The sequence below is a fragment of the Falco biarmicus genome, chromosome 7 (assembly GCF_023638135.1).
Source record: "Falco biarmicus isolate bFalBia1 chromosome 7, bFalBia1.pri, whole genome shotgun sequence".
NCBI classification, from domain to species: domain Eukaryota; kingdom Metazoa; phylum Chordata; class Aves; order Falconiformes; family Falconidae; genus Falco; species Falco biarmicus.
Window position 1 is genome coordinate 1,387,796 of NC_079294.1, and position 120,773 is coordinate 1,508,568.

The 120,773-nt window shown below is 44.7% G+C and overlaps 1 protein-coding gene across 1 annotated transcript; it reads left to right on the plus strand.

Moving 5' to 3' along the window:
* Positions 1-20,349: 20,349 nt before the first annotated feature.
* Positions 20,350-117,087, plus strand: LTK (leukocyte receptor tyrosine kinase). The gene is made up of 29 exons (XM_056346818.1): positions 20,350-20,439; positions 62,537-62,647; positions 66,808-66,963; positions 67,584-67,806; positions 74,755-74,894; positions 76,838-76,975; positions 77,894-78,046; positions 79,136-79,236; positions 81,068-81,234; positions 86,380-86,474; positions 91,439-91,540; positions 93,377-93,554; positions 94,073-94,223; positions 95,738-95,869; positions 96,416-96,572; positions 97,432-97,614; positions 98,158-98,256; positions 98,747-98,899; positions 99,673-99,783; positions 100,440-100,626; positions 101,494-101,584; positions 104,473-104,537; positions 107,016-107,145; positions 109,522-109,619; positions 112,123-112,215; positions 112,839-112,940; positions 114,304-114,438; positions 114,815-114,905; positions 115,650-117,087. Exons 1-29 carry the CDS (start codon positions 20,397-20,399, stop codon positions 116,424-116,426), a joined length of 4,362 nt encoding a protein of 1,453 aa, XP_056202793.1. The 5' UTR covers positions 20,350-20,396; the 3' UTR covers positions 116,427-117,087.
* The last annotated feature ends 3,686 nt before the right edge of the window (positions 117,088-120,773 follow it).

A 120,773-nucleotide genomic window follows, 5' to 3' on the forward strand; every position in this document is an offset into this window, starting at 1 on the left:
CGTACCGTCCCCAGCCTCTGCCATCTGGGGCCACGAGCACGGTGCCTGCTGCCATGCCAGCAGCGCATGGCACCGTGGCTGGGCTTGTCTCTCGGAGGTGGCTGCTGGCGCCTCGGCCTCCCTTCTGGGGCAGCTGGTTCTGGCTTGGCCTCCTGGCTGTGTGGCGCCGTGGCTCAGGCATGGTGGCTTCTGGGCGGGCTGCTGGGGTGCCCGAAACTCGGCTACACCTTCCTCAGCCCCTCAGGAACCCAACAAGCTTTGGCTTAGGGCACTGCAGCCTGCAGTGAATGTGACTGGTGATTTGCATGCTGCAGGCCTCTGGGCCCCTTCCCACAGGTTCAGGATCCTACTTTTTTCAAGGGTTTGTTTTCACATTTTTTTTTTTTTTTTTTTTTTTTTTTTTAACCCAGATGCCTGGAAGGTGTTCATTTGAGCCAGGACACACCACCTTCAGGGATTCTGCTTTAACTTCAGGGCCCAGGGTGCAAATTCCTGGGTACTGACTTCAAATGTGAGCTTTGATTTGAAACTAGGAAAGAAGGTAGGAAACTAGCTGAAGGATCAGTGACATTTCCCACATCCACAAAGTGATGCATTTTAAGCCCACAAAGATGGAAAACTATTTTGTATTTCTAATCTATTTTTCAGTGCCTGTTGATGCTGAAGTGGTCTGTTAAATCCTTCCTCATGTACACCGACCACAGTCTTCCTTTCCATGATCTGCCTTGGGACTGTTACAATAATCTCACTGGTAGCATTAGATGGTTGTTGCACTTGCTTGCCTTGTGTTTGCCACAATTCTTCATTGAAAGAAACGGTCCTAAACCTGACTCTGCGTGGGGGGGTTACCCCATGGGTCGTAGGAGAGGGCACAGGCTGCAGTGCCTGTGTGTGGCTCCATCAAGGCTGTCGGCATAGCTCTCTTTGGAAGCAGGCTTGTTTTCAGATCTGAGGCTGGAGAAAACAAACAAGTTTAGGCTCTCTAAACAGATCTCCCCTGTCCTTTCCATTGTGCTACTGTATTCTTTTATGTCTATTCTGAATCTGATTAAATGTGATAAATTTTTCCATGGGACTGAGGCACAAGCACACTTCTCTGTGCTCTGAACTTTCCAGAAGGGGAATCTGGAGGGGGAAAACGAGAATGTGTTAAGGGACCATTCCCAACACCATTGATCAGCTTTAACACCAACCCTTTCAGAGTGTCTTTGCCCTCCTCAAAAAGAAACCTCATTGTAAGTTTGGTGTGAAGAATTTAAAAGCGTTTTTTCTTTTTTAAATAGGCTATAAACTCATGCTGATTCCCTAGCGAAATTTCTTGATGGTATCTGCACTATCACACATTTTACTTTGTCTGTGGTCTAACAAAAACGTACAAGACTTTTTTTTTTTTTTATATCTGTGCACTTGAATGTTAACTACTTTTTAATTATGCTGATTAGTAACATATTGAATGATGAAAGTTTTCTATATCCTTTCTCAGGCCTGTTCCCTACTCCCCCATTTCTTTTGATTGCCTCTAGTTCATTTCCTCTTTTCATTAGGGTGATTTTATTTTTCAGCAAATATTTTATTCAAGAGAGAATATGGCTTAGGTTTCCATAAGTATCAGCTTAACTCACTAATTCTCTTTGGTCTATAAGGAAAGATTAAAAAACAAAGGTTAGACTAGTCATAAACATAAAAATACAAAATGAAGCCAGGTGGTCTGGGAGAAGAAAGAGGTGCTGCAGGTGATGGTATTGCCTCTCCCAGCTTTTGAGGTACTGGAGACCTGAGTTCAGATCCTTTATTTGCCTTGAAATTGCCTGTGACATGTCTCCCACAGGAGTGTTGTGACAACCAGTTTATATAATATTTGACTTCGTTTCTCTCGTTGTTTCTCTGATAATGTTATTGGAAGGACACAAGCTGTTGCCGCCTCCTTGCAGGTTCTGCGGCTGTTGCTGAGGATAACACGAAATCAAAGCAAACCACTTTTGGAGCTAGCTGTACAAGATGTTTTATTCTTCATGAAACAAAAAATGCTTAAGTTCAGTGCTACCCAGAAGCGTGTTTCCTTTTATGGGAAGCAAGGAGGAGTGAGCTATTCTTTTGAACAAAGTCAATTCACTATGATGCACCCTTAGAACCACCATCCTGTGTATGTCTATATTGCTGTACTCTGCTAACTTTTGGGACTCTGTTGGTGCTCTGGTTTTGACCTCCAGTGATGTCTGGGAAAGCTTGGTACTAAACTGGAACCTCAGAGCGCTGGAGTCCTTCCTTCTGGATGGCTAGCCGTAGGCACCAAACCCAGATACTTCGGCATGCTGGGAATATGCAGATAGGTGCATCTGAATGCTGTAGCAATGAAAAGCCCTGGTCTGCCAGAAGGTGCGTTTGTGGGCTTGGTACACCTGAGAATCCAGTTGCAAGTGAGACAAACTTCTTTCGCACATTGCTGTCTTGTTGTTCTAGTGGTACTGGAAACATGTCTGTCATAGGTGAATCTCTTAGCTGTAAAGGTGACTGGCCTGATCATAAAAGCAGGTTTCCCAGTGAGGTATCCACTCCTTCTTGATGCAGGTAAAATGGGAAGTATCACAAGTAGAACATTTTTTATACTGTTTTGGCATTTTTGCTTCTAAGTGCAAAAGCACGTAAAAATAAAATTAGCTTATTTGAAAAGATTAATGGAACTCATCAGAACTGCTACAAATGTTTTGTTTAGGATTTGGGTGAATAAATGGCTTAGGTACTTTCTACAGGCAGGCATTTCTTAAACAGTGAACCTAATGTTTTGGGGAAGTTACTGTGTTCCTCTTGTTCAACAATAAGAAATTAAGGGAAAGCTGGAGACAGCAGAGAGGTGAAAAAAACCCCAGTATTTTTTTTCTTCCTTGCTGGATAAGACTTAGATTCAGTTAGAGTAGAACCATCTGTCATATGCTAAACATTCAGAACATGTGGTTATAATTTTGAGTATTTAAGTGGAAAATGACCCAGAAATAAAGGACCAGATCACCTTTCTCATCTAAAACCAATGCTTATAAACTTTGCATTCTTAATTAAAAAAAAAAAACCTCAAATGCCAAAATATTTCCTATTAGAAAACTATGAAAGATTTAAAATCTGACTGAAGCTTTCCTGTCTTTCCTGTTATTGCTGCTTTTCCATGGGATCCATGGCAGTAATGGTGGGCTGGAACCTGATGCCCAAACCAAATTAGAGGTGGATTTGGGAGGTCTCTATTTCTATATTGTCTCTTCACTGTCCATTTGTCAACTGTCACTTGAGCTGAGAAAAGTTTCTTATGATCCCTAAGTGGTTTTGTGCCTGTCTGTATAAATGCACTTAAAGGATGTACCCACCTTATGCTTTCTAATAGTGCAAAGCTACCATGAAATGTGAAATTTAATAATTTGCAAAGAATATACTTATACTGCATTGTAGTTACATGTTCTATTCGGTGTACTCCTCCAAGAGAACTTCTTCCCTTCTGCCCCTACTGATGTGAAACAAAAGACCTTAAAGTCTCATTGTTTCCCTTCTCACCAAGACCACTCACAAGAGAAGAAAGAAGGCAGTTCTGATGCATCTTTGGTGGGATTTTTTTTTCAACTGTAGAAAAATTGCATCAGAAAGAAATCTGGCCTTAGGAAACCCAGGGGCATGAGGAGTAAAAGCTGCAATGTGAGTTTGATACAAACTTGCGCTATAACCTTGATTTGCCTTCTTTGATTTAGTTACAGACGGAGACATACACACAGCCACTACCATGAGCCTGAGCCTGAAGTGGGTATCAGGCATCCAAAATTCTGGAGCTTCATTCTAAGTGGTAAATGAGATTTGGGGCTGTTAGTGCACGAGCTGTTGCAAAAGATGTGAGACTGTAATGTGGGAAAAGAAAAGCCGACAGATGTAGAAGCTACAGAAGGAATTGGGAGGAAACATGGCCAGCTGCTGAAGCCAATGTTTTGGACGATGTAGTGATTAGGTTTATGGGAACAAAAACCATACACCAAGGTCAGTTTCAGAATAGAGGCCTTTGGTATGCATATACAGTAAGAGTAGTCTGTACAAAATGAGATGCAATCCATCATAAATGTGCATTTCAACACCTTGCTAAAGGAAATTGTTTGTCTGCAACAACAAGGAACCTTGGGTTTTGCATGCTCAGTCAGACAATTAACATCTTTAATTCTGTAAGTATTATCCACTGTAGTATCCTTGCATAGTAAATTTTAGTGGATTGCAGGAGTACCTATAGTCTTATGTAGTGAAGCATAAAGAATCTTCAGAGAAGCTGAAGGGAAGCTTCATTCTTGTTTCAGTTAGTCCTGGATTATGCAGCATCAGAAAAGTTCAGCAAAGTCATCTCATCTCAGCTAGCTGCTGTTGAAAGCAGCTTTGCTGCACCAGCTCCTTAGGAGTTTCTGCACTGTTTTCTGCACTGAGTCCATGTCCCCTCCCTTGTCTGTGTTACTTGACCACGCTGACACTGCTTTAGTACCTTCCTGCAGCTTTCTTCCGCAGAGCTGACAGGAGATGGTCTACAGTGGCTTATGTCCACAGCCAGCAGCTGATGCGATCCCTCAGACTGTTGTAGCTTCGCATGCTTTCACTTGCAGCTGGGCATACAGGAGATCATTGGGTATTGCTTGAGACGTGTGGATCTACATATTCAGGTGCCATGACCACAGAGGTCTTTTCTGTAGAAAATACTTTCCATTTTTCTGTCTATATTCCTAGTCTGCTGCTGTTCAATGTGGAGCAACGTCTTCTGGACAAACTGAAGTCTCAGGAGGGTTTGGCTTTTATAAATGGTTCCCTAGAGTAGTGCTGAATAATTGTTTTCTTAACTGGCCTGCAGTACGGTGTACTTAAGTATGTTCTAACTGTAGTACATACACTGTATCCAAACCACCATTTGCACATGACAAGGTCATCAAGAAAGTATAGGGTGTAAGTGCATGGCACTTGCGAGCAAAATGCTGAAGAAGATATAATCCCAAGCATCTAAGGAAAGACTTAATCTGGGATATTATACCATTGAAAGGAAATATCATTTAGGCAGATAAACAGAGTTTCTGAGGACATTTCCCAACGACTATTGCTTTTCCTAGTCTTTGAAGACTTAGAAGACAGCACTATATTTGCTTATTAATGCATGTTCTTCCCCACCTGATATACCTACACTAGACAGTTTTTTTGTGGTGTTTGCAGTTCCTCTGCATGAATGATGATCTGTTGCTTCCCGCTAATCAGATGGTCACCTTTAGCAAGTAGTATTATTGCATGTGTAAATTCAGGGGAACCAAGTTTGCAATGCAGACCCTTGTGTAATGTCTGTGGGTATACAGAAAGCTGGTTTTGTAAAACACAGAGTAGGAGCAGGCTTTGCTTTGTGAGAGAATTCAGAGGAAGTGGTGGTGTATGGTCTTGCATTCTTCTGGTCCTCAAAAGAGAACAAACAGTAACTCTGTTATAAAGTCAGGATTGTGCAAATCTGAAAAATAATTTTTACTGGCTATAGCTGGAATCTACGCCAGAGCATGTCTTGTGTGAGGCATCTTGCTCTCTGAGGAGACAGACCTGTTGAGTATTTGACTCTTGGCCAAATTATTTCTTGTTTTATATTCACAGCTTTGGAGAAAGACTGTGGCTGATTATTCCATGCAAAGCACAAACCAGCCTTAACACACATTTGCTACAACATATCCGAAAATGAATAGAGAATCATGAAAAAACAAGTTACAACAGAAGTTGGCCTTATGGCCAGCTACATTTTCTTTTTTTGGTCTTTTCCTGGCATGGTAGAGAATTCTGGAATTTATTTAGTGAGTTTGAGCATCTCATTTTGGTAAAATAAGCACATAAAATATAAACCTATGTTGTTGTGTTCACCAAGCATTTGAAATATACGAGTAATTACTGGTGTCTCTTGTATTTTGGGAGAGATGTCAACTTGTTGTAATGACTTACCATAAGAATATGTTACAATAATCTGTGCCAATAGCCAATTTTTCCATGTATTTTCAGGTTTCTCTGCTGGTTTAGGAGAGACACACAGATGATGTGTCTCTGAAAACTGGAGGCCTACAATGGAGGACAACAACAGTCAGTGGAGCTCACTGGAAGAATGCTGGCAATTAGCTTTTGACAAAATGGGAAGTTGCTGCAGCACAGAATTATCATAGAGAAGGTGGGTCCCTGAATGAACTGTGTGTGTAAACAATGACAGATACATCCACTGTCAGACATTTATATTGCATTCCAATCTTTACATTTATTTTCAAGAAAGCCTATCTTGTGTCATGCACACTTGAACTCAAGAATCGGGATCCACAGGGAATGTATGCTCACATAGAGCAGTTTCTCCCAATCAGAGTAACAAAGGGTCTTTAACACAGCATAAAGCTTTGGGAGAGCTTTGACAACACCAAAGTAAGGATTAGCTGAGAAAAGATTTAAGCTTTCAGTCTTAACCAGAGTACCTTGCTCTTTCTTGACAGCATGTTTAGCATAAGTCATGTGATTCAGCCTATAGTTTACTAGCTATGTACATAGAGACTGTCTGCTGCTATAATGTTGTTCCTCACCGAAGGGAAAATGAGTGTCCTCAGTCACCGTAAAACCAGCTATCATATGTCAGCCCGAAGCTCTGTGTTGTTCAGTTAGTGCCCATGGAACACTGACAGCTCTGTGCTAACCAGCCACCGGCCTGGTGCGCTCGGTGTAGTGGAGGCACACGTGACAAGCGGCACCACCTCTGAGCATCCACTGCTCCTGGCCTTCATTCACAGAGCCAGGGTTTCCCCCCTCCCTGACACAGCACAGCACTGCTCGGTGGCTGCCTTGCCACTTCTGCCTCTGTAAACCAAACCGTTCGAGCCTACCTGTGTACCGTGCAGAACACTGACAGACAGAACGGCGGCAGCTGTTACTGCTTTTGGCTGCCTGCCTTAGCTTGCATTTATCATGCTGCCCTGCATCATTTTATTCTGTAGAACGTTTCTTTAATCTGTTTCTCTATATGCACTTTCATGCTGGTATAGCACAGCGTTCAAAAATTGTCTCTGTGTCATTTTTTTTCTGCAGGTCTTAAGTCTTCACAATTTTAATCCAAAATATTCCATCTAGGTGGTTTTTTTTGAAGCCTAGTCAGAGTTGCAGGTGCCACCATATTGGTATGGGATCATCAAAGGCTTAGTGTAAATCATTATGATGTTTGTTGGTGCAACCATGTCAGTTAGTACCAGCTAAAAGGCATTAGATATGTTCTCTGAAATGCTTTTTCCAGAGTGGGCTTTACTTTGTGAAAAATAATGATCTGTGAAGAAGGAATGATGTCATGATGAAAATGCAGAACTCGGTCCCAAGCTGCCTTTAGCTAGAAATTAGGTGTCCTGCTAAACAAAGGCTGGTAAGAATCTTTTAGTGCCTAAATCCTTTTAGGCCAGTATGAGAACAGCAGGGGAGTTGCTTAAATTTCCTCCTATGGCAGGTGAGACTTGAGAAGATAAGTGGACTCATGCTTGCCAGGTGTTTTGAATCTCCCTCAGTGGAAAGCACCAAACCCAAGAAAGAAGGTTACTTTGTAATAATATAAGAATTTGTTTAAAATATTTCAGAAGAAAAAGGAAAGAATGTTAGAAAACATATCAGAGAGAACCAATGATAAAACCTTAAGAAAAGAACAAGGAGATAAAGCTACACAAAAAATGCCAAAATGCAAGAGATAGGAAAAAGGCTTGCTGTACAGCAGGCAACACAGCAGAAGCCTAGGGCTCCTCAACACTGTGGCAGAAAAGAAGAGGAAAAATTAGAGGGAGAGAAACTGCAAGTTAGAAGAAGCAAGGGAAGAGAACAGCAGACAAAAAAATATGTAGGGAAATTAACTGAGCAGGTTATCTATTATTTACAGTGCAAGCCAGCTTAGCATAATTTTTGGGAGGCTGGTTAAGAGGAATTCAGAGTGCAGAAAACCTAGGGATCGTGCATGTAGCCTGCAAGAAGGCCTTTGATTCAGTCCCTAATTCGAGGAGATAGAAAGCACTGAACGTGTATTGAGTTGCAAACAGAGTCACTGTTTTTACAGCTTTAACAATGGTCATGGGAAAGATGCATCTCACCATTCACCATCAGCCCAGTCACCTTTGTATCTGGCTGGGAGACAAGCTTATGTGTAGGTAGGCCTCCGCAGCACAACATTTTGTTGTTTGAGTCCCACCATTGTGCACTCTTGAAAATAAGTCAGTCCATGTAAGATATTATCAGCCACCTCTTCTACAGTTTTATGGTTTATTTTTTTATTCCTTTGACCTGTCAGGTCATGAGGTGAAGCTAAGTAGACACCCTCTTAATCGTAACAGTTCAAGAAGAAAGTCATAAGACATTGCTCTCTCTGGGCTATGAGCCTCTACCTCAAATAGAACAAAAGTACTCCAAGCATCAGTTCTTGGAATTAGAAGGAACATGGAAGGTAGTGCTGATTATCAAGGTGTCTTGGGACTTGCCCAGGGCCATGAGAAGTTGAGTTAGTTCTACAATCAAGACTCTTGTTACTTCAAAGGTACTTAATGTGGCAACATTTTCAATGCTAAAGATTGGCATGTTCCAAAGTCAAGGGAAAAGACTGGCAACCTATACTCAGTGACACCAGATCATAAGATTGTGATAGGAATTACATAATAAAATACAGTAAGAAGGGAAAAACAGTCAGGAGAGGCACTGTGAATAAAAATAAACAAGACACACCAGATGTTGCAGCAGCTACTTTCTGTGGGATTCCTTTTAATCATGATGTAGACCATTTCCAACTCATTTTATGCTGACCGGTTTGATAATTTCCATTAGGTCACAGACTTTCTGAGCTAATTAACTAAAAGCATGTTAAATGAAATAGGAAAGACTGGACAGATAAATCCTTAACAAACATCTCCCGCTTGGGATTGCATTATGTTTGGTTTTGTTGGTTTGTTGTTTTTTGTTTTTTTTTTTTCAAAAATAGTATCAGGATTGCTTCTTTCCTCTGCCCACTATAAAAGTACTTTACATTCCAGATAAGATCAGTTTTGCTTGTATTCATGGTATTTGGGTTAATCTTCCCAGTAATATTTTGAGGTTTAGTATTTCTATCAGTTAGAAATGGAAAGCCTTCTAATACTGCAAATGCATTTTATTCATTGTTGCTTACCTGCTCACACAGCCTAAATACTTAGCTGAGCCCAAGGAGGTCTCATGAAGCCAAGACCACAGGCAACAAGATCCGAGGCCATCTCTGCAAAAGATTAAGTCTCAATGTAGATGAGAGCATTTTCATGACCATACCAAGCTGTGAAGGTCACCAGAAACCTCTACAGCCCATCTAATGCCGCACATGGCTGTTGTGGTTAAAGCAGACAGTTTAGGAACCAAAAAGCAACTCTGTGCTACAAGAGGCGCACAAAAGAGTACGCTGATAAAAAAAACAGTTGTTTTCAAGGTGACACCATGCCAGAATCAAACATCAAGCTGCACTCATAGACTGCAAAATAGCCCTGTGTCTGTCACAGCACTTTCCAAACTAGCCAGCTACAACAAGGTCTTTTACCATCTCATACCATCGTACTCTTCATGCCAGTCCCTCTGCTGCCTTCTCGTAGTCTCCTCATCCAGGGTGTGCTCTCTCTCTGCTTCTTTTTCCTCCTCTCTTCGTTGGCTGCCCAACCTCTTAACAGAACCAGCCACAGCTGCACCTTGTCTACATCGGCCACTCTGCCGCCCCTGCAGCCAGCCGACAGCTGTATGTTATCAATGTTAATTAACCCAGCTTCAATCCTCTACATGTGTCCAGTCTTATTTTATGGAAATTCTGTAAGAGATGAGATGTATTCTCTATACTTGTGTCTGTATGCGTATACATACAAGGGAATGCAAACAGCTTAAAGGATTAGTATAGAAGATGGCTTTGAATTTACTTGAAGAGTGACTGAGATCTGTTGACATCTGATGTCTGCTCAGGGCAGGTAGATCCATGTTTTTCCATCCCTTATCCTGTCCCAGGAGATGAACAGGAGACATCATGTAGTGGCATGGTTGGGTAGGAGTTTATTCCCCACCCCTAAATGTGCATATTTCCCTGTATTTAATTTCAAGTTGCAGAGCTGTGCCTTGCATTTAGAATGGAAAATGTAAGCCATATCTATGACATTAAAAAATACGGTAACAGCCCAATGTTACAAAAGACTACAGATTTACAGAGCAGGCAGAGAGAGGGGCCAGCGGCTGAATGGACCTGAAGACTAACTCTGCCAGTCACTCTAACAGCATGCCTTATTATCACAAGAGTAAACAAGTTGTAAGATGCTAGTGTTATCTGAGCATGTCTAGCGGGGTAAATCCTTTCCCAGTCACAGCATCTGTAGAGAGCTGCTCTGTCCCAGACTTTAATCTTCTGTTTAAGGTACTTGTCTAACAATGCATTATGTCCAATATTTTCATGTGTCCTGATGAAGTTTGTTGATGATACCAAACTGAGTGGGGAAGTGGATATTTCAGAAGGGAGAGCCAGCCTGCAGGAAGACCTGGATAGGCTGGAAGAGTGGGCTAACAAGAACCTTATGAAATTCAACCAAGACAAATGTAAGGTCTTGCACCTGGGAAAACATAATTCAGGAGTGCAGGACAGGCAGGGATCTACCTGGCTGGGGAGAAGCTCCGTGGAAAGGGACCTAGGGGTCCTGGTGGACAGCAAGTTCAATAGGAGTAAACAGTGTGCTGCTGTGGAAAAGAAGTCAACAGGATGCTGGGTTGCATCAACAAGCGTGTCACCAGCAGGGATAAAGAAGTTATTATCCTACTCTACTCAGCGCTTGTCAGGCCACACTTGGAATGCTGTGTTCACTTGTGGTCCCTGCTATACAACAAACAACGTGGACAGGCTGGAGAGGGTCCAGAGAAGGGCCACAAAGATGATCAGCGAACTGGGAAGCCTGCTGTATGAGGGAAGCTGTGGGAACTGTGTTTGTTCAGCCTTGGGAAAAGAAGGCTTAGGGGAGACCTTGCCACCGTGTGCCGGTAACTTTGTAACCAAGGGCAGTTACAAAGAAGACTGAGACTCCCTTTTTACATGGTCACATGAGTCACATGGAAAAGATCAGGGGTAAGGAGTACGAGTTATTTCTGGGGAGATTCCCATGGACAGAAGAGGAAAATTTTTCATGACAACAAGCAGGTTCCTCAACATTGGACAGTTTTAAGATTCGGCTGGAGAGGCTGCTGGGCCATCTTGTCGAGACCATGCTTTTGTCAGGAAAGGTTGGTCCCTTCCAACCTGGTATTGTATGATTCTATGATCCACTTACCTGCTTAAGTAGTAACATACGGAATCAATTCAAGAACACCCAAAGCTGGAACAAGAGGTAAGATAAGCATGCTGGAATATTGGAAATATTCATAAAACCCCAATGAATATTAACATAGGAGGATGGTGGCACCACATAATCTGAAACTGTCAGATACATGTGAAATACTTAAACAGTAAGGTGGCTGGTTATATGTATGAATGAAATTTTGTGATCATGTCATAGAGAAAAAAGATATGATATGAATTCTCTTTGAACTCATTTAACCTGTCTAATCCACACCATCAGTCAACAGGGCCACTTGGCTAATGTTGCTAATGAAATGACAGTTTTGTTTACAGTCACTGTCTTTGTATTTAAATGGTTTTACAGCAGGAATTGACAGTTGCTTAAAAAAAAAAAAAGTAAGCACTAGCAGTTAGTATTCTTCAGTGGAAAAGTCTCTCCACTCTTATCTTCATTGTTCTTAAAGAATTTAAGGGTTTCAACTAAGCCATGTTCACCTCACATGAAGAGAATTCATCCTAATTGTGAGAAGTATTTCAGTATCTTTTAAATTGCAGGGTATAAAGGTTACCATCTTCAGGGACGTACCTCAAGGTCTTCGTGTACATAAGACTGACAGATTGAAATCTCCTCTGTCACTTTTTTTGTAAATGAGGAATATGACATAGTGTCTTAGCTTCAAGAAAAAATGATGGCTTACCTGTTGCTTGCTTTGCATGTATGTCCTAGACAGTAAGCTGAAAGTAATTATTCATTCTCATTTTCCATTAATTTGTAGATGGTGTTGGATGTTCCACAAATAGAATTAATACTTATCAGTATAAGCACCAATTCGTTGACAATATTAATATGATTCTATTTTACCATATTCTTTACATTTTCATATGTTCTTAATGCAGTTCTATTGCTGTCTTGAGAACACTCAAGGAGATAACAGACTATTCTATTTCAGCTATGTTCTGACAAAACAATTAGCATAAATATTGTGATACTGTCGTTTGAGAGATCAGAGTCTAAAGAGAAAAGTACTTATTTTATGCAATTTTTTTCATTGTTTAATTAACAACAGAAAGAGGAGTCAATCTACTGTCTCTAATATATGGAAGTTTTGATCTATTAGGTATATAATTTTTACTATTGACGAATCTCAGGGGAAAACACATATAATTTCCTGCTACTGTATGAATAATTATAGATGATTTTATGGTAAACTTCCTTTACTTTGAAGTAGCTACCAAAAAAACCATCAGGAAATCTGTGCTTTGCAGCTGTGCAGGAGTTACTGGCATGACCCACTTTGTATCCTGTCTTTCATCTGACAGCCCACAAGGAGCAGCTAAAAAGTTGTTTTCATGTGGACTATGGTAGGACTTATGATATTTGTTGCTGACTTAACGACTCCTTGAAAAATCATTTCATCACTCCTGTCAGAAAATGTCAAAACCTATCCTCTTTTTTTGCTCACTATAACTGAATGGTGCACTGAGACGCTGTCACAGTAAGCATAAGTTGGCTAAGATTGTAAATATAATACTTAGACTCAACCTTAAGTCACAGTTCTGTCTTATCTGTACTTCACATGTGTTGGGCCAAGAGACCCCACAAACTGTGCTGTTCACAGCTAGTGGTCATGCCATAGTAAATATGTACTAAGAAGGTGGGGTGTATAAGGTACTTTCAATAATCTATAGGTGTTCTAGAACTTTGACTGATACATTGCACTGAAGACTAACATCAACTATATGTAAAATTTGTAGAGAAAGTTAGGATCCTTTTTTTTAAAGACACAGCTGAAATATATACTATTTTTGTTTGGAAGGTGCCACTTGAGGTGGTTTAGAGAAATTATATAGCAGATGCCTGAAAACCAGTTGTTCCTACCAGGGAAGTCCATACTCGCAGCACATGCCAAAAATAACGTTTGAACAGGCAAAGTCTCAAAAGTAAGGATCACAGTCATGACTTCTACTTTACTTAGGTGTGCAATTCAGCCTCAGCATCAGAAAGGAACCACTTTTTGAGATTTCTGCTTCATCCTTCCTAAATGGCTAGAGTTCCTCAGGCTGAGCCCTATTGTAAAAATACTGAATGAGCACTCTACCAGTACCTAGGGTTGTTCCACAAAGGTTTGTTTACTTAATTTAACTTCTCTCTCATTTACACTATTTTTAAAATATGAGGTGAGTGAACAATTAGTGTAGAATTCTGCTTCTTCCTTTATCCTGCTTGTGAGACAGTGATGGAGATACTTGCAATGAAATTGCAGACTTATTTTAGTTACATAATAAGTACATTCCTCTGTAACAGGACTTTGAGGTGGAACTTTTTTTGAGATAGATCCTCCTGTCTGTTTTCATTACCATATGGTAAACATGAGAAGGGCTTTCACAGTGTAAGGTTATATTAGAATTTGAACTAGAAAAAGGCGGTTTTGAGACAGAGAAAACTCAGATGTAGACGATCAAATAGATAAAAATTAAAAGAATTCTAAACAAATTTCTTCTCATCCCCCCACAGCCTTGCAGTGCCTTTTCTTCAGGCTTTCTCTTAATCTGGCTTTTTTTAGTCACTTTCTGAATTACAATAAAGTCCTCAGAGTTCCCCCAGCTTCTTAGTACCTACCATTTTGCAGCCATCACTTCTGAGGCTTGCTTGCATACTTTTGTCAAACTGAGCTTCTTAAGGATCATCCAGTCTCTCCCTATATCAGAGGCTCCCAATCTGGGTGCCTGTTTCTTTCTTCCTGGCCTGGAATCTAGAAGGCTGCTCAGCTCCTCTGTGTGTGCATTTTGAATTTATTTCCCCCTTAAGACAGGGCACTAACAGATTGGGTTTGGTCCTGCAGGCTTGTCTAGGTGGCATAAATAAGCAATCAAAGTTTACTGATTTACAGTTGGAGTTACCTTGTGGACTGGATGTCCTCATATGCCAACTGGTAGCTGTGTGAGAGAGCACCCTGTGAAAAACAATGTAAATTTGAAAGAAAGAAGTGCGGCATCTAGGCACTGGATGAGAACTCTGCTTCCCTGTGCAGGGAAGAAGAAGGATGTTCAGCAACCAGAAGGCAGTTTATGTTGCATCATGACTACAGGTGAAGTTTGTATGGGTATAAGGACCTTTAATTTGTTTAACTCCAACTTGTTTAGAAGAGACTGTTGTATAAACAGCATATATTATAAGGTTATGTAACTCCTAAAAGACTGAAGTCTCTAAGAGAAGTTCAATATTTTGGACTTCTGTTTTGTTTTGTTAAATCACACTGAGCAATGAAGCTATTTAAAGCATCAGAGCGGTGGCACTATAATTTCCTGTTGCTTCCAAAGGAGCACTAAACGGCAGAAAGCTCTGTGTAGACACGGCAGGAGAGTTTCCCATCTTATAAAGCAATGCTTCCAAAATGTGCAGGAAAAATAAGCAGGGTGAAAGACAGTAATTAGTGGAACATAGAAATGTTTTCTGAAGTGGTATTACAGGAAGGACAAATAAGAAATCGAGCATAAATCAGGCCTGGTTTTGGCTGTTGGATCATTGAAAGGAACCAGTTTGTCAGCCTTAAGCAGGAGGGTCAGAAACAGCAGCTGGAAGCAAAGACTTAGCAGGATGGAAGCAGCAACGGAGCACCTGAATTAGATCACAGAGAAGGGAAAAAGAGGCAGGCAGTGAAAACACCAGGTGGAAGGGGTGTCCTGGTTTAGAAGGGTAAATACTGATTCTCATGCCACTCTCTCAGCCCCCTTACAGCTTGATGAAAAGCTGTTCAGTGGGCAGGCTGCGCTACCTCACTGCACTCGGGCTATCCCTCGTGCCTGGTTCCTGTACCGGGGACACTGGCCCTTACGGGAAACACCACGCGCCAGCTCATGGTGTTGCTGCAAGAGCAGATGGCCCAGCCACTGCTGTGGGTGATGGCTTGTGGTTTAAACCCAGGAGCTCAGCAAAAAACCGTGAGTTGTTCAGGTGGTCTGTGAGCTTAAGAGGGTGCTGTTGAAAGAAGAGGGCGTTTGCATCCACGGGGTTTTAGTAAATGGCAGCCATACATGTCAGATGGACTCATTAATTCTAATTGTACCCAGCAGACACTTCAGAAAGCGCAGTTGCCTGGGCCTGTTACACAGCAACTGACTCACAGGGTGGCCTTTTTCTTCATTACTTGTCTTGTGTGACACATTCCTGTGACTTGTGAACTGTCTTGGCTGCTGTTCTGCTCTTTTGCCTTCACAGTTATGAGCTTTCTCTCTTGGGCAAATGGCAGGAGCTCCAGGTACTCCAAGTAATTTTTTGATTTCTGTTTTTCCTCATCTGTCTCCTTAGATATCTACAAGTCTCCAAGGGCTCTTGACATCCATTTCCAGTAGAACAGACACTTTTGTTTTCAATTTTCCATTGAATGAAATGTCAGCACATGACAAGCGATGCTTTGCTGGTGCCATGCTCTGATTTAACAGTGCTGAATATGGCCTCTATCATTTTTCATTAGTACGTGCTTTATTGTTTTGACACTGCTTTCTACTGACCTGTTGGTACTGGAAATAACGGGAACTTGTGGTGACATGCCTCGAAAGTGCTTCACTGCAAACTGCTAAAACTCAAGTTCATTGAAGGTGTCCTGTTGTCAGACACTACTAACACAGGTACCCTGAAATGCAGCAAGGGTAGACTCCTCAGAAATACCTTCTTCTACGTGGGAATGACTTCGGTAGTCTGGGACAGAAATAAGTTGGTTTGCTCCCAGCCAGCAGTGACAAATCTGTGCTACTCTGCTCTGGGGCTTACTGTCCCGTTCCCCCCCCCCCCTGCCCCTTACACCATCTATGTCTTTACTCCTCCTTCTGGCCTATGCCACAAGCATAACAACAATTTCCCAAACCCGCTGCTTATCTGAGGCTGGTATGAAGTATCATTGGTCCTAATTTCAGATTTTAAATCCCTAAATGATTCTCTGTGTGTCCTTAACACCTCTCTGATGTCTGAGGATTTCATACACATTGAAACAGAGTCACATTTAACAACGAAATTTAACTCTTTATTACCTATTATAATTTTAAGGGGTAAAGCCACTCTATTAGCTTTTATGCACCATTTGGAGCAACTAGTATTATCTGGAGCACTGGCCACAACTACATTCTGTGAAAGTTTGCCCACAGCAATGTCTGCAGCCATCAAAGCTCATATTTTGTCTGAAACCAGACAGATACTTTTTTAAAGTGCTTGTGTGTATAACAGATATAAAATCTAGTTTTGGATATTTTTGCTTTGTAGTTCTTCTGTCAAGTACTCCAGAGACCACGTGTCTAACCATCACCAGGTCTTGATTAGTTTTTATGCAACATTGCAATCATGTATTTGAAACCAAAATACTTCTGTAGCCTTCTTGCTTGTGAGAAAGGTTAGGCTGAGAATTGCCACGTCCCTTAGGCTGTTAAAGAGTTTTATGATCAGTTTTTAGCTCACACAGTTCTTCCATGCATGAAGACGTGATGCTTTAATGGCTATGGAGTAAAGCCAAAGCTTCTTTCTTTATTTATGTACACTAACACCCAATTTCTTTTATGGATAAGTGACTGCTCTCCAAGTCTGACTAGAACTTTGAAAAAGTTATCAATATTCTCAGTACAAAAATACGAGGACATGCTTATGTTATGCTTAGACAGGATATCTCTGACTAGGCCATCTTTGGTGAATGTCTTCAGATTTCCAGATGTTTTTGTAGCAGTTAAAGCCTATGCCTGTCAGACGGCTTTGTAAAGCAGTGTTCAGGATGCTGAGGCAGGTTGATTGAGGGCACATTTCTTTACATACTTTGTGTTTCAAATGAGACTGTACTCCTTGGTCTTAGTGTTGCCAGTCTGCATCATCTTGCCACATTCACCTTGCTCTGCTGGATTTTATTTCCATCATAAGGAATTTTCATGGTATTTGTTTAACTTTTGCCTTACAGCCCATTTTCTGTGCAAGGTTTATGAAGTCTCTGACTGCATTTTTCTCATGTTTTTCTTAGATCAAAATGTCATGATACAGACTTTTGTGCTGTACATGCTAGCAGAACATGTTCTTTCTATGCAGTGCACAGCCCGAAAGGGAACAGCATCTCCCAAAGAAGGTGCTGAAGCTAGGTGAGCATGTGCTCTGTTTTGTGTGCCATGCAGAAATGCATTTGGTGTCAGTCATCACTCCAGTGCTTTTTCTTGTATATGGGGAATATTTTCCACTGTTTAAAATTGTTGTCTCCTGAGTGCACACAATAAGTGAAAACTTCATCTTTTTTTTTTCCTGGAAGTGACTAGACCCCCATTGCTGGAGTTCTGCTTGCTCTGGGGGTAAATGCTTCTACCCCTTTTCCCTTCAGTTCTGAGGAATTTTCTTGGTAGTGTGGTGGGAACTTGTCTTGCAACCCTGTTCTGAATGTTTTTGAGGTGTTACAGGGTTAGCAAAGTTCTGTGCTGCCCTCTATGTTGTGTTTGCAACAGTGGACAACAACGGATGTCCTCAGAATGTAGGAACAAGATAAGTATATCTACTTCCCTCTCCTGGGCTCCAGTAGGTTGTTCCGGAGTTGCTGGGCCAGAGGAAGTATAATTATTTAAGACCAGTGGTTTTTTTCAATTTTTTCAATTGCTGGTATCTGGATTCTGGCAGTGCTTTAGCTTGTGCATCAGTACCCAACTTAAAAGCATATAATTATCACAGTTGATTCCAGACTGACAGTTCAGTTCTCTGCTGATTCAGCATTGTCCATTGCTCCTAATTAACCATAGAATCATTTAGGTTGGAAAAGACCTTTAAGATTATCCAGTCCAACTGTTAACCCAGGACTGTCAAGTCTAAATTACTTCTATGGAGATTTCCTCTAAATTAGTGGTGTTGGTGTCATTCCCTTGTTGTTGTTGGGTTTTGGCTCTTGCTGTGAATGCTCTTGTACCACTTGCAAACTGTTGGTGAGTGGCATTTGCTTGTAGTTCACGCACCTATTGCCCAATGCTGGGCATTGGTCTGACTTCCATTGTTGTCACACTGTGTATCTTCTTGCGTTTCTCATCGTGAAACGTTTGGGTTTCCACATCCTGTCCCTCTGTCTTTAAAATTTTTGATTCCCTAAAATAACAGTCTTTTGTCTAGGTTGGGCGACTTCCTTTGCTTGACAGATACGGATTGCCTTGCTGAGGATTAGCTGTGGACCTTCCAATAGACCAAGGCTTACTTTTCTGAGCCAGAACTCAAACCCTCAAATCTGGCTAATGAGCCAGTTGGTCAGAGATTAGTCACCTTCTCTGCTTTTACTCTCTGCTTAAAAGCATCACATGCATCTATTTCATTTTTATAGAATACCTCACATTTCTGTAATGAGCCTCAGAACTCATCTGTCTTGGCCACACTAACTGGAAAACATGGAAAATATGAACTTCTTTAAAACTTAGTATTGTCAGAAACTGTTAATTCGTCTGTCTGCTGCTGCTACCAGTTCCTTGCAGATACAGACTTTTTACGTTGCTGTTCATAGGAGGGTTTAGGCAAATACAGAAATTCCTGAGGTGCCTCTACTTTTTTACCAATTGGACTAAAAAAATTACCTGCTTTGCAGTCCCAGAGCCTCAGCCAAGAAAGTTATTTATGAAGAGATGGAAAGCTGGCAGCCTTCTTATATTTTTTTTTTCTTGGGTAGGAACACTCACTATTCTTGGTCTATTACTTTGCTTGAGGGATGGTTTATATAAACTTAGCTGATAAGCAACCAACAACATCTGTCTTTCTTGCTACCATACTTTTGTAATTGATGTGGCCATAGAGGAAAGCCTCAAAAATGATGTTTTCTTCCAAATCATCCAGGTTATGCTTAGAAACATGCCTCTGTAAATCTGTTGAACGTAGCAATGTGCTGCTGAGCAATGAGCAGATTTGGAGTTAAATATATGGTTATGGTACAAAAGCAAATTCTACCCTTGAGCAGTGCACACTTTTCATAGACATCAGTGGAAGATTCACAGAAGGTTAAGTAAATTCACCAAAGTTTTAGTCTAATCTATGAACTACAATTGAATATACAATGCAGGCCTCTGCCTTGAAAGCGCCAGACCTAGCAGGGCTTTAATTCCTGGCAGCTCCAAATTTCTGCAGTGCCTACAACATGAGTGGTATTTTACTTAACACTCAGGTACTACCTGTTAAATTCACAGCAGTTTCCAAGCTGAATCATTGTAGCCCACAGCCACAATAGATTATGCTAATTTGGACTAAAGCACTCCTAATCCAGAGTAAGGGTATCCACCTGAAGAATGAATCAGAAAGGAGATATTTTGATTGTAGAAAGAACTGCTGTTTTAAACTAAACTCCTGCGACAGAAAAACCCACATGCAAACAAATTGAAGGCAGAGAGAACTAATGTAATTGAGATGGTGATGGACCAGAAGGACAAGGGGTTTCACAAGGCAAGTGGTTAAAGAGCAAACGCAGGAGCTTGCAGGCCGAGTACTCGTGCCGTACTGCGCCACAGTCCTGTCGCATGTCCCTGTCGTGTGTCCTGCCAGCTGAGGCTCTTGCTGGGGACTGGGGCTGTTGCAGAGCAGTCAAGGAGGGCAAGGCTGGTCGGGTCGCTGTGCTGTGCCAGCAGCTCTGCCCTCTCCGGCAGGGCAGGCAGCGGGTGCTCCCAGGCCAAGGGGATCTCCTCTGCCATCTTAAGTAGGAGCTGAGTTTGGTCCAGGCAGCGCGTGTGTGTCATTGAGGCAACTGCGAGGGAAGACTGAGAAGGGGGAACAACTCAGTAAGATGCTGATTTCAGCCTTTCCCGGTGAATACTAATGCCCCCAAAATTACGGATGGGTGCGTGCCTGTCTGAAGCAACCGCCGTATGCATTTGCTGATCGTGCAGGAGCGGTACGCAGGAAGGGGGGAGGAGGAGGAGGAGGAAGAGAGGGGAGGGGAGGGGAGGGTGGCTCTAGGACCCATGCGACCCCGCCCGAGCAGGAGGTGGGAATTGTGCTCGGAGCAGCAGGAGCTGAGCCCGGGCTCAGAGCTCCGCGGAGCCGCCGGCGGAGCGCACCCGCCCGGGGCCGCCCCGCCGCGCCATGGGCCGCCTGCCGCCGCTGCTGCTGCGGGTCACCGCGCTCGGTAAGTGGCTGGGCTGGCTTCCCCCGGTCCCGAGGGGCCAGCTGCCCGTGCCGGGGCTCGGCTCGCTTTCTCGTCCCTTCCCTTCAACCTTTAAAAGCAGGAAAGCGCCGTTTGGAAGCAGCGGGGGAAGGGGCGGAGAAAGTACTGGCGTGAACCTGTAAGGCGGGTGGCGTGTGGGATAAGTCTTGACGGTTGTGGATCCCGAATACATCTCGCTGGCCGAGGCGAGCAGCGGAGCCGGGGCTGCGGCTGGCGGCCGGCGCTGCCACCGTGCGGGGCTCCGCAGGGCAGGAGCGGCTGCGCCCCGGCCGCGCTGCGGGCTGCTGGGGGAGGCGCCGGAGGGCAGCGCCCCGGGGCCGGGAACCTGCTCTCGGGGAAGGGTATTCCGGGGAGGGTGCTTGTCTGAGTCTGAGGAGGGAGGTGAGGGAGACACATAAAGGGAGAAGGAGGTATCGGGACTATGAAAGGTGGAGTTGCAAGCTCCCACCTAGAGGGGGGTGCTCAGGGTGAGTTTTGAGAGGAATCTTTGTGCCGCGCTGTCACTGCCACTTTTGGTCCTGAAATGCAGCAAGAGGAAGGAAATAACAGTAGGAGAGGAGGGAAGCTGCAGGAATAGGAAAGAAATTGGGAAGCAGCAGCACGCACCCAAGCAGAGACAGGAGAAGAAAGTAGGAGTAGGACACGTTCACTGAGTAGGCACAATCACAAGCAAACTTGCTATGAAAAACCTGTATCGGACATGCTGAACTTCTCGGAGAGCTGCAGTTGCAATAGTACCCCCAGCTCAGAGACAGGGACGTCAGCTTGACCCTTCGACAAGGATCAGGAGATGCTTCTGTATTTCTCAGTGTAACAAACGGGATTACTTCCAGGCAGGGAAGGAGATAAGGTGGACGGGTTGTTGGGCGCTCCAGTTAGCGCTTGCTAGTGCAGTGAACATTCTCTGGCTGAATGCTGAGCCTTCGTTCACAAGAAGGCATGCTGGGACATCAGTTTTTAAGCAGGTTTCATCATTTAGTTTTGTTTATAATTGAATGCCAAGGCATAGTGCAGAGGTTTTGATCTCAGGCTTTTTCTGGTCAGGAAGAGATTGCTTTACTGCCAAAGGGTCCCAGGGCAAGTGCCCCTCATGCAAGCAGAACTGTGTCCCCACAGCCTCAGTTCTTATGGCATGTGGTCTCATCAAGAGCTGCTAAATATCATCCCAGTGTTTTTGGTGGGGTGACTCTCAACATGCAAGTAAGGTTAGTTTAAGGAACAATCCTTATACTTGCTGTATCTTCAGGTCTGTGATTTGAAGCATGACTGTATTAGGACAGAGATAAAAAAGGTGTGTTTCAGAGAAAGCAAGTAAAGAGCTAAATGAAAAAACTTGTACGTTTTACAATCTCTGTCCAACCTTCTGCCAAAAATAATCCAAATCACCCAGGGAGAGACTTGGATGCATGAGTATTTAACTGTGTAGCTGCTGTCAGAAGTCTTCACATGGGGGTTGCTTGTCTCACTGAGTTATTATGGTCAGCTTTCAGACTCTGCAGTCAATTATTTTAAAAACCACTCGTGTTTCCATTAAGAAAGTTTTCCTGGAGCATATTCTGAGTGGCTTCACATTTCCTTTTTGTATTTGGAAAGCCCAAAGTCTTGGTGATGAGGGAATTTACAGGTCCATTTTTCTGTCTTCTGTTTTACTATCTGGCATATGCCTTTCTAATGAGCTGTAGCCTAAAAGGGTAATTTCAGAGTTCCCATCCATTGAAAATTTTTGGCACGCCAAAACGGTGGAGGAGGTTGGAACTCCTTTTGGTGCAAAAATTAAGGCTCTATGAAAAAATTCAGAAAGTTGTAGAGAACAACAGCAGAAAAAAACCCCCACAAAACACCAACCTCAGAAAAAGAACCATAAACTCAACAGCAACAAACCCAGGGAAAGACTTAGTGCGCAAATGTATGTTGTTCACTGTCAAAGCAGCTTCACAGTCATCTGGAGGCTGAGGTTGCACACTAGCCTCAGGAGATGGCTAGGAAGAAGGTGAAAAAAGCCACCACGTGAATGTGTGGGACAATTTTCTTTTTATTTTAAGTATCAGTGTTGCTTTGAGTCTTCATATTGGATGATTTTCCTTTGATTACTTGAACTTGGTGGAGGGGTAGCTCAGTCCTATTCTCCTCTATGAAAAACTGGGTTGCGTTTGGCCACATGTCATGCTCTTCCATTTTGGTGTGGAGGGCAAACTACCTGCAAAATTGCAGCACAACATACATCCCAGGCAAACCTCAAACACCTTTCCAAAAGTGCAGTCATGTTTATGTCATTGCTCAGAGTTTAGCTATTGAGTGTAACCACAGATATTAGCAGAAGCATTTTGTCAAGTCTTTCTTTACGGCCCTTTCCTATACTTGCAGTGGAGCTGTCACAGAAAATGATATGTTTAATTTCAGCCTGAGGAATAGTTACAGTTTGGGGTTTTGATGATTCCTTTCTAAGGCAGAGAAGCATAGGGAGCTGGGTGGCAGGTTTAGGAGTAAGACAGCCAGCTTCATTTGTGGAATGGTGTTTGTGGAATGGCCATGGTGAACTCCCCATTCCTGGGTTTGTCTAACAAACAGCTTTCAGAAGCCCCAAACGTTTTCTTCCTCTGTCCAGGTTTGTCTGCCTCTCAGAATTGAGCTGGCCTGTTCTGTAGAGTGATATAAGCGGGTTTAAGTTTAATCAGTCCACATATGCCTGAAGATACTTACACAGGGGTACCTCATCTTGGTGTAAGCCAACTTGAAATAAACCAACACACCTCGCTCACGTAGACAAACCTTTACTGCTTTGTGCGTCCCTTTGTCTGTCTAGAGGAGAGCGTGCCAGGAGTGGGAGGGAGGGGGGCCCTACGTTCTCTTCTGCCTCTTCATTGAAAAGCTGCTCACTTATTTTCTTCTCATGCCTATCTCTGCTCAGTTGAAGTAGCACACAGGTACAGTAGTGGTTTTCGTATTTTCATGTAAATAGTTCCAACCAGGACAGCACCAAATGATCCTTGAAATTTGTTTTGAAGAGTTAGGTCTGTGGTTCTTTACTGTGCAAATGACAGCACACCTGCGGACGCTGTGCCCAGTCTGGATATGCAATTTAAGGCACTATGGCTGTTGCTGAAAGCCAAACACGGGGAGGGTGCCTGGAAATAAAAAAGACAGTTCTTTCTAAGTCACAGATGTTACAAAGTTGAGGACCCTTTGAAATACAGTGGAAAAGGATAAATGAGAGATATGGAAATCCCACAGTGAGGGAGCACACGCAGAAAACCACTGGGGATTTGTAAACTACATCACAGAGGGGAGGACTAAGGTGGAGGAGGAAGAAATCTGATAGTGAGCTGTGTGTACTGTTACTATAGAGCCAAAGAGAATGTTTTGTGGTCAGCCTTAGGAGAAATCTGTCTTTCTTTCTGTCAGTGTTACATAGTTGCAGAGTTTCTAATTAGTCCATAAGATTAAAGTTGGAGGAAAGGATGCCCCGCTCCAGTGATGTTTCAAAAACATTCCTCTCCCACACCACTGAGTCCTGAACAGATATACAGGGGGTCCCTGCCTTCAGCCTGTGTGTGTGCGGTGGGGTGCACGCTGACTGTGCTGGTGTGTAGAATGGCATCTTGGGTGTCTGTGACTAGAGTGGAGAGAAATTTTCACCTTGAATTAATTTTAGTGAAAAATAATGATATGGTGACACTAAAATGCTTTATAAAGGTTTTGAGCTGTTACGTATGGAGGTTTGTTTCTGTGTGCACTGGTTAGTTCATATTAAGACATTCAAATGAGTCTAGCTGTTTTAATTTCTTTTTTAATGCAGACTTTTGATTAGTCTTTTATTCAAATATCTTAAATCTTTATTTAAAAATATTAAAACATGAATTAGTATCAAATGTTCAGTTTTGACATGAAATGTTATAGTTCAACACTCCCTAAATGTGTTGGTCTTTGCAATTTTATAAAACTTCTGAAAATTTTTCAGATTGACCTGTGACAGTTTGGGTTTGTTTAAATTTCTTTGGGCTTGCCAGTACTTGGAAAATCCTGTACTAAAGCTGCTCAGTTATCTTGTAATGCTGTGTACCGATTTGTACCTGGGTTTGTGCGCGCAGGTGGTTGTGCTCAGGCTGATGTTCATTACCGCACACAGACACAGTGGCTGGTACTCTTGTTTGTAGCTTGGTATTGGATCGAATCTCTCAGAAATAAAGGAAGCAAAGATAAAGTGAACTTTCTGCAAACCTTTAGTAAAAGCCAAAGCAGAAAGCAGCTGCTAAGATGAGAGACAGGTGAGCTCTTTCTAGAAATAAATGAGAGGAAGGAGTCCAGAGGGTTCATAGTTAATGCAAATTGATAGACCTTTCTGGGATTACAGTTACAGCAGTGCAACATTTTGCCTTCTGTATCTGGAGACTTTTACCTGAGGCTCTTACAAGTAAGCATGATTTCTGTATTGAATGCTTAAATCCAAGGAGGAAAATAATGACATTAATTATGTTAATTAATTGGATCAGGCTTATAGTCTTTTCCTGTCTCTCAGCATCAGTCCTTCCTCTTACAATTCCTCTTCCTCCCATTCCATTATAATTACTCCTCTGCTTCTCTCCTCTCCTGGCGAGTAACAAAGCCAGTGCTTTGATGTGGCCTGCTATCAGCAGGACAGGGTGTGCACAAAGATGAAACCCGTGGCAGGTAGGACAGCAGGCTAGCTTGGAAAAGTGGCAAATTGGGGTGTTGATAAGAGGTGGCTTGCAGCTGATTTGATAGGTGTGCTCAGAGTGAAAAGGGAGAACCGAGATCCCTTGTGAGCGTGGGGACAGATCACGCTGGTGGGTTATATGTATGCAGCAGGAACATGTAGAGCCTTTAGTTCAGATTATGACTGGCTCAGCACCACTGGGACTGGAGGGGCTATGTGTGGGGAATGCTAGGTTCCTGCCTCTTCATGCCACATGTGCATGAGGGGAGCCCGAGGTGCAGGACCTTTACAACTGAGCAGATGTGGCATCTGGACCTCCTTGGGTCTCTGCAATGCCTAATGGCCTGCAGCTCCCAAGCGAGTGCAGGGTGTCGTGCAGCATTTTGCCTCCCTCAGGTGTGCTGTTCCGAAGGGCTTTCCTCAAGGCAGTGTATCTCCACACTGCAGCTTCTTCCAGCGTGTACGATACCAGCACAGCTGGGCCCATGAGGAGTAATGAAAACAGAGAAATGGCATGAAAGGAAACAGAAATGGCACTCTGGTCCTCCTCACCTAGAAAAAGCAACTCTATTGTATGTACTGAGGAAATAAAGAATTCAGGACGTCAGTAAGATACTCATCTACAGGCTGGGCTTTCTCTTTTTAAGAGAATTTCAGGTTGATTTTCTAGACGTGCTCCTTAATATAAGGCTGGCTGGAAAATGACAAAACTTTACACATTTCTGTACAACTTTGTCTTCCACTTGTTGGTGAAAAGTTTGTCAAGATTTCTAACTGGCTTTATATTTATTTTAGGCGGTTGGACTACATGATCGCTGTAGTTCCCTTCCAACTGAACTGTTCTGTTCTATATGAAGGAAAAACACTCCCTGACAATGGCACTGATAGAGTTTTAAAAAAACAGGGAAGGCCCCTATAGGCACAGCAGGCTCATCAGAGTTAAAGGTAGTCAAGAATGAGACAAGTAAATAGTTAAAGCCTGAAGTCTTTCCAAAAAGTACAGATCTATCCTGCAACTCGGCTTAACTTTTGCCCCACCTAATGGGAGAGCCATGTCTGTTAGTAAGACATCACAAATTTTCAGCTAATTGGTATCTGAAATCCCGTAAGCTTTTGGCATATCAGCCAAGAATGATGCATTTATTCATGTGTTTCAGTTGCTCACTTGGGGTGTTTTTCCCCAGTCTGTAGCACAGCATGTGCTTGAGGGCATAAACAGCCAAACTTTCTGGGGTTAAAGCATCCACGCCTCTCCCCTGTGTCTGTTTATGGAGATACGTATTTATGTATTAAAAATTAGGAGTGATAAAGTTACTGAGTGAGATCCGTGCTAGGAAGTGATGTGGAGGGGTGGGGTGGTGTTTTGGTGCACAGAATAAAGCAGGAGGTGAGAAGCATCTGTTCCGGCGTTGTCATGGTCAAGAGTTTTTGTGCCATTCAGAACCCTAATGAAACACAAAGTAGAACTTTTTTTCACAGCTTGAACCAGCAATGGCAGTCATATTGGGACCTCAATGAGAACTGAGCCCTGCAGGTTACTGGTGCAGAGTCCCAGCTCGCTGAAATCCGGCTTCCCACAGCAGAGGTGCTGTTGGCAGGGGAGCAGCCTCAGGCCATGGCGGGCATCTGAGAGGCTTCGCCCTGTGGCCAGGACCAAGACCACCTTCTCCGTGCTGAGGGTGAACTCTGACTGCTCGGGTGCTCCCCTTTTTCATTCTGCCTCATGGCTTCTGCTCTGCTTTCCTGGCCTTAAGGAGCCAGGAGGAATGTGGGGATACCTGGAGAGGATGGGGGGTGCCAGGGCTGGGCGGAGAAGCAGGATGGAGGAACTTTTTTTCCAGTGGAGACCGTGAGCCCATGTGAGTGTGGTTTGGGATTACCAAAAAAAGGGTTAGCAGTTGTCAGCCTGAACCTGAGCAACCTTTGGCAAAGCTGAATTCAAACTGGAACTGAACTGCAAAACTGCTTTGCTTCGCCACATACTTCATTTGGCGGTTTTGCAGACCCTGGTGTCTTGACTAATTTTTAGACAATATAAGAAACATCGACAATTATGCTTATGCACTTCTAATACCTTAGATGTCTTGATTTTTTTGGGATTTTCTGTTTCTGTTGTTATATTAAACCGCAGTTTTAATTTTCCAAGTATCTGCTATTTATAATTTCTTTCCTACTGAGCTCTAAGTGATTAATAAATACATATTTGCTACTTTGATTTCAGCAAATAGAATCTTAGAGAAGCATGACTGCTTGAAATTTCCTTGGTCTTTAGCATGTCTTTAAGGTTTGCTGTATGGCACTTTGATGTGTGCTGTGCTGGAGTTCAGTTCTCTTTAAGTGAGTAACATTTTAAAGTATGTAATTCACAACGGGAGCATTTTCTGTGTTTACAGTCACTGCAGGAGGCCAAATAGTATTTAAAAGTTCTAAAAGAAGCTATCTTTAACCCCATGCAGGCTAACAGTTCAGCCTAGAATTTAAGGGGACACTGAACTTTATGAATCTCATAAGCCCTCATAGCATAGTCATTGCAGAATACTTGCTACCACCATTTTTTTTCCCAACTTTCCTGAAGTCGCACATGCCTCCTGGCCCTTCAAGATCTATCAGGTTCTTAGAAGAGTTTAGACTTTCTCAGAGTCTGACAGGTTGTGTTTGTCAGCCTGTTGCCATCCCAGAGAATAAAGTCAGTAAAGTCAGTAAAATTCACAAAAAAAAATAACTTTGTGAATTAACTATAAGCAAAACGGGGTGAATAAAGCAAGCTGGCCTCTATTTAGTTATTTCAAAAGGGCTTGTATTCTGGGTATTCAGGTGGGTAGAAAAGTGAAAGACTTATGCAGATCTAGCTCTTTTCACCTGATCTAGAGCTGTGCTAGATTGATCTGACTACACACGAGCATTTAGCTTCCCCTCTAAAAGCTATTTTAATTTTTGATTTCCTGATAAGTTTTGGACAGGGCATAGCTTTTTTAATTTCTTCCCTCCGCATTGTAATTCTTTGTCCTCTGTTGTGTCCCTTCCTGCATATGTATGCATGAAAATTAATGAAAGGAAAAATCTGGGGGTTTTTTGCCTGATGGAGATTAACTTTTTTCCCTTAGCTTAGGATCTGAAAAGATATGGAAAAAAGCTTTGCTTTCAACAAGCTGTCTTCTATGCTTTCCTTGGTGGATGCAGTTACCAAAACTGTTCAGTACTCGGGGGTTGCTCATGATTGTTTGCAATAATATTTTAATTATATATTTAATATATAGATAATCATTTTGCAGGGACTTATGTGGCGTGCGACTCTACAGGCTATCAGCTATGGTAAATCCAGCTAATAGTTATTTTTTTATTTAAGCTTCAGCACAATTTATGTTCCCTGCAGTACCAGGGCCCAGGCAGAGTAAGCTAGAGAAGTCACTTCATTACTGATAGAAACTGCTTTGTGGCTGCACAAGGAGGATTGACAAGAATTGTCACCTGACAGTGATGTTACTGACGTTCTTCCACTGAGAATGGCGTTGGGTGCCTTATGGCAAGTAGTGGTAGAATTTCAAGTGTAGAAGTGCTGGTTATTCCATTGGCCTTTCTGCTGGCTTTTGAGACTGAGTGAACTTGAAGAAGGTCACCATCCAGGCAGTGTTTAGCTCAGCTCTCCAGCATTTGTGCCCACCTCAAGCTCTCCTGCCAACCCCCATGCAGCAGCATGGCCTGATCCTGCGTTGGTCAGGGTGCAGGGATGCTTTGAAGTTATCTAGGTTAAAAGCTGGCTTTCTTTTTGTAAACATGTTAATGGTCCAGTTACACTGTAAACCTATACAGCTTGTGCAGATACAACTGGGTAGACGGGGACTGCTGAGCAAGGACAAGAAGGGAGCCAGTCTCCCAGTGGGGCCAGAGGAAGGCAGGAGGGAGGGTGGGAAAGGAATTGTTTCCGGAAACTCTTAAACTTGGGTTTTTCTGAATCTCTCCCCCCAGTCACTGAAATAAGTGTCTTGTGAAATGAACCTGTAGGGTTAGACACCTGGGCTTAGACTGTGCGAACACACCGGGATCTAGCTTCATGATGCCTGCTTCCGTGGCGAGGGAGCAAATGCTCCACGTCAGCCTCGTCAGCCAGATGTCAGGGAGCTGACAACCTCCATATGAATTTGTACTACTGTGAAAATACCTACAAACTTGTTTTAATAAATCGAAAAACATCTTTGTTAGCTATCTAGTTCTATTTATGACAATTTCTTGATTTTGGACCTTGCCATATTTTGGCATCCCATTTCCAAAACTTTTAACAGTTTCAGGGAACACAAAATTCAGACTAGTAGTCTGAATCCTACCAGTGATGCTACAGGACTGAGAAATAAGAGATATACCGTGTTCTTGCGTGCCTTCAAGGCTCCTCTTAGCCCTTCAGCCAAAATAGTCTGTTTTCAGCTTTGGCCCATACCATGTACAGGCTGTTGTTAGAAGAGATGCTGTGGAACAGTTAGGGGCAGGACTGTGTCTGTTCTGAAGGTGGAGAGCTGGGGTTTACATTTATCATCTAAAAGGGAGATGGTAAAATAATTTTGGGTCCAGGCTTAAATTTTTTCTGCAAAATGTTTTATAAGTTCTAGCTTGCACAGAACTGCTCCCATGAGTTTTCAAATAAAGGTCGGCTACATTTAAAAATACTCTTAAGCATGTCCTTTTTCTCGTGGTGCTGCAAACACACAAAGGAGCAAGAAAGCAAGCTGTTGAGAAGTGACAGCTGAAAGTACCTTACTTAGTCTGTCTGAGCTTGGCAAAGGGTAAATGTATAGCAAGCACCGTTCTCCTGGTAGTAAACTCTCCAAGCTCCAGGTTTCACATCACAAGATAGGGTTAAAAATCATCAAATTAAACCAAACATATTTATGAGCCATCTGGTTTCTGAGTGTCTCCAGTTTGTGTTTGCTGTCCTGGGTAACTATTAAAAATTTTTTGTTGCTGTAATTTTCATGTCATTACATGGCTCCAGAAACTACATGTTTAAGAAAAACACTGGCAGTGCTAAAGACATTTGTCATTCTTTCAGTCATCCTAACATACTACTAAAAGTAAATGTACAGCATAAATCCATTTTTCCTTCTAATGTGACTTTAAGTTCAGCAAAGTGAACTGGGAAGTTGTATTATCTAGCTCTTCCATGATACGGTGAGGAGAGTCAGGTTTCCTAGGGCTGGTTTCCAGTTCTGCCACAAGCTTTCCATATGATTTGGAGAAGGCTACTTAGTCTTGCTGCCTTAAACCTTGTCCTGTTTTACCTATTTATCTCCCTTATTCAGATGTGGTGAGACATAAAACAATGTTCTACTTCCTTGAAATAGATCCAGTGCACAGAATTATTTTTATTTTCTTGGCCTTTTTAAAACGAAATGTAATTAAGAAGAATCTGTAAGTCAATTCCAGTGGAAATTTAAGTGTGTTACTTTGAAGAAAAAAAAAAAAAAAAAGAAAAGTTTATTCTTTCACATTGAATGTTGTGTTACTGCTAAGAGCTTTCTGACAGCATTGGCTTTTCCATTCATGGACGAAACAGACATGTTCTTCTTAAAGGTGTGCATTTGTATTGCTTTTCCATAATGTATCCTTATCTGCTCTTGAGAAGGCACAGCACCAATGAATAGATGCAAAATTCCCTCGTTTCTCTGGTGACGTGATTGATATTCTTCATGCCAGCTCAGTCATTTGTGACAGAGTCAATTTTCAGAGTATAGTTTCATCTTAGGAAGTGTCATGGTTTAACCCCAGCCAGCAACTACATACCAGGGAGCTGCTCACTTACTCTACCCTGCGTGTCTCCACGGGATGGGGAGGAGAATAGAGGAAAAAGGTAAAACTCAGGGGTTGCGATAAGGACACTTTAATAATTGGAATAAAATACTACTACTACTAATAACAACAATAGTAATGAAAAGGAGCGAGAAAGAGGGAGGAATAAAACCCAAAACCCGAGTGATGCACACTGCAGTTGCTTACCCCCTGCTGACCAATGCCTAGCCAGCCACCTCCAGTTTACATACCGGGCATGACGTTCTGTGCTGTGGAATATCCCTTTGGCCAGCTGGGGTCGGCTGTGCTGCTCTGCTCCCTCCCAGCTCCTTGTGCCCCTGCGCTGGCGGTGCACGGGACCTGGGGTAAGAGCGACTCAGCAACAACTAAACCATCCGTGTGCTGTCAACATCGTTCTCATACCAAATCCTAAACACAGCTGCTGGGAACAGACTTGTCTCGATCCCAGCCAAGACCAGGACAGGCAGGAGGAGAGGAGAGAATACAGCTGTAATGCTGGTGGTGCATTTCCAGGCACAACCAAATGCTGGTGCTATTAGAAAGTATCACATGCTGTGACCACTAACTCAGGTACAGTAATCTGCTTCTCTTTCTCAGCCTCCCTCATCTTTTTGACAGAACGGTGTGCTGAACGTTACCAGTTTTACTAAGTCAAATTTGTTTCTGTGGATCTTGGAACCTTTCTGACTATTTTGCCTGCTGTGCAAAGCCATTCCCAATCCCCTGCACCTTGTCAGCCCTACTGTACCTTCTTGCTCTTTCTCCTGTGGCTCGGTATCCCTTAGGCACGGTGGGTGGGAGCACCTGGCAGGCTGAGCTCAGTGAAGGATGCTCCAATGTCTTTGGGTCTTGTAAGAAGGACACAACTTTTTCTCTGCTTCCATTACTCACACCTGGCACGAGCTTTAAAAGAATGCAAAGCAATCACTTGGTGTCTCTGCGCCTTTAGTTTCAAAGCCCAGAGTCTCAGATGCATAAAGAGAAAGAAATACGTGTATGCAAAGAATAAAGTACACGTTGCTCAGGGTGAGCATGCTTTGGAGGCGAGCATTGCTTACAGCAACAGAGAACGCTAGCCATGATGCAAGGAAGACATTTCAAATCTTGGCTGCCAAACTGTTAAATACCCTGCTGAAATTTGTGCTCGGTTTCACATTCCACCTTCTTAGCCTCCTCTGAGTGTTTGTTTGACTGCTTTCCTCTTCTGGCGTCCAGCTGGCACCGAGGGGCTGTGCTGCAGGGAGCCGGTGGGAGTCTCAGCTGGCACAGGCAGGCTCCACATGCTGCTGGAGCACCTGCTGGCAGAGCTGTGGTCCCTACCTTGGAAGCTGGCAATAATTTCTAGCTGAGGCTATAAGGAAGATGTTTGAAAGGTATTTGACTCTTGCCTAGAGCTACCAGGGCTGTGCTGGGGGAGATGATAGTAGGGGTAGGTGTTTGTCCATCTTCACTGGCAGGGTAACAGCATCTCTTCTTCAGAGTCACAGGCCTGGGCACTGCACCGTGTGTCCTCAGCATGTTGATGTTGAGGTATAGCAGGGGCCATGACTGCCTTCAAAGCCAAGTGCAGGCCCCCCTGTGCTCAGCATGCTGCAGCCTGCTCCCTTGCAGGGCTCTAGCAATGAATTCTGCCTTACTAGTGTCCTGGGAACTACTGGCTTTCCATCATGCCTCACAGAGTAACTTTAAAACCTAGTCTTGCTCTGAGTAGATGGCAGTAAAGTAGGAATTTGGTGCCCCAACAGCAACTTCTCTCTACCCACCCATCCCAAAATATTGTGATATGGAAGGTCACAGTAACAGATCTTAGCTTGGATACTTCAGATGTGGTTATGGCAGGTTACATGGCTCTCTTTTTCTTCATGCACAATGAAATTACTTGTTAAAACCATTCCTAGGTGGAGGGCAATCAAATAGAATAATTGAATTATACAATCATTGAGGTTGGAAAAGCCCTTTAAGATCATCAAGTCCAACCATTACCCGAGCCGTGCCAAGCCCAGCACTAAACCACATCCCTAAGCACCGCCTCTACGTGTCTTTTAGGTATCTCCAGGGACAGTGACTCCACCGCTTCCCTGGACCGCCTGTTCCAGTGCTTGACAACCCTTTTGGTGAAAACATTTTTCCTAACATCCAATCTAAACCTCCCCTTGCACAACTTGAGGCTGTGTCCCCTTGTCCTGTCACTTGTTCCCTGGGAGCAGAGACCGACCCCCCCCCTGCCCACAGCCCCTGTCAGGCAACTGTAGGGAGTGACCAGGCCCCCCCAGCCCCCTCCTCTCCAGGCTGAGCCTCCCAGCTCCCCCGATGTCCCCCATTAGCCTTGTGCCCCAGCCCTGCTGCCTATCTCTGGACATGCTCCAGCACCTGTTTCTTCTAGTGAAGTGCTTCAACATCTGCTTCCAAAAGAATATACTATCTACTACTGACCGTGCCGTTCCCTCAGGATGCATGTGCTGTGCATGCTCCATCACGCTTTCTCATGGCTGTAGATAAAGGGGAGTTCGTCCTCTGCTTGCAAAGCAATGTTTGTTGAGTTGGTAGCTGGCTGTTGTGGTGACAGAGATTCTTGGAAGTGCTTGGGACACTTCTGGTATTTACAGCATCATTTGCAACTTCCTGATGCAGAGGAGTTGAGGTTTCTTCAGGGGGAGCTGGCGCAGAAGGGACATTTTGAGATGTGTGATTCTGAGAGCGCTCTGGAAGAAGCTCTGTGGAGCAGTGATGGGAGACTGAAATGACACCAATGATTTTTCCATATTACTCTCTCCTCCACTGGGATGATATCTAGTGGAGTACCAGGTGGGCAGTGGAAACTGTTGACAATCATGTATAGAAAATACATACTCCAATATGTATTTGGTCTTTTCCAGTGGATGATAACCTGCTAATTACAAGTCCAATTTCAGGCTGTTTACAGCTGAAAACATAAAAGGAGATGCTGGGTGATCAGGCTTGCATGGTCTAAATGTACAGCAACTGTAACAGGTGTGCTGCATTTGGTGGGCACAGTGAGTCAAGGAACCTATGCTGGGTCTGGCACCTCCTTTCTGGGTGCCAGAAAAGTGTGCACTGGAAATGTAGGAGTTGCGTGGAACTAAAGCACCTTTCAGGCAGTGCCTGTGTTAACACTGAGAGCTACATGTTGCTGTGAGGCATTTTATCACCTTGCAAGCTGCCTTATGTAAGGGACTCCGCACTGATATACTGCACTGGGGGCAGAGCCAGGTTTGCTTTAGGACTTGTCGTGATTCAGGCTTTTACTGGGGCCAGCAGAGAAGAAAACTGCACGAGCTCTTGACCTCATGTTGTTTGTTTTCCTCATTGTGCTGGCTCTTGCGTGCTGGCTGGTGTTCTGGGAGCAAAGAACTAAGGCTGTCTGCTGTTCATCTTGGCTTGCTTGTTTAAGGGCTGAGGAATAGGAACCTCATTTTTCTCCCTTGTGTAAACAGGTCTGGAGTGACCCCTTGACAGAGAAGAAACTCCAGCTGCAGGCCAATGGTAGTCAGGCACTGACCTTCAGGGAGACTCTCCTGGGATATGCAGCCTCTTTCATAATTTTCTGACAAAGATGTGGTTAAAGTGAGTAATTACTGAAAGGAGCTGGTGGTCTCATGCCATTTCCCCACTGATCATTTCCAGAGAGCCAGTGCTTTTCTCTTGACTTCAAAAGAATGTAGCGCTTCAGAAGGTAAGTGGTAGGGCAGGTCTGGTCTCCAGCAGACTCAGTGTTTCATTAATTCACTCCTATAGAAGATGGTTTTATTTTCTCTTGAACAAATCTAAGAGCTTGAGTTGAGATATCCAGAGAATTCAACACTCATGTGTTCTGTTTCATGTGTTTGCATCCAGTGGTTTTTGTGTGCTTGTTTGTCGTGCATACAGGCACTTTCCAGGTGTATTCAGATACACATCCAGATGTGTTTCCCTACTACCTGCAAATGAAATAGCTCAGGACTGGTTGGAGGGACTGCCCCCAACCATTTTCATTTAGGCTTAATCAATTTACCCATGGTCTGAAAGGAAGTTAGAAATGTTCCCAAGAATTTTTGTTTCTTTGCAGACACTCATACTGGTTTCTTCTGCTTTGATGTCCTTGCACTGATTTCACACTCGGGTGTTTTGGTTTTTTTTTTTTTTGTGACATTCTCATCTTCAGCATGAAGCTTAAGACAGGCTGAAACATCTTGGAAAGGAATGAATGAGGTAGGCCCCCTTGTCTTAAGATGTATCAGATCAGTGCTGGTATGGTCTAGTTATCAGTCATTTGGGTTTTCTACTACTCATTCCCTTCCATAAAGCTGTCTGGATGTAAGAGCTGGGGGATATTTTTCCAAGCACAATTTGTGGGTGTTAAGAATATCAGAATAGCCACAATAGTGTTGGCTGTGCCAGCGTACTAGAATAATTCATAAAGTTGTCAGACCCTGAAGCTCATCCTGGCAGTAATGAGAGACAGTATTCTGAGGCCCTTTTCCTTGGGAGGAAAGAAATTCCTAATTCCACCACTTCTATTTTGGCACTGATCCTGAAGGGGTCCCTTAAGGAAAGAAAGGGCTCCTTATATTTAAGGGCTTACCCCCCCTTAGCTGTTTTCCAGTTGGGCAGTTTGGTATAGTAGCCCAAAGACCTCCTCTCTAAACCTCACCTTGCTCTCTTGGAAGCCAAAAATAAAATAAAATTAAAAGCCAAGATAAGGAAGTATCCTAGTCATAGTAATTCTTTGCAACATGACTGTCTTCTGTTTCATGTGTTCTGAGAACAGTGGCATCATCTGGCTAACATCTCCACATTTTTTCTGTGTTGCTTTGCTGGAGGGGAAAGCGAATGAAAAATCTGAAATATAGGTGACCACTCTTCTGTTCGCAAAGTCAGTTTCCTACCAAAAGTGGACTGGTGCAATTCATAATCTTGGTTATGTTATTTTAGGCCATGAGCAAAACCTGTGTCACGTTTTTTCAACCCAAAGGTGATTTTTTGCAATCCAAAATAAAAGTTCAGGTCTTGGCACAAATGACAGAAGTGCCTTTGATAATAAAGAAACAATTTGCCAAACAGTCATCCCTGACTTTTAGTCCATTCAGGAAGTCCTCCCACCAGGTTCTCCCTCCCACCGAGAGTCTGTTACACAGAGTTCATTGCTCCCAGTTGCAGTTAGAAAAATGATTCTGCACCTCTTACATTGTGCTGGCTGTGAGTTAAGGTATTCATACTAGAGAGTCACCTCTCAGGTGGCAAATATTTTGAACGGTGTGAACAGGCTTAGTCCTAATCCTTTCCATAAGATAAACATGCAGATTTTAGGAGACTGCCCAGACTCACCTTCCTCCGCAGGCTTGGCGCTCGTGCTACTCCGAAACAGCGAGCAAGGAAAACATCACTCTCTTTAATGTTCAGCTTACCATCAGGGCTCCGTACTTATTAAATTGTCTCGTTATTAAGATGACTGTTTGTGTTGGTGCTGTGACTCAAGTTAGCATCCTAGCCCTGCACACGCTGATTTCCTGATGACTGCTTCAAGTCTTACTTTTCTTTCCCCCTCAAGGTCCGTGGCAGTTCACAGCTTTTCTTTGCAACGGATCTTTCACCAGCCTCATACGTACTGTACCTTAGAAAGTGCCTTTCTTGCCATGCCGCTGTGTGGTGGCCACGCTGACAAAGGACACCAGCTGTGATCTCTAAACCAGTCTCCACTTTTTGTTTGTCCCGTTGCTGTTGAGGAGGGACTTCCCCTTGGTCACTGCTGTCCTTCTCAGGGACGCTCTTCCCTCTGGCTGAGACCTTTCCTTTGTCTTTCTGATTTTTGACCTCCTCAGTCTGGAACAGGTGCCTGCCCGCCCCAACAATGCCCTTGCCTTCAGTGCTGCCTGCATTGCTGCTGGCAGTCCGAGGTTGGGACTCGGCACTGCCGTAAGCGCTGCCTCTTGCCGACACTCTCCAGCGCCTGGTCCGTGGCTGCGCACAGACCTGCTGGCGCGTGGTGTGTCTGTGCCTGCGGCAGGGCCACGGCACGTGGCTCTGGGCACCTGCTCTGCCCCAGCGCTTCCCTTCTTTAAAATCCCTGGGCCCGTCTTTTTTCCCTGTGGGCTGCAGCACGCTGTGTCCAAGGGGACCAGTCCCAGTACTCTGGGCCCGCTGGTTTATGCTCTGTACTTGTAGTCGGGTGCACTGGGAGGGTACAAAGCTACCTTCTAGCAGCTTCCTCATTGTCACGTGTCTTGTTGCCTTTTGGGTATCAGTTTCTCGTTTGGAGTATCTTCCTCCCTTGCAGCTACATCTGCAGCATTTAGGACTAATGTACCAAGGTCTGTAATTTATTTGTGGTGCTCTTTTTTGTCAGTTGTGATAGACTGTGCAAAATATTCCTCCAGTTTCTTAATTACAATTCATGTAAACATGTCTGCTTCTGAAGAGAGGCTGGAGTAGCCTGTAATTTAGATAATTTCTGGATTTAAAAGTTGGGTGGGGTTTTTTTTTTGTTTTTTTTTTTTTTTAAATCTATTCTGACTTTTCCAAGTGTAGGGTTGGGATTTAAAGAGATTGTGAACTGTCTTCTTGTTTGACAATTATGCTATTTGCATGTGTTACATTGTTCCATTTGTATCTTTAAATACGTGTGTGTTTATATATATAGACACAAAATTGGAAAGTTAGTCATTGTTATTAAACTTCAAACATCTCTCTCTCCTCTTTTATCCTTTCTTTCCATCCCTCTTCTCAATTCATGTATTTTGCTGTAGTCATAGCCTACCTTGCAGGATTCCTTCAGAAATCAGTAGATGTCTGATCTAGGGAGTCTCTATTCTAATTTTCAGCTTATGCACATTACTTCTTTATGTCTCTTTGTTAATTGTCATGATTGGGTTTCATTATCCTGTTTTTTCTCTTCCTTGACATAATTTCCATCCCTTTATCTTTATTCAATAAGTAGGTATGTCCTGGGCATTAGGTGGTTAGAGACCAGTGCAGATTAACTGGAAGCACTTTTCCATGCAGTTAAGCTAGTGATGTACCTAGTCATAGTTCAGTGGATGTTATGTGAGCCCTTTTTCTTCCAGGTTTGCTAACTCTTTCACTGGAGGCTCTGCCAGTGCTGATAAAACTCTGAATTTCCCTGGGCTGCACATAGAAATCTTTTTATAAAAATTCAAATTACTTCCCAAACATCCATTTCCTTCAAAGCCATTCTTTTTATGCCATGCCACTGCTAGACAGGGTCTGGTCCTTCATCTACATCTTTCATCTTCAGAATTATTCTTCAAAGCTACTGGTTGATGCTAAAGTTTTCCACAGCAAAATATAAACATGCTCTCCTTTTTTTTTTTTCTTTTCTTTTTTTTTTTTTTTTTTTTCTGGTGAAGAGATGGCATGGAGAAAAAGAATCGGATGAGACTCAGAAGAACTTACAGGAGACACCAAGAATGAGCAGGGTGAAAAGTTCTTCTGCTCTCTTTATACAGACGGCAACCTGGGCTAGCAGAACAAACCCCAGGTAACACAGAGTGTTGATAACACACTGGGAAATTTAATCCAGTGTCTTGATCATGAAGAATGCAAGGGATGCTGCCAGAAGATGCAGTTTTTAATCTTGTACTCTTCTCCAACCCAGTTTTGCCACTGGAGGGCTGATCCAGGCAGCAGTCTTCTGCTGTCAGGTCAGAGATTTTCAGCACATGTTAAGAGGTACAAATTGAGCTCGTGACAAACCAGTCCACTGCATGGCACTTACAGTAGGATTCCTTTTGGCCAACTCAAGCCACTTAGTAGGTGAGCAGTTTAAACTAGTCTTCTAGACTCTTCCTGTAGTACTTTCCTCTCTCTGTTAACTAGCTTAGATATAACACCTAAGTACTAGGTGGCTGAAGTTATAAATATCACTCTTATGTATTTACCGGACAATTTATGGTAAGAAATACTTCAATGTCTTAACAGTACTCTTGCACACCCCGCCTTTTCACAACTTATGCCTATGAAAACTAAATTTTGGCATGGAGCAATTGGAATCCGTTCTTCTGGAAAGGATTTTGGCAGATACCGAGAGGAGACTTGTGGCAGTACTTCCATAGTTTCCTGGCGGTATTGAAGAGAAATTGTAGAGGATGGAATCTTCCATGCGGCTCCATATAGCTACTGCCAAGGTGCTGGTGGTAGGCATACTTCTAGTGGAGTTTAGCAAAAAAATCCTGTATTCATGGTCTCATATGAAAATATAATTTGAGAAAGATGGTCCTTTCTGACAAAGGAAACCCACAAGGTCTGATACAGCCACAAAAATCTGATCTGTTAACTGGAAAGCTAAATTAAAGATTGCAATACTTGTGGTGTAAATGACATGTAGGATGAAGCAAGTTACTGTGAAAAATAGGCTGGGCATTAGCAGGAAAGTTAGCCATTTCTAAGGTTGGTATGAGCTGCATTTCCCTGATATTAAAATCAACAGCACACCTGCTAATAACCTGTGCCTGGCACACAGGCTGTAATCAAGAGTACATAAATTTCAGCGATCAGATCAGATTGTTAGAAATATGATGGCAAAGGGTCCTCTCGAAAAAGAAACAGAAAATGCAAAGGTTGTAGGGTTCTGAAACCTGCTCTCCATGAACAGACCTAGAAGGTCCCTGTCAAAGTGCATCAGTTTATTATTATTATTTTCTATTCCATGCAAAGCAGCTGAATGTCACTGTGGAAGCCAGGAGCTTGCAGCCCTAATGTTTCCTGGTCTATTCCCTGGAGACCTAGCATGTTCTTTAATATCCGCACCCCACAGTGGATTGTAAAGAATGCAATAGCAACAAATAAACTAATGAATGCCATTAAAAAGAAAAATCCATGAAGGAAGGAAGGATGTGTTTTTGTACAGGTGCAGTCAAAAAGATCTCAGGAGTAATTTTCTGCCATGTTTTGGAAAGCTAATCAAGTATGTCCTTGTTAGAAAATCACCAGCTGCCAGCATGGTTTTAAATTGGTGGGTTTGTTGCAATTTCAGGGTGTTGGCAGACTGAAAAGCATTCAGGAGCTGTAGGGAATGTTCGCATGGACAATGGCAGTATAGTCTCCAAAGAATAAGGTGGGTTTAAGACAACTTTTTATTCCATGAAATATTGTCTTTTTAACTGTATTCCTATTGTTAATTAAGCAAACGTATTACCATAATACAATTTTTTTGCTCAAGGTTGTAATCAGGATCCAATATATCATTTGGTTCCCTCTTTTACCCTTTTTAAACATCAAGAAAACACTCACCCTCTTTTCATACTAAGATACTTCCAATGTTCTGAGACTTTCTAAAGTGAGTGTTGTGGCAGAAGTGCCACCAGCCAGTTTGTAAGGACTTTGGGGTTCAAGCAGTCTAGAGCCCTTGATTTTTAGATTGTTTATGCTTGAGGAGGTAGTGCTTTTACCTTCTTAAATTTACTGTAGGGTTTTTCCCCCTAGTAAATACAGAATCTACTGTTAACGGAACAATTTGCCTTTTCAGCATCGTTATTGAGCACCTAAATGGCCATGTCCTTATTCCCTCTCATGCTGTGTGCTGCCTAATACCGAGCCATGGGCATGCCAGGCTTGCAGGACTGAGGCAGCAGTGGTGTCATACAGCGTGGCACTGAGGAGCCTTTTCTTTTGGCCAACGCAGCCTATCCTTCCTATTTCTAATCTCCTATCAGCTTCCTTTGTATCTCAGGGGTTCTGGAAAGGTGTGTACCCAGGAGCTAATTACAGAGACAAATATGCCAGTTACTGGTTCACTGGGTATCTGTTAATAATTTGATACTTCTAACCTGGCTGAATGACCTCAGATTCTCTTTCTTCTCTATATTAGAGAACATCCATTCACTTCTTTTATTTCTGTACTGTGGTTATTTTATTGCTCATCTATACCCTTGTGGTTATCTGATATGTATCACTGTCATATGAGTATAAAAGCATCAACCATGACTTCTTAAAATCATTTGAGGAAGTTTTGTGCATACATCAGCAAAGAAAAGGGTGAGGGGTTAATAAAAAGTGTTAGTAGATTTGACAGATTTCACAGCTGTTACGTGTGTGAACAAATAGCTGTTGGAATGGTGTCAGCCACTGACGTGCACCACAGCACCAGGGGTCTGATCGCTACGGGCTGTGTGATGTAGAAGTGAATGTTAATTCCTAACCGATACGAAGAGAATGAGTGTTGAATTCTGCTCTGCAGCAGGTCACCAAAAAAAGCTTTGAAGTGGCCAGGGATGGTTAGACAGCACCCCCTGTACTTTGTGACAGCAATGTTGCAAAGACAGATAAAAGTTTACATAGAAGCAACTGAATTAGAAGCAGAAAGACCTTAAAAGCAGGAGACAACAGGGCAGTGCATGTTAACATCTGAGCATGTTCATTCTTGGGTTACCATAATTACAGTTTCGTAAAGCAGGAGTTCAGACAGCACAGAACGGCTTTGATGTGATTGATTAAAGAAAAAAATTAAGTGATCTTTTTACTATTTTTCACAACACTTGTGAAATGTGGTGATTTTGAAATTAACAGAAAGAACTGAATGGATGATAAGGTATGAACTGTTTTCCTCTGGGCGAGGGGAGATTCTTTAAGCGTTGGCAATAGCAACATGGGATTGTGGCCAGAGTGAGGAAAAAGGCTTTGGAGACTAATTGATAGAAGTTTGTTTATGGGTAGAAATCACACAGCAGTAAACACTCAGACCCCATTACAGATACTGTAGCAGCATCTACACTCCAGAAAACGAACATACGTTGCAAAAGGACTTGCTAAGAATAGAGATGGTAAGTTTTCTTGGAGGCGTGCTTGGAAACAGATAAGCTATTAAATAATGAAGGGGTTAACTCGAGTTTGAATTGTGGGGGTTGATCCCTCCCACAACGAACCTGTGTCTCAATGATGGAAACAAGCAGTTTAAATAGAAAATGGCAGTACCCGTTTCTGGAGAAAATGGCACCATGAGAAACAAACTTATCAAACACAGACCTTTAAGAGAGTGTTATATGCAACTGGCCAACCTTCCAAGCATAAACATGTCACATGCCTAGCACAATTAATTTGCTGAATATTTAATGACAGTATGCATATGACTGTGGGAAAACATAATACAGTATGCAATCAGAAGTTTCATATCTTAGCTTCAGTGCCCAAATTTTTACTCAGAAAAAGACGGAAACTTCTGAATTCTGTCAGTGTAGCTGTTGCCATTATGAGTAAATACCAAGTTTAAGAAATACGTAGCCAATTCAGGAAGCTCCGTTAAATTCCTACCAGTGTTAGTCCATAGTGGGTGTTAGTCTACTTGAAATAAACAGGAAAGGTTCCTTTTATTAGCTGTTACTCCAGTTTATTTGCAACTGAATTGGAGTAACTCCCATCCAACTGCATCTGGGTAAACTTTAATTTTCATAAATCAAGTGACATTCACACTGGAAAAGTTGAGAGCAAAATTTATTCTCGCCTAATTCAGATGAGGCTTTCTCTGCTTCCCTCATTTTCTCAGGGACAGTGAGAGGACGGTAGTCAAGAGGTTTGCAAACGTGCATGTGGGTGGTTTGGGGTGGCTGGGTGTTTATTTTCAGAGCTGCTGGTAGACTGTATGGGCTGTGGTAGGAGTGGAAAGGACTGGTTCACCTGCGAGTTCCAGCTATGGAGATCCCAGCATCTTCTTACATGAAGTTGCTAGTGCCTGTCCTGTGCAGCCACTACCCCATGGAAAGGATGGGGGGAGCGCCCCGGTGTTGTCTCCTGTTCACACCAGCTGGTAATGTTTGTGTAACATTCACTGCTGCTCGTTGCACCATGGGCTCTTTTGACAGTGTCATCATCACTGAGGTTCTTTGTGGTGACACAGGCCAAGTTTTGAAAGGCAAATGCCAGAGTACTGTGGTTTTGTTGTTTTTAAATGTATTTAAAAGCTCTGGCTAAGGTAGCCAAAAGCATGCAACTTCAGAGAGAATTAGACTTACGCTGGCTATTTTTGGGATGCAGAAGTCTGTAAACTGTCCCTGGATTTCTGATGTAACAGGGTCCCTGAACCCCTGGGTAAGTGGAAGTCCATTCCAGTCCTGACACTTGAAATTTATTTTTGTTTTTAAAAGAAAAAATATAGTTATTAGGAAGCAGCGTTCGTCCTTACAATTCTGTTGAGTAGAAAAATATCTCCAGTTCACTTCTGAGTGTCTGGGAAGTGAAGGCACTTGTCTGTGGCTATATCCATGTAACAGTTTGGTCCTGAAACACTGGGATTCATCCCACCTAGGCTGTCCCAAAAGGATTCAATTCTGTCAGTCATCCATGACTGGCAGATATGCAATGAACTGATGTCTATAGGGACTTTCTTCCTCTCAGAGCCTATGCGGGGAGCTGCTCAACAGTGTCATTTGGACACCTGTCTATTTAGATAAGTCTCATTTTACTTACTAGTTTTCATTTTCTTAGCAAGCTACTCATTGTTTTGTGCCAGTAATTGCAGTCATCTGCATCAAAGCTTCCAAGGTGGCAAAGCACAAAAAGCCCCAAACCTAAGTCTTGTTCTCTTTTCCTTTAACCTCGAAGGAAGGAAACCTCCTTGTGTGTTACCCTACACAACACGCAGAGTGTGGGCACAGTTGAAATGGTGGGAAACAATGCGGTTAACAGTTCCCTGCATGTAAATGAGAACTGGATAGGACATTTGGAAACTAGTAAGCAGGTGAAGAAGTGCTATTCAGAGCTAGTACTGTGAGTTACCAGCCTGGGCAATTGTGACCTTGGTTACGTGTTCGGGGTTTTATATGCAAGATCAGGAGGAAGACGAATGGCATAATAGTAGTTTGTGTAACAACCATGTGATAAAAGAAAGCAGCTTGCTGCCCTCTCTTAAAACTTGTTTAAGGGTTTAAAGCCAGCCTGGAATGTCGTGTCCCACGACAGCTGCTCCAAGACCACTGTGCTAGGTCGGAACCGAGGTGTAGCGTCAGATCGGAGGAAGACAGCTATCACTTTCAATCTCTTGGTAGGGGATTGATGAAAAGCAATTCTGTCTGTGTTAACCTTGATTTTATTTGATTAGCTGATGCATTCATTTGATGATTTCAGAATTTGATTATTTAAGACATCACCATTAACCCATTTGATTTATTGATCCAAATTCTTTGTGACCTAGACTTGGCTGTAGTTAGATTTTAATTTAGCGAATTTAAACCAGTTTTGGCCTACTGATATCTTGGTTCATAGTTAATATTTCCTTACTAGATTTTAGAAAGAAAATCTATGCAGAGTGCATAGATCTATGTTTTGTATATTCTTTGTTCTTTTAAATCCAGAAGCCTTGAGGGGAAAAAAAATGTAGTTTTGCTTTGGTATTTGAAAGGTATTTGGTTATCTTTAAATTAAATCCTTTGTTTCCACATATTGCACAATACTTCCAGCAGCAGCAAAAGAATACCTTGTAAGTTGCAGTTTGCTCATGATAAGATCCAAAATTAACTAATAACAGGTAATTATCCACAAACTGCTAGTCGCTTATTTGGGCAAATCCCTTCAATACACAGTTCACACACATAAAACTAGGTCCTTACTGTACTTTGAACTGAGTGAGCAGAAATGTTTGTATAATTAGCAAAAGAAAAAACAGCTAAACCCCCAATATTTAGCTTCACTGAAATATCATAATGTCATTCAAAATGACTCATCACAGTCACATATTGACCTGGTTGGAGGTCAAAAGCTTTTATATTTAACAGGCGCCTTCAGTGAAAGCTGGTTAATCCTGAAATGCTTGCAAGTGAATACAGGGTGCTAAGGAGGTAGAACAGAGGAAAAGCTACAATAATGTCAGCCCACGGGTGGGGATGAAGACTGGATTTCAGTAGAGGTGAAAGGCTTCTGCAGATGAAGGTCTATTCTGCAAAAAGCAGATATATGGAAAACAGGAGGACAGATATGTGTCCCAGGAGGACACCTTGTCTCTCTATTGATTGAGGGTATGCAGGACACTGTTGAAAAACGTTGGTGTGTCACTGATGCTAAAGCAGCCTTACAGCCTGATTTCTTCATGGCTTTTTGTCTGGTTTGGTGTTCATGCCAGACTTCTTAGGCTTACCCAATGGTGGTGTAACCTGCCAAGGCGAGGAGGAGTCAGGTGTGAGACTTAGAGCGGGTTCACTTGAGCAGCCAAGCCTGCTGCAAAAAACAGAGGACTATGGGGCTGACTGGGTCCCTTGGGTTATTGAATGCAGCCTGCCCCAGTCCCAGGCAGCCCTGTCATGGAAATTTAAATGAGAAGGGACCACAAAACATCCGCCCACTGCTGGGAGTGCTGGAAACACAAAAAAAGCAAGAGCTGACTGCGATGCTAAAGTCTCAAATCTCTGGCAATGGAGCAGAGTTGTCTTATGGGTTTTCTGACCCAGGCCAAGTGCAGGAGCCGAGGAATAAGTCTGATCTCATTTCCATGTGCCAGTTGCATCATTCCACCTGAAAAAGGTAATTGCCTCATTAAATGGTAGCTTGAGTTGAACGTATCACAAAGGCTGCTGCAGTACTGCAGGAGTATCAGTCTAAAGTGAGTAACTGAACATGTGCTCTGTCTAATACTTGTGGGAGCAACAAAAAGTAATGGTATAAGTCCTTTTCTCTAGCCTGATCTTTCTAAACATCTGAAATCAATTTTGGACAGATTAAATAACAGTATCCCACATGCTAAGACTCTTCCTGTTTAATGGCATATGCTAAATGGAAATTACTTTGCTTATTTCTAAAATGCTGGTTTTAAATTTTCCAAGCAAATTGTCCTATGTACGTACCAGTCCTACCAGAGAGGAAATGATGTACTAACGTGCAGCATGCCTGCTGCCCTGATTTTTCGAGGTAGTGAAGAAATTAGGTCATCCTTCCTTGCTCCTCTGTAACTCAGTTATTAGACTAATTTCTAAAGAAAGAGCAGTTAGGTTCTAACACCAGTAACGGTATTTCCCATGGAGGTCTGCACTAATGGCATAACCCAATGAAAAGGTAAGATGTGTTTTGGGGGTATTTGCTGATCCCCTTCGTACGAGCTGCAAGTTCAGTTGGATGTTCACTGAACTGCCTTGTTCCTTCCCAGTCTCAAATAGCCACATTACTGGGAATGGCAGAAGAAGCATGGGCAGAAGGCATTTTATTCAGTCTTGGCTTATGTGTTGAATGCAAAAACTATCAAGGCAGGTGATTTCTCCACAAAGTCTTATGGACACCAAGAGATTGTGACTTTCCCCATTGAGTCGTAAGGCAGGGGCCTCTCTTGCTTGTGGTCCATCTGACGCTGGTGTGCAATTCATGAATGAAGCAGGTGTGTAGAAAGCTCCTCGTCATGGGCTCCAGGACCTGCTTTCATGGCCATTGCCTTGACTCCTCTGCTGATTCATAATAACAGAGCTTGCAAACTAGGTGGGAGGGGACACCTTTTTGAGAAGATATAGGATACAGGGTTGAGACTATTTTTCATTTCTTTCCTTTGCAACACCTGCTACCTTTCCCTGTCTCTGGAAAAAACCCCAACTAATTGAGAAATAAAGCTTGTTAAGGTTTTCCCAGCTTGTTTGAAGGGTTTTGAGCTGAAGATGTAAAGCAATGGGTTTCACACACATATACATACGTTAGAGAATGTAACTAAAGCGTTTGTTGAGTGTCTAAAGTTTGTAAAGTGACTTTAAAAGCATGCTTAAGTAAAGGAAGAGAGAAAAACCATCAATTAAAAGCATTATGGCTTCAGAGAATGTGGACAGAATAAGGGCTGCTCTTTTCAGGAGGGGGAGAGCACTTCTTGGGCTATCAGACATGATGGACGTCCGCAGGAATTACAGACAGTGCCCTGAAGAAAGAATCAAATTGTCTGCTGAAGAAGGGGGTAAAATGTATATCCTTTAAAAAAAAACTACATTTTTCTGCCAAGAGATCAAGCAAGTAAATTGGCTTTAACATCTTTTTCTATTTATTACCTAAACGAAACTTTCACAACTGGATGTAAAATTGGGAAACATTTTCTCATATGATCTAGGGGAGTGTATCCTGTATATTCCTTTTCCTTTTGTATTCCCAGGAGAGCATTTTCAGTACATAGTGTTGGGCAGATTCTAAATGCCTTTGGTTGTGATTTCAGTCAAGAAGAGAAATGTGATTTGCATGCAGATGATTTTTCCTAAGATTCCTGGTAATTCCTAAAATATCCTTTTCTCAGAAGTGGGGTAAAGTATCCCAGGCAAGAGCAAATCTGTTACATTTCAGAAGTTCTTATCACCATCAAAACTCTTCTGCTCTCTTTCCCCCTGCACAGTTCTTCTGGGCTGTGCTATTCATACTCCTGCTTCCTTTATTACATTTAGCAGTGTCTATTTCCTATAAGGAAGTGTTGGAATCTCTGGCCCTTTGAGAAGAGCAGGTAGCTTCTTTGGAATGGACAAGAGCAAGAGATAAGGAGAATATACAGTAGGAAAAGACGTAATTCTCCCCCCCTTGTATGTTTACAACTTCTAAAATATGATTTTGCAATATAAAATATAAAAACTTTTGGGAGTTCAGTCCTTTGATTATCCCTTGCCATTTCTACCCAGACTTCTGGTCCACTTTTTTTCTGCCTTTGCTTCTTTCCTTCACAGAAGGGAGCTTTTCCCCGTGTGGAGCCAGCAGCCATCCTGCCCGGTGTGGGGAGCCCCGCAGCAGGCAGCGGGGCTGGCGGGGGTGTGGGGGCTGCTGCGAGGGGGGGCTGAGAGCGGCTGGGCAGCCCTGAGCTGTTACCTGCCCTCCCGGCGAGGCTTAGGCGGTAGTGACACATGTTCAAGGTCTGAGCTTCTGGCCATGAAAATGCCTTTTGGGGTTTTAAAAAATGATCAGTGAGGCTTTCCCAACTCCCCAAAAGGCATCGTGTTGGCACTAAAAAAGTCAGTTTTATCAGTTAGGGAAGAAGTGATTGCACGACTGAAATGAGTCTCTGCGTAACAGCACGTCTGCGTGACTTTCTCTTTTGCACAAAGCAAACGTAACGAAGTCTCAGTCACTGGCATGTGCAGGCAGACACGGAGGCACGTTGGCAGGCATGCCCAGCGATCCCTCTGCGTTAAAGGCTGCAGTAATGTGTGAAGTGGGCCTGCCAGTATACACTCAGATCCCGTCTCCTCATGTGGAAACCCACCACAATTGTGGTGTGGTAAATTTTTCCCGTGTCAGTGGGTTTACTAAAGAGTGGTGGGTGGGGCTGCGGAGCAAAACGATTCTGAGGAAGTCAGTATTTATGGCAAAACACGAGCGCTGCTCCTTTAAAAAGGCATAGGTCTGTACTCTCTTACGTGGTTACCCCCAATCTAGCTACAGCCTTTGGCTGCTTGTGAATGAGAACCTACAGAAGTACCTTTGCTGCAATGTAGTAGTAAGTTTTGTTAAGTACCCTTTACCACCAACAGTCCTGTTAGGTTCTGTGGTTTCCAGGGGTAGCCTATCTAGTCTTCTGCTTGGTAAAGTAGGAGCTGACAGCACAGCTTGTGACAGCTGAATATTCACTTTGGGAGCCCAGTGTTGTATTCTCAAAACAATAGGCACTACCTAAGGTTGATAGTTTACTTCTCAAAGTTCTTTAAAAATAAATAAATAAATAAATAATATTAAAGTGCAATTTAGTTAGAATCATTTAGGCTAGAAAAGACCTCAAGTCCAAGTTGTGTCTGTCTCTTCTCTCCTAGCATATGTGTTTATTCCTCTTCTCTCCACGCAGCTTTATTTGCTGTGACATTTCTTCATTGTCTCTCATCTGAGAACGTGAGGTCTTCTGAGCCGGGGTTTTGCCTTGCTTTGCACTGGGTAGAGCCTGGTCCTATTTACCAGTGTTGTCTGTGTGGAATGTATTACTGGTCAGCGCTTCTGCCCATACCTAAACTGTTAATAATCAATGGAAGAGCTGAAAATGGGACCCAGTTCTTCAGGTCAAGGGTTTCTCTCCCCACCCCTGAATTTCATAAAAGATGTTTCACACAGCTCTAAGAAACCACAGCCCCATATAGCTCAAAAAGAGATGGCCAGCAGCCAACTTTCAAATAAACACTCTCTGCTCTTTCATTAAAAGAAAACATTATCATAATATTAAATGACAAGTCAAACGGTGAAGGTATCTTTCCTTGTGTACAAGATATTACCCTTTGAAGTCATAGGGCCCAGAGTGGTTTGCACATGAGGATGACCAGGCAGGAAAAAGGGAAAAAGTAAATAAAGCAGTAACAGTGGTTGTTTTTCACATTCCTCTCTTGGTTATAGAAACACACATGTTTGGATAGCAAGTTTCTTGTTACCCACAACTTTTTATTTCCCTGAATTTTAATGCCTCTTACTCTTTATTTGTTGTCTGGGATATGTTACCTTTCTGGTATGCCTCTCCATGTTGACAAGAAGGCTAACATTGCAGCTGTAACTCTGTGAAATATTTTGAAGTCAGATATTCTATTCAAGCTCTCAATGCTATTGTGAGAAAGCGTAGGAAGCTTGCCAGTGAACTGAGCTGAGATAAAGGGGAAATTTCATGAAAGAACTGATAAAAGGCCAATTTTTGTCCTGGCCCTAGATAACAAGCTTGTTAGATGAAAGAGACTACTAACAACTAATCCTACTGATTGTTGCTATTTTTATTCCTTTTAAAACAATGCAAATAGAACCTGTCACTCACAGAGTAGCACACTAGCTATGCACAAATGGGTGGTCAAGAGAGGAAGCCAGGGAAGCAACCTGGCGAAGCGGCACCCGAGCTGCCCCCTGCCCCGCAAAAATTTCCTTTAGAATTTTTGGTTCTGAACTCTCTTTTAAAAATTCCAGACACTAAACTCTTCATGCAAATTGTAAAGTTGCTACTGTTAAAGTTTGCTATTGACTGTCCCTTGCAAATCCTGACACTCGCTTCTGCTAGCGGGGTAACTGGGTGACACTCTTGGTAAAGGCTTTCTGTTCTGGTTTCCCAGAATGTTCATGTTTTAGTGACCTCCCAGTTCATTTGTCTTTAGGTGCAAAGACAGTAGCACAGGCAGTAACAGCTGCATTCTCCTCTCTCTTCTGGCTCTGAATTGGTAAGTGATGAATGATAATGTTGCCATAACTATCAGGTCAAATTACTTGTCCAGCTCACTTACCTTGATATGTTTGAACTTTTCTTATTAATTAACCAAAATGTGAACTGTAACCATAGCTGTAGTAATCAAAATGCAGTTTACAATGTTATGCTATGTTATTACCATGAAACTCCGCTTCAGAAGAGTAATACTAGGAGCTCAATAATTATAGGTACCATTCCTGATCAGCTCTATACCAGCATCAGCCCCCGGATAACCAGGAATGTTGTGGCTCTAGCAGGTCTCCCTCGTTCTACACTGTGTGCTCTCTCCCTGCTGCTGACCCCCTCTCTGCATGCTCTTGTCCAACAGGAGTATTTGTGCTATGTTAGAATAGGAGATTTGAGCCTCATTCTTACACTTCATACTCAGATCGGTACTTTAAATCACGTGTTGTGCTTCTGATATCAGACTGCATTTCGGTACTAGGAGGACAATAACTGGGAGCTTTTTCTGCTGCAAGAATGTTTGCTGCCTTTACAGAAGCTCTTCGTGTACCAGCACAGCATTAGAAGCAGCCATGTAACATTAAGTATCCTTATATAATTGATGGTTTAACAGCATTTTCCACAGTCTCCTGGAAAAAAAATGAAACTAGTATCTCTGCATCTTCCCTCCCTTATTAACTACTCTGCTAAGTTGTATGGATGTTGTTTGGTGGTGTTTGGGTTTTTAAAGTTGTTTTTGGGGTGGGAATAGTTTCTTTCGTTGGTTTATTATTTTAATGATGATGTTGCAATACGTGTAAGTTTTCTTTTTGATAGATTTATTTAGACATTTCCTAATCCCTTGCTCCTCCTTGGGTTAAGATGAATGCTGTCTGTGGTTGGGAAGTGATGAATAGAGGTGAATAGAAGCAACTAACTAGGAGGCTCTTTCCCTCTTTTGCTTTTCTATACACTTTTTTTCTTCTTCCCTCTTTGTTTTTCATTAAAAGGAAGCTGAGAACAGAGCCTGTTTTAAAGAAAATGCGAGGATAGCCTGATCTTCTTAATAAAGCAGTCAATCATTAGTAAGGGTGTTGACAGTGAAGGAGCTAGGGGCAGTTCACAGTGTTTACTACTGATTCCACAAGGAGGGTTTTGTGATTTAGAAGAGAATATACAGTATGCCAAATAGCAGTGAATCACAAATAGTGTTCTTAAAGATTTATATGGTCAGATGAAATGTGTACTTACTCTTTAGAAATGACGTTATGCATATTAGACTGTCCTTTTCTGATTAAACGTGAATTTTTCAGCTTCAAACACAGCACCTGATGCTTTCCCAAAGTGGTAGTTTCATTCTTTTCTCTGCTAAATTTCTCATTGCCACATCTTGGAAACAACATCATATATTGAGCTGGATGTTTTATATATCCTCTATTTAATTTGATATCTGAGTGTTTTCTCATTATTAAAAATAGATCAGGTAAAATACATTTTTCTTCTTTCATTACTGGGCAGAGTGTTGTGGAAATGGCTTTGTGTGCGAGTATTGCATTTGTGTGTGAGGACACAGTGCACAGCTGGGCATGCTTTTTAGGAAAAAATTCCTCACTGAAAGGATAGCCAAGCATTGGAACAGGCTGCCCGGGGAGGTGGTGGAATCACCATCCCTGGACGTGTTTAAAAAATACATAAATGTAGTGTGTAGGGACATGGTTTAATGGTGGCCTAAATGATTCTAAGATTCTTTCTATGCTCCCTTCAAGGTAAAACTGAGAAGCACTTTGCGTGTGGTTTGTGCCCGGGGCTCTGAATGTTCCTATGGAAGCTGTCTGGGGGAGCATGGAAATTTTTAGGCATTTCTCTTCTGCTACCAGTATCCTCTCAGTGTGGCAGAATTCACAGTTAGTCATGTGCTTTTCAGCAGAGAGTGGATTTTGGTAGGTTTTAATGAAACTAGGAGATTACATTGCTTCCGATAGGAAATCGCAAAAGGATGGAATTATCTGCCACGTATAGATTAGGTTTTGATCCTTCAGTAATGTCCTAACAGATTCTCACAGAAGCTGCATATTGGAGAAAAGCTTGTAGGATTTGATGGCCAAGAGTCTGAGAAAAGGAAATTAGTGGTGGCTGTGCTAGTCCTTCCTTCTCCTTGAGATGAGCCGCGAGGGTTGACCAGACAACAGTAACCAAGTCTTTGCATCACACTTTACCTCCATTTTGCTAAAAGCGCCTTCCCCAAGAGGTTGTTCCCATCATTTGCGGTGTTACACACAGTGAGTCAGAGGGCTAGTGGCCGAATGGGAACGGGAACGCCGTTCCTGAGCGTGTCTCTGCTGGGCACGATGCTGTGGCATGAGAGCCTCTGTTTCTGCTGGGGAAGAGTTACCAGAGGAAGGTGTGCATCTAATAAAGCTCCTTTCAATGATGTATGGAGCATCCTTACGCTCACTTATGCTACTGTGCAAGGGTTAGGTTCTCAAAAGGGAATCCTGAGATGATGAAGAGCTGTTGGCAGTCGTCATTGTGTCAAAAGTAGATCAAAGAAAAAAGAAGCGCAGGAAATATGTTTTGTGCTTAGGTAGCCTCCGCGAGCAGAGCAGCCCTGAGGGATTCTTGGAGCAGTGCGTACGTTTAGAGCATTCCTAAGGCTGTTCCTAGTAAAACAAGGGTGGAAAGGAACATTAAGTAATCTCAAAGATCAAGGGAGCTCAAGGACAGCTTAAAGTCACTTTTGCCCTCTCCACTGAAATCAAGTAATTGAAAAGATTTTTCTTCTTGCTAAATTGAATTCTACAGGATCAATTCCACATTCACTGTAATAATTCAATCAAAACCTGGATCTGAAAACTATATTTCTTTCACTTTCCTGCTGGCACAGAATTTCTCTTTCACTGCAGCATGTGGCATTGCCATGGCACCAGAGCTGAGGGCAGGGCGATGGCTCCTGCCACGGGCCACTCCAGCAGGGCCCCCCGGCCCGGCAGCTGTGCGCTTCTGCAGGGCAGCGCTCTGGTGACTGTGGCTTCCATTTCTCTTCTGCCTACCTCTGTTGGTCACTCTGGGTGGTTCACAGAGGGGGTTTTGACATCTTAGTGTAGAATTTTGTTGAAAACTAAATATTCTGTCTCATGGGGAACAGACTTTGGAAATCTGGTTTCATTTCTAATTATGGTAAAGACTCAAAATCTTAACATTTTTCACAAACCAAATTGTTCCAAATTTATGCTTTGGCTTAATGAAAATGAGTCATTTAGTATGGCAAAGTCTGTTTTGAAAGTTTTAAAATATTTTCCTTCAGCTAGGTGTTTCACCATTTTACTGCACTAATGTTACAAACTCCGTAATCTGCTGAGTTCAGAGTAAAGAAGCATGTTCCAGCCTTAACAAAATGCTATATTAGTTTCCACGTGAATATTTGGAAGATTTTACTATTTCCCATTAAGTAATGGAACTGGCATTTTCATATAAAAACATGCGATGATGAAATAGTCACTGCTGAGCATTCTGCAGTGATCAGCGGTGAGGCTACAGACAGTCTTTTCTGGGAGCCTTTCTCTTCCCCTTTCTGCCTCTGCACCTACAGGCTTTGTACCTTCCTTCACCTCCCCTTGTGACTAATTATGCCTGTCACATCTGCATGTGTGAATTCACACATACATACCTCCTTTTAAGCTGCAATTGAAAACCCCCATAATGAGATCTGTTCTGAAGGAATAAAACAATTGTATTGTTTTCCTCTAAATTTTTGCACAAAAGCACGACAGTTTTGAAGAGCCGTACCCTTGGAAAGCAAAATGCGTTTCCATCCCGTATTCCTTCTTGGTTCTTCTTTGGAGCTGCTTGAAAACCTCTATTAAGAGTTGAACACATCTCCCTTAATTTTATTAATCTCCGAGTTACACATCTTAACGTTAGCCAGTCACCCCCACTACGCTCCCTCTGTGGTGATGGTTCTTTGACACTTTGTTTTAAAACTGGTAGCTTAAGGTGCAACTTCACATCCCTTTCCTCTCGTGACACAGCTTGAAAGGCTTGCATACTTACTCCCCCCGCAGCTTGTCACCCTTCTGGTTTTGACACTGTCACCGTTTGTGTAGCCCGACTGTAAACTAGATTGAGAATATTGAAAGGTTAGTCTCAAAAATTTAACCAATGAGAAAGGAAAATTTTCCTTAAGAATGGATAGTGGGTTTATTGCAGAAAAGTGAGAATGTGTTTTAAGCTTTGAAAAGGGAATAAAATGTTGCAAATAACTAAAAAAAAATAATTTTTTTTCACTTTTTGGTTCATTGAACACTTTTGTGAAAAACACACTTACGCGCCTCAACTTATTTTAAACTTTTGCTTCCTCATTAATGGGTATGGAGAAGCAAGGAAAGAAAAGGTACAAGATGAAGAGTTCAGGATTTGGAATGCTACTGTCTCCAACACAGATGTGATATAAGCAATAAATGTGGTTTTCACACGCGATCACCCCAGGGTGACTAGCTTTGAGATGCAAGTCTGTGCCTTGTGGCAACGACATTCTACCACGAAACCCAGAAGTTGATTGCTGGTGAAGCTGTAGGTTATGTGGACAGATCCCCCTTATTCAGAACCAACATTGGTACAACAGGGGTTAGCTGTCAGTATCGTGCCTGTATGCAGCTGGCAGAGATGGAGTAGGAGCCTCCGCTGCTATCAGCCACCCCAGCCTGGACAGAGAGGAGAAAGTACAAAGTGGAGCAGGATGGAGCTCCCTCAGACAGTGCCTCCCAAAGGTCCTTGGAAAGCCTTCAGACAGTTGCGTAGCATATGATTGACTCCTGGAAGCTTTAATAGAGGTGAGACAGAATGGAAAACCTGGCCCTTATTATCTGTGAGTAATAAGCAGTTAGTGTGATAAAAATAGACATATAAGTAATGAGCAGCTGTGCTATAAAAAGAGGAATCTTTCTAAGTTAATGTGGCAATATATGCACACGAGTATGTGCATGTATACACCACACAATTAGTAGATGGCATATTTCTGGATATCAAGAAATGTTTTTGGCATCCTATTGCTCAACTGTAATTAAAATAGTAATTCAGATCTATTTCAGTAGATGTACACGTACACTGAAAAATGAATAAGAAATTATAATTTGCAAGTTGCTATTCAAAAGCAGTATGCCAAGTTAGGGAAGTAGTATCAAGAGGAGAACCTGATAATTCCATCTTGTGTCTTATCTAACAGGTGAGTTTTGTGTGACAAAAGGGACGTGGCCGGGGCAGAGCTTTTCTGGGCGAGTTCTGCCAGACAGCTGTGGCGCGGTGGTGGCAGCCTGCAGCGGGCTGTATTTTGTGCCAGAGCTTGGAGTCTTTGGGTTTTGCCAGTGATTTTATTAGAAACAATGATCTGAGGCTTGAAAGGATGAGCACACACTCTACAAAGCATTGGAGGTGATAAAAGGTGCTTGGGCAACGTGCTTGAGAAACATGTCTGTCCAGGGAGGAACCGGCCGCTGGCGGGGGGAGCGAGGAGGCGAGGGGCAAAGCACAGCAGGTGGCATGGAAACTGCAGGTAATCCTTGGTCAGCCCAGTGAATATTATGACAGGGAGTTGCTCAGTGCCTGGTTATGAAAAGCTCATCAGGCTGATCCACTTAGCACCCTTCGAGGAAGTTTCCTGTTAGCAAGTGGGCAAGGAGATGGTGTTCTGTCTCCTGTGGACGGGATACCAGGTAGGATTGCAACAGCTGAGAGGGTCTCTCAAGTACAGAAGCAAGGAGCTGCCAAGGATGGACCATACCAGCATAAATGACTGGGTTTAATTTTGCAGAATATAACTAATTTTTAGATATCTTCTAATGGTGCCAAAGAAGGACATAGAAGGTACGTTCTTAGATGTCATTCACATTCTGCACATAAAACAATGTAGAAAGTTAAAATAAATAAATAAATCTGTAAGTATTCTGCTAGCCAGGTACATTTTAGAAGTCTCGGCTCTATGGAACACATGTCTGTTCTGTGGGGAAAAGGGGCTGTACAGTTTGACTGGCCTCCAGGCCCCTGGGGAAGCAACCTCCTAGACTTGTCACGCCAGGCTTGTTCCGATGGTGTTAAATTAGCAGCCAAGGGAAATGATAGAAAAGCGAGAATAAAACTCGCTTGTTTAGCAGAGAGTCAAGGTGTCAAGAATAAAATTAATCAAGGCATCAAGAACTGAAAGAGGAGTTCTTTAACTGTCTACTGCCAACGTGATGAGGCTGGCTATTAAAAAAAGTGGCAATGGAATGGAATTACTGATTTCTAAACCTAAACACTGGTAAGCTGGAATTTCTTAGATGAGGAGGAAAGATTCCTGCGATTGGAATCAAAGGACAGAAGTAGGTTGGCAACAGCATCACGTGGCAAAAATGACATTTCCTCTTTTCCCAGCCATTGAACCAAATGATCTTGAAGGCGAAAGATCAATTAATACCTAAAATAAATGTTAATGTGCTTGCTTATGACTGCTATAGACTGTCAAATCCAACTAAAGACCTGAATGAAATACTACCTACACTGTTGTGAGTAAGGGGAGGAAAAAAGCTGCTTCTTCCCTCTGATTTGTGTCCCCCCCCCAGCCCCCTTTTTTCTTTGTCTGTGCATGTGTGAAGCCTTCAATACCAGTGGCATACTGGGGGTTTCACTCTGCAGCAGGGGAGCATCTTTGCAAATGTTGAGCAGATGATGGTATCTGAATTCAAATCCTCATATTAGGGTATGTCTTAGACCTGTTGTCAGCAAATAATGAATTGGGGTAAGAACTGAGCTCAGAACTAAACCAGATGTTATACAAGTAGAGGTAACTGTGGCTTGGATCCACGCCTCGGTGTCACACTGCCTCAGCCGAGCAATGGGCTGTGGGCAGAAAAATGCAGGTAAAAATTGGGTGGTTTGTGTAAACAGCTAGAAAGCTGCAAAGCTATAGCTTAAAGGGGAGGCAATGTTGGTACAAAAAAATAAGGAAAAAAAAGTACATTTCTTGCAGTAAAAGGAAATTGAAAAGTCAAAAGTTTGTTTAGCAATAGATGAAGGAAGCAAAAGAAATTAAGAAATTGGCAGCAGTGAAGTTAGGAAGTCTAAGGAAGTTTTCCAAGTGCATTAGTAGCAAAAACCTCGTAGCAAAGATGAATCTGTTGTAGAGGTGTGGGGTAGGTTTGTCAATAACAGACAAAAGTAAAGAGAGTTCAAAAAATATTTCTCTTCTAGGAAATAAACCCTCAATAACTGATGCTTCACTGTCACATAGAAGTTATGCAATAATTTTCGTAACAACACAAAGATGTAGTGAAAAAACAGTTATTAAAATGCCTAGTTTGTAAATCAACTGATCAAGACAGCTTGTGCTCAAGAATTTTGAAAGAACTAGCTAAAGAGCTTTAAAAGACATCTGTGTTGATTTTTTTCAGTCAGTGTCGGAATATGGAAGAAATTCCGGAGAACTGGAAGAAAGCTAATGTTGCATTAGTATTTAAAAGGGGTAAATGGAATATGCTGGATGGCTGTACTTAATTACATGTGCTGACATGCTCTCTACTCATGTGAAGAAGACAGCTTGGTAGTAAGAAGATTGCTGCCTTAACATCAGTCTGAATAAAAATACCAGAATACTTGATACAGGATCAAAGAACTAGGAAAGGGTTTATAATTACAGGTCAGCCTAAAGGACTTAGTTGAGAAGACTCCTTATTGCAGTGTCATTTTTTACAAATGAATTTACAAGTTTGACAAAACTCATAGTGTGAACGTAGGACATTCTGACTTCAGTCATGTACTTACATTGGTAACTTGCTATTGGTAACTTGTTATGTGTGCTGGGCTGGGACAAATCGCTACGTCACATGTAGGTTTAAGATAGAAGCATAAATAGGAATCGCCGATTAGCTCTGCCTGCAAGTTTCCTGTAAGGGTGAGTTCTGGGCTACATGCTGTTTAACAGTTTGAGCAATAAGTCAGAAGATAACATAAAACCTGTACTGATGATCTGCTGATAACATGAAGATTAAGGTAGGGAAAAATAAGGCAGAGTCCAACTCACGAGTGCAATCAAACCAGATATCTCAAAGGGAAATAATATAGATATGGAGGGTGGGAATACCTGTACTGGAAGGAAATATGCCAGATGTCACGGTGGATGATCAGCTAAGTGGATTGATTTCGGCCAAAATGCCCGATGAGATTGTTGCACGGATGAACAGGGAAATCTCGGGAGGGAGCAGCGTGGCCGTTCTGCGCAGCATGGCATTAGCATGTGTGGACGTCTGCCTTTCAGCAAGCACCCTGAAAAAGTGGGGAGGTCTCTGAGATGATCCTAAAGTATCACCTTCTGTAATAAGCTCTGGAAAAACTGCATTTTGTCGTGTTGTTTTGGTTTTTGACTATTACCTGCGACCTACCTGGACAGAATACAAAGAGTAATGACATAAGCAAGGGATGTGGGGAGCAGCCAGATAATGAGAAAAGAATAAAAGAGTTTAATAGCAAGCAGCAGGAGATCACAGTGACATTTTCAGGGTGAAGGGTTAATAACTTAAAGCTGTAAATACTCATAAAGGAGAGAGATTATTCATTGAGCTGGAAGTGAAAGGTTTAGGAGTAATTGAAAAATACTAGGATAGGTATTAGACAAAGAGTCTTCTTTTCACCTAGTCTGACTTCCTGCCAGTCAGATCTATTAGTCTGTGGATCAATTTATCTTCTCAGAGAAGCAGTGAGAAATATCGAGTTGCTATTTTGATATCAGATGGGGAAAAGCTCTGGAAAATGCTCTAAAGGAAATTCCTGTTTTGGCAGGAAGATGGCTTGGCTGACCTGGAATTGATTTCCCATCGTGAGTTCTATAAGTATTTTCTGTAATTTTCTTCTCTTCTGCAAAGTAACATCAGGATTCAGGAAAAATTTCAGCCCCGCAGGTGTACGAGTGCTTTTTTCTGTAAGATAATGAAAGAAATGGAATTACCTTCTGAGTGCTGGAGGCTTCTGGGTTTACTGTGTTCAATTACCGAAAAAGTGAGGGGTTTGTGCTGTACTGTTCAAAGATCCCGTAATTTTGCTGTGGCAGTTTGAATATTGTTATGTTTACTGTTTCCTCCTGATCATTTTATGTTCCTTGATGGAAGACTTAGCTTAAAAGTGCAGATTTCCTTTTTCTCCGTCTTTTATATCTTTCCACTTAAGTAATTACCTTAGATCAAGACAGAGAGATCACACAGCTGATAAGCAATATTCTGTGTTGTTTCATGTTGAAATGCGTGTCAGACAAGAACCGTGTACAAGCACGTACGAGAGGATGTGATGTGGGGTTACTGGAAGCATCTCTGGAGTTGCCAGTTTCAGAAGAAAGTGACAAAGTTTCTTCTAGTGACCGTGTGCACTAGATATTTAGTTCAATTAGAGGGGTTGAATGAGCCAGATTGAAAAATGACTGAGCTCTAAAGTAAGGGCATAGGCTGGCTGGAGTGCTGCAGAGCAGCCATACAGGCTTCCCGCGTGGATTCGTCATGCTGTGAGTCCTCCTCTGCTCAGCCATAGCCAGAAATTCCTCACTGTGGGGAAATAAATGAATGGGGGCATGTTTCTGTGGGTGCCTACGCACAAATCCTTTGCCTGTCACTGAGCCTGGGATCTTCTGTCCAGGCGCGTCTTGCTGCTCGGTGAGCTGGCTGCGGTGACTGCTTGCCCCCTCGCCGGGCACTGGCCGAGTGGCACCTCCCAGCCTGGGCAGGGTTGTCACCAGGCCCTCAGGGAGCCCTCCTGGCTCCTTGGCAGGACTCGGCGGGTGTCACGGACAGTCTGTGCGTGGACAGTGTAATTAGCAGGTCATTCCATGCAGCACTCTTTGTGACAAAGCAATAATTAAGCTTAAATATATCTTAATACCAGACCAGCAAACTTCATAGACACGTGTCTCAACAGCACAAAAGCCTCTTGTACCATGTTTGTCCCAGCCATCACCGATAGCAATGGATTTTATTTTTTCACACTAAAGCAGTAAATTCATGTTTCAAGTCGCTTAGGCCTCTGTTCTTGGTCATATGCCATGGGAACTTGTGTCTGCTAGTGAGTAAGAAGAGGGACATCCCAACACTGTTCGTGTAATGGGGGGCGGGGGTTGGGGTGGGTGGAAGCCAAATACTTTGATTAAGTTTTAGTTTTATCGGGAGGAATGTCTTCGGCAGAACTTCTGCCGTGGCTGTACTATGTTTTGTGGGTCCCACGACATTCAGGGTATTTCCAAAACACACGAGCAGCTTGGAGCGTGTGAGATGGGTGGGTGGAACAGGCTTTACAGAGAGCCCTGAGGGAGGTAAATGCTGAAGCTACAGCGGTGCTCGGCGAAGATCGGGGAGTACCAAACCGAGCAACACCTCAACAGACACAGAACATGAGCTGGGAGAAGCAGACTCAAGCTGTCAAAAGGTCTTGTTCTCTTTCCACAGCAGAATTTCTTTTAATACAGTTAATAGATTTGTTTGCAATATAGGATTGCTTTTTAGCAATTGCGTTTTTCATAAAGCTGGCCAAACTTTGACCAGCTAAGTGTCACGTAAGAATTCGCATTCTTTTTGAGGATTTCATCCCATTATTTAAGATACCTTACTTAGCAGAGCAGTGTCAGCGTCTTAGAAACAGTGCAGAATCAGCTTTTCCAACACTACGTATTTGAACACAGAGGCAGGACAAAACATTGTGTTTGCCAGTTGGTGTGTGGAGAGCGCAGGTCTGTCCTAGCATGGCACGTGTCTGCTGCAGCATGCTGCTGCTCTGTTCCGAAGTCATCCTTTCCTCGGAGCCCTGTGAAGACCGAGGGCTCTCTTGGACTGTAACAAAGGACAGGAGGATAGAGCAGTCTCATGCTATGAAACATTTCACAGCATTTTACTGGCTGTGTGATGCCCATTGTCGTACATACTAAAATGAAAATAATATTAGCAGTTTAAAATCAGACTAGATATTGCTGAAAAACTAGAAGCAGTGGTAAGTTTGTCAAAGTTGAACATATGTTCATGTTTTGGGGGCTTTTTTTTGTTTTCTTTTTCTAGATCCTTCTGTGTGTTTTCATAATATTGCTGTTCAAATTAGTTCTGCTGAGAATATCTTAGCTGCTACCGATGGCACGTATATACAACTCTGTCTCAACTGCAATTCGTGTGAATAGGATTTCTGTCTCCTCTGACATGATTTCACATTTTTATATTGCTGAGTTCATCACCCACATGGCTGAGGGTTTGAAAGCAGTTCATTTTGCATCTCTCTGTCTGTGAACACCTTTTGAAAACAAATATGTTTGTTTTAGTCAACTTGTTTATGATTCCTAGAAAAGATCAGGGACAATCTTAAATTAAGATTATTGCGTGTTTAATTTAGGACTTGTATATTTTCACAGGTTCAATAAATAAATAAGCCATTGTTGGTATGAGCTGTTTCAAAGAGAAGTCAGAAGGTACTGAATATGTAATTGTCAGAAGTACTATGGTGGATAATAATTTTGGTAAACCTGTTTTACCTTGAATAACAAAAATTTGATCCAGAACACCACCTCCATTTAAAACCAGCTAATCTTAGCATGCTGGATTTACCATTCATATTGGTGAAGTAGAAAACAATTTCTATGGCCTTTATATCTTCTGAGATTTTGGTCTTTTTTTCCAGCACAACCAAACGTTACATCAGGACTCTAAGATTTGATCTGAATAAAAATGCACAAATGTGTATGTATTTGTACCATAATTGTGATCAAATATCACAGTTATCAATGAAGGTTTTTATAGATATAGGACAAAGGGACCCCTGAGATAGAGTGGTGCAGGGGGATTAGTAAAAAGGGTCTTGGAGAGAGTATGTAATTCTAGATATGAGATACAGGAACGTTACCAGATTCCTTTGAAAATCCCAGCCTTCGTGCCTGGCAGTAAGAAAGAAGTCTGTTCTCTGGAGGTGTGCCATGATGCAAAGGTTTCATTAGTGTTAGTTTCAGGTGCGGTGTTCTTGTGTGGTGAAGATGAGAGCACTTATGCAGGTCCTCCCAAAGGACTGCTGATAAATCCATGTTGTGTAGATAACATACGTTTTACATTGAACTCTTCTTCTAGTTAATGTATCACAGCTTGGGTCAGAAGGGGCCTTTAAAGGTCATCTAGTTCCCATCCCCCACCATGGGCAGGGACATCTTTCACTAGACCAGCTTGCTCCAAGCCTCGTCCGACCTGAAGGCTTTAGATGATGGTTGTTGGCCAGCAGCTATGTATGCTGTTACTGCAAGGTGAGCACTACTGGAATATAAGGTGTCTCTTTCGAGGTTATTACTGGTAAAAACGGGAGTGGATAAATAACAGTAAAGAACACACTAGTAAGTAAAATCTTTTGTTGTAGTTATGCCATGATAGGGCTATTCTGAAACATATCGGGACGGTACTGCACCCACTGTCCTGAGGGTGAGGGAGATATAACAGGGCTTTGTCAAATATATGTTCATGCTTAACAAGATACCACAGTTTTTTTGTACAGAAACATCAAACCCTTTCCCTGTTCTTTTTGTTGTGTTGTAGTTGTCTCCTGTTCTGGATCACATGAAGAAAACTCTTCTTCACCAAATCCACCTCAGAAGCTCTCCCTAACAAAAAATAGGATCGTTTCATTGCATCAGCCTTCTAAACCAGGTACCACAAGTCCTCTTCCTTACATCATCCTGTTTTCTACTTCAGAATCTAGGTACAAGATAGATGCTGGCAGTCACAAGGACCCTTTACAAGAAAGTTGTGCCACTGGATTTCTGACTGGAAGTGGAGCAATGACGCAGGAAGGCTAGTGTAACCTTAAAGAGTTCCTTACTTTGTTACTAAAAAAAAAAAGGAAAAAAATAAGGAAAAAAAGGAATGAAAAAGAATAATCTTCCCCATCAGCCCAGTGAAGTCCAGCAGATTTGGGGTTGGGAGTTCTTGAAGCTGATCAGTGGAGCTGCTTTCCAGCTATTATAGAACAAACTACATTTCTTGATATCAAATGAAGGTTTGTTTTTTCAACTGGAATTTTCTTTTTCTAGGCATCATAAAAGCCCAGTGAGCTGGACAAAATGCTTGTGAGATAGGTAGGATGAATTTGGTCTTACTGCCAGGATAGATGTAGTATATGCTTAACTTTATAAATGTCTGAGAGAAATGAGCCAGTTGTTATTGGTGGTGTGGAAACTTGGAAACTGAAGCAATGCCTTTTCATTTAGTGAAATAATCACAAAATGGTTGAGGTTGGAACGGACCTTTTGATTTCATGTAGTTCAACCCCCTACCTCAAGTAGAGTCAGCTAGAGCAGGTTGCCCATGACCATGTCCAGATAGCTTCTGAATATCTCCACAGATGGAGACTGCACTGCTGCTCTGGGTAACCTGTTCCAGTATTTGACCACTCTTAGAGTAAAAAGGGGTTTTCTTGTGTTCAGATCAAATTTCTCGATTTTAAATTTCTGTCCGTTCCCTTTTGTCCCATCAGTGGGCACTAATGAGAAGTGTCTGGCCTCCTTTTCATTCCCTCCCATCAGGTGTTTGCACAGATTGATAAAATCCCCCTGAGCCTTCTCTTCTACAGGCTGAACGGTCCCAGCGGTCAGCCTCTCCTCTCATGAGAGATGCTCCAGTCCCTCAGTCATCTCTGCGGACCTATGCTGGACTCAATCCATCTTTCTTGTATGAGAGAGCCCAGAGCTGGGACGGACCATAGCTATGGTCTCACCAGTACTGAGCAGAGAAGAAGGATCGCTTCTCTCAGTCTGCTGCTCTTCCTAATGCAGCCCAGAAGGTTGTTGGCTGCCTTTGTCACAAGGATGCATTGCTGGCTCAGGGATAGCTTGTTGTCCCCCAGGACCCCAAAGTCCTTCTCTTCAGAGCTGCTTTCCAGCCAGTCAGCCCCCAGCAGGTGCTGGTGCTGGGGGTTATTCCTCCCGAGGCACAGGACTTGGCACTTACCTCCTGTTGCACTTCAAGGGGCTCCTGGGGCCCAATGGCCAGCCTGTCCAGACTGCTCTGAACGGCAGCACAGCCTCCTGGGGCACCAGCTGCTCCACCTGCTTGGTAACCTCTGTGAGCTTGCTGGGGGTGTGCTCTGTCCCCTTGTCCAGGTCATGAATGAAGATGTTAAACAATCAAGAAGGGCCTGGGCATGTTAGAAAAGTCACATTCCTCACAGGAGGTGGCAGGGTAACCTGGCTTTGCGAGAGAGGAATTCCTTATAGTAACATCTTGCAGATGGTATCTAAATACCTAATTCTTCAAAGTGCGATTCTCCTTTCTGACATGCCCTGGACTGTCCATGAGCTTTCTTCAACCCAAGCTGCTTCAGAGCATTTTTGTAGCATCTTAAAATATGTCCTTTGCTGGTTGTAGTAATACAGATATTTTTCTTTATATATATTTTGCTTTTTCCTTCTCATTTCTGCCTCATTTTGCCTTTCTGTGGACCTGTGCTCGAGGTTCTCCAAGTTCATTGGTGCTAAGCAAAGTCGGACATGAAGCACTGTAAGGTGGTACACAGTGGCGTCAGAGATTGCAGCTTTCTGTGTTCTTTCACTGTGACCACCAGTGTACCCAGTTCTTTTGCTTGGTGATTCATGCTAAACCACAGCTTCCCATTGATTGATCTTGCGTCGCACATGATCTGTTGGCAGAAAGCTCAGAGTTCTGTTTTTACTGGGTGTCAACAACTTCCCTGATCTATTTTAGACTCTTCTTCCAGGCACTCAGATCCTCTCAGGCCTCGGGTCACAGCAGATAGGCTTTACACAACCTGGAGACTATGGGAGTTGGGTGCTTCTGAAGGAGCACGTCGTGCTCACTTACCTGAGCTGCGAACTGCTTTGTTATGTGAGGCACGTTCGAAGGATTAAATCCGCATTGGTACAGTCCTTACTCCTGCAGGCAGGGTATTAGTAAGATTTAATGAAACACTTTTGTCATAAATATTAGTTTCAAGTAACCCCCTACTGAAATAAAGAAAAGGAATTCCTTCTCTCCTCAGCTCTCACTTTGCTCTCTCGCAGTGTCATGCTGTTGTGAGAGAAACTGCTTTCTGGGTTTTATGGCCAACTAGATTTTTACCTGATAAAAATATTGCTACTACTGACAGTAAGTGTGTGGGTACTAAGTTAACCTGTCAAACTTTAATAAACTTGGAAGAGCACAGCGGATCTGGATCAGAACTCTGCTGTCTCGCACAGCCATGGAATTTCTGACCTGCTGAGATCCCTAAAGCTCTGTCACTGCTCACCGGGCCATACCTGAAGCTGTGTGCAGGCAGCTTTCCCGAGATCCAGCAGAGCCGGGGCAGTGGCGGGTGCCCTGCTGGAAGCTGGCCGTGCATATGCACACATGCGTGATCTGCCGGTTCATCTGCCTGTGGCTTCCATACAACAGTGCGGGGCTGAGCACCGCTGTAGAGCCTTGCTCAGCGCTGCGGGTTCGGTGGGGTGGGGACCCGTCCGGGTGGCTGGCCCGGGTGGCAGGTTGAGGGGCAGTAACGCCCAGCGGCAAGCCGGCAGAGCGGGCTGGGGCGCGTGCCGAGGAACCGGGGGCATCTCCTCAAGTGGGAGCTCACAGCCTGTCCCAAGCCATGGTGATGTGCAGCCCTGTGACACCCGTGTTTCTCTTACAACTGCACACTGGGTGGGTTTTTATAAAAATGTCGTTACAATTAACTGTAAAAGGAAAACTTTTCTGCTTGGGCTGTTCCACTCAAAAGGTGCGTCTGTTTCTTCTTTTTCCGAAAGTTTAGTTAAAGTATAGCTAATCTTCTGGAGTCTCTTATGATTTATTTCTGCCCCGCCTGAGTTGCCTGTGCAACCACCTATCCTTGTTATAACCCTGACGTGGATTCTGTTCTTTATACCTGTCTTTCCCCCTCCCCAGGAGGCTGCCAAGGGGATAACATTGTGTCATTCATATTTGCAAGGTCTGAATACCCTCTGAACATCAGGATCCCAAATATGAATGTTTAGTCTCCTATTATCTTTCACCATGGCCTGGGGGTGCTCCAGTTATTACTGTAATATTATTATTACTACCGAAAATAAATATCGGGCAAGTTAATACCAGTTCGCCTTATCTATTCAGCCCCACTCTGTGTAGGAGAGCTTTGTGCAGCTAACATCCCTTCAGGGAGTCTATATTAGATTGATGAGAGAACAGTGAATTACTTCTTGTCTGGTTTATAATATGCTGATTATGAAAAAATCTGCCCAGGATGATCTAGTGTTCTCAGTGCTGTGAACGGACTCTGGGATTTGTTCAGAGGGTGTTCTTGTCCATCCTGTTGGGGGAGAGCAAAACTGTTAAAAGAATTTATATATATATATATATATATATATATAGCTTCCATTGCTCCGCTATTCTGCTTGAGACCCTGTCAAGCCCTTTCTGCTGCTGAGAGAGGGTTGACCTTAGAGTTTCATTTGTTCCTCTCTGCCAAAATGCTAAATCCATACAGTTGCAATATCCTTGCTGCGCTAGGCATTGTCCCCATTGAGGATTTCATGTACATGTGGGCGAGACCTTCCACTGATGTAAATTCACTGTTAATACTGGTGGGAGGATGCTGATTTACACCTGCCAAGAATTTGCAGGGTTATTTTTCATTCTGGCATGTTCCTTCACCCGCCCTGGGAGAGACTGTTGTTATTGTGCCAGACAAACTTTCCTTTTTTCCCTTCAACTCCTCCATTCCCTGGGAGAGAGCCCCCCCTCCCGCCTCCATACGCCTGCTTATTCGTGTGTCCGTGTCACCCCTGCCCCTGGAACGGGGAAGACCTCAATGAAACCTTTGGTTTCTCACACAGAGATCCCTTGCATCATCGGCTCAAGCTGTTCATGGGTGACGTCTACCGACAGCTTTGGAAAACCGGACTGGGTGTTATCTCCAGTTGGTGTCCTGGTGCCTCAGGAGAGGCAGCAGCTGCTTCTGGAAAACCGTTCCTCCCATGGAGATGTTGAAGGTAGGCAGAGTTGCAGCTCACCTTGGATGGGCACTGGCTTTCTCCCAGTGCTGGGGCAGCAACAGGAGCCAGCAGGCTGAGGCCTCTGGCACAGGGCACTAAAAATGCTGCCGCTGTCTGGTGTGGGCATGGCACCCGCCTCCCTGGAGCGCTGCAGTGCCCCGGAGCCACCAAGGGCCATGTAACACGTGTGCGCACCTGAGCTGTGCACGTATGGAAACAGCCAGCTCCTTGATACGCCCGTTTATATCTCCCTGTTTTAGGATAAAAAGAGACGGGGGTTTTCTTAGGAAACTCAGTCCTTTACAAGCCAGGGCTGGCTCCACGTGTCTGCTGTCTGACTTGCAAAATCTTTGGCTTTTGGTTTGTTGGACACGTCTTCACGCTGCTTTGTTTGGTTTCTTCTCATTCCTTGTATCACTTCTTTACCTATTTCCCTCATTTTTACTTTATTCTTCTATCTCTACTTTCTGTTATTTTTTGGGTTTTGTGCATAGTCCTTTCCTTTCTTCTCATGGTTCCTTTCTTCAAACTCCTTGTCCATTTTACTCTTATTATCTCTCTTCCATCCACACTGTGTGTCTCTTCTTTTTTTTTTTTTTTTTTTTATTCCCTCACAGGGGACATTTTCCTCCTGAACACCAGTAGGCTCCCAGATAGATGTGAGTTCAGCCTGCATAGCCCCATCCTGCCTGGGAGCTCGGACTCTTGCTTGCTGGAACTGGCCATATGTTCACAGGATGCTGTTCCTCTCCTCCAGAGGTTCACAGTTGAAATCAGATATGTGGAGACAAACAGAAATATAATAATTTCTCTGAGACTTGGCCATGAGGAGGATGCCGGGTAAGACAATCAATTTGCAGCTGTTCAGACTTTGACTTGCAGGGTAGGGTGGAGCCCCTCCAAGCCACTGTTTATCGGTGTCTTCTCTCTTCTTGAGATCAGTGCTGCTGTTACAGCAGAAAATTAAGGTAGAACCACCAGGGCTGAGGCATGCAGCTTCCTGACAGGGTGGCTGAAACAGACCCAGGTTTTGCGTGTCCCCTTTGCAAACAACGCACTTGTGTAGGACTCGCTCTTCCTCCCTCACGTTTGGAAGGGTCGGGAGTGGCTGGCTCTCCCACTGGCGCTGGGGCTGTAGCTGTAAAGTGCATTCTGTCCAAAGGCTGCCGGGGCAGCGTGACTGGTATTTCTAAGTATCCACGGGATCCCATCATTGTTACAAGGGTCACGTTTCTCATTTTGAGGTAGGGTTAACATTACCTCTTCTGTAATTTCCTCCTCCAGCTGCTGAGCTCAGGAGCATCCTCTTTTGCTTCACTTGTGGAGTTCAGGGAAGGGAAAAAAAGAGGCTAGAGGAGAGAAGGGGTAAAGACAAAAAAAGAAAGTGCAGCAACTGTGGATCTTGTCCTGTATTCTCTTCTCTTTGATCTTCCCAGTGTATTCCTCTGTCATTCCTGTGCGTAGCAGAATGCAGTAAGGAGGAGAAATGGGCAAAGGGAATGAATCACAAAACAGGAAAAGGAGAGAAGTCCACATGTCATCTGATTTTGCCATTTTCCATGTACTTGTTTTTCCTTTGTTGCAATCTGCCTTGTGTGAACCTGGGTCAGACATGTAACAGAGCTTTCTATTTCCATCACCTGACTGACTCCCGTGGAGAACTTAAGCAACAGATCCCAGTGCTTGTTTTCTTTGAATTCTTTGGTACTCCCCAGGCTGCCATGGGGATCTGTAGCCAAGACTCCTGGTCAGCCAAAGATAGCAGAGTTTGATGGAAAAAAAAGTGTTTATATTCTTTCAGCTCCCTCTCTCTCTCTCCCCCTGCTTTTAGCTATTGCTCACTTCCTTCCTGCCTACTCCTTCCCTTTCTTCTTGCCAATTTCAAGGAATCTGTTGCCTTTTCCGGGATCAATTTCTAATGTCCTTTTTTACCTACAGCTGCCCTTACTGCTTTGAGCATTTGACAAGCCTCCACAACTGCAGGCACAGCTCTATAGGTCATCCTCTATATGAACTCATAAAATAAGCTGCTGATAGACCTAGCTGGCCGGACCAGGCTTGATCACTGCAGCATGTCTGGGATGGATCGTGGATGTTGTTTAACAGCTTATTTGAGCACTGCAAAACAATTCTATGTGAAATCAAGGTTATAATCTCTCTGAAAACGATGGCATTTAGGTGTTTTAGAATGGCGATAGCTGTACTGGGAGTTGGCATAGACACTGGCATTCCTATTTCTTAGTGAGGGAAATGAAGCACTAGTTAGCTCAGAGGGTTTAGCATTAAGGTTTTGAAGGTGGAAGGTGATTGAGTCCTGTTTTAAATCAGGGTAGAAAGGAGAGATAGAGAAGAGGTAAAACAGGGCTAGGAGCCATGTTAGGTCAAATGCTTTTTCTCCCCCCTCATTACAGGTAAATTCTTTAAAACCTCTGTACAATTCCAGAAAAATCTGGGTGCGCAGGCAGAACAAAATTTATTTCTAACACAGTGATTGAGCTGCTTCTTACTGGGCAGGTAGTCTGAAATGAACATTCTCTGCATGATTAAGATTTTAACAGGTTGGCTCTTAAGAAGAGAGACCATCCAAAAGCGTACATGCTTTCCAGGAGCTTTCCACAGGGAGTGAGAATTCTACATGTTTTCTGTGTTAACCAAACACTACTGCACAATTTAGAGCAGAACAAGGAGGACAATGAGCAAATAATCTTGAGACAGATGCCTATGTGTAGTACATGGTTTAATCATTGACAATTACTGCCAAGGGATTGTCTTGAGACCGGAGTGGAAACTTAGATATAGAAAAAAGGCTAGGTGACGCTTTTCCAGATAATCAGGCACTCTGGATAATCCTGCTTTAGTCCCTTTTGTCATCCCTCAATTTCAGGATCAAGCTACTTCATCATAAATTCCAGCTGCACCAGACCCCTTCAGTGAACTGTCCTCTTTCTGGACTTAGAAATCTTCTCCTGATGGTGTTTTCTCCTTCAGGATCCAGCAGCTACACAGCTCCCAAAAGCTTAGATATGTGTCATACACGAGAGAAAGCTGCTGTCCTGTCCACCTGGCTAACTACTACGGTTTTTTGTTAAACTGGTCGTATTGAAACTGCCGCTCATTTTTTCACACATAAACCCTAGCGAAAGAACAAAGATTCGGATACCATGTCCTCTGGACAAGCAGGACAAAGTCACAGCATTTATTGTTATATACCACATCTATAGGGCGTGGGTGTTCTGAGTTACTGCCGTTAGAGGGAGAACCACTGAGGGAGCGAGGTGTTTAAAATTCTATGTATTTACAAAAAATATATGAAACTATATTTCTCATTATCTCAGTAGAACTCAAACATCACAAGTTGAAACCTTCTTCATCTGGCGCTTGTCTCTGAAGTCTGTCTTTACAGTTACAGTGTTTGTTCAGGTCACATCTAATGTCTTTTTTACTATTTTGCTTACCCCACCTTTTCCCTCTTCATCACGCCAACCCAGGAACAGTCACAGCTGGAAATTCTTCTGAGTCCTGTCTGCTTCTGTTTTGAATGGTTTCACGTTCTCCTGTTTGCTGTTGACCACAGTTATTTCAGTGTTGTCAGCCGAAGCTGTTTCAGTAAGGAGCTAGTTTCTTTCAACTGTTAGGTACTCCACACTTCAGTGAAAATAAAAAAGCATCACTTGGGGCAGGGATAATCTTTTTCCCTTTCCATGGTCAATAAGCCAAGTTGATTTTGTTCTGTTTTCTTTCTGAAATATAAAGTACTGGCCATGATAGTCTTGTTAGGTTGAAAAGCAAACAGTTCATGGCCCTGTGCACCCATGGGTTTTCGGTTAGTTAGCATCACAAAACAACTATTGCTTAGGTTTTTGTGTCTTCCCCCTTTTTTTTGAGGGGTGGGGGATGTATGTGCCCTAAGGCACCCTGCCAGCTTCTGAGACACTTGTAGAAACTTACTGTCTTTGACACCTCTGTTCTACTAATGTGATTGGTTTATCCAGAGAAGTTATTTAACTTCTACTGTCATACATGGAAGCATTGCCATATAGCTAATCTGAACATCTAGAAACATGTATGGTCATTTGGGTTTCATAAATTAGGTGCCCAACTACATAAGCCTTTGAAAAGGAGTAGCCTGGTAAGCATCCTCAGAAAATGCCTAATACGTACTGACAACAATGAGAACAGCCATTTCAATTAAAAAACACAGCTAGAAAAGGAGAGGCTGTGCAGCTGTTCTAAAAGACTATGATTTTTGAACACTAATCTGGGAGTATGATTTACTGCCCCTCATGCTTCTGTTGAAATGGCACCCAAAAATACACTGGGTCAAATAAGAACCCTCTGACGGGGTGGTGAAGGCAGGAGGGCTAGGCACATGTTCTGCTCTCTGCTGTTTCCTTTCAATTGCAGTGACTAGAACTGGGTGCTTGCGAAGACTTGCAGGCAACAGCTTCCTGCATGTAGGGAAGTAACGCGGAGCTGCTAGGTGGTGTGTTCTCTGGCTGAGCCCAGAAGCATTTAGCCTTCATACCTTTGGGCAATAACCCAGGCAGTGAGTCACCCGATTTCAGAAAAGGTTTCAGTTTTCCTGTTCTGCTCTATTCAGTTTTTCACTTTGAATGGATAAAATGTTCTTTTAATATTAAAGTCTTCCTTAAAATTAATGATCAGTTAACTCTGTTGGGTATGGGAAGGCATGGCTTAGAGAGCGTGGTAAGGAGCGGGAAGAAAACTTTTGCTCTTCAGAGGAGATTGAGAGGCTAATGAAAATCAAAGTTGAAAGTACAAACCAAATGTTGAAAACACGGGTTTGCAGGGTTAATCTTGAATACTTTTGCCTTAAGCATTGGGTTGCTTTCAACTCCAAACTTTCTATCCATGCAAATTTCTCAAGATTATATCAGACTCTGATGACTCTCATACATACAGATCAATTTTTACATCTCTATTTAGAAGAAGAGTAATATTACCCCGTTACTTGAGATCTGGTTTGACATAAGATCGATAGTAAAGGTATTGCCAAGCTTGCCTTATCTGGAAGCCTGCTGCAGTGATCCATCTTCTCCTAGATCAACAGTGGGCTTCATTCCTGATGCCATTAAGAAAATTAAATTGGCTCTGACTAGCCCCTGTAGGGATAGTGGGACCAAGAAAAGAAGGTGTAATTATTTACAGCATTAGAAATCTTGGTGCCATTGGATCTTAGGGGCAAGGCTTTCTCTGAAGGGGAATACCTTGATGATGATGAGACTCCATACACAGAGGTATTTTGGGTGATGCAAAGCTACTCATCATTTTTGCAGTCTCTGGATGCTTGCCAGCTGTTGCTGCGGTGTTATAAATGGAATCGAGTTTCAGTGCTAGAGATATTTCAGTGCAGAACTGGAATGTTTCACGGGACCTTAGGGCTCTGCCTCAGAAAAGCTGCCAGTTGACACAGTAGTGGTTTAAGACAGTGGCCTTGCTCTTCTACCAGCTGCCCCTGTTCTCCCAGCAGAGATGGCAGAATGGGCGGTGTGTCTTTCTCAGTTGTGATGTTTCAGAGCTTGCTTTATTGACTTAGATCACTAGTGGTTTTCATTTATTTTGATATACCAGGCTACAGACAGCAAGTTCCAAAGCGTCTGGCTCATAAACCATGTAGGATTAAGGTGCAGCAGCTGAACTAGTCATTGTTTTCAGCTGTGGGCAGTATCTCTTCGGCTGTGCTGCTAGCTGGGACATGGGCTGTGAATCAGAGGCTGTGGGCTGCAGGCTGCTGCGCTCGGGGCTGTCATAACACCGGCAGTACTGTGATGCTTCAGCTGCAGGGTGGGTTGGAACTTGGTGGAGGTACTAGGACTATGTCTCGGTGCTTGGAAGGTCTAGTATGCTCTAATAGGTAATTTTGAAAGATTTAGAGAGTTCCCTTACTTTCAGTGGCTCATTGAACTGATTTGATTAAGGCCCGTTGGTTTTTGTGGCCAACAGGATGCAGCGGAGGATGAAGCAAGCAGTGCCATGCGGCGGGGGGATTCATTCTGGGTCAGAGCTGAACGGTCCTGGATGTTGTGCCACAGTGTGGTGGGGAGGCATGTATTTAGAAGTGTATTTAGAAGATATATTTATAAGTGCTGGACATTCCTGAAGCTGCACTGTAATACAAAATGAAAGTAAAGCAGCTGTTCTGCTCTGGTAGGTCCTAGAGATGGTGCAGTTGTGGTTCAGGGCTGGATGTTTCTGAAAGTGAATTAAATTAAGTTGAACTATTGAATATGATATGATAGGGCAGGAAACAAGAAATAGGGTCATCTTGATAAGAGTAGCTCGACTTCAGATGAGTTTATGGTGTCTGTGTGTATTTATGTGTGTACAATGGCAAATGGGGAAGACGGGGGCATGCCATAGACGGGATAGTAAGAAACTCTCACCAAAAGAAGGTGTATAGTTAGTTTGTGGAGGGAAGAATGAGTTAGGTAACTAATCAGTGGCAAGCAAAAGCGGACAGAGAAATAAAAAAATGAAGTAGCTTTGGAGTTTTTTGTAAGTTACAAATTAGGTGGTCTGTGATGTTTATATTGTGTCCAGCAGAGATGTTTGTGTTTGCCCGGATGTTGCTCTCTAATGTGTTTCTGGTGCAGGATGAGGGCTAGGTGATCACTTCATGGCAGCTGAAGGTGTTTCCCAAATGAAAAGATATACTAGGAGCAGCACATCTGAACACGGTGGCCTGGCCTCCTTATCATCCCACTGGCACTGACTTAGAGTCACTTGCCCAGGGTGTCCCTGGCAGCAACAGCAGCACATAGGGTACGGGTAAATTTATCTCTGTCTGGGACTCTTCAGGAGAGCTTAGAAGGATTCCTTTGTCACCACCCTTGCTACAACCCCTTTACAAAATAATAACATATGGTTTTAACTGTATTTTATTGTCTTAACATGAGGTAGAAGGACAATTTTTAAAAATAAAATTAAAATTAAAAGATTTTTAAGAATCCCACTGGATTTTTTTAATGGTACCTGAATACCCTGACTTCCATCAGGCTGATTTGAGTGAGGCACTTTGAAAATTCCCATTCAGTATCTCTCTCTAGCTTTCAATGCCTAACAACCACCTTTAAAATTGGAGTGTGTGGGACCGTCTGTCTTTCTCAACTGCCACAAGTGCTGTGCAGCTGCAAAACCTTTGCTGTCTAGGGGCTGTGGCATTTGTTCTGCTGTGAAATGTAAATTGCCAGAGCAATCTGCGTTTTCTGGAACACCACTTCTCTTCTTCCTCTTGCTTTGTGGGTGCACTCGGGCTTGTTAAGCTGGGAGATGACATAGAGAACACACAGGAAAAGGTTCTCGCACTTGACACAACCGAAAAACGTTCAAGGCCAGACATTTACTTCCAGAGCACACAGTGTCAGGGTTAGCTTGAAGAGATCCAGAGACTTGTGCAGCTGCTTGGTTGATCTCTACTTGCAAGAGCAACAGAACACAACCATGCATGTGGAAGGCACGTTTGGAGGCGTGTCCGAAATTGGTGCTAATTGAAGCCTCATTTTAACTTAAGAATCATTGGGAATGGTTGTATCTTTTCATCGTTAGCAATAAGATCTGCAGTGAAGATAATTGAACGTGAGCTTGTTAGGCTGCACACCCCCTGTTTTATAGTAACACCTGCTTGTTATGTTGGAGTTTACACGCGTTGATCTATTCCCCATGTGGATACTATTGCTTCTGTTTGGGATAGTGCAGAACCTTTATGCTAGAGAGTCTATGGATTGCAGTGTGCTCTGTGTGTGTCTGATAGCTCTTGTTGTCTTCTAGGATGAAATGGAAATACCTGACGGCCCAGATTGGCCGAATAGAAAGACCTTTTAAAATCACCTTGCTGTATTCAAACTGTGGAGCAGAAGAGCTTGAAGTGTTGGCAGTGGGCTCCTTGCAACTCAGGAACTGCTTTCATGGTATGTTGCAATACAGTCAGGTTTGGAATAACCAAACGCAGCCAGAAAAGAGCAGCATCCTCGCCAAAATTGGTGAGAATGGTCAGGGAGTCGATCAGATGGGATTTAAATGCAAGTTGAGTCTCCTCTGGGATTTCTGGCAGTGCTTACCTTTCAAGGGTCACATTGGTGGGTGTGTTATGTGTGTGCATGCAAGTGTACATGCTCCAAAGGTAGTGGTGAAGCTCAGAATTATAGAACTGATTGAAGCGATCCTCTCCGCTTTTCAGCTTTGCTTTGTTTGATCTTTGTGTGAGAAAATGTCAAGGATTACGCTGCATGGAAAAAAAGTCTTTGCCTAGATTATTTTAGCATTTAATACTTTCCTTTCTTAATTAATCAAGAACAAAAGACTACCCTGTGTTTCCAAAGCTTTTTGCATACTGGGGCTCTATCATGCAAATCTATAATGAAAAGAAACATTGATTTGCACTCTGCATTTGCTACTGCCAGGCTGAGAACTTCTGTCTAAACTGAAAATAATTGGAACATAATTATTTTCTCCAAAGTACTGAGTGCTCAGCTTAGAAACCCTCAGTTTTACCTGGCACGTGGAGTGCTGTCATGCGAATGGTCCTCGGTAGCTGTGCAGAAGCTGGCTAATGTCATTTAGGCTTCTTGGAAGTACAAGAGTCTGTCAGCGCAGGGAGCCTGCAGGCTGGAGACATTATCATCTTCACTCCCTGGTCTTGGTGCATTAATAAAATGTTCTTGCCTCCGTTTTGCAGACACTGCAGGAATAGCTTGGAGTGTAATGTGAAAAGAGAATACTGATTTCACAGAGCTGTTTCATAATATATCATGAGACTGGTTTTGATCATGCTAGAGATATAATTTTATTGCAGTCATTAATCTTTTAATTTAACAAATGTTATATTTTTAATGTAACGGGGTTTTGAGAGTCATGGACTTTTGAGGGGATGCATACAGCCTGAAGCACTATGCTAAACACTCCATTTCAAAATAAGCTGGTGCATGTACCCAGCACAACACAGTGCCATGAAGAAACACCATTTCTGACCATGTTACCTGGATAGTTGCAGAGATGTCCTTTTCTCTTTCTTCTGGAATTGGTTCCCTAACTTTTTGCATTTATTCCAGAGCGGTAATAATCCTAGTGGAACTTCTGTGCCAGGCTCTGCTAAAGGGGAGCAAGTCCAGAAGAGACCTACAGAAACCTGCAGGTCCATAACAGGCACACACACGCACATCTACAGGACAGGCTGGCTGCACTAAGAGCTATACTTTTGGGAAATATCAGACTTAAAAATTGTGTCCAGCCTGGTTGCTGGGTCCCTGTGCAGTCAGTCAGGTGCCCCCGGAGTACAGCCGACCAGGCTACCTGGGGTGCACGAGTGGAGCTCCCGCACAGCGAGCCGGGTCGCTGGGGTGGCAGCTGTGTTCCTGGGCTGATGGCACAGAGCTGGCACGGGAACATGCCCGCAGCGTGAGTGGCAGTTGAGGCTGAGCCGCAGTAGGGCACAGCAGATGCGTCTGTCGGGACTGGAGGGTACCTCTGCCCCCCACAGCAGTGTCGTGCAGCATGCCACAGCTGCCTGGTGGGAGCGCAGTCACACATGCAGAGCCGACAGCACCACGGTAGGACACTGCAAGGTCCTTCTTTTATTATTTTTTTTAAAAAAATGGATTATCTAAAGACAGCACAAACAGAGAAGACAGTGCATGAGAGAGAAAGGAGCAATAAATTTGGTCTTCGTGAGAACTGTGGTGATCTGTAGGAATCTCATGCTGGGTAGAAACCTAAGTGGTAGAAAGTGGAGGTGAGTATCGTTTGTCACCCAAAGGACACTTTCTGAGGTCCTAGATGCAAAGGCTGATACAGTTGAAGGGTCATACACATTCTGCCAACTCATCTCTGGGCTTCTTTCTCTTTTTTCCTTTAGATAAAGAAAACCAAGGTCTTTCTGTATATGACAAAGGCTCCACCTTCCCCTGCCTTCATGGAGGCTGTGTCAGCCACCTACGACTCTGTGAATTCATCAGTGACTGCCCCCCCGGAGAACAGGAAGGAGTGAGGTGTGGTGAGTATGTGGCATGGCGCTTCATAGGAACCTTCCTCCCATTAGAAGAAATAATTTAGAATTAAAAATAGCTTAGATTAATTTCATCTCTAGATTAATTCAGTATTTGGCTGCCTAAATTACTTTAGCCTATTTACATTAATTGGATACCAATATTCTCTTTGAAAATTCACCCTATATAGGATAAAATGGCTTTGGGGTTTTTGGTTTGCTTTGCTTTTTTAAAATATTGTGGTAAGGAGCCCAGTAACCTGCTTTTCATAGTTGATGCTATTTCAGAGAAAGGCGAAACCTTATATACATGTCTGCAGTTGGGTGAGAAATTCCTTCTGGATCCAAGGTCTGAACCTGCCTTCAGTGGAAGGCACTGATCACCTTTCTAGTGCCCCAGCCACCAACATGGTTGCAGATCTGTCCCCCCAAGATCCCAGTTCAGTCCTTACTGCACACCATGACAGAGAAATCCCCTTCCTTACTCAGTATGTGTGGTGTTAAGAAGCATCATTTACCTTTGTTGCAAGTACAGTGGCAGAGATCTAAAATGATAACTGATTTGCCTTCCTTTAAGTGGACATGGAAAACTCTGTGATGCCTGCAATTTGATGTGCAGTAAGGCCTTTACAAACACATGGCAGTGATTCACCATTCTTTCGGTTGTGGGAGCTGCAGTTTTGCACAGTATTTAGAGCGGGACAGAACTGCAAAGTCTCATATATCTCCAGAAGCAAAGTTCTGGCTTTCTGATGGTGACTCTGGAAATAAATGAATGAGACCTATTAATATTTTGACATTGAAAAACTGTGTAGCATAGGCTGGGTAGCTTAAACAGCCGCAGTGAGTTTTACTTTTGCTGCTGTTTGTGTTCTTCTGCAATCAAGTTTCTCCTATTTTCCTGCTTTTTCTTATTCTCCATTGTAGACAGCCTCCCAGAGGGTTCACATTGCTCTTTTGAAGAGGGTCCATGTGGGTGGACACTGAACGAAACTGCAGCATCTCCTTGGTCTATTTGGGGCTCTACTGAAATAATTCAACATCACTCATTTGTAGGGTCTACCTTGCAAGCCACTGGTGGTAGGTTCCTGATAGCTCTCTCTCACTCTCTGTGAATGTGTGTGTGTATGTATATATACAACAGCCTTGAATGAGGTTTTTTTAATTGATTTAAAATTTCTGGCATCATGGCCAAATGAACTTTTAGCATCAGTATTACCTATAACAACTTTAAATGTAGCTAAAATTAACTTTTGAACATGATTCAAAACGTTATATGGAACAAGTTCTGCAACAAAGTTAGCATGAAACTATCAGAGACTAGGATTCTCCATCACCTTAAAGAATTATATAATGGATTATCTTTTCTCTGTATATACTTCTTCCCTCCTTCTCCCTCTCATGAGCTGTGCAATTGCAGAGTGCTTCAGCAGCAACATGATGGCTGCTGCATCACAAAGTAAAAATTGCCTGACAGAATAAGGCTGCTTGTAGAAACAAATGCTTTGGAGGCCCTTGCCAGGCTCTGCCAGTGGGTTAGGAAGAGCACCCCATGTGAGTGTATCCCAAGATAATCATACATGTTGTGTGCCATAGAATACCACAACAACAACAACAAAAAGAGTCAGATAATTCCCAGAACTGTCAGCTTGGTAAATAAGGAGGCCAAACACTCACATGTTCAGGTTGAAAGTCAGGAGTGTTAGCACAGATGAGTCTTGCCTCAGAGTTCCCTATCAAAATGAAGGGTGTTCAAATGAGTGTCCTCTTTGTCTCTTGAGAACTTGTAGAAACTGTCCCTGCGAATAAAAGCTGCAGATAAGCTCTTCCAGCCCAGTGTTTGTCTCTGCAAGTCTCCTTTATGCTCATGGTGTAAGAATTAGGACTGATCAGGAGTTCATTGTGGGTTGGTGAGAGCCCCGATATGGGAAGATACTTGAGATCTGAGGCTGATGCACTCGCCTTCCAGGAAGGCATTTGGGATGTTGGCTTTTGTGCTGCTGAAATCTACCAGGGGTGCTTTTTGTATCATCATTAATAGATTTGCTCTCAAGCCATGTTTGTCATCTTATACTGAGCTTCAGCACAATGATGTTACATTATTCCAAGAGAGTATAAAAAAAAGCAAAACATCATCTATTGTTTTCTGATTTGCTTTTCTGCTCACAGGACACTTCCTCTACCTTCGAGCAGACAGCAATCAGACGAGTGGTATGGCCAAGGCTTACAGTACCAGCTTGCCAGCCAGTATTGCCACTGAAGACTACCAGGTATAGCGCTCTGCCTTAGCACTTTTGTAGGCTCTGTTTGCACGGCCCGTTCTCCTGTGCCTCTGCACACCCTACAGGACACTGGAAAGCAGAAGAGTTGGCTCTACCGCCCAACTAGCTGCTTGTTGGAAACTGGAAAGGAGACGTGAGGTGCATCCTCAGTGAGCGAAAGCAGAGCCCCCAGTCAGCCCCTCAGTATGGAAAGCTCCCCAGCCTGGCTGCACCGACTGTTCCTTGGAAGGGCTGCCAGCACCTGGGTCGGGTGAGATGGCCTGGATTTGTAGGAAAGGGAGCTGGCTGGCTGGGCTGCCGAGCCATGCAGGATGCCTGCTGCTGAGACTTCTCTTCATAAATTCTGCAACACTTTCATAACAGTTAATAAACTTGACAGTTTCATGGAGAACAGGAGTGTGAAGTTCGTAGGGATTAGATTTTCCAGGAATAGATTAAGATAATAAATTCTGTTCATATTCTTCAGGAATTTTGAAAGGTGAGGGCAACCTGGCATAGATAAAATAACATAACCTGCCTTCGGTCCAAATCTCTACAAAGAATAAGAGGAGCTCTGAGATGCTGGAATTAAAAGTATTAAATAATACTGTACTCATAACACTTAAGAAAATTAAGCTGCAAGTTTGAGCTGGCGTCCAGCCCTGCTAGAGAAAAACAGAAAGCTTTGATGCCTCCTAATTAGAGCTGGCAAAAGAAATAAAGTGCAGGTGCCAAAAATGTAACCAGCATTTATATTTATTTATAAATCTAGGTCAAGTTTTCTGCGTAATTCCAACAAAATAAAATGTGCTTCAGCTAGGTTCACAAAGCCAGGAGGAGGAGAAGCAGTAACTGTTGCTTGTGGTGTACAGGTCACAGGAGACCTGGACCCATTCTCTCCTCCGCTGCCAAGGACTTGAATCCCCGTGTCAGGAGCGAGGACGTTCCCGTGGCTGTTTGTTACAGCGTGTGCCTGTGCGTGCTCCCTTTGCTGCTGCTGCTGCGGGCCTCTGTAGCAGAAGGGGCAGGGGAGCACTCAAAGCAGCGGTGGAAATAGCAGTCCGCTCTTGTGCCAAGGTGGAAGTGGCTTCTCCTAAGAGGAACGAGTCCTGCTTCAAAATGCCTGGTGATCCGGTTGCCCACCTGTTATATGGGTGCTACAGTCCAGATGGTGCCTATGACTTGGAGCAAAGGTCTGGACTGAGGTTTCCTGCCTCAGGAGACAATTCCTTGTTTTGAGGGTCCCTGGGGCAGGGCACTCTCCCTTGGGGTGCCCCTGTGCCCTGTATGGTGTCTGGGTATAGACCGAGCCATGCAATGCAGCGCCTTAACCTGGGTGGTTATGGTGGGAATCCTTAAAAGATTTAAACTGTGGTTCAAACCCTTTCACAGGAATCTTTAAGCTGGTGAGAACACCAGAGGAATGCGGTTAGGGTTGGGTTTCTACAGTAACCTAACTCCAGGGGAGGCATCTAATGATAGGCATTTCTCGAGCTGAAGCCTGTGTTGCTTTGCTTTCCTACTTGTTCCTGAAGGAGGTAACAGGGAAACAAGCGCCCGCTCGCCCAGGGCTGCCCGCGGCCGTGGGTATTGCCGTCAGTGGCAGGAGAGCCGCTGTCCCAGGGAGTGTCAGTCAGGGGGTCTCCGCTGAGGAAATTCCATGCCAGGAGCAGTGACAAGTCATACGCAGGCAACAGGGGGTCTTGGTGGTGTGTGTGATTAAACAGATTGACCCAGGATCAAAGGATGGGTGTCTCAGATCCCCGGGGAGGGGAGAAATGAGTACCTTTCCCTTTTTATCACAGGGTACCATTCCTTTCCTCTTCTTCCTCTGTTACAGGTCCAGTTCTCAGTGCATGTTTTTGGCAGCTACAACGGTACCGTCTCCTTCTCTGTCCGGGGAGAGATAAAGGGAGCTCCAGTCACCTGGCCCATGTGGGAAAGGGCAGGCAGCTGGAGCGACCACTGGTTTCTCATCACCTTTCCGATGCCAGTGCTTCAGAACCGGTAAGAGCTCCACTGGCAGCATCCAGGGCTCTCCCTAGAGATCTAGTGAATCGTTACTGTCTTTGTTGTGAAGGAGCACATTCATTCTTGCCTTCTTCCAAGGCCATTTCTACTGAAAAAATTGCAGAGTGCTGTGATTACGCTTGCTGAGGAAGCATTCTGTCATGCATGCATCTTCGTGCACGTACTCAGCCGGCTCAGCACAGGCCCACGCCGTGTGTCTGCGCTTCCACGCAGCCCCGGGCAGCGCTTAGGTGTGGGGAACAGGAGTGTCAGCACTGGAAACGTTTTACCCATCTGAGAAAGCCAGTGTACTTTCAGTGGTCAAGTGCTCCCAGTAGGGAGACGGGTATGTTGGCGTAGCTGCACCTTGTAGTTCCACAGTAAACCCAGCCACGTGAGTCAAATGAGTCTAAACCCACGGTCAGCCCAGACAGCCGCCTGGTGAGGACCTGTGTCGGTGCAGCCGGGGCAGCTGCCGGCCATTCATTGCCACGTTACTGATGCAGCAATCTCAGCAAAAGACTGCTGCCCAAATCAGCCTTGCACTAACGTTTTCACAGTTTTACATGTGAAAATACAACATGACATTGGTTTTCAAATGAAGTCAAATACTGAAGTTTCAAAGATTTTCAACGCAATCTAATTTTGATGAGGTATTTCTCCTCCCTGACCCAGTGTCATTCAGTCTCAAGCCATGTAGCCGGTGCTGGAAGCTCAGCTGGTTATTGTGCACGGCACAAATTATTTTTAAATTGCTCCCAGCTGTGTTTGCGCATGTTCCTCAGGAAGGCCTGTTTCACATGACACTTAGGAGAAAAAAATCTCAGTCTATACAGTGAATATTATAAATGGGAAAATATCTACCTAATATTGGCAATGAAGGATGTTTCAAACCGCCATGGATTAGGAGGTGTGAGGGGATTCCTTTTAACTCCAAATATTCTTTGCATCTTTGTGTAAAAGGCGCTAAGGGATTTGGCTCTGGAAGCGACAGCAATTCAGACCCAAGCAGCAGTAAAACTTGGAGAAGAGAAAATGTTGTTCTACCCTCTTTCTAGTTTAATTTCATGATTGCCTTTGGTCTCAGCATTATCATGTGTTCACCATATGCACCTTTGCCATGAATTATTCCGTTAGGATAGGCTAGATCTGCATGCTGGCAGTGTATTTAATATTCTTGTCTGACACAGTCTGGAGCCCTGTGGATTAGCATCTGTTTAGTTCTGCATATGTAAAGTATGACCAGTGAATTTGTCCAGAATAGCTCTTTTCCCGAGGTACTCTCATGCGGACCTAACTGCAGCGGAGTCCTGGGGGCTCTTCAGGGGTATTTAAGACCTTCTGCCTCCTCTGATATTACGGTCCCTTATGCTTGTCGCCTGAAGACTCCGATTTCTGCATCAGCCCTCAGTTCTGAAGCAAAATGGATCTTGTGTGGCTGGGGGGAATGGATGGCAAGAGGCTTTAGGGAGCACTGGCCAGCACTGCTTGGAAAATACTGGTATTGAAATACTGTAACGTTTGAAACGGTTGAGCACCTAGACAAAACCAAAGAAGTAGGTATGTCATGTGTTCACATGCTTTGACACTGTTTCAAGTAGTTCAATCTTGTTTCCCTTCATGTAACCTTTTTGTATGCCATTTTCAAACAAATTTTAAACCGATTGGCGGGACAGTGGCAGTCCAGGTGGGTGAGGCTGAACCGCTCAGCCGAGCAGGCAGACCTGTGCTGCCTGGGCTGGCCAGGGGGCTAACAGGAGGGGTAAGTTGCCATTTGCTGCACCCATCTATTACAGAAACAGAAGCAGCACACGCTTTGCTGGCAGGTGTTGCAGGTATTTGCCCCAGGTAAGGAAAAACCTGGTCTTTGTGCTGCCAGGACATGGGCTCTGTCCCAGGCCTCTTGCCTTGCTCTTTCCGTGCTCTGCTCCCGCTTCATCTCACCTGCTTCTGCGAGCACTCGCCACCTTGCTTGCTTTTTTCATATACTCGTCTCTCTTCATTCTCCTTCAAGCTCCCATTTGTGAACCCATTTTATCTTTCTCATGCTTCCAGTTGTAATTTCCCTCTCTGAACTCCTCCCTGCTGCTTGTTTCCATCTCACTTCCAGCAGCTGCTATGTCTCTGTGTGCTGGTTTTTTTGTTAAGTTTTAATTCCTTCCCTGCACTCCTGTTCCCTTCTCCTTCCGGTGATTTCTTGTGCATTTTTGTTTTGATGATCCCAGCCTTCCTGTTTGGCTGTTTGTCTGCTCCCTAGATCTTGGCCCCAAACCCGCTGCACACCCAAGTCCAAGCTCCCCTGCCATAAATACCAAGGGAACTCCCCAGCCTCTCCAAGAGGCTACCTTTTTCGCTCTGGATTCGGTTTAGGCAGGTTTTTTTCTCCTGTTTAGCCAGGATCAGCGAAAGAAAGGAGGACCGGGGAAGAAAAAGTGTATTTGTTACTTTGGAAGGGCAGTTCTCGCTTCATGTAGCTGAAGCAGGACCTGACGCAGTTCACAACAGCACTGCCGTGGAAAGTACTGTTCAGCCCCAGACTTGGAGATATCCAAGGAAGAGGAGACTGCAGGATTAAAAAGGTTCTACCAGGCATGGAATGGCAGGGATTTAAATTTTCAAGGACATTTTACTAAAATTTATCATACAAAAGGGGAAAAAAGCTCATCCCTGCCATGTGACTCTCTTCCTCACAAATTTCAGTTCCCACTTGCAAACCCTGGTAGCACAGAGCACTTAAAACAATGTCAGCATTTTTGGGCATGGTCAAAATGATGAATCCCTGCATTGCCTCATCCTCAACACTGGGAAATCATTTTGACTGCTAGGCAAGTCATACCAAATCACCCAAAATAGAAAAGTTCAGCCTAAATTGCTTGAAGGTTGGTGAAGTTGCAAACAATTGTAAACGGAGGCATATGGTGAGCCACTGCTGTACGATGGTAGCAGTTTGGTATAAACCTCCGTGGGTGCCTTTTCTGTATATTTGTGGGTGCTGGCAGCTCTCCTTGGTAACGCAAACTCCAGCAATGTTGTGCTTGGGGAATTTTTTTAGTGCAGAGTTTGGGCTGGCATGTCATTTTTCTGTATCCTGAATCTCCAAGAAACATGTGTCCTTCTCTTGCTGTGAGAAAGGGTTATATTTTTCCCTGGTTCCTCAAAGGGATGATAGCCCGGAGCAAAGAGGGTGGGAGGGGACAGATCACACAAGAAAGGGTAGACATGAGTCGCAACACAAATAGTTGCTGTAGCAAGGCATGGAGGGCTTGATGGGGCCAGAAGTAAAGCAGCCTTAGCGGATAGGAGAAGACTATGGAGGGGATATATAAGTAGTTTTTAGCAACAGCTTCCTCCAGTGAATGTATTTCTTAGGAGAGAAGGAGGACAAACTACGCAGTCTGCTGATCAGCCTCCCAGCGGGGCATCTAAATTCAGTCGCTTGGTTCACACACACAGGGAAAAAGGCTGCTATCAGGGAAAATCGACAGGCAGAAGACCAGACACCAGAGAGCTGGAGAGTGTAATACGCTGGAGTCAGCAAAATGAGCTCAATGAGCAGGAGCCCTGGAAACCCCTCTGGCTAACACAGCAGAGTTCAAAAGGCAAATTCCTCCCCTTTTCTGAAGTTAGGAGGAAGGGGAGGCATACAGAGCCCAGAGCTTTTGAGCCATCTATTCTCACGCACTGGGGGAGGGCAGTGCTTCCCCAGGCTCCCACTCTACTCAGCTGGAGCAGAAACCCCCCTGCAGGCGCAGAGCCATGGCCCTCTCCTGCTCTGGCTCCACCGACCAGATGCAGCAGCTTGAGCGGAGTGAGAAGTGCCCTAGTCCAAGGCTCAGGGTGCCGTGACTTCCTCTTCCATCAAATGACTGGGGGAGTTACTGCCTAGTTTCAGTGGACTGATGTACAAGGTCTGAAAATGCACAAGTATTGCTAAACCTGCTAAGAAAGAGGCAGGCTTCTGTGGGAAGGACATCTGATGGCAAATTCCCCTGCTAACCCGTAGCTAAGGCAGTGGTTACTCAAGAGACCCTTGATTTGCATTTGCTGCACCAGCACTTACTCCCAGAGTACTCAGACCCTGTAGGTGTGAACGCTTCCATTTAAGCACCAGGGACCATTCCTGAGTTGGGGTAAAAGCAGCTGATCCCTAAAGATTTTGATGCAGCTATGCCATGTTATATTAACTGTGGATATGGACCAGCATTTGGCCAGTGGGTGGAATACGCACACATACTTTATTGCCAATAATTTTGGGCAAGCGCGCTCCTAGGGTTAATGATTAATGCATAGGCAGGTCAGTGCTTGATCTCTCATAAATCATCATTGAGCTTCACCAGTGACAGCAGTAGAGGTCCTCTCCATATGCTTTTAATAAGCTCTAAATGGACTGGACATGAGACATCTGTTTATTTCTGAAATTTAATGAAAAACAACTCGGTCCCATCCATTAGAGGGAGATCCCTCAGCCGATTTCCTTTCTTCCTTGTGAATTCACAACATGGCAACGCACTTGGGACATGGCAGACCTCCTAGATAAGTAGCTAAACACCTGGTCATGGTGGAAAAAGATGAGACAGCCCAGAAAGATAATACTTCAGGGAGTTATGGCTGAAATTTAAAATGTTCTGACCTTCAGCTGAAATAAACTCATGTCACCTTGTTGAGTTACATTGGCTGAGGAGCAGGCTCCAGATCCCTGTTTATTTGGATATTGTTTTTCTGTTCAGTTTTTATTCTTTTTTCTCTTCCACTTTGCACAGGTCTGATTCCCTGTTCCCTGTTTTAATGACTGTTTATAGCAACTGAGTAAGGATGTTTGTGTGTGTATAACTGTTAGTGAAGGACAGTAGCTTGTGTTTCTACGTGTGCATGCAGATAGTAGGGGAAATAGGGCTCTTATTTTTGTTCCCCATGAAATGTAGCGTTATATGAATGTTGGTTGGTCCTCACTAACTGTTGACATGTGGATAAGACTTCTAGCAAGCCCTTTTGGCTGCTCAGCAGGGCTTGTCTGGAGGAAACGTTCTAAATAGTGATGATCATGATTTGATGATATGAGAACATTGTATTTTTAGGTTTTGGGGTTTTTTCCCCCCCTGCCCCTTTGTCTGTCTTATCTAAAACTTCTGTCTTATTGCAAAGGTTTCAACTGCAACTCCTGGCAACTTGGGGCTGGAATTCCCGAGCTGACATTGCTGTCGACAATATTACGTTTGGACTGGACTGCTTCACTGACGGTGAGCCACAAATGTTGCAGAATCCCTTAAGGAGCTGGGGTACTGTAATCAGCACCCCACAGATCCAGGACACACACGCTCTGTTCTCGGATCACTTGTGTTAGCTTTTGCAGCACAATGCCATTTGATCTCAGACCTACTGGAGATTGCAAGTAGAGGCAATTTTATAGTGTGTCAGCCTCCTAGTGCTCTTTTTTTCTCTAATCTGGGATATCCTGTATCACGTAGTTGAGACCTGTCTGTGTGTCTTGGCAAGAAACACTCAACTTATTCCTTAGCCTCTAAGTGGAAGGATTACATCACCCTGTCCTTCAGCAGTCCCCGCTGACCCATGCACCCCGGCAGTTGAGAGCTGAAGAGAATTTGTTGAAATCAAAGGGGAAAGTCACCATATTTTAGTGTGGAGGAAAGGAAGAAAACAAAGGAATAAAGTGACTCTGACAGTAAAGTTTTGAGTATTGCAACAAGTTTGTTTTGCTCTGCAAGGAGGTACGTCCACTGTCGCTGCTAGATGTTATAGATATATATATATATAACAGATGTGTTTTCCTTTGCTTTGTTACTGCACACGTGGCTGACAACAGTATATTCCATGGTAAAGCAGAGCCAGTGCTACCCTCTGAAGCATGTTAGTAAGAGTTGGATTTTCTTAGCAGACAAGTGGAAAGAGGTTAGATACTTGAACCACTTGCAAATATTAGAAGCTGCCTTATTTTTGTACTTGGAGAAAATACCTGTGTGCTCTGTTGTAAAGAAATGGGAGACTATGCAGCACTTGAATTGTGACTTCTGTTGCAGACAAACTGCATCGGTGGGCCTGTGTCGCACGTGCAGTGCGTCAGCATTTAGGGTGGTAGCACGTCTCTGTGGAAGCTAGCTGTAGCCTGACATCACACGTGGGAAGGCTTATGTCAGAACAGACGGGTTAAAAGCTCATTGACAAAAGCGCCTTTTCCTTCCCACCTTTGTCCCCTTCGGTCTCCTGTTCTCGGTCCCTTTGGTCTGTGGGCACTGAAACCACCCATCTATAAAATGTTGAGCATGCACATTTTCATTTGAAATTAAGAGGAAAAGATGTTCCCTGATGGTAATGTCATTTATTCACCCTAACTCCTTAACAGCCCTGGCTCCCAAACACCAAAGTGTTTGGACCTCCATGCTAACACTTGGTTTTGAAGTCTTTTGAGGATACTGAAGGGAGTGATTCCAGATGCTCTTGTGCCAGCTGATGTGCCCCCAGCTGCTCGAGTTTACTGCCCTCCTGAAAGCAAATACAGCCTCCAGTTTACCCACAGAATTTTGCTGGCTCTGGTGTAGGGATGTATCCTTTGGCAAATAGGTGCTGCATAAATGCTGCTGCAGCAAAGTTACCAGAGTTTGTCCAACAGAACCCCCAAGTTACTCCTTGCTTTCAATTAGTATAAATAGCACTTATGTCCAGGAGCAGCTGGCACTGATGCCATCTGGAGGGGTGACCCAGAGATATGTGACTGACGCAGAAGACAGACATCACGAAGGAAACACATTTCTCAGAAACGTTGCACTTGCCACTGTTCCTTGAATTGTCTTTGCAAATTGACGTTTTCTCGCCTCTGAGGGCAACCACGTTGCATTTGTCTTCTCATGACTTTAATTCAGTTAGATGGCAGAGAAGCCCAGCAGCTCTGCTGTGTTTTCAGTAATGAAATTATTTCTCCCTGGCAATGAGAGGTTTCAGATGTCAGAGACGGAGCCAATTAAGATCCAAGCAGCAAATTCTTTGCATGAGGGCAGCAGGAAGGTTATATGGCAGGAAGGAAGAATTTGCTGCTTACTAGGATGTAAATATTATTTTCTCCACCTATTTCAATTCAGTTGCTCTACAAAACCCAGTGCAGACTCTGAAAGCACTGCTTGTCTACGTGCAGACTATGAAAGAAGGTGAGGTTTTCCATATACCTCAAACTTGGGAGGAAAGATTCAGTAAGGTTTAGGAGGAAAACAAGTGGGTGGTGAGGGCAGCTCAAGGGACACCAATAAGGACACAAACCAAACAGACTGGTTTTGGATGGCACCTCCTGGGCAGTGGCATATGTTTTCCCTGTGAAAAAGGTGAGATGAAACCACCTTCTGGTTCATACAATCACCTCGTGTAAGACTGTGTCACAGACCAGGTGACATGGGTCTGGTTCATTGTGAGGACTTCTAGGGGACAGCACAAATGTGTCTCGTCGCTGCAGTTAACTAGTGCTTTCAGAGAAGAGGTCTGCATTTTGGGTGTCTAAATATGAAAATGCGGGCTGGGACAGCAAATAAGGTGCTGGTTGTTGCCCTCCTCGGCGCTTGTGTGATCGCTGCTTCTGCTATTACCTTTTGCTGCTCTGAGGACAATGCTGTTCCCGTTAGGATCGCAGGTCTCTGGTCTGTCAAAGTGCACTCTGCTGCCCTGGCACGACATTTCCTTCTGTGCATCATTTACAGTTTCCAAGACTGGTTTATAAATGGGAAGAGTGACCAAAGAGAGCTTTTGTATAGCCTATCTCTGGTGCGTGACTTGGGAGTCCCTGACCACCCAGCAAAGGCTGGTTCTGTTGACCTGCCAGCCTCGTTGCTTGAGGTGCTTGGTGGGGGGGGCAGTTCAAACCTCGTTACCGCCTCATTTTGCCGATTTAAGAAGGTGTTGACTAGAAATGCAATAGATCAGCCAAAGGGATGGGGAAGGGGAAAGCTGGTGCAGTTTCCTCATTCTCTGTCCCACTCTAGGACAAGCTGGAGAGACTTCCAGCCTGCCTCAGGAAGGTGGGATCTCTGAGCAGACCATGCACACTTTGAGGATCCTGTGGGGCACCTTACTCTGATTAATCCCGGCCACAGGACCACTACAGCTTTTTTCACTACAGTCCCAGAGACAGAGAAGTAGGAGTGAGTTACTTTAGCTTTTTGCCCACAGGAGATGCCCTGTCTTTCTTCTTTCCACTTCCCTCACTCCATTTTCGGTGTGGAAATCAACAGCATTAGCTAAATCCTGGAGGAAGGAGTCCTGTGCTCATCTTTTTCTGGTTACATTTTTCTGATATCTGGACACCTTAACATGAATGAAGTCTTGTGCCCTTCCATTCACTTACAGACAACACGCTGGCCATCAGAGGAGGAAATGGAAGCTAAAATAGACTGGAGCACCAGCCCCTGGATACCAGGGCTCCACCATGTTTGTAGGAAATGCCACCTGACCTCTGATATGTATAAAATATCAGCCTTCTAACAGTTCATGTGGACAGGGTGATGCTCAGCCTGTCTTGCAGCTTGTCTGCTGCTAAGCACGGAGGAAACAGAAACCTTCTTCCAGCACGTGAGGGTTTGTGACTGTTTGGAGGAGGAGAGGTTGTTTGTTTGGAAATGAGGCATTGCCTTGGGATACTCGGTCAGGATGCTGCAAAAAAAATCAGTGCAGACACACAGACCGACTCTGTTTCAGAGAGTGATTTACATTCCTTTGCTCTGGCAAACACAACCAGACTTCTTGTACATCTCTAAGTATCTGAAACTGTGATGACCCTTGGGATTCGTAATTCAGTGCAGGCCTTGGGACACCAAGCATCTTTTCTGGCCATGCATTGTCTTTTTCGTTTGATTTTTCTTCTTGTCTTTGATCCAGTTCATTTGTGTTGGGTTAATTTCATTTTTTGCTGGCTTGACAACTTCATCCCTTGAAGTTCTCTATCTCGCTATGAACAGTGTGTCAGTACAAAGCTCCCTTTTACTTCCACCCATCAATGTGCTTTCAGGCAGACCTCGGAGGAATATTCTGAGGAGTAAGAGCTCAGCAAGGTCTCCATGCTTCAATTAGTTATTTGGCCTTTCTGACACAGCTAACAAGGGTGTTAATTATCGCTATTTAGAGCAGTGGCTTTGTGGTGGAGATAATTGTCCAGCTGGAACTGAGTGAGTCTCTTTTGAACAGAGCATCAAACAGCTGTTAGATTCTCACAACTGGAACAAATTGAAATATTTGTAATGTTTTCCAACTGGTGAAAAATGTTCAGTATTAAATGAACTAAGGGCTCAGAAAATGGAAGGAAAACTCTCCTTTTTCTTATAGAGATTTTCCAATCAAATATCTGCATAAAATGGGTAATTTGACTATTGAAACAGGATGCTTACAGATTTTAGGGCAAGGGTTCTGATCTTACTTTTTCCTGTGGTAAGGCAGCTTTAGTGTGGTGTTCTCAATGCACTCAGGTGCTTTGGGTCAGCAACTGCTGTGAAGCCCCTCCTCCCTGAGAAAGGGCTGATTTTTAAAGGCCTGTTTCGCTGGTGAGAAATGTAGCGTGATGCTGTTTTTCAAAAAGGTTTGTCCGAGATTTACAGCTTGTGTCACGGGTATGGTGCTGTTTCTTAACTGTGTATGTTAGTGAGACATGTAATTTTATTTAGTATTTTATTCTCTGAGCAAGGTCCGAGGTGCTCAAAATTGGTTGCTGACAGGGGAGCGATCTCTTAAGCTGGTTTACTTACCATGATGCCATTCAGAAGCAAAGATAACATGCTATCGCTGTCCTTTACACCTCCGCGCCTTTGCCTGCCCAGAATTGCCACCCGCCCTTTGCAAAGCAGAGCATTAACACCTGCTATCTGTTCTCCCACACTGCTTCTCCTGAAGCCTCTTCTGATCACAGCCAGTGCCGCCGGCTGGCCAAGGGGCTTATCCGGGTGGTGAGCCTGCGTGGGCTGAGTTAGGTAACACGGAGGGTTTGTGTTCGTGTGAAGACGCACTGCCTTCAGCACAGACACAAGGAGCTAACCCAAGGCATGGACCCAAAAGAATAATAAAAACCCATGATTGTTTTAGAACACCTTTTCTGCCCAAGATATTGTTTACTTACTTTAACCAAATGGTTGTACTTGGTTCATTCATGTTATCTTTAAATTATCCATCTCTCTTTTCTACCGTCCTCCCATCTCTCTCATCCATTCTACAATTACAGGAAGACAACCGAATCATTTTAGTGGGAAGCGCCAGTACCCACGGGAGGTTAGTAACCTGGATGAGCATCTTCTGAACCCCCTGGAAGAGCCCTCCCTCCCAGGTATGCGATTCAGTACTGCAAACCTGTCTCTTGGCTGTAAAAGGCGGCTCCCTGCCCACCTCAGGTGTGCGATCTGCTGCCTTGTAGCAACAGGGCAACGAGGTCTCATCCGTCCCAGAGAGGTGGTGGCCGTGTCAGGTGGCCGTTGGCCACAGGACAGCAGTTTGCTGCAGCCTGACTTGCCAGCCCTTAAACAGCAGGATCTTTATGAACAATAGCAGAATCTTCAAGCAAAGAAGCTTTAAGTAAAAGCAGAAGCTGCATGACTCAAGAGTCAGCTCAGGAATGAAAGGTGTAGACCAGTACCGAAAGCTGGGGGTAGGAAGAGGTTTACTGGGACTTAGTAAGCAGTGAAACTGAACCAACGAGCGGAGATGTAGGGGTGTAAAGGTGAAGAGGGAGGCAGGGGAAGTAAGGGAGGATCTAGAAATCTATTGAGGAGGAAAAATGGATGAAAAACTAGGAGTACGGGAGACACTGGGGACCAGTTTACTGCCGCTCTGGAGGATGGAGAGCAGCTGTGTGGTTGAGAAGAGCTGTCTGAAGCAGGGCCTGGGGAGGGAATCTTGTGCCTGAGGCTCCTTTGCTGCCAGCCAACACCTGCGTGTGGCTGTGCCCCCTCCTGAGGGCTGTGCCCACCCAAAGCGTGCCGATCTGTGCTGCTGCCAGCTCTCCGGGGCAGAGACTGCTGTAATGCAGCCAGCGTTGTCCCCTGCCACCCTGCTTCTGCCTCTGGCCCTCGTGCCTGCCCTGCAGCCTGCAGGCCTCGGATACATCGCTGAATAGTTTTGTTCTTCGGCCTCATCTCAGTCACCAGACAAGATGGGTAGGTTTGGGTCTTGGGCAAGGGCTGTGGAATGGAGGAGGTGGTTATCTGCCGCATTTTTGTAGAAATGGAAGAATGATGCTTAATGAGAGCCAGGAAAAAATTTGCTTGGAGGAGAAGGTCCCTCCTGAAAGGAGCAAGAGGCTGTCCCTGTCCTCTGACTGTGGCAGCTGCCACAGGTCCTGGTGCGAACCTGAGCCAAGCCCCTTAAAACTTCCACCGTGTTTCACAGGTGGTCACTAGCTGAATGGCAGGTGTTTGCAGCCTTTGCTCCTGTATACACGCTTCGGTTCTCAGCTGGGAAGTTGAGTAGTATCTCCTTGCCTCATACTGGCATCGAGAAAAGAGATGTGATGATGTCTGTGAGACACTTGGATAAAACCCCTTCTCAGAAGCCCCCCCTGCTTCCCCCTGCAGCCGATGGGGTTTCTCTGCAGCCCAGGATTTATTAAATGGTGTGCAGGAAATCAGGCCAGAGGGGAAAAAAGCAGATGGTGTCTATGCACAGAGCAGTAGTGGTGCTGGGACTAGCACGAGGTTGGGATAATGGAAGTACCCTGCGATCGTACAGTTAAGGGTGTATCTCGGTGGATTGTATTACAAGGGAGCCACGTTAAAGTTGAACAGGTAATTTAACTTTAGCATGTACTGGCTTTCAAGTTCTCAACATTGTAAATGCAAGTTTAAGGATTTTATTCTATAATTATAATAAACAAGTGAGCAAATAGATGTATTGAATTTTAAAGCTCTGTAGATAGCATACACTGTAGCAATATGGTCTTCCTTTTGATCATCTGGGATTTTTTATATAAAAATCATTAATGTTCTTTGTGAATAATAATAGTATTTATTTTGTTATTGAAGGATCATGAAAAAAAGATATCCACAGGGGTGGCTGGTTGTTTCAATGACACTTGCCCTTTGGTTACATAGTTCTGTGAGTTACTGCATGTGTCTGAGAAATAACAGGAGGCTCAGATCTGCCCCAACTCTTGCTGTCTCGGCCGCAGGGGGCACATCTGTTGTTCTCTGGTGGTTCACGACGTGTGGTGCCAGTGGCCCACATGGGCCAACTCAAGCTCAGTGCGACAGCGCCTACAAGAACAGCAACGTGTCGGTGACTGTGGAGAAGGAGGGCAGGCTCCGGGGAGTGCAGGTCTGGAGAGTGCCGGCCACAAACCGATACAGGCGAGTACCAGTGTGTGCTGGTGCAGTGGCCACGTGCGGCTGCTTTTTGTCTGGGGGGTTTCGGAAACCATGAGGGTGGGGACCGTCCGTGCTGAGCGAGCGGGGGCGGTGAAGTAAGAGGGGAACAGGAGCACTAGTGTAAGGGTCTGTGCCTGAGCTACTGCGGAGCATGGGAGGGTGGAGTGGTGACTTAGAGATCAGAACCACGAGTGTGGGCATGCAGTCAAGTGGAAGTACTGCCGTCATTTCAGTCCCAAAGCCTCGGTCTTCTAGATCTGGTCGTAGCAGCTCCTGAAGTCTCTGCCTGTAGTGCTCTGCTGTAGAGCTGGTCCGTCCCCTTGCGCCGTCGGGCTACATGGGTCTCAGATAAAGAATAGCCAGAAGGTGCAGCAGCAGGAGAGCCTGCTCTGAAGCAATGCCTGTTTGGAAGTGCAGGCTGGGGAGAGTTTGCAGATGGAATTGCTTTGGGGATGAGAAGTGTGAGATTTCTCTCTTTAACTGCTTACTTTTTCTTCCAGGATTTCTGCCTACGGAGCAGCTGGGGGGAAGGGGGCCAAAAACCACAACAAGAGGTCCCACGGGGTCTTCATCTCAGCCACTTTCCAGCTGGAGAAAGATGAGCTGCTGTACATCTTAGTGGGGCAGCAGGGGGAGGATGCCTGCCCAGGGGTGAGGACTGCACAAGCACATGAGGGCAGAGACTTTGCAGATACGATTCAGTGAGATTCAGTGGGTGGCTTGGGGGCTGATGATGAAAGGTAGAAATCCCAGAATCCAGCAATGAAATCCAGTCAGGAGGCTGGGAAGAACCAATAAACCAAGTCAGAAAGAATCTCAAAACAAATATAAAGAACTCTGAAAAGAAAAACAATCCCAAAGTGAACAAACAAATATGAAGCCCACAGGAACTTTGCTTTAAGCTCCTGGTGTTTGAAGTAAGTTCTTCATCAGCTTTCTTCTGCTTATTTTAAGCAGGGAGCTAGTAGGTGAGAGTTGTATGCTCCCACTCTTATTTTTCCACAGCCTAGGTTTCTTTCTGTCTGCCAGGATTTCAGAAAATTTATATTATTTATGGAAGCATCCAGCAGTGTTGTGGCTGCACTGTGCCGGATACTCTCTAAGCTTAAAGACTAAGGTCTGAATCCAAAGCCTATCAAACCCAGTGGCAATATTCCCACTAACGCCAGTGGCCCCTGGATCAGACATTTGTAATGACAAAAAAACCCACTCATGAGAAACAAATTGATGATGTGAATGCTTGTATGTGTCCTCTAATTCTAGACCCAATGATTTGAAAGTCCTTTTATCACTTAAGCCCCAAAATTACCTCTTCAACAGGAATTCTTTGATATCTTTCCAGAAATGAGATCTGTCAGCCCCTGCCCAGGAAGAAAAAAAAAATGTTTTCTCTTTCCCCCCCAGACAGACTCCCAAGTTTTGGGTTGTATACACTATTCTTGTAGGCATTCAAAGTTACCATTTACCTTGCCTGGAGCATATGATGCCTTATACAGATGCTGCAACTGGTTCTAAAACCAGCCTTTCTTCACTTTAGATACTTAGATAAAATTCTTGTACTAAAACATGCATTTATATATCTGCATTTCCCTCTCCAGTGCACTCCCTAGACTTGGGTCATTATCTGCAAAGTTGTCCGTTATTCCCCTGCACTTCATGACTGGTTCTCCAAATTGCCAAGCATAACCCAGCACTAAACGGCTCCCTTTGGCAGGTGCTATTGGAAAAATTTCCGTTCATTTTTCCCACTTCCAAAGCCCAGTTTTCTTTGGCTTTGGAAATCCTGATGAATCTATATGTTGGGTAACTAATGTTTGTTTTCCTTTCTCTGAAGAAGTTCTGCAGCTCCAAACCTTCACTGCAAAATATGAATTACGTATTTATCAATGAGTTATTGCTGTATAGCTTTGGTTTTTTCTGTGAGCATCTGTATTTTCACTTATGTGTGTGATGTGGGTTTGCAAATCAGAGGTAACAGACAGACCTACCCCTCAGATGTTGGTCCTCATAGAAGAGTTCCCTTTCAGCAAAGATAATTTATATACTGATTTATATACGCCTGATATACATCACAAACAATACATTATTATTATACTGAGATATACAGACAACTCTCAAGACCTGGAGTTTGCTGATATCTAAGTGCACCTCTTGTCTCCTTTCAGGGCAATTCTGAAACCCAGAAGATCTGCTTAGGGGAGTCATCTCTCATTGAAGAAGACTACCAAAAAAAAAGGCACCTGAAGGACTGGGCTGGAGGAGGGGGGGGTGGAGGAGGAGCAACCTACATCTTTAGGGTAAGTATTTCCTCTCCGTGTTCTGCCTGAGCAGTGTCTGGCAGAGCAACTAGCTTCCACTGTCGATCACGGTGTATGATACGATACACAGTTCTTAAAAAGAGGTGATGAAAAAGGCATGTCCTTCTCACCCTCCTGCCCCTCCTTGCCTCCTTCTCCTTCTGTCTCTCTTTGTCTCTTCAATTTTAAAATCTGTATCTCTTGTCATATCCTTGATCATACTTGTCGCTGTCACAAAGCTGAACTGGTTCCTTGGTTCTTGACAGTCCAGGTCTGGGAATCACATCAGGATACCACCTTTAATACTGGCAGCAGTCCTAAAGGAAAAGATAATTCCAAAACCTTGGTGTTCAGTTAAACAGTTGCTTTGTACACAGGAATACAATGTAAAACATTTTTGTAATGAACTTAGGAAACAGTCGGTAGCTTTGCCCTGGCCTTGGGCCGCTCTCCTTTGGGATGCTTTCATGATTTTTGATGAGTTTATGTGATTCACGTATGCAAGGGACGTGAAGTTTTTCTGATGTTTGATGGGGGGTTTTCCAGCAGAAGGATGGGATTTTCGAACCTTTGCTCATCGCAGCAGGAGGAGGAGGAAAAGCCTACCTGAAGGCTCAGGACAGCTCGCTGGATGCCATCCCCTTGGAGCAGTTTGAGAACAGCACTGCAGTGCCCGGCGTCAGCGGCAGGACTGGGGCAGCAGGTGAGCACCAGAACCACGTGTCTGAACACACACCTTGTCCTGTAGGCATGAAGTGAGGGGCTGCTTTTGGGTCTTTGGGGATTTTTCTGTGGCAGTAGTTGTCAGAAATGTGCTGTAGTCTGGAATGGATGTTGTCTTGTGTGGCGTGTCACCAGGTAAAGAAGAATGCATAAGGTGATCAGTGGTCTGGTAGAGGCTGTTGCATAGGCAGACTCGTCTCTGCTATGGAATGACTCAGTGAAAATGATGTTTTGGGGATGGAGCCCACTCCTCCACACCGTAACAAGGGCCTTCGAAGAGAAGACTCTTTCCTCTGTTACTCCCCTGAAACCCGAACAACAAGAATTCTATCACGGGAATTACACCAGAAATGGAAGCTTATTTATACTCTTGTAACATCTGTGCCTAGAATCCATTCCTAAGAGACCAAAAACTCCAGTGACACTCTAGCGATTCTCCAGCTCCTGCTGTAATAGCCTCATGGAGGGGCCACTAGAGTGGGATGAGGAAATCCAGTTTGCTTCTGCTGCCCCAGGGAACTCGGCATGCCCAGGGCTGAGAGCCCAAGGCACTTACCCTGAAGGGGAGGGTGGGTCTGTGTTTCCCTAATGCCACTAGTGCTAAGGTGCTGGCTATGCCGTGCATGCCACAGGTTGTGCGTTACATTTCCACTTCGTTGTCATCCATGGCAACAAGGAGCTTGTCTGTATATTCTCTTAACCTTAAAGAAGGAGTTAACTTGAATGCAGGCAGTTCAGAAATTAGTAAGTGCCAATCTCTACCTCTCTGCAGTCTCTCTCCTGCTTTCCTCTGCTTGTGCTTCCCTCACCTGCTCTTGTTTTGGTTTCTCTGGCTGAAGGTGGCGGTGGTGGCTGGCAAGATGACAGTCTGCTTCCTCAGGCTGGGAAGTCCCTTCTGGAAGGTGGAGAAGGGGGTCAAGCTTGTTCCCAAGCTCTAGCCAAGCTCCAGTGGGCCACCTCTGGTGGCTTTGGTGGGGGAGGAGGAGCTTGTACTTCTGGTGGCGGCGGTGGAGGCTATAGAGGTAAGTCTGCTGGAGCAATAGTTATGATGCCTGATTTTGTGCTCTTCAGAGCACCCGCAGTCAAGGGCTAGAGCCCGCAATGCAGCGGTACACTGCTGCAGAAGGTGGCTCATCGATACTTCAAGCTGAACAGTGTGAAACCCACCCTGCTCCCTGCCATCGCTCTTTAACTGGGGAAATCAAGGTTACAGAAGTGTTCCTGTGTGATTCAGTATTTGGAAGGTGTGCGGAAATCACCCCGCCATTCGTTCCCAAGTTGCCCAGGAAAGATGTTCCATTTCTTTGTTCTGCATGTATATTTTACCATGCTAAACCGAGAAGCCTACACTGGAATAAGTCACTTCGCTACCCTTCACACACCACTACCTTGGTGCTGGCTGGGTCAAGTGAGCATTTATCCATCAAGGACATCATACGTATTAATATCACTGGGAGGTTACAGAGTGACCCCAGGTGCTAAGAGCCAGGAACGAATGCAGCCCTTCAGAGCACCACGTTTTTGCAGCATGCAGCACTGATGCTAGCCATGCTCTCCTTTCCCAGGGGGGCATGCCTCTGATAATGATGATATCACAGCCGGTGGGCAGGATGGCATCTCTTTTGTGAACCCCATTGGAGAGATCTTCTTGCATCCCCTGGCAGGTACACTATACTTTTCATTCCTTTTAGTTCTTTTCTTCTTCCTTTTTCCTTCTTCCTCTCTGTTTCCTCTTTCCCACTCCTTCTCCTGTCTTTGCTTTTTTTATGCGGTTTATTCAGGCAGATCTGCAGATCAGATCTTTAGCTGTGGTCATTTCTTTCAGTATTTCTGTAGCGCTCTGAGACCTTTTTCCTCTCAATCTCTAGGCCAGGAGAGATGCCAGTCATCAGGTTCAACTGCATATCCTCAGTCCCAGACCTTTTCAGGTCAAATTGCTTCCAGAGCTCTCTGTTTGAGGGACCCAATACCTTCTTCCCTCCTGGCCCCCACCAGGTTTCTGTCATGCCCACACTCTGCTGGGCTATCTGCTCTCCTGCAGAGAAGGAGAGAAGCTGTAGGTGCCTGCTGCGTTTTGGTTTGGGGTTTTTGTCCTTACCGGAACAAGATGGGAAAACTGAACTAAGCCCGTCTATCGTCTGATTCCTTGCTCAGCCATGGAGAGTCACGGCGAGGTGGAGGTTCAGATCTATCTTAACTGCAGCCACTGCCACTCGGACAACTGCAAGCGGGACCCCGACACCAACCTGCCGGTCTGCCAATGCGAGATGGGGGCTGTGCTAGCTAATGACAATGTCACCTGCACTGGTAAGATGTCAAGTTTTATCCTCATTGGATAATGTCTGTATTCTTGGTATGATCTCTCCTCCTGGCTTTTTTGATGGTCAGCTCCCCAGGTTACAGCTAGCGGCTCCAGGAAACACAGTGTTAGGACAAATGTCAGTCAAAGATATGACTGAAAATTCCTGATGTCCTTTTCCTTACACACTGAGTGGCGTCTCTGTCACCATCTCCAAAGTTCAGGTTTGGATTAGGTAGAAGGTAAAATATGCATAAAGAGACACAGTTGAAGTTCCCTGAATGGGCACAGTGTATCAGATATTCAAGCGTAAATACCTCTCCAGTGTGTACATATATGCACACACCCACCCACCCCTACTGCTGAGTTATTTAAGCCACAAATTACTTCCTTCCACAGCAGTTGCCCACTGTGCCTGTTCAGCTGATGCCTGATATTTGCTTTTATTTCCTGACACAGACTCTTGGAACACCAAAGCATCAAGACTGTAGAGAGTTTCAACTTCTGAGCAGTGATGTTACCCATTTATTTAAAAAAGTGAAGAATTGGATAAGAAATCTGTGTTTTACCAGTTAGTTTTCTATCTTCAAATGATTTCAGAATTATTTGGGTAATTTTGCAATCTCCAGGGCTGTAGAGGAATTTGCCGTGATTTTTATAAGGCGGTCTGGCCATAATGTCTGTATTGTTTTCTGAGGTAGGAGTGACCTTTAGAGTGGTGCTTTACAGCAGCCCTGGTTGCTTTCTGATTAATGCACCTCTGGGTTTTTTTTTTCCCCAGTGCCACAGGGTCCTATCCCAGAGGGACACCTGCCTCTCCCACTCCTCTTAGCTGTGGTGGCTGTGATTGTGGTGCTTGGAATGGTCCTCACTTGTGGCAGCCTATCTATCGGTAAGGAACACTTACTGCTTATCACCCTTTGACTTGGCTTTTCCTGGTTAAATCAGACAAAAGAAGGCCACCTGGCCACACACCTTTATTTAATGCTTGGAGCCAAAGTGTTGTGATCCCCCAAGGGGGGGATCAGAGGGACAGGGAGAAAGAAGTGATAGAAAACATCGTCACCCCACAGTCAGGCACAAGGGTCATCCCAAAGGGTAGGGACTGCTCTGTCCTGGTATTTTCTACAGAGAAAAGAGCTTGGAAAGCCCTCTTAGCAGGCATTTGTTTAGCAGCCACTGCTATATAGGCTGCAGTCACAGCAGTAGTAAAGCCTATAATTCATTCAGGGAGAGGGTGTGCTTCTGGGGACTCGATGCCAGCAAGATGTCTAGTGGAGCACCCTTTCCTCAGCCAATGTACAGAGAAGCAGAGGGTGCCTAATCGCTCCCAGGTAATTAGGATTCTGCAGGAATAAGGCAGTTTGCATAGCCTGTACTAGATCGCTACAGAGCATGGAGGAGAGCGTGATACTGGCAAGCTAAAGGTGCTTCTTGAGCATTTCTAATTACAGAGTTGGTTTCTTTCTGTTCTGTGTGGCCAGCATTATCTTTTCTCTCCAGGTGTCGATACTGTTTGTGCATTTTTATTTTCCTCCCCACCTGCAGTTTATCACCTTAGGAAGCAGCAACTGGAAGGAGCCCGAGCACGACTGCAGAGCCCAGAATATAAACTGAGCAAAATCCGCACATCAGCCATCATGACAGACTACAACCCCAACTACTGCTTTGCAGGGAAGGCCGCCACTCTGAGCGAGCTGAAGGAGATCCCACGGAAGAACATCTCTCTGCTGCGGTAAGGCTTGCTGCAGGGCTGGCTCGCTGGCCATGGAGAGGGGAGGCAGCCTGAAGCAAAGGCAGGGATGGCGCTCCCATGCTTGTTTTACTCATTGTCAAGCATCCAAGAGAAGAAGGCGAGGGCCACCTGTCTGACTAGCTGGAAAGCACCTTGTCCAAGCCAGCCAAAATATGACAGATGTGACACTTAACGCTCCCTAAGATATTTTGATACCATGAAGCCCTCGAGCAGAAGTATAAGTTCACGAGCCTCCTGTTCCATGTTCCCACACACAGCGTAGGGTATTTCAGCTCCACATTTTCACACGATGCCCTGGGTTACACTTGCCACCTGGCAGTAACTCCCTTCCAGACCTATAGCAGTATTTCTGTTTCAGCTTTTCCTGTCACATGGAAATACATGCTCTGTTGCCCTTCAGCTCCATACTGCCCGAATGGTACTGATCAGAGCGATGTAAACTTTAGCAGGAAAAACTTCATCATTCTTATGTGCTGTCTTGCACCATCTTCTGAGGATATTAGCTTGCAGCTACCTTACTCTGTTCTCCAGTTCTTTCCTGGCTTGCTGTTTCCATCCGTGGTGATAGTGCCCTAGGACTGAGCAGGCTGCTTTATTTGTTCTGAACCATTAAGGACCCAACCTCCCTGCTTTAGTGACAGTGGTGGAAAATACTGAGAAGTTATTTTCAGAAGCTTTGAGATGGAAACAAAACTCTGTTGTTGATTCCATCTCTTACAGCAGGTTTTATTCCTATTCTTGTACTGGATGAAGAGAAGAGTTTGGCCAAGGCTGGATCCAGGACCACAGTAACATCTGTTCTCTCTTCCACCGCCCCCCCCCCCCCCCCCCCCCCCCCCCTTCTAGGGCACTAGGACATGGTGCATTTGGTGAGGTTTATGAGGGAACCGTGGTGGGCATTGCAGGGGACCCCAACCCTCTTCAAGTGGCTATCAAGGTCAGTAAACACACCTTTGTTATGCAACCATAACTACCCATAAGAGCCATATTACCTTATTACTATTGCAGTTGGAGATGCGTGTTCATCACATGCATAATGACATATGCATGTGTATGAGGCAGGTTTCCACATGCTGCTGCATCCGGGAATTATAAGCTTTGATTTTTGAGTTGTGTGGCAAGAGCAGCAGGTTGAAAGTAAAGCATCTGTCTTGTCTGCTGCATAGTGCTGTAAGGTGTGGTCTGCCCGGGAGGGGAATCCAGAAAGGGCAATCTGCTTTGTGAGCTCCGTTCCTGCCGCTCAGGAGAGACAGAATCAGTGCCCTCAGATGGGAAGTTGCATGAATCGGTCACCTGGAGACTGCATAACATAATTAGTTAAAATAAAACAACAAATTCTCTCTTGACATAAATAATTATAGCTCCCTGGAAATCAACAGAGTGCCACCAGTTCACCCCAGCTGAGAATCGGCCACAATGGCTTTTCTGCCACAATGATTTATAGATCTGAGCAGCCAAGAAAAAAAGAAACTTAAGGGGAAAAAATAGCAACAAACAGATGTTTTGGGGAGATAGTGGACTAGAAGGAGATTTCTAAATCTTGTGTAAAGAAAAGAATTACTGTTAGTATGAAGCATTTATGTGACAGCAAGCAGCAAACATTTGTAGTAATACTTATATATTATTACTTCTGTGTTTCAGTGGTGTTGAGTGCTTACTCCTAAGTTTTCACATGACATTGCCATATTTAAAAAATTGTGTTGTTTCTCAGTTACGTTTCCTTTATACTGAGAGTAGTGTTTGTCTACCGTATGTGAAACTTTCGGGTAGTCTTTTATTATTGCACAGTGTTAAATATGCTGCTGTGATATCATGCTGTTTCACATTGTTAATGGCAAGAGAAAACAGGCTGGTTTTCTGTGAAATTGCTACTGTTACATCAGGATTTGTCAGTTACTCAACCCTGAAGTTAAGGATGATCATAACCTGCTTTTGTTCTTTTATAAGCTTGTGACTCAGGGAACCAAGTCTATGAACTTCTATGAGTTCAGCCCAAACGTAGCCTTCATTAATATAAAGTTTGGTTGCTGTTTGTCCTGTCCTTCAACACCGTCTTTAAAAAAAAGAAAAAAAAAAAGAAAAGAAAAAAGTGCAGGGGCCATACATTCTGGCATTTTGTTAGGAATGTCCCTGTGCCTCTGAAGGGATGTACACAACAGCCCAGAGCAGACACTGGTAAGCAGTTGCAGCTGCCCAGGCTGCAGGCAGCAGCATGGCAGTGGCGGGCAGAAGCATATGGCCCTGCTGTTCACCTGTGGTAATCGGGGAGGGTGTCACCAGTTCTGAAAGTCTCAGCAACGGTGGGTACTTGTCAGGCCTCTGCTGCTCCCACCTGCTGCTTGTTCACCTGGTTCCCTGCAAAGCAACACCTTGAGCATCCCCAAAAGGCTGCTCCTCTCCCTGGTGGAAATCCACGCTGTGACCATGCTCACATTGCTTTTTGATGGAGCATGCCAGTCCTGATGTGACTTTCCAGAAGAAACAGGTGCAGACAGGGAATAAATTAAAAAATGTGTTTGCAACACACCCCACACATCGTTTGTGGGTATTCCACCCACGCAATAGATCATCTGTGGTGTGCTGGGTGAAGCAATCACTTATTTCTGATAGCAAATTGTGACCCTGCCTTCTGCAGCCGGCACTACTGATGACAGGAATGGGTTCCATGCCAGCCACACCAGCGGGCAGCGACCGTGCCAGCGCTCCGCGTGCAGCTGGGCAGCGGGCGCCAGGCACAGCTGTGCCCAAGGCAGCGCGTAATGCTAAAGCAGTGGGTGCAGCAGCAGGCGGTGCATGGGTGGCAGGTGCTGCCCAGGGCTGCTGCAGGAGAGCCAGCCCTAGGGCCGCTGGCGCCGTGGCTTAGCGCAGCTGGCTGCAAGCATGTGCTGCGATGGGGACATATGGAAAAGGGACATGCGTTAACACCTCTCATTTTAAAGTGCCTAATGCCTTTCTTGATGTGTACCTGAAGCTGTTTTGCTCCAGAACGCTGCGTTTAGTTACATGCACACAAAAGATCTCCGAGCAGGTCACCAGTTCCCTCGGTAACTGTAATCCAGTGGGTCACATGCAGCCTGAGAAACTGGGCACTGCAGAGGAGACCCTCCTCATAGTTCCCTGAAATCATTCACGTTACATGCTCTTTCTTCTCTTTCTCTCTCTCCTTCTTGCTCTCTCTCTCCTTCTTGCTCTCTCTCCCCTCGCTCTCCTGCTCTCCCCTCTCTCTCCTGCTCTCCCCTTCGCGCGCTCTCCCCTTCGCGCGCTCTCCCCTTCGCGCGCTCTCCCCTTCGCGCGCTCTCCCCTTCGCGCGCTCTCCCCTTCGCGCGCTCTCCCCTTCGCGCGCTCTCCCCTGTTCTCTCCCCTGTTCTCTCCCCTGTTCTCTCCCCTGTTCTCTCCCCTGTTCTCTCTCCTGTTCTCTCTCCTGTTCTCTCTCCTGTTCTCTCTCCTGCTCCCTCTCTCCTGCTCCCTCTCTCCTGCTCCCTCTCTCCTGCTCCCTCTCTCCTGCTCCCTCTCTCCTGCTCCCTCTCTCCTGCTCCCTCTCTCCTGCTCCCTCTCTCCTGCTCCCTCTCTCCTTCGCTCTCTCTCCTTCGCTCTCTCTCCTTCGCTCTCTCTCCTTCGCTCTCTCTCCTTCGCTCGCTCGTGCTCCTTCGCTCTCTCCCCCTTGCTCTCTCCCCCTTGCTCTCTCCCCCTTGCTCTCTCCCCCTTGCTCTCTCCCCCTTGCTCTCTCCCCCTTGCTCTCTTTCTCTCTTTCTCTTCCTTTGGTAGTCACCTAAATGCTCTCAATTCTTTGGTGGGATGGTCCTCACTGTCTTTATCTCTCAACAGACCCTGCCAGAAGTCTGCTCTGAGCAAGATGAGATGGATTTCCTGATGGAAGCGCTGATTATCAGGTACAGGTTTTTATTCTGATGGTGGGCAGGGGGAGAAAAAGTAATGCATGTAATAAGAATAATTTATCCACTTGCTTGGATTTGGAAAAGAAATCCAGCCTTATCTTTCATCAGATGGCATTTTAATAGCATATGAGTTACTGGTTTTGGCTACTTTTCATCTCTAACGAGGTAACTGAGGTTCTTTTGTTGCGCATCTCTCGTGGTTTAATGCCAGTAGGCAGCTCAGCCCCACGCAGCAGTGGGACAGGTAAGACAATCAGAAAACCACGAGCTGAGACAAAACCAATGTAACAGGTATAGCAAAAGTTGCATGCACAAGCAAAGCACCACAGAGAATTCATTCACTGCTTCCCATCAGCAGGTGTTTGGCCATCCACCACCTCCAGGAAAGCGAGGTTTCATCGTGCATAACGGTGACTTGGGAAGACAAATGCCAAACTCCGAATGACCCCCTCCTTCCTCCTTCCCCCAGCTTTTATTGCTGAGCACCATGCCGTGTGGTATGGGGTGTCCCTGGGGTCAGTCGGGGTGGGCTGTCCTGGCTGTGCCCCCAGCTGCTCCCTGCGGGGAGGGGTGAGCAGCCTTAATGCTGTGTGAGCCCTGCTCAGCAATGGCTAAAACGTGTTATCCACACTGTTTTCATCACAAATCCAAAACTTAGCAGCATATGAGTTACTGTGAAGAAAATTAACCCAGCCCAAAGCAGTATATCTCAACTTCTGCTGGTTGGTTCTGCTGGTTATGTTCAGAGGAGTAAAAAGGCACATATTTATACAAACACATTCTGCGTTTGAAACATTTTCTTTTTCAGAGAATCCCATTGCCCTTTTACTTAGTATAGATCATGTCCCAAAGCCCTCGCAAAACATTTTCAATGATGAAATGGCAAGCAATAGGAGAGGTAAAGATTAGAGCCCCCTGCGCAGTGACGCAGAGCTCCAGGCTCTGGAGGCCAGCACCAGGGAGGGCAGTACGCACAGGCTGTGTGCTGGGGGGAAGCTTTCAGCCTTGGAGCCCAGGGCTTTAACTACATTATCTCTTGCAAATAACAGTGAGAGGTTTTGTAAGAGCAGGTTTGGCAGCTGAAGAAGGAGAAGGTGTGGAAAGCTTTTCCCATTGTGGCTTTCAGTTAGTAGCTAAGTGTGTGTGCAGCCTTTCTGCTTTTCCGATCGGCAGAACTGTTTGCCATAGGTAAGCGCTTTTTGCAGTGAAGGTCCCTTTCTTTGCACAAAAATAATTGAGTGAGATGCTTGGAAATCTCTGTAGGGATAAGGCGGTGAATGTGGCTCGCAGAGGTGGGGCACAGCCCTTCTGTGGCTGCTTCTCTTAGATGTGTTCTGGCTTTTGATGTCTTTGCAAGCTTGACAGAACCTTTGTAAGGTCTCATCTATGCAACCTTCCGACAGTGAACGATGAGATCTATAAAACCTGCCTGGAAAAGATAACAGGCAGCCATTCCTATTGTTATAAGCTTCTAGTCTTGGAATTTACTTCATTAATCCAAATCCAGAACCTTAAAACAATAGTATAGTCAAGGATGACTTTCAAATAGTAGTATAGTGAAGGTTAATAGTAAGTGATCAGAATTTATGCATTTTTAATTTGTGCAACAAAGAAATTCCTCTTCTCATTGTCTGGCCGAGCTCATGTGTAGATGCTGTTTTTCTGCTATTAAGGCATGAATCTCATGACAGTGTCACTTCCTAAAGTCTTCGAGACCTTTGGCAGCTGAGCAGGAGGTAACACTGATGTATAGGATTTTAGAGCAATTTCAATCGATTGCAGAGTGCTTTGATTCACTTAGTAGCACGTGATTCTCTTCCCCAGCTTCCTTTCCATTTTTAGTTCCTGTGTTATCCAGGTAATCATTATCCAAGGGAAGATGCTGCTTCCTAATGACCGAGTCTTACTGAGCTTCTTGACAATCTCAGCGTCCTTTTGTAAGAGGCAGAAAGCCATCACGTAAGCAGCTGGTGCAGTAGGTATTAGCTGAGTCCCTCTTTGGCAGAGTACATACTGAACTGAGTCCACCAAACTAGACAGATGTATACTTAAAATAACCAATGCTGAATTAAAATCCCCATCGGTCAGGGTTCTGTTTCACAAACACCAATAATATTTGTGTATTTGAGGTGCTAAGCTTCCTTTTCCCTCTCATGTCACCCCCATCTTTCAGTCAGTGTGTCCCTTAGATTCCCCCTTCACAGGCAGAAGGCTCTGCTCTACTGTCAGCTTTTCACATCTGTTGAAAGCTTTTCAGAGGCAAAGCCAGGCAGCATAGCCATGGTCATGGGCTGGCATAGTCCGGGGGGCATTTCGATATGGCTGGAGTAGGAATTTGCCTGGTAGCATGCTCTGCCTCAGGATTTGCTCCGATCCAGGTTGTCAGAGCTCCAGGCACAGTGAGCGTGATGGCTGTTGGCCAGGTCCTGACGCTGTCTTTCTCTCCCCTGGTGCTGTGATCCTGGATTCCAGCAAGTTCAATCACCAAAACATCGTGCAGTGCGTCGGGGTTAGCCTCCAGACGCTGCCTCGCTTCATTCTGCTTGAGCTCATGGCTGGAGGAGATATGAAGAGCTTTCTTCGGCAGAATCGACCCAGAGTGGTGAGAGAACTTCCCTGCTAGACTTGTGGTTGATTTTACTATGCCTGCTTTTTATGATTTTTATGAATTGGATAAAGGCCCTGAAGCCAAGCAGGGCTGTGTATGTGTCCCAGCCCCTACAAACTTCAGGATACATACATCTATCCACTGGACGTAAGCAGATGGTCAGTGAGAGAAAATGAAAGCAGCGCCAGAAACATAATAGCAGTCTATTAGTAACTGAGGAGGAAAGAGGAAAATCCTGTCCTGCCGTTCTAGAGTTCTCTGCCAACTAGACTACAAATTACGGGGCTTGCTTTCCTCAATGTCTGCCTTGTTTTCTGTGCGCCGTGATGGTGCGCAAGGAGCTGAAGTTCCGACACTGATAGGCAGTAACAGGAATTGGTAGCACGAGGTCCCCAGCAGGTGTGCATCAGCACCATATGGAGATGCATAAAAACCAGCTGAAGAGCTGAGCCTGCACACAGTAGCACTGTGACAGGGATTTAAATCAATGCAAATGAAATTATCAGGTCAAATATTTTTGTTTAAGAAAACACCACTTTTACGAAAGCTGTTGTGAGGGTTTTTGCAAATTATCTCTGATTTCTAATACAATATTAATGCCAACCAAGTATGATGAATATTTGGAATTAATTAGTTTCGGTGTTCCTATAATTAATAGCTGCTTCCAGGTATGTGTTCTTCTGAACAGTGTGATCCTGGGCACCTCTGTTAAATAAGTATATATCTCTTGAGTGGAGGCTTCCAAAAATAAAAAAAAAAATAAAAAAATAAGAGTTAGGCCTGATGCTGTTACTCCCTGCTGTACTGAGGTGCCTGTGCTGGCTGCCGGCAGGGCCAGGGGTGGCTGGCTGGTGCCTCATGCACTCCTACACCGCATGCTGCAGTTGCATAGCTGCTTCTCCACACACATGTGCACCCCAAATAGTTATGACCATACAGCTTCACATGCACATGCTCCTGTGCTGGTAGTAACATGTTGAAAGGTCGAGCTTAACCTCTTCCTCATACAGGAGTAAATATACTAATTAAACGCGCTTACAGCACCCAGATGGAGGAGTTTTGGCATTTGTAGTGAAATTGGTACAATTTCTGTGAGCAGATAAAGCCTGTGGGCAGCAGAGAATAATAAATAAATAAATAAATAAATAAATACTCTTATCTGAATATTATGTATAGTTGTAATATAAAGAACTGTTTTTTTAAATATGATGTGAAACCAAACCTGCCGCTATGTTAGCCGGTGTGCTCGCGGATAGCAAATACAATAGTCCAGGTCCCCTTAGCACTGAAAAACCTGCTCCCCAATGCACCTTTTCTGAACACAGAAGTGGCCCCAGCATTAACGGGTTTCACCGCAAGTGTCCCTGGCTGCAGGGAAAGGGCACGTCCACCCACCTCTTCCGACAGAGGCATCCCAGAGCAGGGAGGTCTGGACGCCTGGGGTTCGATTTCCCCTCCTTGCTCCTCATTTCCTCTCCAGAAATGCCTGCTTATGGCTGTCAAAGTTCTCCCGGGCAGATATCCAAGCGCTTTGTATAATAATTTGCCTGGCCAGTAAAAATAGTGCTCAGTGGCTGTAGTGTATGTTACATGGTTTGAGCATGAGAAATTACAGTAATAACAGCATCCAGAAACAAAAGCAGCCTTATAAAGAACAATTTATTTGATATCTCTTGGGCTTTTGATCAGCAGTGTAGTAATTCCTCCCCATCCTTGCTGAGAGCAGTACAGAAGTTCCTGGAGAAACACCAAGGAAATTTCCCTGTGGGGAAGTAAACATGGGATGTATGATAAACAGGGCTTATGGGATGAAGATAAGCAGGGCTGCTGGAGAGGGGCTGCTTCGCTGCTCTTAGTGAGGGGAGCGGGTGAGGAGGGGCTGGTGCCGTCCCGCAGCCCCGCGGCTCAGCATCCCGCCTGCCGTGCTCCGAGGGCTCTGCCCTTCCCCACAGCGGGTGGGGGACGCTGCCCACCCGCATCCCGCGCTCCCCCCGAGGTTCATGTGCTAATTGCTGTAGAAAACTTACTAACTCTTTAGCGGTGTGTGGGATGCTCTCTCCCCCCCACCTGCGAAGGCCGCTTGGCTTCCGATGTCCCGCAGCCGGGCCCAGCGGGGCTGATCCCCGCACCGGGGCTGCTCGGGCCAGGCCCTGCGTCCCTGGGCGCTGCTCGGGGAGGGGAAGGGAAACCTCAGCGTCGCTTGGCTTAAACAGGAGTTTTCTTTTCGCTTTGGTCTGCTTATGTTCCTCCCTGCTCCCGCCTGGCCCCGCGGGTACGCCTCTGCCTTATCGCCCTGCCCGCTGCGGTGTCCCCGCCTGGCCCGTGTCCTGCTCCGCTCTTCCTCCCTCGCCGGCCCGCCGCCTCCCCCAGAACCAGCCGTCCACGCTGGCCATGCAGGACCTGCTGAACATCGCCAGGGACATCGCCTGCGGCTGCAGATACCTGGAGGAGAATCATTTCATCCACAGGTGAGGAGAACGGCCCCTTCCGGTGTGGCCCGAGGGCGACGGGCTCACGGGTTACACAGAGCACGGCGTTTCCCCTGCCAGCACGGGCTCGGGCTCGGCTGTCCGGGCTGGTCCCACTGGTCTCACTGGTTTGCGGTGGAGTCAGGCCGTGCTCTGCCCTTCGGGCTGCGGGGGGCGAGGAGAGCCCCGTCCTCCCTCCCCGGGGCGGGCTGCGGGGCGGGCGGGTGTGCGGGTGGGTCTGCGCCACCAGGGGGCGGTGTCGCCCGTGGGAGCCGCTGAGGCGCGGCGGCCGCCGCGCCCCCCGCCCGGCCCTGCCCTACCGCCCCCCGCACGGCCAGCACGGGGGAGAGGGGGCTGGTCGCGCCCCTTTCTCCTCGTTCGCAGAGCAAAAAAAATGTTGAGGTGGCAGGCGTCAAATATAATAAATAATAAATTTATTTTATAAGAAACTTATTATATGTAAACTTATTTTATAAATAATCAAATAAGGCGAGTGTTATCGAAGATGTAAGGGTTATTGTATCTATGTATCTATACAACGTGTGTATATTTGGGACTGTTGCCTTTTGAAGTTCCCTGTCAGATACTGGGCTCCTTTGCTTCTGGTGAAGAGCTGCTTCGGCTCGCCATGTCCCAGGCACCACGTACGCCCGGCTGCTGGGTGGTACTGGCCGGCTGCTGGGTGATGCTGGCCGGTGTGGGCTCAGCCCTGCTGTGCGGAGCCGGGGGCGGCCGGCGCGGGAGGGTGGCATGAGCAGCTGGGAGCTGTGTGGGGGGCGCCTGGCTTCGCCCCACACGGGCTACCTGTGGGGAGCAGAGGGGCAGAGCTGGGCACGAGGGACAGGGACTGGGGAGACTGCGGGGAACGAGTGCCAAGCAGCAATGGGAGCAAAAAGCCATGACGTGGGGGTACGGAATATGTTATGGCCTCATGGTTAGAGCATCTGAGGAAGTTTTCAGCCTCCTTCATCCTGGAACAACAAATCAGTTCCTCTGAAGAAAGGGTTAAACTTTTCTGCCCTTAAAAAAGAGGAACAGTAAAAGCATGTCACAAGTTTTGACTCTTGGATCTTTTAAGTACCTGAGAGGATCCGTATTCTAATTGGAAACTTTAAAGTTAATCACTACAGCATTACTTGTTAACAACCCTTACTGTAATAGCAATGTCCTTCACCAACCTCTGCCCACCTGATCTGCTGAGTTTATGACCGGCACAGATTTTGATTGCTGCCAGAAGTCCAATAGAAACGGCACAGACTTTTTCTCCACAGGAGTTTTATAAAACCAATTTTCCTTCCTCCTGTCAGGTAGATGTTCCCTGGTTTTCTTATCGTAGGTCACTGAGCCCAGCAGCCATCACATACAGCTTGTAACGCTGGTCCCAAGGGGACAGGTCAGCTGTCACTGCCCAGGGTTGATCTCCATTTCAGGAAAGAGATGGAAGAAACGTGCTTGAGTCTTTTAACAGCAGCATAGCTTTTTTATAAAAGGCTCTGGGTCAGTTTTTGCACTGTTGGATCTATGGTATAGGCAACCTGGGAAGGGACTCATTTTGTTTCAGCCTCAGTTCAGGAAAAGAGTGCAGGAGAACCGTGCTCAGGCTCCTGCGCCTTAGTGCTGCTCGGAGCGGGTCGGGAAGGGGAGGTTCTTGCTGCGGACAGCAAGTACCCTGGGGGAAAAGTGGTCTAGTGGGGCTGTGGAGATGTCACCAAGGGCAGGTCTTGTCTAGGAGTCACAGCTGCTGATGGAAGAGAAAGCTGAGCTTGGCTTGCAGATCTGGAGGGATTTTTCAGGGCTGGCAGTGGGAAGAAACATGAGTTGTTCAAGGAGCTCCTTTTTCTTGGCAGCGAACAGGACACCCCCCCACCAGTGCTATGATTTTTAATGAATTTCTTTTCAGAATGCGTATTCAAGGTGAACACAAATCCTTCAGTCTTGGCCACATAGTCATTGCTGCCACTCGTCACAGGCTACACCTGCCCCAGCAGCTGGCTGCTCCCATGTGTAGTTTTGCTTGGCTCCACCGCAGGTAGCAGGAGCAGCAAAGCAACACTTTACCAGATCTGGGTCTACACGGACTTCCCAAGCAGCTTACCAAGATTACCCAACAGCATCACATCTGTAACTGATGGAGACACTGCTGCAATGCTGCTCTTCTAAAAAAAATTACAGCAAGAAAGAAATCTGTCATAATGTGGTTGAAACAAAAGAGGTTGGGTCTGTCCCTGGTCCAACACTGACCCTGTTTTCTGCCTTAGTGAAAGGAGACCGGAGCGGCCAATGTTTGGAAAACACTGGGTAGAAAATGTAATGGAAACGCAGTTTAAGAATTTTGGTTAATGAAGATGATAATGTAGCTAGCTGGCTTTATTTCTTATTTTTAATAAACTTTTCTCATTTGTGTAAAGGTGACTTGGCTAAGGTTTGCAGGACTGTATCTAATCTTTCTTTATTCCTTTAGCTATTTAAGAGTTTAGAATTAGATTTTATTTTTTTTTTAAAGAGATATAGCTGCAAGGAATTGCCTTTTGACCTGCACTGGAGCAGGACGAATAGCCAAGATCGGTGACTTTGGGATGGCGAGGGATATTTACAGGTAAGTGAAAGGCCATTTCAGTCCTGTGAGTAACTCAGTAATCTGTGTCATTTTGACTGGTGTGAACTGCCTCATGGTGTCTGAAGCAGTGGAACATCCGTCATGTGTCTGGATTTGATTACCGGTTAACTAATTGGAGTGAACAGGCTGTACACTAACACATCTGTGCCCACTAGCCGATATGCTTCAGCTGTGTTTATTCCAGACTGGGCCCCAGGGAACGCTGCAATCGCATGTGGACACTAAACCAAGCATAGGCAAATTTATTAGCTAGTTGATTATAAATAATCTCAAATTAAAGAAAAAATAAAACAAAACCAAACCCCAACCATAATTCTCAGTTTATGATGTCAAGAAAACTTGCTGCACCAGCACAGTGTGCGAAGCACCGGCAAATTGGATGTCTTCAGCTGTGCACCTACAGCACCCTGGGTTCCCACCCCAGCTGCCGCGGTAGGAGGTACTGCGGCGGTGCGCTCTTTGTGGGGATGGCTTCTCGGTTTTCCCTCTCGGCCCCCATTGCTGCATGCAATCCCCAGCTGCTGTTGCTGTGGTGAGAACAGCTTTTATATATCTGAGCCCTTTCCAACGTGTGACATTCTCCGCGCGTTTTCTCTTCCCAGAGCGAGTTATTACCGCAAGGGAGGCAGAGCCATGCTTCCTGTCAAGTGGATGCCACCAGAAGCTTTTCTAGAGGGCATTTTCACCTCCAAGACCGACACCTGGTAACAAATGTCTTTTAATCACTTCTGCTACTCAGTGATAAGGGTAAGAAATGTACTGCTTGAGAATAAAAAAGTCTGTTCGGCAGGAACCTTAAAAAAAGGTCAGAATTTCACAGAATATTAGAAGTCTTCCCTTCTCAACAGAAGTACAGCTAAAGGATTCTGAATGAATTAAAAAATCTAATGTAAAAGGAGGTAATAAAAGTTCACTATACATAAATGTAGAGTATCATGTTTAGATTCCCAAGAAGTCTCAGTTAAAAATCAAAATGCCATCAGACATTTCCCTCAACCCTCAGGATCTGCCACTCAGTTTCTATCGGTGACGCAGCCTGCTTATCTGTCTTGTAAATGACTCTCTGTGTACCACCTAGGATTACTCTTTCGTATAATTTCTTTTTGTTCTGTATAAAATGACAGCAGATTTAATCAAAGTCCTTGCTGGTTGCTGAGGAAACAATATTTATATATCGGTTCCTCATATAACTTGATCCTTCTTTGAAATCAGCACCCCCAGCAGCAGCACGTGCAGGCATGGGGGGTGGAATCTTTCCCTCTCCCCGTCCCGCAGGGTCTCCGCAGGGTGTGCTGAGCCGTTCCCTCAGCACCACGCTGACCCAGCTTCCTGAAGCTCTTGGTGGTGCTGCAAGAGAAGGGCTTGCTTGTTGGCATCCCACTGTCAGCAGCCGGTACTAAATGTTGTGAAGTGCTACAGTTGCCGTAATAGGCTATTGTAAGTGAAAAGTACTGGAAATTTCTTCCACCTTTGCAGCAAATGGTGACTGTTACAATTCTGACCCTGCTGAAGCCTTGTCAGAACTCTCTGGACTGCCCTGGGTCTGTCACATGTAACTTCCAGTGGCACTGCCGCACTGACCCACAGATGTCAAGAAGGAGAGCAAGGTACCAGGACAAAAAATAAGTGCTGCTGCCTTTCGGTTTCACTGGCTGGCTCTTACTTGGTTTTGTTCTTGAACATCCTATTCCCAAACGTTGACTCAAGCCTCTCGAGCCTTCCCAGGCCAGGTGGGAATCGCCATGCCAGACCCAACAGTCAGCCCATCCGTAGGGTAGGGTGCTCCGACGATGCCTGCTCTGACATAACAAATGCAGCAGAAGGAACATTTTCAGTTATTCACGTATTTTGAAACCTCTGCAAAGCTAGTTTTGGAGCTTGAGCAAAGGTTTTGATTGATTATTTTTTTGTATCAAAGTTGACTCATAATCACGCTAATTGTACATTACTGTGGTTGGCCTACAGCTTCGGAAGGTTGGCGCTGTGGTGTTACCTACGTGGCTTCATGCCGGGTTTGTGGAGCACAAAGCAAACCTAACTGGTATTGTTGGCTGCTCCCTGACACAGGTCCTTTGGTGTGCTGCTTTGGGAGATTTTCTCTCTAGGCTACATGCCCTACCCCTGCAAAACCAATCAGGAAGTGCTGGAATTTGTCACCAGTGGAGGAAGAATGGATCCACCAAGAAACTGTCCGGGACCAGTGTAAGTACTTCCTTACTCCCACAGCCCAAGGGATAGTGGGTGGCAAACAGGTTAGACAGAGGCAACTAGACGCCCTTAGCCAGGGAATGGTATTGCCCCAGGGTTGGGGGGGTAGTTTGGAATGTCTCTTGAGCCACTGCCTCCCGTACAGAGCCTAGAGCACTCTGGGATTTGCTGGAAGTAGTGGTCCCCTAATGGCTTGGGATCCAAGGATGCAGAAATGACATGGCCAGTTTTGGGCCCCTCCATTGGGCCCCGCACCAGGTGCAGTTCCTCTGGACCCATGGTCACTTCATACTGGAACACATTTGGCATAATTACCTTTCTTGATCAATACTTTTTTTTTTTTTTTTTTTTTTTCTCTTCTTATGTTAAGATACCGGATCATGACACAGTGCTGGCAGCACAGCCCAGAGTATCGGCCAAACTTCTCCACCATCCTGGAAAGAATCAAGTATTGCACACAGGTACTGTTCTTTGGTTATCCAGGTGAATGGTAATCCATGGACTGCCAGCTGTCCAAGAGCAACTAGATTTAGTGCCCAAAACAAGTGAAGAGTCCTGCCGGGCTGAGTGGATTCCTTTCCCATTTGTGGTGGTGCTGCTGGCTCAGCTGCTCTTTTAATTTGGGTTTTCTGGTATCTGCCTTCACTCTCCCATCTTCAGCCCAACAGAAATGAGATTATACTGCTTCTGAGTAGGTGGATGCTTTCAGCTCTCAGCTTGTTCAGTAGCAAAATGTCCTCAATTTTGTGATGGAAAGGTGTTAAGAATCTCTTTTAGGGTCCATATTCTGACCTTGCCTAATGCTGCTCAGAAGCCATAGCTGAACTGGTGTGGAGTGGAGGGAGGGGATGAGCTGGCACGGTGAGTTCATCATCTGGGAGCATTTCACAGCTACAGAGCTGGATTCAACCTCCCAAGGGAGGAATTATAGACTGGTGACCCCAGCTTAGCTGCTGATTTCAGTAAAGCACAGCCCCTGCCCAAAAGGAGCATGTAAATGAGAGAGCATCTCTGCGAGCCCTGTGAGCGTGTGATACCCAGGGGGCACAGAGCATCTTGCGTGGCATGCAGGAATACTGCCCAAACCTGATGGCAGCCTCTGCCAAAAGCTTTTTCACTCTCATCGCTATTTCTCTTAAAACGCAGCGGTGACAGTCACCCCGGGGGTGCTTGGGGTGTAACAGATTCTGGTCTCTCTTTTTCAGGACCCTGATGTGATCAACACTGAGCTGCCCGTGGAGTGTGGCCCGGCGCCAGAGGATGAAGGGAGTATGGTCGTGCGCCCCAACATTTCCAGTGGGGTGGTGCCTCTGTTGGTAAGCCCTTCTCTCACTCCTCAGACCACGCCTGAAGCGCTGGGCTCCCAGCATGCCGGACACAAACTTGTCCAGTGTCCCCAGGAGCTCCTGGTGGAGACCCTGAGCAGCCGGGCTGCCCGAGGGCCCAGCCTGCCATGCCTCAGTGATTTCAGCAGCGGGTCCTGCTTCCAGCAGACCTCAAACCAGAAGGTGGAGCTCAGCAATCCACCCACTCACAGACTTAAAAACAAAACAAAAAATCTTTGGAACCCAACCTATGGATCGTGGGTGCTAGACAACATCTGTCACTTCAGCCCCAACTCCAATCTCAAAGCAGCTCCAGAGCGGGAAGATTCGGGTTTTGATGGGAATTGCAGTTCTTCTCCTAGCTCTCGGGCATCTCCAGCATCTCCAAGTCGAAGCAACTGCCCTCACCTGGGTATCAGTGGGATTGAACTGGTGAAACTCCAGGCGTTCCCCTGCGGCAATGTAAATTATGCTTACGACGACCTGTGCTGCAGCAGTGACCACCAGCCTTCAGCTCTGGCAGAGGCCGGAGCAGCTGTGCTAAGGAGCTCCAGTCTGCACAGGGAGGAAAAGCCTTTTTATAAAGCAGAGAAAACAGTGAGAGAGAGGGACTCTGGTCTGTCTTTGTCAGATGACCTGAGTGTTACACCAGTATAACAGAAACGGTTCTTCCAAAGCTGAGGGAATGTCTGGAAGGACTGCTTCCTATTTCACTTACTTCCTCCCTTCAGGTTCCTTGAGATGGGTGATGTTTCAACATCAGCAACGTTCTGCTTCCTCCTTCTACCTGCCAGACCCCCAGATCGTTAAAGACAGTTGCATTTCTATCTCTGTCCATCGAATGTGTTCCACTGAACCAGCTTCGAGGTGGAGAACAGTGGCACCGCTGCTCTGATTCAGCATATGACACTAATGAATGGACTCCTCCTCAGTCTGCTCAAGTGAAGAGAAACGGACCTACCCTCCGACCGCAGCATTTGGATGGAAATAATGACCAACACAGGTTGTGCTTCCTTCTGACCCTAGAAACCAAACCCACGTGCTGTGCCAGCAGCAACCACCCTGCAAAGGCTGCTGTGTTCCTGAGAGCTTTTTACAGTTCTGATGACTTCCTGATGATGCTTGTGCACTGTAAGGGAAGTAACTAAATAGCAGCCACTTTTGCATCTGTTTTATGAGCAGACCCTGCAGACAAAGATGAAAATGAAGGTACTGTTTCCATTTTGAGCAGTAGGAGGGATGAAAAAAAATCCAGACTCCTCTGAGCATGTGCTTTGAAAACAGGCAATGAAGAGGAAAACATATTTACTATTAAAAAGACCAAAACACCTTGGTGGAGCTAATAGTATCCCTTTGAATAGTGAAGGAAATGTGCTCCCTGCCTCATGGTGTCTTTTTCCTCCCAGCTCCTGGCATGGAAGGGACAGGTGGTTTTTCGAGAAAGGGTGAGCTGCATGGCGTGATGAGAAACTGACTGTCTCTCTCTTTAATGGGCTTTACTTGGGATGAACTTCATTTTTGTAAGTACTTCAACATCCAGCAGTACTTTCCTGTGCGATGTTGGTAAGCATTTAAGCTGAGGTTCTCTGGTAACTGTTGAGCATTTGGTGCGCTGGAGCTCTTGGCTTTAGCACCTGCTCCTCTGCGCTAGAAACCAGGTAATGGAGGGGAGGGCAGAGGGATGGGCAGCCTGGTACGGCACGGAGCCCTTTACACAGGGAGGCAGAACGGCTCAGCCATTTGAGAAGGCTGAAATCGTGACTTGCCTCCACACACCCGAGCAGGTCGGCATTTCTTCTCACCTTGCAAGCGTACAGACCTGCTGGTAGTTGTCATGTCTTTGGAAGGCAGCTCGTTTCTAAGACTTTGTTCTGTTGCTTAAGGTCTAAACTGATGTTTACTGGTTAAAGCCTGAAAAATAGGAAACTGAAAAATTAAATTGGATATTTATTTGGATAAATCCAAATAATTTGGATTAAGCCTGAACGGCCTCAGAGACATTCTGTCCTTGTCCCACTCCTGAATGTTGCCCTGCCAGCCTATAGTGGCAAACAGACATGTAACAGGCTATGGCAGGGTGCTGGCAGGCTGCCTGAGGGGAGAGTCCCTGCTGATCACCCGTACGGCCAGTCGGAGTGTGGGCTGGCAGGAGGGTTTGCTCCGACCACGCAGGCTCCCTGTCCCCAGCGTCGCTCGGGGATGGACATGGCTGCGATGCAGTGAGGGAAGTACAGAGTGAAGGCTCCGAACCCATCTCGAGTGACATGCGTCCTCGGTGCGGGTTTGCACCTGGTGGTCTGTTGCACGCTTCCAACAGTTTTAGGGCTTTGGCTCTAGAGTGAATAGTTTTATATACCATCATGTCCAGACCCAAGTGGTGACAATGGCCACCCCTCAGTAATGACCCGTATGGTATGGAAATAATTCCAAATCCAATGACAGATGCTCAGGACAGGGGGGTCCCTCTGTGCATGGGCAAATTCCAGGAGCGGTGCAGGGGCTGAAGGGCTTAGTGGCCAAGGGAGATGGTTGCCTTTCCCTCACGCCCTTCTTTCCATTTCACCTTCACTTTAGCTCTCTGGCTTCTCTCATATTTAGCTCAATGTCTGTCCTATCTTATGTCCAGGAGCTGCTACAGCTCAGCTCAGCTGGATGAGGCAGGAAAGCCCAGTTAGCAGGAAATTTCCTCATTCTTTCCTCTAACAGTTTTGGTCATGTTTCAGGCTGGCCACCTCTGGAACATGCTAGTCAGTAAATACATCTACTCTTAGCCATCTAGAATAACATCAGTTTATCAACAACATCCTTACCTCTCCGATTATGTTAGCCCTACGGTTTATGCACGAGTAGGTTTTGCTTCAAAGGTGAGCTTCAAACCCTCCAACAGCTGGGACCGGGCAGCAGCAGCTCAGCCCCCTCCTCCCTGCACGCGGGGCAAGGCCAAGCAGAACGCAGCGCTCCCAGTTCAGCTGCAGCGGGCAGGCGCCGGACCCCTTTCCAGGCTGTCCCGAGCACAGCGCTGGGCTCACGGCCACGCTTTCGCATGTGACTCTGCTTTCAGTTCTCCTTAGCCACCGGCACGGGTGGGAAATGGGTGGTAAGAGAGAGGGGTGAGTACTGACTTGTTCCGAAGCCGTGGAACCTCACACCACCTTCCCTTCCTGCAGACTTCTTAGATTCAGTAGCAGGCGCAAGAGTTCTGTCCTTCTCGTGGAAATGCCTGTACCTCCCCTAAGATTCCAGCGGGAAGCAGGCAGGATCCCTGCTGTACATACGGCTACCCAGCTTCAGCTGCTGCTGTTTTCCCCGTACACAGCACCTGCCTCAGCATAATTCACAAACCTAGAAAGGCCACTCATGATAAAACTAGGTAAGCCATTGAAAAGCGACGGGAGAGCACAGTTCTATTGCCAACGCCACAGGCAGCCTGGGCTGCAGCTATGCCTTCGTGTTATAAACAAAATGCCAGTTCTTCAGTCCAGCACTTTGGACAAATACCTGGTTTTACGGCATAGCTGCGTCAAGGTACGTATTTACAGGAAGAATATAGACAAAGCTGCACTGAGCCAGAATGAAACTCCATCCTCCCCCTGTCTAACCCCTAAGGGTGACCAACAGTGGGGTGTTGAAGGGCAGCTGTAGGAGTAGTGATTATTTATTTGCTAGAGCTACTTCACTGGTTTACAACAGCACATAGCTCAGGGATGTACTGAGCCAGATGCAGTGTCTTGTAACAAGACAGAACATGGAGCTGCACATATACCAAAGGGGCACTAAAAGAAAGAGACAGGAATTTTAAAAGAATCTGCATTAGCAACCTAAGTTTTATATAAGGTCTTAACTCCCTCAAATGGAACTAAAGGTAAACCGTCTTCTGTCAGCACAGTTGCCGTGAATCTTTGAGCTGCAAGTTTTTCTGTGTACATCTGATGTCTTAGCTGCTTTTCAAAAACCCACACGAATAATGAATTTTAAAATAATATCCTGGAGCTAATGTAATAAAATGCTAATGTATCTCCTGTTGTGATGCTGAAATGCTACATGCTGTCCAAGCTATATTATCTAAAAAGAAAAATAACAATCGCAATGACATGTACTACCACCATCAGTCCTACAATGCTGAGACTGAAACTTACTGTTCAGACAACCACAGGTTTCACAGTGCTCAGTTGCTACCATTTAAAAATATAACTGGCTTTAAACTGTTTTTAGGGAGATGCTTTTAGTGCATAATCAATAAGTTGAACCCACAGAGTCAAAATCAGATTACTTTGGCAACTGAAAGGCAAAACCCGATTTTGTTTCCTAGACGAATGACATGAGCTGGAGATCTGGGATTAATTCAGTTCTGTAATCCACATGAAAAATCTTCCAGTGCTTCCCTACTGGAGAATCAGCCATTTATGGGATTATTATTAATTGCCCTTCCTGACTGGTGTCTTGTCTTTTCACACATGACCAACTTGGTTTTAGATTTGTGTGTATATAGTTGGGTCTTTTTTTCTTCTGGGCTCAGCATTGGCACTATATGTCGCTTCATACAACCTCATACCTACATCTTAAAGAGGGGGCTGAGTAACAAAAGATGAAATAATGCAAATTTCCATTTGGCTTTCTCTGCTTTCTTTTCACATTTCTTGATATTCTTGCTTCTGATTTCTTAGTCATTTTTTCTCTCCTCAACTGAAGTGTTTTATATCTTTACCTTCCCTTTAAAGAAAGAGAATTTTTAACGGCTCAGATTTAAGGTGTCCTCCTCATACCAACCCTTTTCCTGAGGTAAGTTCTCCACTGATTTGCCAGCAGGCAGGTGTGCACTAAGAAAGCTTCACAAGTCTAATGCAATGGAGGTAACTGACTCCACTTCCAATGCCTCCCCCTACTTACCCAAAAGAGAAGACGCTGCTCCTGGGAGTATTTGCACCCCACAGCCGTGCCAGCCAGGAACCACACTTCCTCAGACCCCCAGCCGCAGGGCTTGGCGAGGCAGCTTCTCCTGCAGGC

Excerpts from the sequence above, each read along its gene's own strand:
- LTK (XM_056346818.1), top strand. The coding sequence starts at position 20,397 with ATGGGCCGCCTGCCGCCGCTGCTGCTGCGGGTCACCGCGCTCG. Across the intron at positions 100,627-101,493 it reads AAGAACATCTCTCTGCTGCG|GGCACTAGGACATGGTGCAT; the intron begins GTAAGGCTTGCT and ends CCCCCCTTCTAG. Across the intron at positions 114,439-114,814 it reads AGAAACTGTCCGGGACCAGT|ATACCGGATCATGACACAGT; the intron begins GTAAGTACTTCC and ends TCTTATGTTAAG.